This window comes from Uloborus diversus, chromosome 3 (assembly GCF_026930045.1).
Source record: "Uloborus diversus isolate 005 chromosome 3, Udiv.v.3.1, whole genome shotgun sequence".
NCBI lineage: Eukaryota > Metazoa > Arthropoda > Arachnida > Araneae > Uloboridae > Uloborus > Uloborus diversus.
In genome coordinates, this window is record NC_072733.1 from 2,876,391 (window position 1) to 2,997,674 (window position 121,284).

The 121,284-nt window shown below is 33.5% G+C and overlaps 1 protein-coding gene across 1 annotated transcript; it reads left to right on the plus strand.

The window, feature by feature from the left end:
• The first annotated feature begins 46,620 nt into the window (after positions 1-46,620).
• Positions 46,621-114,828, plus strand: LOC129218021 (chloride intracellular channel exc-4-like). The gene is made up of 5 exons (XM_054852199.1): positions 46,621-46,761; positions 91,280-91,381; positions 101,738-101,941; positions 106,336-106,510; positions 113,396-114,828. Exons 1-5 carry the CDS (start codon positions 46,693-46,695, stop codon positions 113,611-113,613), a joined length of 768 nt encoding a protein of 255 aa, XP_054708174.1. The 5' UTR covers positions 46,621-46,692; the 3' UTR covers positions 113,614-114,828.
• The last annotated feature ends 6,456 nt before the right edge of the window (positions 114,829-121,284 follow it).

Genomic DNA, 121,284 nt, shown 5'->3' on the forward strand with positions numbered 1-121,284 from the left:
CACACCTTGCTACGTATCTGATTTATACATGCTTAGGAGAGGGGGAGGCCACCACAGCCTTTTTATCTGAAGCAAAACAAAGTTAAAAAAAATAGTGTAGGGAGGCTCCTGATCATATTCCTTTCTTTTTCGTTTGAAAGAGGTATTCCAAAATTGCATTTTTGAAACTTCAATCTCGTATAATTTCGTTGGGATGTTTTGAAACCCTCTCCTCCTAGCATAAAATTAGTGTAAGAATACCTAGCATAAAATTGGTATTAGTATAAAAATAAAGGTAGTATAAAATTGAATTTTAGACTTCGGTTTCGAAAAATTACGAGAGGAAAGTCACCGAACCCATTCTTTCCCCTAGAACAACTTTAGCTGCCTACAATCGCGTTTTTAAGACTAAAATTTTGATACGTGGCCATGACAAGTCCCCCTCCCCTATTATCGCTAAAGATAGTCTAAAACTGCCTTTTTGAAACTTCAATGGCGAAAAGTTTCCGGGAGTTAAAAACAACTTACACTAGCGTTTCAGGACTTCAATTCGGAAAAATTGCCGGAGCAAGGTCTCTCTAGGAAGAGGCGATCCCCCCCCCCCCGCCCCTCCTTTGCAGGAAAACCATCTGACTTCCCATCATTTTTGTGGAAACTTATGCTGTCAAGGATAGCCTACAATTGCGTTTTTAAAAATTTGGCATCGGGAAAATTTCTCGAGAGCTCGCGTGTGTTCCCTATTCTCCTTAAACGTCATCACAGATAGATTAAATTTGGTTTCAAGTTTGAAAATGTTTCGGAAAGAAAATCCAGTCTTTGGTTTTAGTTAGAGGAGGCCCTTACACCACTATATACATTCTACATTTACGTACTTTTCAGTTTAGTTGAAAAGCTTTCCGGACAGCGCAGCTGAACCTCCCCCAATATCTTCACGTATCCAAAGATAGCGAAAAATTGCTTTTTTCAGACTTAAATTTCGGAAAATCCCCCAACGTCACCAAAGAAAACATAGAACTGATTTTAATTTTGAAAAGAAAAGAAAAAATCAGGAGGGAGCTCAAAGCTTCTTTTCTATAAACCATTACAAAAATTGCCTAAAATTCCGAATTTCGACTTAACTTTTGGAATTTTTCGGTGGAGCTCTGAATTCCTTTTTTCTTCTTCTGCAAGAAAAATAAGAATTTTTTTTTCTTTATTAAAATCTTATTAAAACACTTTTGACTCTTTAATGTATTAACTATTTCCCATCAAAAGGGCGGCAAGTTGAGGAACCGCATCGGGCGGCAGAAAGGTAGCTACGCCACTGGCTCTCGTCCGAAGAGCATCTGAGATGGAGCATATCCGGTAGTCTTGTGGACAGCACTGCGGTAGGCCAGCAGGAACAGAGGTAGCTTCTTGTCCCAATCCTGTTGATTTCTGGAGACCATAAGTGACAGATTATTCAGGATTGTGCGGTTAAATCTCTCCACCATGCCGTCCGATTGTGGGTGTAGTGGTGTTGTCCTAGTTTTCTCAATTCCGAAAATTTGACATAGGCCCTTAAACACAGCAGAAATGGATTTCCTCTTGATCGGAATGAATCTGCAGAGGTGTTCCATATCTCGAGATCCAATGCTAGACTAGAGTCTCTGTTACGGTGGTAGCTTCTTAATCTGGAATGGGATATGCTTCGAGCCATTTGGGGAAATAGTCGATGGAAACAAAGATGTATTTGTTCCCATCAGCAGTTCTTGGTAGAGGACCCAGGATGTCGATTCCGATTCGTTTGAAAGGAGCTCCAACGTTGTACAGATGCAGCTTCCCTCGGTTTCTTTTCTTCGGTCCTTTACGAGCAGCACAGGCGTCACAAGAATGGCACCACTTCTCCACGTCATCCTTCGCCTTGCTCCAGAAGAAGCGCTCTCGAACCTTATTGAGGGTTTTCAAAACACCAAAATGTCCTCCAGTTGCACTACTATGTAGTTCCTTCATCACATCTGAAATATCCTTGATCGAGGAAGTAGTAACTGCCACCTAGATGTTTTGCCATCGTCAGATTCCCATTTTCGGTACAGTACGCCGTTCCGTAAATGGAAAGAGTTCCATAAAGTCCAGTATCTTTTTGTTGCAGGACTGAAGATGGAAACGTCCTGTCAACTAGGTCGCCGACTGTCACTTTTCATAAACTCCGAAATTGGTTTTATGTCTGAGTCTTCAAGTTGATCTTTTCGAAATTAGTCGTCACTCCATGGATCAGGTTCTGATGATGTTGAAGTCACTGTCATCTGATAGGCAGTAGGGCTAGTCGTTCCATACTGTTTCTCGATTCAGGAACAATAGTGGCAGTTCTCAGAACAGGGTCTCCTTGATAAAGCGTCTGCATTACCGTGAGACAACCCTTTTCGGTGCTTGATCTCCATGTCATATTCCTGGAGCCGCTGTATCCATCTGGCTATCTGGCCTTCCGGATTTTTGAAATTCTAAAGTCAAGTTAACGAGGCATGATCTGTCCGAAGCAGAAATTTTTGACAGTAGAGGTAACGATGGAAGTGTTCTACAACTTTGACTATGGCCAGCAACTCCTTTCTGGTGACGCAGTAATTTCGCTCCGACTTTGATAAGCATTTGCTCCAGTAAGCGATGACATGTTCATTGCCGACAATTTCTTGGGATAAAACAGCTCCGATGCCCTCGTGGCTCGCATCAGTGTCGAGGATGAAGGATTTTCCAGGCTGAGGATATGAGAGAATAGGCGTTGATGTTAAAGCCTCCTTCAGTCGTAGAAATGCATCTTCGCATTCTTTGGACCATTCAAACTTTTGCTTGCTCTCCGTCAGCTTATGCAAAGGTCGTGCAATGTTGGAAAAACCCTTCACAAACTTCCTGTAGTACGTGCAGAGCCCCAGGAAACTTCGCAGCTGATGGACGTTTTCGGGACGACTCCAACTCTTGACCGCAGACACCTTTTCTGGATCGGATTGTACACCCTCAGAGGAGATGATGTGACCAAGGTAGTTCACTTCTCGGCGGAACAAATTACACTTGGACGGGCTTAACCTAAGATTGGCTTCTTTAAGCTTTTGCAGCACCTTCCTAAGATTAGACAGATGTTCTTGGAAACTGCGTCCCACGATGATGATATCGTCTAAGTAGACCAGACAGGATTCGTAGGAGAGTCCTCTTAACACTGTCTCCATAAGACGCTCGAACGTAGCTGGTGCATTGCAGAGGCCGAAGGGCATCACTTTAAACTGCCATAAGCCTTGTCCAGTTGTAAACGCCGTCTTCTCTCGGTCATCAGGGTGTATCTTTACATGCCAGTAGCCGCTCTTCAAGTCCAGAATCGAAAACCACTTGTGTCCGGAAAGAGTGTCCAAGGTGTTGTCTATCCGTGGAAGAGGGTAACTGTCTTTCTTGGTGATTTCATTCAGCCATCGGTAATCGACACAAAATCTGGTGGAGCCATCTTTTTTTCCGAACCAAGACGATGGGAGAGGCCCAAGGACTGGACGAGGGTTCGATGACGTCATTCTCCTGGATCTCTTTCACGAGGGTCTCAACCTCTTCCTTCTTGGCGAACGGTAGTCGTCTTGGATGCTGCTTAATAGGGGGATGTTCTCCAGTGTAGATCCTATGCTGCGTTAAATTCGTACGCCCAACATCCTCCGATGTAGATGAAAACAGATGCTTGAAGTCGTCCACCAATTGTTCCGCAGCAGTTCTTTGATCTTTTGATAATGGCGCACTCCCAATTAACTTCGAAATCAAGGACTCAGAAGACATAGTCTCAGGGGAATTGATTCTTCTAATAATGCAGTTTACTGGAGTACAAGTTGCCAACACTTCACCCTTCCGGATATTCCTTGGCCTTTCACTCACGTTGGCGACTCTCACAGGAATTATATTCCTTAATAGCGTGAATGCTACCCGCACTCCTTTTGGGTTATTGCTTAGGTTAGGGTATTCGATGAGGCCAAATCGAAAACTGTTGCTTTCCTCAATGGAGCCAGGTATTAGTGATTCTGATCATGAGGGAATTGATAAATCTGTTTGGGGTATTATTTGATGAGCGGATTTTACATCACTTTCTGCGGGGAAAACGGCTGCGTCTTCTCTTATCGAGTGCAGCTCATTAGTCTTGGAAGTCGAGGTTGAAGTCATATTTCTTTAAAAATCCAATCCGAGAATGAAGGGGTCCGTGATAGCAGCAACGAATGCCATATAATGGTAAGTGGCCTTTCAAAACCCAATTTCTAAATTCACTTTACCTTCAATCTCGATCTTGTCACCTGTCATAGTTTGGAGGGTAACGCAGGGCGGCGTCCATAGAATGTTGAGTCCAAATTGACGAGCCACATCTGTTCTAATGATTGTAACATTGGCACCAGTGTCAATAATCAGTTCGCAGGGAAACCCGTTTACATATGCGTAAACAAACAATCCATTACTGCCGCCACTCGTCGATGAAATCTGGAAAACTTTAAGATGGGGCTCATTCCAATTTGGCGACCTCCGCCCTGCGAGATTGCCATGGCTTAGTTTTCCTGAACCTGAGAGGGAGAGATGCTCTTCCCTCTGGTTTCTTGGCGAGCTTCACAGTTTCTTCGTAAGTGACCCTCGCCACCCACATTTCCAGCACTTAAGTGGGTGTCGATTTTGGTCCTTGGGCGCCGAAATCCTTTTAAGGGTTCCAGCAATTTCTTTGATTTGCTTTTCAAGTTCAGCAAACCTTGACGACACCGGATCAGGCTCATCAGTTTTCACGCCGCGGATTGAATGACGATCCTTGCGGATTGTTGAGTGCCAGGTTGTCTCGAACATCTGCAGGACAGTCGCAAAAAGCAAGATGAGACAATCTCTCGACATCCGCCACTAGCTCTTGCAGGGTTTCCCCAATTTTCTGGAAACGGGACTTCAACTGGAGTCGACTGAAATCTTTCTGGCTCTTCTCACCGAAGCGAAGCTCCAACGCAGATGTGAGGGCGGCGAAATTCAGGCGCAGGCTGTCCGGAAAGGTCTGAAGAATGTCCCCTGCGTCACCTCTCAGGGATGCTGCAAGATGACAGGCCTTGGTAACGAAGTCCCGTCCATTTGCTTCGGAAACTATCAGGAACTGGGTCTTATACACTTGCCATGAAGACTTTCCGTCAAATGTGGCGAGCTCTTAATTCAAGATCGTGTAGCTGAATGTACAAAGTCAACAGAACTGCTTTCAGACGTTGCAAATTCCTCTGTAGGTCTTTAATTTTCTCCTCTGCAAGATTTTCAATGGTGGCAATGTGGTTTCCTACGGAATACAATTTTTCGTCAAATTTTATTTTGATTTTGTTTTCCATTGCGATGAATCGGTATTCAACAACCTCAAATTTTCCTTCAATAGCATTAACTCGATGCTCTATATGTCATTAAATTTATTTCCCATCACAGTCTTTACCGAAATAAGGTCGCTTTTAATTTCTTCTTGGTTAGAAGCTAAGTCATTTTTCAGCACCGTTAAATCACTTTTCAACTGTTCTTGATTAGCCGTCAATTCAGTTTTCAATTGTTCTTAATTAGCCGCCAATTCATTTTTTAATTGTTCTTGATTTGCCGTAAAATTGCAGTCAAATCACTTTTTAATTGGTCTTGATTAGCCGCCATATCATTTTTTAATTGTTCTTGTTTAGTCGCCATATCACTCTTCACAGAGTTGATTGCGTCAAGACGTTGTTTTAATTGATTATCCATTGCGCGAGTGATCACCATAAAATATCCAAGTCCAGGTAGCCTTCAAGACGAAATGTCCAAGGTCACACACATTATTTCAAGAAAGTCCCGAAGAAGCCCCACGTTGGGCGCCAATTGTCAAGAGTTCGTGATACAACTTCAAACTTTCTTAAAATGACGACACAGTTATTGAGAAAAACACAGGAGATTGATTTTTAACTATGTACAAGAAACATCCTCAGCAACTGCTAAATTAACCATAGCAATTACGAAAATATCAATGAACACCGTTAACTCAACGGTCACACACGTGTTCACATCAAAATACGCAAAAACACAGCGCAAAGGCAAAACACACTTCCAGCGGAATGCTGAAAACGCGGCTACACAGTCAGAAAACAAATTAACTGACTCCGCTCTCATTCACAAGACGCCCGGCGTTTTATACCGAGCGAAAAAATATCTAGAAAAACGTACAAAGCTCTACAAATTTCTCATATTTTCTTTTTATTCCATTCACAAATCTTATCGTTCAGAAACGGGGGGGGGGGGGACCGTATACTTCAGTCGAATGTTATGGGGTTGTATGTACATTAAAAGAAATTATTTACAGGTTACGTTACTGAGATAATTTTAGATGAAAGATAATGAAATAAACGCCAAATTTAGCTAGATTACAACAAATTAATCATAAAAATAATTACGATTTACAGAATTTGTAACAGTATTCAATAGCATCACGCGTTTTCAGTGTAAAAGATTGCGCTTTTGAATAGCATATTTAAACACAACAAGGCATTGATTTTTCCTTTTACACTCCTGTTTGTGAAAATTGCAAAACCATGAAGGAAGCATCATAGTTGAATGAAATTTAATACACAGTTGAGTGGTAATGATACAAATAAATGATTACATTTTCAATTAGTATTTTGTGTGGCCACCACGCGCCGCAATAAGAGCTGCTACACGACTCGGCATGGAGTGAAACAAAGTTTGAATATCTGCCGGCGGAATAGTATTCCATATTGTTTGTATGCGCAAACAAAGTTCGTCTGTCGAAGCAACAGGACGAGGATTACGAGCGAGACGTCGCCCAACGAAATCCCACACATGTTCAATCGGTGACATATCCAGGGAATATGCAGGCTAAGGAAGAAGCTGTACCTGCTGCGAATCAAGGTAGGATTTGACAGTCCTGGCGACATGTGGACGGGCATTATCCTTCTGGAATACAGCCCCTGGCAATCCTTGTAGGAAAGGAATAGCTTGGGGTTGTAAAATTTCGTTTATGTATCGGGTACTGTTCAAATTGCCCACAATTCGTAGCAATTGTGATCGTCCATGATATGCTATGGCACCCCAGACCATAACTCCGGGTGTTCGTTGGACCGGGGGTTCACTGTGGCGTTCGATAATACACTCCGGAATGTGCCGTTCACCGGCATAGTGTCTGACGCGAATTCGGCCATCATGGTGCCACAAATTGCAGCGGGATTCGTCAGAAACGACGACCTGCTGCTAATCAGCACGCCAGCTCCTATGCACATTAGCCCATTGTAGCCGCAGGCGGCGATGGTTTTGCGTGAGAGGAATCCTTTATAAAGGAATCCTTGCGCACACCCCACGCTGCAGCAGACGTCTCCGAATTGATGAAGCACACAATGAAACACCTGTAGCTGTTGACCACTGTGCTGCCAATTGTCTAAAAGAAGCTGTGCGGTCCTTCAGCGCCATACGCACCAGAGGTGTCTGTCATCGCGAGCTGACGTCACATTTCGGGGTCCTCTCCCGGCAGGGTAGGCAAGGTTTTGGACACTACGGTAAAAACCCTGGTTTTTACCGTTCTGTCGAAAACTCCAGTGCCCGAAAGTGTCCAAAACTATTATTTTTAGAAAAATAGTATTGTGTGAGAAATCATTAAAAAAATAAATAAATAAATAAAAAAAAACAGAATAGTATTGTACGGACTGTTTGCTTCTATTATCAACCAAAAAAAAGCAAAATAACACTTAACTCCTTAATTAAATTTTATGATCGTATAGCTTTCGTGTTCTCCAGTCCGATAACCCAGTTCATAAGTATCTCCTTAATCATAAACAAGCCAATTTACCAGACAGAGCCAAATGGCGTCACGTGGTTGCGATCCGCAATCTAATTGCATCGTACAGTAAAAATCCAAATTGAGCTAAAATCCAAATTTATTCTTAATTATCGTAACACATGCTACTCAAATATATCACTATTTTTCCTAAAGAATAAAAACCACGTGGCATAGTGAAACATTACACTTTCGTAGATTACAAGGAAAAGTTTAATTAACATAAATCTATTGGAGTTACATGAAACCTTACACATTGACAAAATTCAATTATATCATAGCCCTAACATGATAGGAAAAAATTGGTCACCAAAATATATGACAAACACTTACTGTTCGTTCGCTGCATCCTTCGTAATGGCGGGGCCCCGTGGATCAACAAATCTCGTGAAAGTTTTGCCTAGTCAATAGGAGGAATATCGTGAATTCTCTCGAGGGCATAATTCCTTTCCACGTTGCATTATCAGGTAGAGGAGGGGAATCTATCGCAGGCTTTCAGGGGTTCCGAGAAACATGGCACTCAACGATCTCAGAAGGCTCATTTCTTCGCGTCGAAGCAACCTTTTCAGCTGTACCTTTTAGCCTCCTTTCGCTCGTCCTCTCCACTCTCACTCTCCAAGGAAGTTTTTTCGACTCTCCCCTTTTCATCTCGCCCCAACAGGGGTCCAGGGTTCCGTCATCCCTCCACTACTCAGCCAAGTCGATGGCGCCCTCTTGATTTCGTTACACGTATTAAAAGTCTTTTGGAAACCAAAGTTTATATTTTTCGTAAATCCACTATAGTAACGCATGTCATAAGGTGACCAACTTAAGTTGTACTTCTCTTTTCATTATTTGTTTGCAAAAAATCAACTGTCCAAATACCTACGTCTCCCCGCGAAAAAAAAAAAAATTTTTTTTTTTTGCTTGCACATGATACATGTTAATGAAACCGAAACTAGGGTATTGATCTAAGCCTATTCACAACAAAACGACAAAGCACCACAGCGGCTACAAGAACCAACCTTGCCCTTCAAAAGTGAACAAACCCCGAAATAGACTTTAAAGACAGTAGCGCGCATACAGTCCCCAAAATGCAAGATCACGTTAGATCAAAAAGTTTAAAAAATTCAGAAAACAAAAGGTACAGTTGATTTTGTGCTTACAAGAACAAAAATCCCTAAATAGCAATTAAACTGAAGTACAGTGTGGACCAGTAAAAATTAACCAGAAAAGTTTTACGCATGATACATTTATACGATAAAAGAAATAATGAAAAATATCCTTTAATACGGAATACAATACATACATGTAAAATATTACTTAAATAAAAAGAGATAAAGTGTAATGACATAGTAATGAAACGCAATACTAGGAAAACATACATCTATAATCATATACATACACAGAATTAATTTCCTTGCTGATAATTGTTTTATACAACTCTGCCATGGCGACGTGGTCGTAAATTATATGGTCTAGGTACAAATCGACCAATAACTCCAGGAAACACAACATTTGGGGCAACGTCATTCTGGTCAATAGCAGTATCATGGCTTTGACCTTTGTTTCCGTTTTCAGATTGAGCATCATCATCAGACTTCGAGCTCAAAATTTCATTCCTTTTTGTAGCAAGGGTTAAATTCTCAAAGTGAACCAAAAGCTTAACATCTGGTTTATTGACTTTTGAAATTTCTGCTACCACAGGCGATAAGACTTTTGTGATCTTAAATGGACCTTCGTTATGTTTATAAAAATTTTTACAATGTCCAGGCTTTATCGCTGGGTTATACCAATATACAATATCATCTACCTTAAAGTCCTTGTCCTTAGCTTTTGTCTTTCTGCGTTTTTCATTATTTTCAGCAGAAATTGTCAAGTTCTGTTTTACAGTGTTATATGTCTTATTTAAATTCACTAACATTTCATTTGCAAAATCAATGTTATCATTGTAAGAAAAGGTGGGAGGAGCATTTAAAAAACTATTAGGTAAATTAAATTCCCTCCCGAATACAAGAAACGCAGGCGAAAAGTTTGTTGCTTCATGAACCGATGTGCGGTATGCTAATAAAGCAAAATTAATTTTCTTATCCCAGTCGTTATGGTATTGATTTACTAGATGACTTAAAGAATTCCCTAAAGTCTTATGAACCCTTTCTATGCAGCCATTGGACTGAGGCCTCCATGCTATCACCTCCCTTTTGTTCACATTAAATGCCGAATACACTTTTTTCATACTGTCGCTAATTAAATTCAAACCTCTATCAGAAACTATTTTCTTAGGAGTACCATAGCGACAAATGTACTGTATCAAGACATCAGCAATAACCTCACTACCAATAGAAGGAACCGGAAAAGCCTCAGCCCAGCAAGTAAAATAGTCAATAAATGTGACAAGATACCTATTTCCCGATTCAGTAATGGGTAAAGCCCCAACAATATCGAACGATACTTTCTCAAACGGGCCGTTTGGCAAAGGCCTTTGTAGAGGCGCACTAACTTTTGGATTATGGGCTTTACGCTCCTTACAGCTTACGCAAGACTTAATCCAGTTAATTGTGTGCTGTCGTAGTTTTGGAAAATAGTACAAGTCCTTAAGTTTCTTCAAAGTTTTTCTTATCCCCGGGTGACAAGCAGAGGGCGAGTCGTGATGGAGTTGGAAAATATTCCTAATCAAAGACTGGGGAATGACATACTTTTCCTTTCTTTTTTCAATGCCCATGCTCGCGTCAGTACACATAAGAATGCCCTCGTTCTCAAAAAACTTTAAATTCGATGGCTTATTTTGGCATTTTATTTTTCATATTTTCCCGAATTTGCTTACATCTATCGTCCTCGAGTTGTTCCCCTTTTATGATTTCCATAGTTACTTTTGGGATAATTACGTCTAGCTCAGAAGTTTGCTCATTCATAAAAATGTGACCCTGAACAGTTCTACAAGAACTAACATGCCTACTGAGAAAATCGGCCACGCTATTCACTTTGCCAGGCACGAATTTTACTTCATACTCAAATTGGGATAGAGAAAGTGACCACCTTGCAATTCTGCAAAAAGAGTCTCTAATTTTTAAAGAGCCAGTCAGGGGAGCGTGGTCGGTGTAAATGTAAAATTTTCTACCCAGCAAATACTGTCGAAAATAGTTGGTAAAATATACAATTGAAAGAGCTTCGCTCTCAGTTACAGAGTATCTAGTTTCAGCCATATTTAATTTCCTACTAACAAAAGCTATGGGCTTATAGTAGCCTGAGCTGTCTAACTGACATAAAACACTACCTATTGCGGTATTACTTGCATCAGTATAAAGGTGGAAATCTTTTGTCATGTCCGGTAAAGAAAGGCAAGGCTCTTTAAAGCGCTTATCACACGATGCAACTTTTCACCCTATTCCATCCAATACCGGACTAGTCCAATATACCTCAGGTGCTTCGGCCAAGATCGACGTCATCATTTCTATTGTTCCCCCGTACGCGAGTTTCGTCCAAGATTATAGCTTCCGAGCAATAAAGTTGGGTAGAGTTGGTCTTTCGACCAATAGGAAAGCATCTGAGTGCACGGGCAAATCCAACATGGCTGACTGCTTGAATCCGAAGTAGAAGACTAAGAAATTTATTAAATAATGGACTTTATTAGCGAGAAAAAATGTCTATGAGATGTTAAAAGTCCCTTGTACTGCATGAAGATTTATAGGATATGGTTAATGAGGGAGTGTTTTCAAGGAATTGATTAATCAGCGATTGCCGAAAGCATGCATACTCCTTACATACGGTAAAGATATCCTTTTCGATGTTTATTTATTTGTTTGATATAGTGCGTGAAAGAAAAATCTTAAATGCTGTGATACCTTTATTTTATTGTTGTTCGTGCTGAAATTTCGCCTGTAAATTTGGCTAATTCTTATATTAATTCGTAGTTTTGGTTAAAGGTACATTGGCGACAGTACCGGTACATATCGACGCCAAATGATTGTTTACATTTTAAAGAATCCTTGTCAAATTACTGGAAAAAATAACAATCTTAATTTGATTATTTGCCGTATTATTTCTCATAGTGCGTATGTGCGAAATGTAAAACTGTTTACATAAAACAGTATCATATAAAAAGTAGGCTGATGCTTGATACATAATTTTTATATTAAATGTTTGTAAAATAGTTTTTGAGGTATTCTAAAATAGTGAGAAATTCTTAATTTCATAAGATTCAAAAACAACTTTTCATTTTGCAGTGCTAATAAATCAGTATTAATCCTGCTTGCAAATAATTATCATTTTGTCTTGCTTTTAGTGTTAAAAAAAAATAAAATTATTCTATGTTATTGCTTTATCATGATTTAAAAGTGAGTTTCTGAATCATTTTGTAAGAGAGCTGTACATAATTTTTCCTTCTCAGTTACAAGGATCCCTTTCAGCCATTCATCTGTGCAAATGAATGAAGAAGGATATGAGAAAGACCTTTTAGTGAAATCTTACCATTAAACGCTAGCTGGTTTGTCGATATTGACAGGTTAAATAAATTAAATTATCTGTCATATTGGTTAACTTGCTGGTTAATCTTTTCATCCTTTGAGTTCCGGTGCCAAAGTAATTGAAGAAAACCACAAGTCACTGAGGCATTTACAATTGTAATAGTTCAGTTGGTGATGGCTATGTTTTAATTCAAGAAAAAAAAAACCAAGTTTTTCCCATTTGAAGAGAATTCATTGCATTTAACCAAGAAGAAATGAAGATTTGAACTCAAGCATCATTACTTTGAAAAACCCTCTACCAATTTTTATTACCATTTCATGTTATTCTTTTATTCTGTTGTTTTATTATAGTTTATACTATTTTTTTAACGAATAGTTCTTTACCTGAGTAAAGCATGATTGGAAGATTTACTGTAGTTTTTATATTTAAAGTAAACTTTGTTATTCAATTTGGTGTACTTGCAGTTCATGTCATTACTTTGCGAATATGTTAACAATGTTGCACCAATTATTTGGGAACTATTTGGTTTCCGGCTATTTGTTTTGAACAATCTGGTATCTGATCCAGCCAGCCCACACCATATGGGATATCTGGCAGATTTTTGCAAGATATCCAGTAGTTAATCTGATATTGATATGGGGGTTATCCGGTATATATGTGGGGATTACCCGGTATGAAGTGGGGTTTGATAGAAAATTTTCAGTTAAATGGGATGATGTAGATAACTTTTCATGTTTCCTGCATCAATTTTTGCTTTTAGTAGTTAAGATAATAATTTGCATTTTTTAAGACTCTACCTGAATCTTATGAACACAGTAAGATTTCTTAAAGTTGATTTTTTAATTATGGGTTTATTAATTTCTTTTTAAAAAATAAACATCTTTAGCACAAATCTTAATAATGTATTTTAGATGTTAATTTGCACTTTTTATGACTATGTAGGGGAAAAGGGGGCACATTTGAACACGGGTCACATGTGTACATGGCATGTTTTACTAAGATAACCTCAAGCAAAAAATATTTAAAATTCTTAAAATATGACAATACCAGTCCTACCTCTTGGTGACATAATCTTTGTTTTAGCGGGTGTTGTATATAATTTTACCAATGTCCTTTCCTTGTAAAAACATATTTTAAACTAATTATGGAGCTCAACTTAGCTGTTGCAAATCATTATATGAACATGCAAGTGAATTTATGACATAACTTTTTAAATTGAATCAACTTCTTTTGAAAGTCAGCTGTAAGGTAGATAAGATGGGGTACTTGTGAATATAACATCTTCTGGTACATGTGAATACTTTCCATACCTCTTCCATAATACCTGTACCTCAGAGCCAGACTGATGTAAGTCCAAAAATTGTGATTTTCAATTTGTTCATTATTATATTGTACGTAGAATCCTATTCATTCCGCATCGAGCCATGTAAATGAAATTCTAAAAAAAAAAATATATTAATTTGAATTTTTGGCATGTTGAATTCAAATTATGTTTTTCGCAATCACGAGCGTGTGTGTGTATGAATGCGCGTGTGTGTTTGTGTAGGCACATTATGTGGGTGCGTGTATATGTGTGTATGTATGCATGTGTGAGCGTGTTGTGTATGCAGTGCTGTGTGTGTGGATTTTCGTGTGTGTGTATGTAGGCATATGTGTTTGTCTCTGTATTGAGCGCATGTTCAATCTTTTGTATGCGGCAGACAAAAGTTTTTCCTCTCACCTCTAAAGTTACAATTATATGACTTACGTTGTTCTGACCTGAGGTACAGATATTAATATTAGGGTTGAAAACACTACGTACTGGTGTCAGAGTACAATTAGTTTTAGGATACAGGAGTCAGAGGACCTAAAATGTTTTCAAAAAATTTTGTGTACAAGCATGGAGAAAGAAAATCATTGAATTAGTAATTTAAACTTTTTCATTTTGTAAAATATTTGACCTGAATAGGGAAAAAATAATCTTTTACTAATAATAAAGCTGAAAGTCTGTGTCTGTCTCTGGATCTCTGTACGTCTGTTACGCGCATAGCGCCTAGACCGCTCAGCTGATTTTTATGAAATTTGGCTCAGAATTAGTTTGTAGCATAGGGATGAGCACCTCGAAGCAATTTTTCGAAAATTCGATTTTGTTCTTTTACTATTCCAATGTTAAGAACATTTTACCAAGGAAATTATCATAACATGGAACCGTAACATTAGAGAGCAAATGAACATATAGCAAATTGGCGAGAAAGTCATCATACATTATTTGTAAATATACAGGCGAACCAAACCACCTTTTATTTTTCTACTACTGGCAAAGCCGTGCGGGTACCGGTAGTCAATAAAGTAAGACAAAAGGGATGAAAGTAAGGAATTTCTGCCGAAGCTGCAGAGTGGGAGTACGACTAATTTTGGGGGTACAAGAGTCGGAGTTGGAGGCCCTAAAATTTTCTCTAGCATTTCTTTGGACATGCATGGAGAAAGAAAATCATAGAACTAAATTATTCAAACAATTTTTCATAATGTACATTTTTAATCTGAATAGGGAAAAGTTAATAAATTAACTTATGAAGTAAAACAAAAAAAAAAAAAAAAGATGGAAGTAATGAATTTCTGCCACAGCTGCGGAGTCGGATTACAACTAATTGTATGGTACAGGAGTCAGAATTAGTAGCTAGTCATTTCCCTTCAATTCCGCAGCATTAGTAAAACCATTTGCATTTCAAATTCCTTTCATTTTTGTTCAGTCATGTTTATCTCTTGTGTCAATATTCAGGTCTACGAGATATGGCATTTAAATTTTAGTGATAGCTTTTTTATCTATTCCTTGATACCAGAAATTGAGAATTTATTCAAAATCTGCACAAATCCCTCCCCTCCCCCTTAATTTTTTTAGGTGATAAAAAATAATGTTTTCTGTCATTCTGAATGTTAAAAAATTTTCAATTGTTCAAAAAATACTTTTAAAGTAGTTAAATTGACAAATACCTTTTCTATATACATGTTCATCACCAAGAACTTTTTCCAACTAAGTTTGTTTGAAGCAAATTCACCTTTAAGTTAGGGATTTATCTTTGCCTTAAATTTTCCCTTAGAGGCTAATGTTACATTTCTTTGATGCGTAAAAAATGGATCAAAATATATTTCAAATCAAAAAGTAAAATCTGGAAATGAGGTGTGGTCGCTGAAATTTTTCGAACAGAAAGTTTGTTCAAATCTGACTATTCACTCAAAAGTTATTATGTGCGTGTGTGTGTGGGGGGGGGGGAGGGGCAGAAGATTTCTAAGTGTATTCTGTGGGAAAAAAAGCCTTTTTGTTATTATAAAATTGATATAAAATTAATTTACTTCAGCTGTTAGTCTTTAGTTAATTCCAGCTACATTAATAGCACTTTTTTAGGAACATTTTAAATTCAATAAATTTTTTCTGCAATTCTGCGCACAAGCGAGGTGAAAAAAAATCATGGAACTAAATTATAAAAGCCATTTTTCATAAGGTATTATTTTGAATCTGCATAGGGAAAAATTAATAACCAAACAAATGAAGACAAAAAGGACAATTTTTATGCAGTTAAAATTTAGCACCTTTTTTTTTCTTGAAAGTGAACAATGACAAGATTTTTATTGAAAAAAGGAAAGAAGTAAAAAAATAGCATACGGAACCAAAAAAAATGTATCAAAATAAAAGTCCTTTTTTTCAAACATTATTTACTAAAACTATCGGCGAGAAACAAGTAAAAAAAATCCCGCATGAAGAGATAAAAACTTATTTTAGCAAACCAAGTATTTGTTTTGAGAGCAGACGATCCGAACTGTACGGCAACCCACAATAGTAACGATGACGTCATGGTTTAGAAACAAGTCTGAGCTCTGCCGGTGTTGGCTGGTATAGAGGATAGCTCGAACTTCAGCGTTGCTTGGACTTGTCTCATGTTGGATCGTGTGATAAGCGCTTAATAAGAGCTGACTTCAAGTCCAAAAATTCCTGTTCAGCTTCTTTTGTCCATTTAAACCTTAATTTTTCTTTTGTTAAATTTGTCAAATTTATAGCCCTACGACTAATATCCGGAACAAATCTCCGATAGTAATTAACCGCTCCTAAAAATGATCGAACGTCCTTCCTACTTTTCGGGATATTAAAATTCTGAACAATTTCGAGATTACTTTTGTCAGGATAAACTTTTCCTTTTGTAATTACAAAACCGAGGTATTTTATTGTTTCAGTTAAGAACATACATTTACTTGGTTTTAGTTTCAACTTATGCTGACGCAGGCGATAAAAAACTACCTGTAATTTAGGAAAATGATCCTCAATCGACTTACTGCTGATAATTATGTCATCAATATAAATTCCAATATTTAGGGGCTCTAATCCCGATAAAACAATTGACATCAGACGCTGAAACGAATTTGCGGAAGTTCTAAGTCCGAAAGGAGAACGCGTAAATTGATATAGTCCTCTGTGTGAGGTAATAGCTAACTTATGCCTATCTTCAGGCGCCACAATTTGTTGAAAAAAACCGCTTGTTAAGTCCAGTGTCGAAAAAATAGTACCTGAGCTTAAATTATCAATAGCCTCATTAATAATCGGAATGGAAAGGAATCAGGGACGACCTTTGCATTTAACGCTCTAAAATCTGTTACAAGCCTGAAATCTCCTGAGCTTTTCTTAACCAGCAAAATAGGTGCAGAAAATGCCGAAGTGGAGGGTTCCAGAATTCCCGACTCGATCAAAATATCTAATTGATTGTTCATTTCCTTCCTTAAGTTATATGGCACTTTGTATGGGCGTTTTCTAACCGGTTCATCATCAGTCAAAGGGACTTTATGCAAAACAGTATCACAACCCGGTAATTGAAGTACAGACTTTACAAAAACATCTTTGTTTTTATCCAAAAATTCTAAAAGTTTAAATTTAGCTTCCGGACTTAAATGAGATAAATCAAAATCTTCATCCCAATGCAAATCAACCTCAGCGCATTCTCCCCACTGATTTTCATTTTCTACCGCGAAGATTTCATTTTTAACCTCATTTTCCGAAACTACTGGTGAACAATTTACAATTTTAGTTAATTTATTCAAGTGAATAACGTCATCAGTTGGATTTAAAACTAGAATAGGAAAAACCAAATTGTCATTAGACTTATGCACTGAACGGGCAACAAAATACTCTTTTTCAGACTTATTACACGACTCAACCATAAACAATTCCGAGTCAACTGGTCTTTCTAGTTTTACGTTAATTAAAGTCTGTGAAAAAGGTTGTAAAATATTTTTGCTCTGCACATAAGCATAATTATTTTCAAAATTAGCTTTTTCCTCAATTGTCTCAGTAGATAAAATTACATTTGCCTTCTCATTAACTGTGCTACAAGTTTTACCAACCGCATCATGTTGAATTGTCTCATTAGTCATAATTAGATTTGCTTTTTCATTTGACTGCTCATTACCCGTGAACCATGAACACGAAACTTTATCAAAAGAAATACAATTTTGCTCATAATTTAAAACACACTTGTTCTGTTTAAAAAACATTTTGCCCAGTATTATTTTAAAATTTTTAGACAGAGGAAAATCAGCAACATAAAACAAAACACTTCTAGTGATCCCAGCGATTTCTACTGGCAATGTAACCATCCTGTTTAGAGATACACATCTTTCTCCTACAGTTCTTACCACAATGTTACATTCCTCTAAAACAACATTCTCTGGAAGGCATTGTTTTTCAGTGATATTTAAGGATGCCCCGCTATCGCAAAGTGCTAAAAATTTTGCTTTACTAATTTTTACGTTAATAATGGGTAAACTACTTTTCGTTTCATGTTGAAAAAGAATCTCCTTACAGACTATGGGAATATTTACTTGTGAAGGAGTAGACATAGCTTCCCTTTCTAGTTTAAATTTTGATCATTTTGATACCCAATATCGACATTGCAGTCCTTTTTTAAGTGCCTCATCCGCTTACAGCGAAAGCATGGCCCAACCTTTCTATGACTTCTATGATTCGTATTCATATTTCTATTATTGGGAGTTGCCAATTGTTTTTCCAACCCATCTACTTTCTCTTGTAATAATGACATTTGTTTTGTTAAAGTTTCACAGATATTAGTTAACTTATTTTCTATACTATTTTGCTCTCGCGACAACGGAAAAACTTGTGGGTTTTCTGCATATTGTGTAAAAGGGTTAGAATTTAATCCAGCGCTTTTCCAAGCGAGTTCTTCGATACACACGGCACTTTTAACTTCTTCCAAAGTCTGAGGATTTTTGGAAATTACTCCTCTAAGAATTTCAGGGCATAAATTTGACAACAGCATACTTTTAAGAAAATGCTTTCTCTATCCGCCGATTCCCGTCGGTCCTCAACTGACGCCCCTGATGTAGCGAAATCTAACTTTCTACTTTTCTGCTCCGCCTGGGCGAGAAAACGCTCTACAGGCATATCTGGAGGTTGTCTAAAATTCAAAAATTCATGTAATGCTACACTAGGAGGTGTGGTTCTGCTAAAATTTCTTTTCAGCGCGCGAACTAGGCTATCGAAATCCTTCGCATCCTCCCCTAACTCTCGCATACACTCCCTAGCTTCCCCATATAGTCTATCTTTCAAAGCGAACAACTTTTCTTGATCTGTCCACTTCCACTCTATTGCGGCCTCTGACACCCGCTCTAAAAATTCCTCTAACCCTACAGTCGAATCTCTGCCTTAAAAAACAGGCAGGTTAGAAAGCTGGAAAAAATTTAGCCCTAAAGGCATAAAAGAACCAACAACCCAGGTAGCACAAACCATCGGATTTACGTTGGAGAAAGGTTGAAAATGCATCGCAATGGTTGGAAATATGTTTTGGTTAGATATTGGTTTTTTTCATACGCTCATCCGATCATTCGAAGCATCGGAGGATGGTTTAAAACCAACCTATATCCGACTAAACGCATTCCCAACTTATTTCTAACCTTCAAACCTGTTTCACATTTACGCCCATTTATTGCAAGCTCGTTGCTGATTTGCACGTTCAGTGAAGCGTGCGTAATGCGTTCCATAAGCCCTCCCCCCCCCCCTCTGCAGTTTTGTTAAGACCCCAGGACTTGAAAGGGGTGAGGGAGGGGTGCGCCGGAGCATAGCCATTTTCTTCTTCATTCCAGGGTCTCATACACATTCACACGTGTCGTACTTGCTAACGGCGAGTGTTGAATCCTCCCAAGTACTCAAGTCTTTCAAAGTAAATCAATTCATTTTTCCAACTATTTTTCTTTCTTTCAATAAATTTAAAACTAAGATAAAACATTTTTTTTTTTTGTGTGCGTGTGTGTGTGATTATTAAATGCATTCTACATTTATTTGTTTTCCAAGCACGACAAATCATTGTGGGTGTGCAGGCCCAGATTTTTTCGTTTTAAACTACTTGAATTTTTTCTACAAATTCGTTTTGGCAGGGGTTTTTAGAGGGAGGTTGTTTCTAGGGGTATTTTCTCTTTTTCGGGGGGGGGGGGAGTCTCCGATGGAATCAAAGTTCTTAAAATTTTTGTGCATATTTAAACTGTTTTTTTTTTTCTTTTCTTTTTTTGATAGATGCTGTAACTAGTTTTCTGGAGAATTTTGTGAATGCTTTGAATTCGTTTCAGAATTTCGTGTTGTTCTTTGTTTAGCTTCGGTAATTTTAAACGCATAATATTTAAAAATAGTTTCCTCATCATACAAATTACATGTGAAATTTACCATAGAAATAAAATTGTGTCTTTGAATGAGCTTTTCTCGTTGATGGATAAAATACATTAAAATTCCTTCCCTAATAATAAAAATAAAAATAAAAAGAAAATCAGTGAACATGAACTTTTGAATGAAATGGGAGAGTATAATAGTTCGGCAAAACAATAAAATAAGTACTTTTCATAATATTCAAGTTTCACCCACGTCATTTTAATTGCTATGAAGATTTACTAACTAAATGTTTACGCGTATGTTTTTTTTTTTTTTTATAATTTTTATTCTTATTTCAGGTCAAAGCAAAATTGAACCTTCAAACAAGCTAGGTTATTTTTCATGGCAGAATTTTAAAGTCAAAGATTTTATTCTGTCTTAAGAATAACCTTGCTGGTAATTAATATTTCCTGAAAAAGAAAAAAGAAACTAATGTATGCTTATGAAGATAATTTTCGAGTAAGTTTTCAGAAAAATAAAAGGTAAGAATTATAAATATCTTAATTTTTGTTCATATTTTATTGAAACGTTTGTAAATGATAGGAATTGCATTTTTTTTTTAGCATTTTTACTCTTTGAAACAATATATTGATGTAATGAGTGAAAATAGTAAAAACTTTAAATGAAACAGGTTTGAGAGCAATCAGAGGTAGCAATAAAGGTTATGATGTCACAAACAAAGGGCAAAAAGTCGCATAAATTATAGGTACTATACATGATGCAACTATTTCTCTACTATATTTTAATTTATTTTAGCATACAAGAATTTCCATGCTTCAGCATATTTTTTTAATTTTTAGTATTTCTATTTCTACGCTTGTAAAATAATAATGATTTGATATATATTTGGTAAAGTATATTGATTTGATGAGGGAAAACAATAAAAAATTCAAATGAAATAGGCTGGAAAGCAATCTGAGGTAGCACACTATTAAGGTTGCGCATATTAAATTTCAATAACATTGGGAAATAGTTACTTAAATGTTGATTTTTCATCAGAATAGCGTCGGAAAATAATCAGTCTAACGTTGCAGCTAACGTTGGAAAATTGTTGGATAAGCGTCGAAATTTATATTGGGATAATGTTAAGAAGTGTTGTTTAACTGTTGTAATTTACATTGGAATAACGTTTGGGATTGGTTGGTTCACCGTTGCATTTTACGTAGGAACAGCGCTGGAAAAATGTTGAGCTAACGTTGGAAACCAATCGTTGGATAACCGTTTTCCGACGGTGCACTTTAACGTATGTTCTAACGTAAGAGGCCGACATAAAGACATAAAGAGGCCGTCTAACGTAATAAGCTAACGTTGGCCGAATGTTCGTGTGCTAGCTGGGAATTTGCTCCGGTGCAGTCATTTTGTTTATAATCCCAGACAGCCACATATCTCCAAACTACTTCCAGTAGATATCTAAGAGATAACAAGCTGAACATTGACATTATCCAACAGATATCTATAGCATATCCGAATGTCCAAGAGAATATCCACCAGAGGTAAAAAGGTTGCAACGTCTGGAATCCAAGCGACGTCGAGATATCTCGATCTCCCTTGGATATGCTGGAGATATGGAAGGGAGGTTTTGGATAGCTCTTGGATATGCTATAGATATCTCTTTCATGTTCAAACGATATTATATCCAGATAGCTCTAGGATATCGTATAGTTATGAAATAGATATGCATTTTAAATCTCTTAGATGTATATGAGATATCAAAAACGATGTTCTCTGGATTTGATGTAGTTTTAAAGATACTTTAAAGCTGTAAGCAAATATACAGGTTTAAAAATCGCATATTTTTGTATTAAAAAATAAATTATTTATAAATATCTTCATTTTCAAGGCCCAATGCAGTTATAACAGCCCATTTACTAATATGAGTAAAAGTGTTGATATTTATAACTAACTCATAAGTTAATACAAAAAGTTATGATTTTTAAACGTGTAAATTTTCTTACAGCTTTAAAATATTAAACAAATTAGTACCATGTCTTTCACTGTATATTCTTACGAAAAGTTTTAATTTCCAAAATATTATAAACGATGACTTATTGTTCAAATAGTATGAAGTTGTAAAGATTTAGGGCTTTAGAAATCGAATTTTTTTTAAACTTATGAATAAGTTATTTATAAATATATACAATTTTACAGGCTCAATGCAGTATAACAGCCATGTCATTGATAGTTATTTATAAATACCTTATTTATGAATAAAAAAAAATTGAGTTTTTATATCTGTCTTACAAACTTTGTAGTAATTACTTACAGATTTCCTTTTTTCCTTTTTTCAATACAAAGGATGAGTTTTCCCTCATTTCTTCTCCAATAAAAAAAATAAAAAGTAATCATAACTGAAATAATAGCATTGTGACTGAATTCAGGTAATGTTTAATTTTTTTTTTTTAAAAAAAAGGTCTTTTAGCATAAAATTCAAGATTTATGTCAAACAAAGCAATAAACAATGTTTGCTTTTATGCTCGACAGTTAAAAACGTACTAAAGCAAAATTAAAAAAAAAAAAAAAAAAACTTCAAAGTAAAAATTACATCTCTTAATTTTATTGTTCTTGATCTCTCTTTTTTCAATTATTGTTTTCTTTTTTGGAAGTTCACGTATTTGGGCATTGGTTTTTGCAACTTCAATTTAATAAAAATTCCCTGCATTTTCCAGAGTTGTAAAAAAAATATCAAAATTTCCAGGACTTTTGAATTTCCTGTACTCTCCCTGCTTTTTCAGGTTTCCCTAACCCTGTATGATCAAATTATGTACATTGTGTTTGGAACTGTAATCTTGACTTCATTCCACTTTTTGAGAAGCTGAAAAATTATATCGTATAACAATTATAACATATAAAAATTATATCTTATGACAAATATTTTAGTGAAAAGAATCCTTTTATTAAAAATTTAGAGAAACCGACAGAAATAGCACAAAGATCTTTATTTACATACACACAAACAAGTACTGTACATAAAAAATTAAAGAATAGATTTTGAAGCATCTACAGCTGGGACTGTTGCCATGTTTGAATTATGCCTGGCATTCGCATGGCGCATGAAGTTAGCTAGTTATGCTACAAAAATAAGCGAGTTTATGCTTGAAAAAATTTTTCAACCGTTAAACCACTATGTTAGTTTCAAGGCCGTATCCAGAGGGGGGGCCTGAGGGGCCGGCCCCCCCCCCCCTGCCCAGCTAGCACACGAACATTCGGCCAACGTTAGCTTATTACGTTAGACTTATGTCGGCCTCTTACGTTAGAACATACGTTAAAGTGCACCGTCGGAAAACGGTTATCCAACGATTGGTTTCCAACGTTATCTCAACATTTTTCCAGCGCTGTTCCTACGTAAAATGCAACGGTGAACCAACCAATTCCAAACGTTATTCCAATGTAAATTACAACAGTTAAACAACACTTCTTAACATTATCCCAATATAAATTTCGACGCTTATCCAACAATTTTCCAACGTTAGCTGCAACGTTAGACTGATTATTTTCCGACGCTATTCTGATGAAAAATCAACATTTAAGTAACTATTTCCCAATGTTATTGAAATTTAATATGCGCAACCTTAATAGTGTGCTACCTCAGATTGCTTTCCAGCCTATTTCATTTGAATTTTTTATTATTTTCCCTCATCAAATCAATATACTTTACCAAATATATATCAAATCATTATTATTTTACAAGCGTAGAAATAGAAATACTAAAAATTAAAAAAATATGCTGAAGCATGGAAATTCTTATATGCTAAAATAAATTAAAATATAATAGAGAAATAGTTGCATCATGTATAGTACCTATAATTTATGTGACTTTTTGCCCTTTGTGACATCATAACCTTTATTGCTACCTCTGATTGCTCTCAAACCTGTTTCATTTAAAGTTTTTACTATTTTCACTCATTACATCAATATATTGTTTCAAAGGGTAAAAATGCTTTAAAAAAAAAAAAAAAAAAAAAAAAAAAAAAAAAAAAAAAAACGCAATTTATCATTTCCCTATCATTTACAAACGTTTCAATAAAATATGAACAAAAATTAAGATATTTATAATTCTTACCTTTTATTTTTCTGAATAATTACTCGAAAATTATCTTCATAAGCATACATTAGTTTCTTTTTTCTTTTTCAGGAAATATTAATTACCAGCAAGGTTATTCTTAAGACAGAATAAAATCTTTGACTTTAAAATTCTGCCATGAAAAATAACCTAGCTTGTTTGAAGGTTCAATTTTGCTTTGACCTGAAATAAGAATAAAAATTTAAAAAAAAATAAAAATCATACGCATACACATTCAGTTAGTAAATCTTCATAACAATTAAAATGACGTAGATTAAACTTGAATATCATGAATAGTACTTATTTTATTGTTTTGCCGAACTATATTATACTCTCCCATTTCATTCAAAAGTTCATGTTCATTGATTTTTTATTTTTTTTTTCATTTTATTATTATGGAAGGAATTTTAATGTATTTTATCCATCAACGAGAAAAGTTCATTCAAAGACACAATTTTATTTCTATGGTAAATTGCACGTGTAATTTGTATGACTAGCAAACTGTTTTAAAATATTGTGCGTTTAAAATTACCATCAAGGCTAAGCAAAGGAACAACACGAAATTCTGAAACAAATTCAAAGCATTCACAAAATGTTCCAGAAAACTAGTTAAAGCATCTATCAAAAAAAAAAAAAAAAAATCAGTTCGAATGCGCAAAAATTTTAGGAATTTCGATTCATCGGAGACCCCCCAAATCGGGAGTCCCCCCCCCCGTTAAAAAAAGAGAAAATTTATTGAAAGAAAGAAAAACAGTTGGAAAAATGAATTGATTTACTTTGGAAAACGTTCGAGACTTGCGAGGATTGAAATTCGCAGTGAGCAAGTACGACACGTGTGAATGTGTATGTGACCCTGGAATGAAAAGAAAATGGCTATGCGCACTACTCCCTCACCCCTTTCAAATCCTGGGTCTCAACAAAACTGCAGAGGCGGGGGGGGGGAGGACTTATGGGACGCATTTACGCACGCTTCGCAGAACGCGCAAATCAGCAACGAGCATGCAATGAATGGGCATAAATGTGAAACAGGTTTGAAGGTTAGAAATAAGTTGGGAATGCGTTTAGTCGGATATAGGTTGGTATTAAACCATCCTCCGATGCTTTGAATGATCGAATGAGCGTATGAAAAAAACCAATATCTAACCAAAACATATTTCCAACCATTGCGATGCATTTTCAACCTTTCTCCAACGTAAATCCGATGGTTTGTGCTACCTGGGTGAAACCCAAAATGTTTTGTACCGTAAAACAGAAGAAGGTTTTTTTTTTCTTTTTTTAAATTCCTATTGTCAGAAAAAGAAAATAACAATTTTTTTTCAACTCTTAATTTTGCTACTATTCAAAATTTATAATATTTTGAAGTAATACAGAAAAAGCAGTTCTAGTTCTCATTAGCTGCAAGACACACTTGAAATTTAGACCTTTAATTTGGACTTCCTGCTCCCTTTCCAATTCAATTCAGGGCAGTCCAGGGTCAAGGCAGGCCCTTTGTCAGTTCGGTAGACTTTTCAAGTCTACCAAACTGACTTCTGTGCACTTCCTCCTCCAGAGGCGTGCACAGAAATTTTGGTTCTGCCACAACTGCTTTTTTTTTGGGCCCCCTCCATAATGTTTACCCATATTTTCAACCCTAGGTTTAAAAATATTGGGCCCCATTTAAGCTCGGGCCCGGGTCAACAGGTGTCCTTCTTCCCTCTGTGCACGACCCTGCCCTCCTCCCCCTAAAACTCTTATAAAACACACAGTACTGATTTCGAGCCGGGGACTCCCCAAAGGCTGGGCCCCTAGTTTCCGATGAGGCGAGTATCTTGTTACCAAGATGTGCCAAATTCAGCTCCTTGATACATCCTGAGTAAAAAATGCAAAAATCACGATTCTCGCGTTTTTGTAGCATAATTTTCAAGATCATTTTTGTGACTGATATGTTTCTTGTCTTGCATTTATTTAATGCCGAATTCAGTATCATGGAAGTTCTTTTGTTATTACTTGTTTTTTTTTCTAACTTCTACTGCATACTGTTAATACCTTATGTATAAGAAAAAAATAACACTTACTCGACTCTCTTTCATTTTCTGCACTACTTGTGATTGAAAAAAAGTCGTTTCGAGAAACATTTCCTTGCATTTATTTTTAACTTAAAACGGGTGTGTCTTACAAAGTTATAATCATTTTGTAAGACTGTGCAATCAACTTCTGAAAATGAAAATAAAGAGCTTCAAATAATTTCAACTGTTAGAGAGTCTTTGAAAATTATTTAAGTTTTTGAAATTCCTTGAAAAGTTCTTCAATTTTGTATCTTATCAAGAAAATAAAGTATGAATTGTCCAAATGGCCAGAATATTACTCTTCCGTTCTTATTTTCTGAATGTCTACACCATTTCTTTTAAACTCTTTTGTACAAGTTTCATACTGTAGGGCATTTAATGAAAAAAAAATGGGGTAGGGGAAGTGATCAAAAACAAACTTCACTAAAAGCCGATATGAGCAGATGGGGCGGGGTGCTTAGCTTTTCTCCTCTCTCGTTTTTCCTCTCTGTCCATTAAGTTCCATGATTTGTCGAGCAAGCAATTTTTATTTTGTTTGATCTTGATTTGCAAAAGAATGTATAACTTTTAAAAGACTCTGTTTGCCTCTTTTTTTTTTCTTCATATTTTTGTAGTCTCAATTACCTAATATAAAGCCTCAAAATACAGATTTTTTTTTCAAAAATTTCTCGGGGGAAAAACCTTCGAACCCCCTGAAATTATGGATGTTCTACATCCGACTTAAAGAGACACTCTCCTGTTATCCTTACCACTACAAGGTGAACAAAAAATAATAAGAAATTAAAATAACAACAGTTCAAACAGTGGAATCATTAAAAATCGAGACAAAAAGTCTTCTATGCTAACATTTTTATGCGTTTGGTGTGTCTATATATACACTGAAGAGCCAAAAAAACTGGTACACCTGCTTAATATCGTGTAGGGCCTCCGCGAGCACGCAGAAGTGTCGCAACACGACGTGGCATGGACTCGATTAATGTCTGTAGTAGTGCTGGATCCAATTGACACCATGAATCCTGCAAGGCTGTCCATAATTCGCTAAGAGTGCGAGGAGGGGGAGATCTCTTCTGAACATCACGTTGCAAAGCATCCCAAATATGCTCAATAATGTTCATGTCTGGAGATTTTGGTGGCCAGCGGAGCTGTTTAAAGTCAGAAGAATGTTCCTGGAGCCACTCTGCAGCAATTTTGGACGTGTGGGCTGTCGCATTGTCCTGCTGGAATAGCTCAAGTCCGTCGGAATGCACAATGGTCATGAATGGGTGCAAATGATTAGACAGGATGCTTACGTACGTGGCACCTGTCACAGACACATCAAGACGTATCAGTGGTCCCATATCAGCCCCACTGCACACACCCCATACCATCACAGAGCCTTCACCAGCTTGAACTGTCCCCTGTTGACATGCAGGGTCCATGGATTCATGGGGTTTTCTCCAAACCCGTACGCGTCCATCCGCTCAATACAGTTGAAAACGAGACTCATCAGACCAGGCAACGTGTTTCCAGTCTTCAACAGTCCAGTGCTGGTGTTCACGGGCCCAGGCGAGGCGCAAAGCTTTGTGTCGAGCAGTCATCAAGGTGTCTGTCTTCGGCTCCGAAATCCCATGTTAATGATGTTTCGTTGAATTGTTCGCACGCTGACACTTGTTGATGGCCCAGCGTTGAAATCTGCAGCAATTTGCGGAAGGGTTGCTTTTCTGTCACGTTTAATGATGTTTCGCAATCTTCGTTGGTCCCGTTCATTCACGATCATTTTTCGGCCGCAGCGATGTCGAAGACTGGATGTTTTACCGGAATCTTTATATTCACGGTACACTCGTGAAATTGTCATACGGGAAAATCCAAATTTCTCCTCTACCTCGGAGATGCTATGTCCCATTTCTCGTGCGTCGACTATAACACCACGTTCAAACTCACTTAAATCGTGATAACCTGCCATTGTATCAGCAGTAACCGATCTAACAACTGTGTCAGACTCTTGTTGTCGTATATAGTCGTTGCCGACCGCAGCACCGTATTCTGATTGGTTCCATCCTTATATATTATTTCTGCAGCCTGGTTTTGGTTTCTACGCCAGATTTTCCTCAATTCTTGATCGATTTCTTTGATTTACGCCTTATTTTAAAGCTTATGGTGCTGGCTACTGACGAAAAATAGACCCACGGTCTAAAAATTGTTTTTTTCAGCCGAAAAACCTGTTTTAAAGAACCAGAATGAGGTTTTCGGTTAAACTTATAACTTTAATTTGCGCTACCCAGCTAGCACACGAACATTCGGCCAACGTTAGCTTATTACGTTAGACTTATGTCGGCCTCTTACGTTAGAACATACGTTAAAGTGCACCGTCGGAAAACGGTTATCCAACGATTGGTTTCCAACGTTATCTCAACATTTTTCCAGCGCTGTTCCTACGTAAAATGCAACGGTGAACCAACCAATTCCAAACGTTATTCCAATGTAAATTACAACAGTTAAACAACACTTCTTAACATTATCCCAATATAAATTTCGACGCTTATCCAACAATTTTCCAACGTTAGCTGCAACGTTAGACTGATTATTTTCCGACGCTATTCTGATGAAAAATCAACATTTAAGTAACTATTTCCCAATGTTATTGAAATTTAATATGCGCAACCTTAATAGTGTGCTACCTCAGATTGCTTTCCAGCCTATTTCATTTGAATTTTTTATTATTTTCCCTCATCAAATCAATATACTTTACCAAATATATATCAAATCATTATTATTTTACAAGCGTAGAAATAGAAATACTAAAAATTAAAAAAATATGCTGAAGCATGGAAAAATTCTTATATGCTAAAATAAATTAAAATATAGTAGAGAAATAGTTGCATCATGTATAGTACCTATAATTTATGTGACTTTTTGCCCTTTGTGACATCATAACCTTTATTGCTACCTCTGATTGCTCTCAAACCTGTTTCATTTAAAGTTTTTACTATTTTCACTCATTACATCAATATATTGTTTCAAAGAGTAAAAATGCTAAAAAAAAATGCAATTTATCATTTCCCTATCATTTACAAACCTTTCAATAAAATATGAACAAAAATTAAGATATTTATAATTCTTACCTTTTATTTTTCTGAATAATTACTCGAAAATTATCTTCATAAGCATACATTAGTTTCTTTTTTCTTTTTCAGGAAATATTAATTACTAGCAAGGTTATTCTTAAGACAGAATAAAATCTTTGACTTTAAAATTCTGCCATGAAAAATAACCTAGCTTGTTTGAAGGTTCAATTTTGCTTTGACCTGAAATAAGAATTAAAAAAAATAAATAAATAAAAATAAAAATGAAAAAAAACATACGCATACACATTCAGTTAGAATCTTCATAACAATTAAAATGACGTGGGTTAAACTTGAATATCATGAAAACTACTTATTTTATTGTTTTGTCGAAATATTATACTCTCCCATTTCATTAAAAAATTCATGTTCATTGACTCTTTTTTTTTTTGATTTTAGTAATAGGGAAGGAATTTTAATGTATTTTATCCATCAACGAGAAAAGTTCATGCAAAGACACAATTTTATTTCTATGGTAAATTGCACATGTATTGTGCGTTTAAAATTACCAAAGCTAAACAAAGGAACAACATGAAATTCTAAAACGAATTCAAAGCATTCACAAAATTCTCTAAAAAAAACTAGTTAAAGCATCTATCAAAAAAAAGAAAATCAGTTCGAGTGAGCAAAAATTTCAAGAATTTCGATTCGTCGGAGACCCCCCCCCCCCCCCCAAAAAAAAAAAAAAAGATAAAATTCCCCTAGAAACAACCTCTTCCTAAAACCTCCTGCCAAAATGAATTTGTAGGAAAAATTCTAGCAGTTTGAAACAAGAAAAATCTGGGCCTGCACAGCCACAATCATTTGTCGTGCTTGGAAAACAAATAAAAGTAGAATGCATTTAATAATCAAACACACACATACCAAAAAAAAAAAAAAAACAATGTTTTATCTTAGTTTTAAATTTATTGAAAGAAAGAAAAATAGTTGGAAAAATGAATTGAATTACTTTGGAAGACTTTAGTACTTGTGAGATTGAACGACACTCGCCGTGAGCAAGTACGACACGTGTGAATGTGTATGTGACCCTGGAATGAAAAAGAAAATGGCTATGCCCCTGGCGCACTCACTCCTCCCTCACCCCTTTTTCAAGTCATGGGTCTCAACAAGACTGCAGAGGCGGGGGGGGGAGGGCTAATGGGACGCATTACGCACGCTTCGCAGAACGCGCAAATCAGCAACCAGCTTACAATAAATGGGCGTAAATGTGAAACAGGTTTGAAGGTTAGAAATAAGTTGGGAATACGTTTAGTCGGATATAGGTTGGTTTTAAACCATCCTCCGATGCTTCAAATGATCGGATGAGCGTATGAAAAAACCAATATCTAACCAAAACATATTTCCAACCATTACGATGCATTTTCAACCTTTCTCCAACGTAAATCTGATGGTTTGTGCTACCTGGGTATGACCGACAGAGCTGAATAGCTTGATCGGCAGAGCGTTCTCTTCGTAACCAAGAGAATGCGTGTTCGGGCCCACGTCCGGACAATCTGCAACAAAAAAGTAGAGAAATATCGCGCATTACATGAACACTTAATTAACTGAATAACAACTATGAAGGAATAGAATAAATGAGAAGGAAACGATCCTTGCTGATAAGAAAACTTGTGCTAAATTACTTCTGAATTGTACGTCGTTTTTCTTTTCTTTTTAAGCTTTGGCACTGGTAAGAAAATTAAAGCATAATGTAAGCGAAAATATAAGTAACAGGTTTAAGATTTCAGACTACATTAGAATTGTTTTTTGTTCAGAAAGAAATAATAAATCGTATATTGAAATATATATTCTTCTAATGAGTGTTTGACGCTTTGTACAAATAAAAAAATTACTACCTCAATTTGAAGGGTAAAATATATATTTTTTCTTCTTTTTGCAAAAAAACAAATAGCTTATCACATTTTTACTACATTCAAAAAGCTACGCTTAAAAAAGAGCATAGTTCAATTTATTTTGTATTTTAACCGTGCTGTTAAATGATGAACACGTGCTGCCATCTAAGTCACAACTATTCAAGCAGCCTGCGGTAACAAATTGTAAAAATTTTCAAGAATAGAAAAATGTTTCTTCAATATCTTATCTTATATATTATTCCCTTCTCATTTTAAAACTTATCAGGCTGGCTAATGAAGAAAAATAGACTTGCGGTCGAAAAATCAAGTTTTCGAAAACGCCCCTTGCTGTTTCAAAACCTTGATGCTGCCTGTAGTTCTTATGCATTTTTTAAAAGCAAAGTTCTAATGCAGTTTTCCATTTTTTACGTCGCTTTCGGCAAAAAAAAAAGCCTGTGTGTGTGTTCATATTTTAATAAAGCTTAAAAGCACTGGCTTTAGTTGTTCGGCTAAATTGATAAGTTTTTTTCGGTAGAGGGTTCGGCTATAAACTATTTCAACTTCGGGCAAGTTTGGGCTGTCCGAAAGAATATCAAATTTATTTTAGTATTACGCATTACATGTACTCATAACATACAAACGTAATAAAATAAATGCAGTGGGAATGCTACTTGGTATTTCGACTCCTTTATGCAGGCTACAGTTATCATTCTGATAAGTTGGTTGTTAATCGAAGAGTGGTCTTCATTTTTTTTAAGCTTTGACTACATCCAGATCATTCAGCATAATGTAAGCATAAAAAAGTATTAGATTTACCTAAAGGAAATCCTTTTTGTGCAGAAAAACATTTTCATTGTATGCTGAAATGTAGATGTTTCTAATAGCAGTGTTCGACCTTTTGTACAAATGAAAAAATAGTACGCCAAATTAAAACTACATGTTTCACCCAGTAAACCTTTAATTTTTTTATTCGCGCGAATACGATATAAAGCATTAAAATTATTATCAACTTCATTAGCAAGAAATCATTTTCTACTCCTCTGCTTTCTGCTGAAAAAAAAACATTTTGTCTACGTTCGAAAAATTACACTTAAAAAACGGACTCAGTTCAGCTGGTTTTGGTTTTGAATTTTAAGTGTTCGATTAAAAGAGAAACATGTGCGGGCATTTAAGCCGTAACTCATAAAGCAACCTTCTATGTGAAATAGTTCAATATTCAAAGATAAAAACACTTATTTTCAATCTAATTTATTACTTCTTTAGAATGTTCGTTTAAATCGCTACGTGAGATCTTCGTCATTCTTTAATCAAATTCCATGCTTTTCGAATAATTTTAAATCGTATCATGCTGGTTAATGACAAAAAAAAAAGCATAATCTTATAATTATTATTTTTTTTTTGGCAAAAAGCTTTTTTGCTGTTTTTTACTACGCATTCCTTCAATGAATAGCTTTCGAAAAGGAAGGCGCAATTGCTAGGTTTGTTGGGGTGTCGGGCTGTTAATTAGAATGGCGCCAATTCGAATCCGTGCCAATAAATATCTCTTTAATATTTCTTTTTTTAACGTTAGATGCTCACATGGGCACGACTGTATTTGCCACAACCTGTTTTTTTTACATGCACAATTATTGCTTTTTCACGAATCACTACTCAGCCACACTTTTAATGATATTTATGTTTGAATTGAAAATATGTACGACCAAAAGATGAGCGATGATCAAATTATCACAACGTTGTATTTAACGAAGTTTTGGTACTGATGTCTTTAAATTACACGCCTTCTCTTCTGCGCTTACTTTTTTTTCGGTTCTTCTTCATAATGTTCTTCCTTTGAAATTCTTAAAGAGCGAAATACCTTATGAAACGATTCGAAGCACAGTGCGGAGTTCCGCACGGGTCGACTAGTATCAATTTATTTGCATACGCATGCCTATACCAGTTTTTTTGGCTCTTCAGTGTACTATATGTGTGTGTGTGTGTGTGTTAAGGCAATGTGCTAATCCGGGCCCCTCCCGAAAAAAATTTCTGGATACGGCCTTGGTTAGTTTTGCTAAAAAAGAACATAGTTATGTCAAAAACATACTATAACGATTGAAAAGAAATGATGCTAAATAATTGTTCACCTACAAATTTTATTAATACGAATTATTAAGCAAAGAAAAGCATAAAACCACAGCTAAAATTCAAAATAATTAGAATGCAAATTAAACCCACGTATATCAAAAATATATGCATAATAACATGAAGAAATAAACTAATACAAATTAATACAAACTCAAAGTATTGAGCAGAGCGATCGTTTGCGTTCAAAACAGAACACAAGAAGGCGGAGAAATGGCGTGGCTGCTCGACTCTAACTGATTAACCACGTTTTGTAAAATGTAGAGAGCACGAGGCCTCAAACGTTTAAGTTACAGTTAATTAACACTATGCCACCACATTTCAGTGCAATAAAAAATATTGTTTTTTAATAAAACATGAAAAATAAAACAATTTCACGCAGATGTCTGAATGTAAATAAACCCTACAATATCTATAAGTCAAATATCTAGGAGATATCTTGAAAAGATATGTCCTAGACATTTGCAATGTAACATGGAGGTTATCGAATAGTTATCTACAGGATATCCAAATATCTATATCTGAAACATGTAAAAGTCTGGATATCTCACAGATATGAAAAAAATCCAAATCCACGATTTGGATATACCCAGATGTCCAGTGGATATCCGAATATCCATATCTAAAACATGTAACAGTCTGGATATCTGGTAGATATTAGAAACTCCAAATCCATGACTTGGATATTCCTGGATGTCTGGCAGATAACTAAAATATCCATCAGATATCTCGATATGTGGTGGATCTTTTTGGATGTCTAACAGATATTTGTGGTTGTCTGGGATATAACGTGAAGTACACAAAATTAATTTTTTGACCAAATTAAAATTAATTATTAAAAATAAATGCACAACACTTCATATATCATACAATGAATTCATAAAAAGGTCCACAGTACTTCGAATCAGTGTGTAAGGTGACATGAAAAAAAAATGGCACGGCACCATTTGTACGGACTGTTTGCTTCTATTATCAACCAAAAAAAAGCAAAATAACACTTAACTCCTTAATTAAATTTTATGATCGTATAGCTTTCGTGTTCTCCAGTCCGATAACCCAGTTCATAAGTATCTCCTTAATCATAAACAAGCCAATTTACCAGACAGAGCCAAATGGCGTCACGTGGTTGCGATCCGCAATCTAATTGCATCGTACAGTAAAAATCCAAATTGAGCTAAAATCCAAATTTATTCTTAATTATCGTAACACATGCTACTCAAATATATCACTATTTTTCGTAAAGAATAAAAACCACGTGGCATAGTGAAACATTACACTTTCGTAGATTACAAGGAAAAGTTTAATTAACATAAATCTATTGGAGTTACATGAAACCTTACACATTGACAAAATTCAATTATATCATAGCCCTTAACATTATAGGAACAAATTGGTCACCAAAATATATGACAAACACTTACTGTTCGTTCGCTGCATCCTTCGTAATGGCGGGGCCCCGTGGATCAACAAATCTCGTGAAAGTTTTGCCTAGTCAATAGGAGGAATATCGTGAATTCTCTCGAGGGCATAATTCCTTTCCACGTTGCATTATCAGGTAGAGGAGGGGAATCTATCGCAGGCTTTCAGGGGTTCCGAGAAACATGGCACTCAACGATCTCAGAAGGCTCATTCCCAGTAAGCAAAATATCTTGCCTCAGTATTGCATAAAGGTTGACATGCAAGAAAAATCATCTTGCATTAATGCTGCCTCAATGTTGTTATGTTACTCCATTTATGCTGTCAGCAGGCTGCCACAATATTGACTGACAAGGTGTATGCAGCATAATATCAGGAAAATATCAAGGCAGGCTGCTTTTGTAATATTGCATACGTATTGATATGACAGGATAATATCAAGATGTTGTCATGACAGCATGAAATCAAGGTCTAGGCAAGATGATCTTGCTTTTGTAATCTTGCATACGTATGACAGGATAATATCAAGATGTTGTCATGACAGCATGAAATCAAGGTCTAGGCAAGATGATCTTGCTTTTGTAATATTGCATACGTATTGATATGTCAGGAAAATGTCAGGATACATTGACATGACAGTATGAAATCAGCACGTTTGCAAGGTGTTTTATCTATTTATTTATTTGTGTTATTTTCACTTTAAACTCGAGAATTAAATTTCATTCTTTAATTATTTCTGTTATTCTTCAAGATAGTTTTCTAGCCTAAGAATATTTTCTTAAAGCTGACATCTGATCGGAAATTCATATAAAGGTATTAATAGTACTCGCAATTCAATTTAAAAAATGAAAGTTTCTTCGTTTTGCATACTTGACTTATTTTTTAAATTCATGCTTCTAATTGTATTATGAAGACATAAAATGCCTAGTTAGGAATAATTGCGGAAGTTTTTATAACGCATTTAGGAGTAAAGAAAGCAAAATAATAAATAAGTAAATAAATACAATAAAGTACATTTCCAAATGGATGTCAGCATTGAAAATACCCCATTGCGACAAAACACATGAATTTATCTTAAAGAATAACATAAATAACCATTGAATAAAATTAATCTTACTCATGAGATTGAAGTGATAATACGAAATTCTGGGCTTCATGTCCTTTGTTTCAAAGTCTAGGGACGAAAAAAGTTATTTTCGGCCATTTTTATCATTGATCGCACATCGCTTGCGATATGACTTGTTTAGTACTATATTAATAAATCAGTCATTCATAAGTTATTCCTAAAACAATACGATTCCACACTAATAACTAAGCAACCAACTTAACGAAGCCTAAAGAAATGCAACGCCACGTGCAACTCCTAACCGACTGAATCGGAGGTCGAAGGAGAAAGATGTGCCAGCAAAGTGAGGGACGCTGGGTAGAAAGAACTGTGCGCATGCGCAAGTATCAACGAAGGTCCACCTGTTCTATTGTGTACTAATTACCTTGACGGCGACAGCATGAAATCAATATCATCTTGACAGCGTCAACATGTATGCAATGTTGTTATTGTAAGGTAATATCAATATTGATATTTTAAGATGAATGCAATGTTGCATACGTGTTGTTATTGTCATATTGCTTTTTAATCTTTATGCAAGCTTTATGCAGTATGAAACACGTCAATATTGACGCCGTCAGTATAATATCAAGATCTGTCAAGGTTGATGCAAGAAATTTTGCTAGTAGGGTTTCTTCGCGTCGAAGCAACCTTTTCAGCTGTACCTTTTAGCCTCCTTTCGCTCGTCCTCTCCACTCTCACTCTCCAAGGAAGTTTTTTCGACTCTCCCCTTTTCATCTCGCCCCAACAGGGGTCCAGGGTTCCATCATCCCTCCACTACTCAGCCAAGTCTATGGCGCCCTCTTGATTTCGTTACACGTATTAAAAGTCTTTTGGAAACCAAAGTTTATATTTTTCGTAAATCCACTATAGTAACGCATGTCATAAGGTGACCAACTTAAGTTGTACTTCTCTTTTCATTATTTGTTTGCAAAAAATCAACTGTACAGTATCAAAGTAATGTTTTATGTATTGAACATGTATTCAATGAGAACATTCAACTTACTTATGCAGCTGATTTTAATCTAGTTGCATAGAAGTTGAATTGTTGAAAAAAATTTAAATTTGCATGCATAAGTTTATTTATTTTGGATAATAGAAACAAAATTTCCGTATGTTTATCCATGGGTGCAAATGAAAGCACCCATGGATAAACATACGGCATGGATAAACATACGGCATATGATGGCAAGGTTTTTACCATCCTGTTCAAAACCCTTTTGTCCGAAAATGTCCAAAATAGTTTTTTGAGAAACTATATATTTTGTGAGAAAATATCAAAAACAGAACAAAAAGTGTCAAAATTATTTTGTTGACTATTTAATATATTTATTCAACGTGAACATTCAGGTATAAATATATATGTGACTTATTTAGGTCGCTGATTTTAATCTAGTTAAGTAGAAATTAAATTCCTCATTAAAAATTTCAATTTGTGTGCAGGAAGGTTTTTTTTTTTCTTTTTGCATAAACCAAGTTTTTCGACATTTATGCATGAGTGCAAAAGAGAGTTCAAAATATAGTGCAATAATTGACTTAAATGCAATAAATTACAATTTTTTGTAGTTACAGAATGTATTACATTAAAAATATGAACTAAAAAAAAAAGAATAGCACTAGTTTTATAATATAAGTGTTCAATCATCAATTTCTTGTTCTTTAATATAAGATTTAAACAATAATTTTTGTTGAAACATCATGTAAAACTTATTTGCAAAAACCATTTAAAATATTTAGCTTTTTTTTTTGCACCTAAATATCGTACATTTAATAACATTCCTTTGCGTTATGAATGGAACTGAAATTAGTTGTCTTGGTAGTGTTGTGAATTTCCTTTCATAACTCTATCAACTGAAAGAAGTTTTTATGTAATAGTTATTGGCAATTTTTTTTAAGTAAAATGTTTTTTAAATGAACATTTTGAAGAAAAATATTATCAAATACTCATTAATTAAACCTCATTAATATCTTTATTTATGCATCATGAATATTGCCGTGAATATGAATTGATTAGATTACACCCTTTAACTTTAACATAGTTTTGGACAGTTTAAGACAGTTTTGGACACTTTTGGACGGTAAAAACCACCTGTGCTGTCCTAAACCAGTTTTGGACAGTCCAAAACCCAACCCTCACTCCCGGATATCCGAGCTGTCCGACCCTCGTCCGTCCACTGCTTCCAAACACGCATGATTGTGCTGCTGTTACGCTGCACACGAGCGAATACTGCACGATAAGACATTCCAGCTTCACGAAGGCCGACGATTCTGCCCCGTTCAAACTCCGAAATTTGCTCAAATCTCGCTTTCTTTCGTCGAAGAGGCATAGTAAAGATTCAGTTAACGTTTACTCTAGAATATAAGCACCGATAATAATACACGCCTCGCTACAGCCGTCTAATTATATTCGGTTCGATCCGCCGTTCAGAGGGCTCTGCTCAGCATACGCATGCGCTATCGGTCTGCAATTCTAATCATTTGCATATCATGCCCTACTTTACATTTCCTGCAATTTTCAGCTCACTCGCGTAAGTCCTTCGTGGTGTTGCAATTTTCACAAACAGGAGTGTAGACAGGCAGCGAAAGGTTTGCTTGTTTCAATGAGCAGTGTAATTTCACCGCCACTATTGGATATAATCAGGGCCTGATGAACTCGCGGTTTGGCAGGTCCATGGATCTGGGCACCTCAATTTTAGGGATACCAAAATAGGGTAAATTTCTTTCCTTTTTTGGAAACTTCCACATGAAAAATGCGGAGAGTTTCTTGTGAGAGGGGCAGTGGCGTATCTAGGGAGGGGCAGTCCGCCCCGGGCGACACTTTTTAGGGGGCGGCGATTTCACACTTTTGATGCGAAAAAATTCAATGCATTTTATCAATAAGAAAATCATACTTTTGATGTATTACTGGAGGCAAAAAAAAAAAAAAAAGCCTTCGAATTGTAAGGTTATGGTACGACAATGATGATAAAATAACTCTAATACAAAACATATGTTTTTCTTGTGGACATCTCAGCGCTATTGTTTTTTTTTTTTTTTTCTCTTCCTTCGTCTGAAGCTACAGATTGAGAGAGATGTAGTGTAACGTCAAGGGAGCATGTTAATTAATTAATTTTTTTTTTTTTACTGTTAAGGTTATAACTATTGCGGAGGAAGCAACAAATTTTATTCCCTTTCCTTATATGATGAAGCTACCACTTAATTTTAAGAAAGTTCCCTGGAAACCACCTTATTAAAAAATAAATAAATAAATAAATAAATAAAAAACTTTTTTTTAAAGGAAAGTGACAACAAGAGAAAAGTTTCAAATGGTGGCCGATTTCTTACTCATTTTCAGGAGAACAATATCTATTTTCACAATTTCTTAGATTGGTCACTGATTACAAAATTTTCATCAAGACAGAATGAATTTCATGTTCATTTTATAAAAGGCACTTCACAACTCAAATAATAATTGCTTGTATTTACTGTTTTATATCATCAAATTCCTTGAAACAAGAGTTTCACATTTAGTCATTCATTTTAATGAAAGGTTAGTAAAATGATGTCTAGGCAAAGCCTTTCACATTTACATTCAAAGTAATGATTCTCTATGCACTACTTTTTCTTCTCATGAATCACAGTACGGTTAATCGAATGTATAGGCCCTCTTTTTTAGTCCTCTATCATTGAAAAAGAGAATCATCCTAATTTGGTAATATATCAGTACCGGATTTAGAGAGGGGGAGGAGGTAAGTCTTATTCGTACCCTGAGCGACAAAACTTCTGAGTTTGTCAACATTAAGTGATTCGCTGTTGCACGGATTCAAACTCCCTTTGAGAAACCAAAGAGGACCTAAATTTCGTTTCTAAAACTTTTAATTAGGAAATTTTCCCCGACCTTTACGCTCGTTCCTACTGTCACAAAGCTTAAAATGCATTTTCAGGACTTTAATTTAAAAAAAAATTCCGAAGGAGAACCGCTTACCATCTCTTTCTTTCTTAACTTGACCAGACATAGACTAAAACAGCGTTTTTAGGGGCTTCATTTCAACAACTCCCCCCCCCCCTTCTTCGCTGTCTAACGTTGCCAAAGATAGCTTCAAGATGTGTTTTGAGATCGGAGAATTCTGACCTCACCAAAGACAGCTTAAAATTACTTTGCTTAACCCTCAACAAATGTCACATTTTCGGGAAGAGCATCCGAACCTCCCTCTCCCTTAACGTCACCAAAAAGTCCAAAAGTGCTGTTTTAGGCCTTGAATCTAAAAAATACAAGGGATAACGCCCACTCTACCCTTCACATCTCATTTTTTAGCCTAATATTGAGTTTTATTGAGTATAGGGGGAGGGGATCTGGAGATCAAACTGACAAAGGGTCCACCTTGACCTTCGACAGCGTAGTTAATTTTCCCTTTTGCTATACTCAAAAATTAAATATTAAATAACTGTTTGAAGAATGCAGATAATTTTTTGACATTTCAAACACTTATCCATCACACCGAACTGTGAAAGATTATGTATTTTTAAGTCAGTATTTCAATTGCTCCGTAATTTATTCCCGTATTTCCTTTTCAAGCGATACATCAGACGAATAGAAATCTAAATATCGTTATCGTGGTAATAGATATATATATATATATCGATATGTGACGTTATATCGGTATATCGCCCAGCATTAATGACGAGCTTAAAATGAGCAACAGTTTCGAAAAAGATTTTGGGTGGGAACCCCCCCCCCCTCTCCGAACTCTGTCTCATAAATTTGTCCGTTAAACAACGGCTAAAATCGCGTTTTTAGGACGTCATTTTCAAAAAGTTTCAAGGGGAGACGGGAGAGTAATCTGACTTCCCATCATTTTTGGAAACATTTGGCCCCGCTTACGCCACCAAAGTCCTACAATTGCGTTTTTGAAACTTTGGCATCGAAAAATTTCCAGAGAGCTTCCGAAAGTTCTCAATTGTCTTTGACGTCATCAAAGATAGCCTAAATTTGATTTTTTAACTTGTCAATTTTGGAAAATTTCCTTGAGAAGTCCCGACCCCGTAACGAGACCAAAAAAAGCATAAAACTGATTTTAATTTTGAAAAAAAAAATAAATAAATAAAAAATCAGGAGGGAGCCCCAAGTTATACTGCGAAGAATGACTTTTGCCCTTTCTAGGCACTATACCTAAGTCTCTTTTCTATTAGCGTTACTAAAAAGTACCTAAAATTCCTAATTTTGACTTAACTTTTGAGTTTCTCGGTGGGGTTCTGAATTCCTTTTTTTTTCTTCTGCAAGAAAAATATGAAGCAAAAATGTTTCTTTTTTTCTTTATTAAATTTTAAAATTGTACTATTACTTCAAATACTGTTGACTCTTTAATGTATTAGCTATTTACCATTAATAGGTCCGCAAATTGAAGAACCGCCCCGGGCGGCAGAAAGTGTAGCTACGCCACTGGAGAGGGGCACCAAATTTTGCCAGGATCAGGCCCTGGATTTAACGAAAAATTCAGTTTGATTTTTTTTTTTTTTTTTTGGAAGAGAGATTCTCCCCATTTTTTGGAGCATTTTTGATTGGTAAAGCTCGGCGCCTTTTTGACTCTGGCGCCGTCGTGGCTGCACGACCTCGAACATAGGGACGGAGCGACCCTGATATAGTATTGGTGATTTCTACGATTTCCTCCTACGACATGTGCTACTAGGGTTTAAGCTATATTTGGTGTCTTAAGAAGGGTCATGACCCTCCACTCTCTGAATTCTCACCTGCTCAAAAGCAGAAGCATAAAAAGCAATATTGTTTAAAAAATATGAAATTTAGGAGCTTTAGATTACTTTAAAATGCGTATGAACGAAATAAATTAAATTAAATAACTTAATAATTATAACAGCTGTGTTGTGTGGACGAAACTAGATTTTCTTCTCTCCAAGACTGCTTTAGCTGTGGTTTCTTCCCCAGTTATGTCATGACTTACACTGCTCAGAGGCGTATCAAGTATATAAACGTAGGGGGAGCTGGGGCTGATGATAGGGATTCAAGGGACAGAAGCAGTAGCGCCACCAGATTTTTTTTTTTTTTTGGCGGGGAGGGGGGGGGAGCACTTGAAAAAATTTTCTTATTTGAAATGATTGTCTATCCTTTCGTCTTCCTTTCTCTTTCGCTCCCAGTAATGTTTTCAATCATATCTAATATATAAATTGAGGCAGTGAGAAACAAAGGGATGTAAGTAGACATCTTCAAGTTTTGAGTAAAACGCGTTTAAAGATGACGTCTCAGGTAAGCCTTCATTGATATTTTTTCTAAATCATGCTGTACAGCAGCACCAACCAGAGCTACTAGTATTAACTCTCACCCCAAGACAGAGGAAAGGTTCCTCTACTATTTGTACTGGTTCCAAATTTTTAATTTTGCTACTTACATCCTCTTGCTTCTCATCGCCTCAATAGTATATGGAAAGAATGAGGTGATAAAACTTCTGGTTTTTTTGGAAGGGGGTCGGTCACTTCTCGAAGATGAGCACATATCAATAGGGGGGTCCTGGGGCTTCAGCCCCGGATAATTTCCGAAATCTTAGTTCTAAAAACGTAGTTTAGACGGTCTTTGGTAATGTTAAGGAGAGAAAATGTTCGAATGCCCTCCGTGGAAATTTTTTGGAATTTATGTCTTTAAAGCGCAAATTCTGACCATATTTATGACGTTAGGGGAAATGATATGACTGAAGGATTGTCCTCGATCGATTTACATCTCTTTCCCAATATTTCAAAATTGAAGTTCCAAAAACGCAATTGAAGACAGTCTTCAATGATGTCAGGGAAAGGGATAGGTTCTAGAGCTCTCTGGAATTTTTTAGAAACTGAAGTCTTAGAGAGCGTTCCTCAATGAGGTTATTCGAAAAGATTCCTTCCCCTTAAAGTTTTAGAAATTGTAGTTTTAAAAACTGAATTTTCATCCTTCTTTTTTGATATCAGAGAGGAGTTTCGTGTGTCGCTCTCCGAAAATTATTCGAGATTGATCATATTTGTTAATGTTAGAGGCATAGCAATGTTTTGAAATTGAACGGAATATTATATAATCTATCATATTTTGGAGAGCAAGGTGTGTTCAGTCATGGGTTCTCTTCCGGGAATTTTCAGGAAATCGCTCTCTAAAAACGAACATTGCAACGCTTTTTAATAATTTAGGAGGTAGGGGAAGGCTTCTGCAGCGTAGCATTTAGAAGACTTTCTTTTATGAGAACTAGAAACAGAGGAGAAGAGAAACAGTGCGCCTGAAATATGTTTAAATAAAACGTTCGTTGTATAGTTCAGATAAATGTTAGTAAAAGTACTTCAGAGAAACTATGAAATATTGTTGGTGCTTTTTTTCTAACAATAATAAGTGAAAAGGAACATTTTTAATCGTGAAAATGGATATGAAAAAGTTCCCCAGAACCTCAAACATTTTGAGGGGTGCTCGAGTGCTCTCTTCCACATGCATTTTTTTAGCATAAAAACATATCTGTGACAAAAAAAAAAAAAAAAAAAAAAAAAAAAAACCCTTAATTTTGAGAAAACGAAAAAAAAAAAAAAAAAAGAATAAATGTAACTTCATAAAGTCTAAATGTTCAAAAAAAAATTTTTTTTCAATAAACTCGCAGTTTTTAACATCGTAACAGTGTTTACAATTATTAAAGTTTTTTTTTTATAAATATTCTAATGGAGATTTCGCCGATTTTGATTAGTGAGAATTTTTGTTTCTGTGTCGTAGTACCTTAGAATTCTTTAAATTATATTTATCTTTGAAAACTTTTAACTTCATGAAAAAATCAATCCCTCACAGTTTAAATATAACAAAATAATGGATAAAAAGTTTTTTAGTTTCTACCGTGGGATAGTTCTGGAAATTGTGTGTGTGTTTTTTTATCACAGCAATGATGTGTATCCGCAAAAGTAATTTCTGGGTATGTTACTGATTTAGGTTGTTTCTTCTAACAATATTTTCAATCAAAAATAATAAATAGAACTTTTATAGAATTTTAAAAATTTATTCGAAGAATATGTATATTAGGCTTTTAGTCTATGTCCCCTGACAGAAGATTGCTTTTGGTTTCGATAAACTATCGAATAATGATATTTTCGCAATCTGATCGTATCTTTTGATCGAAACGTGGAATTTAACACCCGAAACATACGATCATAATCCCTCGAAAATTAGTTTAGAACTATTTTTTGTTCTATAACTACATTGCTAAACTTTTGAGAACTCGCTAAAGAATTTTCTTTGGTCGGGGCTGAACTTTTTATGAAGAAATGAAAAAGATAAAAAAAAGAAAGAAACAATGGATAAAAATGCTAAATAAATTTGTTGGTAAATTTGGCTTTTTTCTTTCTTTCTTTTCTTTTTTTTTTTTTTTTTTTTGATAATTGCAATAAACTAAAATATTATATGACCACTCAGTATTTTAATTTAACTTTCGTTTCATATTTTGCAAGTGTGTTTTAATCAACGAATTTAAAAGGATTCGCCGGAGATTCTTTAGATAGTGTCCGGAAGGTCAGATGTTGTTTACCTTAGAAACCTTCTTTTTGATACGTGTTTGGAGCACCTTCATATTTAAATACAAAACTGGCTCACGATTATCTCTTTTTAGTGAAAGTGTGGTGAGATACAAATGGCATGCAAAACTAAGAACATTAAACTGAGCTAGTGTAATGTGTTATACTATTGCGAAAGACGAGCTCAAAGTGGAGAGGGCGGAAAACACCCCTATGTAGATAACTTGTCTTTAATACTTTTCTTTTTCTTCCGGGAATCGAGATGTTTGAAAAGAGGGAAACCCAAATGTACTGACCGTACTGAACATTCCATCTCTCCTCTTTCTTTGCTGGTTATTATGTGGAAATTCCGAAAAAAGGTAGATCTCATTTTTGAAATCAGGTTTGAGGTAGACAATGTACTGCAAAAAGCTATATGGTTAGAATTTTTCCGGGGGAGCTGAGCCGGTCTGAAACATTATAGAGGGAGCTCAAGCTCCCCCAGCTCCCCCGCTTCCGACGCCTATGACACTGCTCGACATTGAAAATGCAACACCAAGAAGGTGTGTTCAGAAAGTGATGAAATTTGGAAAAAAGACAGAGACAGCAAGGAATAATAAATGATCTTAATTTCAAAATGATAGGCAGAATACAGAGCGAGAACGGCGTCGGCTCAGTAGGATGTTGGACCACCGCGGACAGCGATACACGAAGAAACACGTCTAGGCATAGAGACAATAAGGGTGCGGATGGTGTCCAGAGGGATGGCTCTCCTTTCCCTTTCAACCATTTGCCACAGTTCGTCTTCTGAACGAGGCAGGGAGAGAGTCTGCAAACGGCGTCCAATCACATCCCACACATGTTCGATTGGTAACAAATCAGGAGAGTATGGTGGCCAGGGAAGCATCTGTGTGCTTCGGAGAGCATGTTGGCAGATACGAGCACTGTGTGGTCGTGCGTTATCCTGCTGAAAAATTGCATTAGGTAGCCCTTGAAGGTAAGATTGCCACTGGCCGCAGCACATTATCCAAGTATTGTTGAGCCGTCATAGTGCCTTGAATACGAACTAGAGGTGATATGGAATTGTACGCGATTGCGCCCCAAACCAGTATATGCCACGTTGTCGTGCGGTGGAACGTTCCACAGTTACTGCCGGATTAGATCTGTCTCCACGTCGACGCCACACACATATGCGGCGACTATCACTGGATAAACAGAAGCGGGATTCATTCGAGAACTCGAAATTTCGCCATTTTGTCATCCACGTCGTTCTAGTCCGGCACCATACTAAACGTTGCTGTCTATATGTTGTGAGGTCAATGGCAGTCTTCTTAGCGGGCGCCGTGATTGCAGACCACATACGACCAAACGACGGGAAATGGTTCTGGTTGACACGGGAACATTCAGGGTATCTTGCACCTGCTGCAGAATCGAGGAACAAGTGACTTGTGGGTCTGCTACAGCTTGTCGACGGATGCGTCGATCCACGCGTTCTGACGTCACTCTGGCTGCCCCGGCACCCCTCAATCTTGTCGTATTTCATTGTTCCAACCATCTTCGGCACAGCCGATGCACCATGCTCGCACCTACGTGGGTATCAGCTGCGATTTGACGTACGGACCAACCTCCCCTTCTCAGTCCGGTCACCATACCCCTCGTAAAATCGTCTATCTGCTGGAAGTGCCTTCATTGACGGCGGCCTGGCATTCTCTCGTGTTACACGTATCCTCCAAGACAAAAACAAAATTTCTTCGATAATTCTCCAGTCAGAAATAACGACACGAATATTGCCCATTCTGCAAGTTCCTTCCCTTATATCTTACTCCACGTGCGTCGGAGAGCTGCGCATTTCACATCATTTACATATAACTCAGTGATGTCCGTCTACTCTAAAATTTGCATAAATTTCTGAACACTCCTTCTTGGTGATGAATTTGCAATGTGGAGCAGTGTATTTCAATGGGGGACATATAATATAGACGTTTTGTCCCCATTTCTGTAGTTGGGGCTATATTCTGAAATAGGCACCGGTCGCACCGGTGCCACCTAGAGTCCCTATATGAAAACGTAGTTTTGTGCCATCGCAAGCGTTCGGAAACTATCGAATCCCAACACATTTTGGGAATCAACCGTTTCGACCCACTGCGGTGGCACCGATGCGACCGGTGCCTGTTTCCGAATGTAGCCTGAGAGTAAAGTCTTGTCACCATACCTCTTTGTTCTTTTTGTTTAAAACTCATCAAATACTTCAATAAATGAAACAATTTAATTAAACACTGAACAGTACTTCTTATATGAATATTTCTTCCAATCAACTCTTTTTATTTTCAGCACGTGCATGATCAAAAGTGTCCTTCTGTGGTGTAATCTGGGAAAACTTTTTGTTCTATGGAATTAAATTTTTTTGTGTGAAATCTGAATATTTAAGATAATTATCTATTTTAAAATCAATGGAAAAGGAAATAACGATTTACACAAATTTGTTAAATGACCTGTATTATGTTTGAAAATAAAAACAGGAAAAGTACTACAACAAACTTTTTGAGAAGTGCGCTGCGCATGCTCTGTTTCATGTACGCATGTCGGGAGGAGAATTCTGCCTTTAGTTCTGCTGTTTTTAGTCTGAAATTTTTGTAATTGTGAAAGTGATTCTGATGGCTGAAGATATTAACGATCAAAACAGTGATTGTCTGGAAGTTCCAGAGATAGAACTAATCATTAAGGTAAGTCTTTAACTTTGCTAGGAAAAAATGCTTTCAAAAGGAAGAGATAAGAAAAATGAGGTCATTATGACTGAGACTTGATTTCCTAACGAAAGTGAAATATGTACCAGCTTTGCGAAGCGGGAAAAATGACCCTTAGTGCAGGAAAGTATGACACTTTGCAGGGGCATGACACAAATATATTTTTTTCAAATTCATGCTACACGCTCATGATTCTGAGAATCGAAAGAATCTTTCATTGACCGTTGACTCCTTATGAATGCTTTCAATTATTTGACAGATACTGCATGATTTTTTTTATGTCAAAGTAAGCTTCAACTTATTTTAAGCGAAGTTGTGACACTAAATTAGACACAAATCGCATTTTAACATTAACACTTAAAAAAAGGGAGAAAGGGGGGAAAAAAAAACTATTATATGGGCAGGTCGTGCTTATAAAAAAAAAGTGACGTGTTTTGTGCCTGTTTTGAAGAGCATAGCAAAATCATATGGTGTGGTTTTACTAAGATACAAAAATTCAACGTTCGCCATTAAATAAGTTTTAGAATTGAAATCCAGATATACCTTGCGTATATTCAAACGTGGTTCCATTTAAATGTAATCATGATTATAACGTGGGGAGTAATGAAAAACCCACTTTTTTGTAATTAAAATCCACATGATAGATAAAAGTGCAAGTGTTGTATACTTCTTTGGGGAAAAAACTGTTTTGTTTTCTGATTATGTGACGTCATGTATATGAAACTATAACCCTGATTTTTCAATGCCTACCTCTTTGCCCTTGAAGTTTTGTTTGTGATGAGTGTTTTGATGGAAAAATATGTTAAATACAGTTTTATTTTTCTCACTTCTCGAGTATAGGTTCATTTCTTTCAATTAAATTCTCTCTTTACTTTGAACAATGGGTGGGGCATTTGTTATTGAAATGTTCAGTCTGTAGAAAACCGGTTAACGGTTAGTTAAAAATGTTTATATTGTTTAAATTTTCTGTTGATATGCAGAAAAAAAGTAATGTACAACTTTATTATTCAATTAGATATTGACTAGTAATGAAACCAATAGTGAGTGTTTTAATCCAAGCATTTTTTGCATTAACTGCATCAGAGATTTTGCGAGGAATATTTTCAAAGCGTGAAAATAAGCCTTGAAAAATTTTAGATGTGTGAAACACATTTTGTAGGAGGGAAGAAGAGAAACCTACTTTGCCTGTTCACTTATTTTTATGTAATGTGGTTTCAAATGTATCCATCATTTTTAAAATGGAAGGAACGAATTGAAGTTTAGAGAAATATTCCCGCTGTTTTTCAAAGTTTTAATGTAAAAAAATGTAATTTTAGATGTTCTTTGGTGTTTTTTTTCGGGGGGTGGGGGGGGGGGGGGGGTCAGGACTTTAGTTCATACAAATTTCGAAATGGTAGATCAACAAATGCTAATTTAGACAATCTTTGGTGATGGAAGAAAGGTTTGGTGGCCGTTTCTTGAAAAATTTCCGGAAATGAGGACTTAATCCAAATTTCAGGCGATATTTAGTGATATCACTTTTTATATTTTTTTATCAATAAATTAATAGCAAATGAATGTATTGGTCGTTTTGCCACCCCATAGCAGTATGGCACAGCATAGGGGGGCAATGCTTCTTCCAAGTTTTGGGAGAACTTTATATCAGGGTTGGCAAGGTTTTGGACACTACAGTAAAAACCCTGATTTTTACCATCCTGTCCAAAACTGTACAAAAGTGTCCGAAATTATAACTTTAGAAAAATTTTATTCTGTGAGAAAACATCAAAAACAGAATAAAATGTATCAAAGTAATGTTTTGTATTGAACATTCATTCAATGGAGAACATTCAATTTATGCAATGGAGAACATTCAATTTATGCAATGGAGAACATTCAATTTATGCAGCTGGTTTTAATCTAGTTACATAGAAGTAAAATTCTTGATTAAAATTTCAATTTGTATGTAGTGCCACATTAAGCCAGCAAGGGGGCCCATAGCAAATGTTTCCAAGGGCCCTCGCTTTTGTAAGATATAATAAACTTCTTCACGGAAGGTGCACTTATAATACATACAGGTATGAATACATTGTATATGGATATCATTTTAGAGCTTTACTAGATTTATATCCCTCTTATAATTCAGTCCCCAGTCACTACACGTTTTAGCCAAATCCAAAAATGCAATTTGTTGAGGATATAAAAAGAAGGGGTCCGGGGCTTATCCCTGTAAAATTTTCAATATTTCAAAACTAAAAACACAATTCTAGCGACCCCTGATGACATTGGGAACAGAGAAAGTTCGGGGAGGCCGAAACCGAAATCAAAAAACTCGATTGTACCCCATCTTTGTTCTTCTGCAAGATTACAGGAAGAAATTTTGATTCACAGCGACTTTTTCCAGGCAATTTTTTAAAATTGAAGTCTTAAATGAAATTGTAGATGACATTTAATGATGTTGTTGAGAGAAGGAAAAGGGGTGTTCAAGGAGGTCCATTTGGAAAAATTTCAAACTTATAATTCTAAAAACTCAATTTTAAGCAGAAAACTTTTGACATTATAGACTCTTAAAAGGTAATTTCATACGATCTTTGGAGAGTTTGGAACGGAGGGGGGAAGGTAGACCTCAAGATTCAGAAAATTTTCAAGTGGCCAATGGCCACTAGACTCAAAAAATTTGGTGGCCACCAGTTTTTCGGGTTTTGAAAACAGCGCTCTAGTACAAGAATGGGGGGGGGGGGGGGGGCGATTTCAATTTGTATTTCTTGAAACAAATATTATGAAAGTGATGCTAAAGGAATGCTAACAAGAAATATAAAAAATCATTAAACCAAAAATAAAGTAGTGTACACAGTGAAAAAAAAAAAGTATTTCCCATAAAAACAACAACAAATTCCTTTAAAATCTTTTTGTAAATCATTGCAAATGCCATGGTAGTAAAAATCAACATGCACTTTTCAGGTAACTAGTTTAATGAAAAGAATTAACTGTAAGAAAATTAGCACGAAGGAAATCGAAAAAATATTAGATAAACATATGATTTGATTTTTTTCAATAATTAAGATTTTTTTTTTTTTTGGCATAAAAATAATTAACTACAAACCTCCTCCAGTAAATATACAATTTGGCATTTACCAAGAATATATTTCCAAAAAAAAAAACATTCTTTTTGCATTATTTGAACTAAAGGTATGACCAAACATAGCGACTACGTTCCATACGCAGCATCTCCATGTTAGGATGACTATGAAGGGAATCTTCGTGAAACTACAATTCAGTTGAAAAGTTTCTAGCACATTTGCGTCCAAGGCAATGAGGATAAGATTAAGTTTTAAGAACAAAATTTTCATTTCTCAAGAAAATTACATATTTAAAATAAATTTTAAAGAAAAAAAAAAAAAACAAGTTGCAGCACATTTTGCGTTGTTTTTCATTAGTTTGCAGTTAAAGAAAACATCCAATTCTTGCTTTGTTTTTGGAAACTTAGACATTTAAGCATCGTGTCTACTTCCATCTTATAAATGACCAAAAATGGCGACTACGTTTCATTCGTAGCTGAAAAGACTTTTCGATTAAAAAAGATTTTAACAATTGACCCTACCATCCGCAGGCTTGTGCTTAGATGCAGGAAAATGTTTCTCTCCCGTTAAATTTGTGCATAATTCCTGTTCACCCTAGGAATTTTTTTCTTTGGAACTATTGAGGGGCAAAAATGGCGTCCGCGGTCCTTTTTTATTTTATTGCCAGCGTCATTTTGCCTCAAAACTTTTATATTTTTTTTTTCAGGAAACATCGATAAAAACGAAGATTAGAACTATAGGTACAAAATTCCCTGAGAAAAAAATTGCAAAAAAAAAAATGGGGGGGGGCAAAATTTGAAATTTCCCTGACATTTTTAACTATGTCGTTTTCCATGACGATTCCAGGTTCTCCGGAGCGTACGAACCCCGTTTAATAACCGTATTTTCCTGTGCATTATCCGCGGACGGCCTATAATCTGCAGGTTCTAAAATGGGCCTGAAGAAAAAAAAAAGTTTCGCATAATCGGAGGCGGTGTAAAAAAAAAATAATAAATTTAATATACCATTTGAGCAACTAAACGTGAAAAGGTTATTACTTTGAAGAAATAATCAAAATTAATCTGAAATATAATCTAAAATACAATGATTTCTTCTTGAAATCATGATTATAGTACGCTAATTACTTGAAAAACAAAGAGTCAAGACAAAGGAGCAAACGCTCTAATCTTGAGCAAATGGCTTCCTAATTCACTGTATTCTTGCTTTTTTTACATGGCTTAAATCGCGTAAGAGGAGCATTCAAGCATCGTAAAATAACCAACATACAGGCAGGCAGTGAGAAAGAACATGCAAGCTTTGTAAAATAAACAACATTTAGTCGGAGTACGATCTCTATCGGTGAATCCTTATAGTACTGATGCACTGAAATTCTTTTCTTGGGATCTAAATTAAAAATAACCCCCCAAAAAAGTTGGCGACTGTAGAAATTTTTTGGGGTCGCCAATTTTGAAAACTGAGTCGCCACGTGGCGAGTGGCGACCGTAAATCTTGACCTTTAGGGGAAGGTCATGAAAGTCATTCCCTGGAGATTTCTCGAAATTGAAGTGTTGAAAACGTGATTGTGGGCCATGGCTGGTAACGATTCGGTATGGGATGGGGTTCAGGGACTCTCCAAGGCAACCCGGAAAATTTTCGAAGTATAAATCTCAAAAATACATATTAGACCATCGTTAACAATGTTTGAGGGAGAGAGATACACTCTGTTGGAATTTTTTTTGAAATTGTAGTCTGAAATACGCAAGTGTAGGCAATGTGATGACGATCTAGAGTTGGGTCGGGCTCGGGATTTCACCCATTTAAATTCTTCGATAACGAAGTTCCAAAAGCAGTTTTAGCGGGTTTTCAATAAGGTTAGACTATTTTCTTCGTGAATGTCTCAAATTTCAATAAAAAAGTTTTAGACTACCTTTGATGATGCACAAGAAATGGAATTGATGCGCTTTTTGCCCCCTCCTCCTCAGAGAAAAAAAATGAAGTTTAAAGCCTTTCTTCTACACGTAATTATTTTTGTTCGTCAAGAAATAACTCTCCTAATTATTTATTTATTTTGCTCATCATAAGTGTAAACAATCTAAGAAGCTTTTTCTTCTCTTATGTCAAGTTCAGTTAATTTTGCTGGTTGCTGTTTACAGTGCCGGGTCTACGGGCTCGTGTTGCTGAATGCAGTTTTTGAGAGTGACAAATTGACATGAAGTTAAGAGACCAAATTGAGTCTAGGATGACTAATAATTAGCTTTTCAAGACTCTAATTTCGAAAGCTTTAAGAGGATCATTCCATATCAAATCAACCAATAAAAAATAAATTTTGAAGGTCAATGTTTTGGATTGTTATGATTTTTTGTCTGTTTATTATACTTACCTCCAGGATGAAAAAACTGAAGTTTCAAATTTTTTGAACAATTCTTTGCAAAGTTATGCATTTTTTAAATTTTGGAGGAATCCGAAATTTTGCATTGATTAAAATCTTAAGAGGATTATTATTAGAGTACTATTTGACTTAGAAGTCTACAATTGGTGCTGTTTTGTTCAGTCTTTTATAAGGTTTTCAAAAATGTATAGCAAAGCCCAGTTGCTAAAAAAATTTTTTTAAATTTTTTTAATAAAAAAGTTTTTTTTTAATTTGTAAAAATTCAAAATCGAAATTTTTAATTTTCTTGAAAAAAAATATATGTTACTTAGCTATTTGTTAGCAACATTTGTTCAAAATTTTAAGATGGCATTCTTTTGGTATCATGCAGAAAATTTTTTTTTCCTCTTTCAACAGTGCTTTAATGGGTCATTCCATGTCAAAACCACCAATAAAAAATAAATTTTTAAGGCCAATGTTTAGAATGTAATGATTTTTTATCTGTGTATGATACACATCTCCATGATGACAAATCTGAAGTTTCAAATTTTTTCAACAATTCTTTCCAAAGTTATAAATTTTTTTAACTCTGGAAGCATCATAAATTTTACATCATTTAGTAATCTTTAAAAGGCTATTATCAAAGAACTAATTGATTTAAAAGGTTAAAACTTGTGCTGTTTTGTTCAGTATTTTAGGAGGTTTTAAAAAATATATAACAAAACCTAGTTAAAAAAAAACATTTATTTGAAAAAATTTTTTTGTAAAAATTCAAAATTTTTTAATTTCCTTGAAAAAAAAAGAAGAAAAAAAAACAGGGTACTTAGTCTTCTTTAAGCAATATAAATTCAAAATTTCCTGATGGCATTTTTGTGGTATCATGGAGAAAAAATTTCTCTTTCAAACAGTTGCTTTAATTTTATTTGTAAAAAAAACATTTGCTCTAATGAAAAGTAGTTAAAGTTTAAACCGGTACTATTGCATAGAAAAACAAGTACTTGGCAGTATTGCAAGCACATTAACAGGTTCAAACAATTTTTTAGGTGAAAAAAATATTTATTATTGAATAAAAAATCTAAATTTTATTTAAATTTGAAAACTTCAATTTAAAAGTTATTGAAGCTTTTTCAGCCATATTTTAAAAGCAAATTTAAGTTTTATTTATATATAATTTAATTGCTACAGTATAAAATTTAATATTTTTTTAAGCCCATTAAGAAGCAGTTTGAGATGTGGCTAACTCACTTTGCTACACTATAGATTTCAATTTGTAAGTCCTAGTATAGATATACTTTCTTCTTATGTAAGATTTCAGTTGCTTTTGCCATCTCCTCTTTCGAGACTTGGTATGTTTTGCTTGTAGCAGTGACAGGATGTAATTTGCACAGAACAAAATTTTTAGGAATGGTCAAAATGTCTGCTTTTCTTGGATAAATGAATGATGATGGTTCTCTAGGATGAAGGAAAGAAACCTGGATTTCTTCTTCTACCTGATCTTTTGAACTAAATATCCTATTCACCATTTGCTGTCATAAGCACAAGCAATATAGCCCACAATTTCTTCAAACTGTACATCCCCATTATGAGGGCTCATGAACTCTGGATCCTGTGTACTAGAGCCTGGTTTCGGATCTTTGCTGAACTCACTCATAATATCATCAATTTCTGGAACTGAAGAATGTTTTTGCTTACTTAATTGTATGCGACAAGCAGTACAAATTTTCATTCCTTCTTCAATGCCATATGTTAGTGTTGTCACCCACAAGCTTGCAGTTCTTAGATCTTTTTTCCCCCAATGTCCTTCCTTTTTAAATGGATTGCAGCAAAATATGCTCCACTGTTTATCCATTTTCAACTGAACGTTGGCTCTTAACAACAAAAATATGCATAAATTTAACATTAAAATAACAATAAAAATTGGAAAAAAAATTCTCAAAGAAAGCAAGCAGTAAAATTTAGAATGTGCACTGCCCAAGAACATACAAAGTACTGAAGATTTCAATGCCTCTGTAGTGGGAGAAAGCAGACGGGTTTCATGTTACACCAGGAGAAAGCCTAAGGGCTCATTACAGCAGGCAGCTGATGAGTGAGAGTGGCTACTTACGGCATGAGTAGCATGGATGTAGGTGCTGAAGCATGACTCATGATGGTCAAGCCCTTCTACTCTATCAACCCATGAACATAGGATTGAAAAAATGTTGATTGGAGACCTTTGCTTTACTGAATTATTTCAACACTTTCGATTACGGACCATTTGCCATGACTAATATATTTTCAGTTAATAAATTTTAATTCTTGGCTATTTAAAAAAACCTGCATATATATATATATATATATATATATATATATTTCTGTATAAATAAACATCTGTACATATATATAGGAATCAAGCCAAGGGTGCCAATAAAACCTCCTCAAATACTGTACAGCCCCCCCCCCCCACAGGAATGAAACCTCTTTACAGAGAAAAATGCCCCTTAAACATCCCTTTAAAAATCTTAATTGCAGTCTTTGGCATCCCTCCATCCCCTTTGGATCATCCAGCTGATCAAGCAGCATGAATTGTTACATGAATAAAGATGTTGAAAGAGGAAATATTTTTTTTCTTATGATACCACAATAATGCCATCATGAAATTTTGCATAAATGTTGCTAAAGTAAGACTTAATAACATAAATTTTTTTCAAAAAAATTAAAATTTCGATTTCGAGTTTTTTTAAATTAAAAAAATTTTTTTTCAAAAAAATGTTAAAAAAAAGAAAAAGGTATAACTAGGTCATGTCATATATTTTATAAAACCTTATTAAATACAGAACAAAACACTACCAGTTTTAACTCTTTGAGTCAAATAGTTTTTTAATTACGGCTGTTAAAGAAAACGTGTCAGGAAAAATTTTTAACTTCGTCAAAACTTTAAAATATTATAACTCGAAAACAAATGAGTGAAAAAATCCAAAACTTGTATATTTTCTCTGTTGTGGTAATACTCCATTGGAACAAAAAATGAGCAAAATCTAAACACATGACGTTTTGACCATTGGTTGATTTGATATGGAATTACCCAAGAAGAAAGCCACTTTCTAGTCTCTCTTCTCCCCCGACTTAACAAACAAAACCTGAAATAGCGGTTAGTCACTTTCAAAAAATTTCTGGATCGTAACTCTCTCCCCCTATCTTGTCTAACATCGCCAAAGACAGCTTTAAAATGTATTTTTTGGATTTGTGCTTTTAGAGTTTCAGAATCCTCCTTCCCCTACTGTCCCCAAAAATTGCTTAGAATTGCATTTTTAGAATCTAAATTCTCTTGAACCCTCTTGCTTTCCCCATCGTCCCCAAAATTACCTTGAAAATGCATTTTTAAGCTTTCAATTTCAAAAAATTTCCAAGGGATTTTTTTGAACCAATCCTAAAGGTGGGTTCTAAAGTATCTACGCACTTCTATAGCTTCTCAACATTTGGGGGAAGGGTTCCAAATCAAGTCAGTACTAAAGATAGCCTGCATCTTAAAGATTTCAATTTCTGACAAGGTAAATACCCTCTTCCCCTCCCCCCATAATGTCTCCAGTGATAATCTAAAAAGATTTGAAACTTCAATTTAGAAGTTTTTCTGGGGGAATTTAGTCCCACGTCCCTCTCCAAATTTCCCACATAGCTTGAAATTTTGTTTTCAGCTATATCATGGGTCAATTCCTCAAACCCTTTCTTTCCAAAGATTGCCTGAAATTGACTTCAGTTTTGAACACGATTTCAGGAAAGAACCCCCCTTCCCTTTTCCTCTATCAGGGGTCTGTCCAGGATTTTTCACAGGGTCCGTTTTTTGTGAAAAATCAAATAATTTTGTGAAAAATCAAAAAATTTCGCAAAAAAAATTTTTTTTTTTTGTTAAAACGAAATTTAAGAATTTAGAGATGGCACAAACTGCATAAATTAAACTTAAAAATGAGTGTTTTCCTCTTCTACGTCGAGAAAATCATTCTGGATTTTTTTTTCTGATATTTGGCGGGGGGGGGGGGGGGAGGCATCGCTCTTTCAAGTATCAATATTTATCTAGCATTCTACATTATGTTAAATTATACTAGATATATTTCTGTACAGTACTTAAAATAATTGTAACAAATATATAAATAAATAAAATAAAATTCAGAATAGGGTTCAGCATTCAACTTTTTGACCCAAGACACTCTTAAAAAAGCACAGAATTTCGTTTAAAACTTAAAAATTCCGTTATTTTAACAAAAATAAAAAGATATTTCAATTGTTTACCTCTTAACAAAGCGTAATAATCATCAAAAATTCGAAAAATCGGATTCCCATAGCGGATGCAAAGAGATCGCAATTCTCAAAGTGAAGGCATCAAAAGTATAAAAACGGCTTGTAAAAGAAATATTTTTGATAAAATTATTTTAAAATTGCATTTTAGAGTCCTATGAAAAACATATCATTAATATCTGTGGACACAGCTGACCCAAAAAATAAAATAAAATAAACCATCTATTCAGCATTTTAATTTTTGACTCATAACAAAAAATGGAATTTTGCTTTAAAAACTTGAATTGAGAGTTCTAACAGAAATAAAGAGACTTTTCATTTATTTGAATCCTAATAAAGCGAAGTTAGCTTGAAAAAAGAACAAAATATGATTCTCATATCGGATGTTAAAAGATTGCATTTTTCAAAATGCAGCAGACATCTAAAGAAAAAAAAACGGTAATTAAAAGAGTTTATTTAAAGTTAATCATCTTTGTTAGCATCGAAAAATCAAAACCCATATAATTTTCTTCCAAAATAACAATTATACATCACACTGCACCGTAAAAACGCAAATATTGACAAGCTGGCAAAATGATGAGAATATTATCTAATCAAGTCATTATAAAGGTTCAACGCCAGACGCTAAGTGGTGATAATTTTGAAGTTAGTAACCCTATCTGAAGCGATCATATTTTTTCCTCACCCTTACTATCCCTTTGCAGTTCTAAGTTCATTTCGCTGATATATATTATTATTGTTTATTAAATCATGAGCAGAGAAAAGTGCTTACCAATGCCTTTTCAGAAAAGTTTACAACAACACCGCTGCTAATTAGCTGCGATAAAACAAACAACCATTATATTTATTTGGCAGTAGCAATTATTTATCGCTTGCAGGAGCATAAGTTGATCCCTCTAATTTGACTTAAAAAAAGGTTCCAAAAATCATCGTTTTATATACAGAAATATGCGTTATTTTGCTTTCAGATTTGCTCTTTCAATAAACAATTTGTGACAGATCCGATCTTGTTTATCAGAATTTTGGGGGGTCCGTTTTGTTTGATCGGGATTTTGTGAAAGGTCCGTTTTGTTTGATCGGGATTTTGTGAAAGGTCCGTTTTGGTTGATCGAATTTTTGTGAAGGGTCCGTTAACGGACCCAAATATCCTCTGGCCAGACCCTTGTCTATTGTTATCAAACTACCTCTTAAATTTCCTTTTTTATGACTTGAATAGCTGAAAGTTTTAGGAAGGATCCTTAACTATCTTAAATCTGCGAAGATACCTTAAAATTGACTTCAACTTTGAAACAAAAAAAAAGGCATGGAATCCTATCCTTCGTTCTCCTAACATTACCAAACATTGCTAAAACTGTAATTTTTAGGTCAGTTTTGAAAATTTTCTGACCTAACTGTGCTTTTTCTCCTAAAACCAAGAAATATCAACTAAAATTGTGTTTTTAAGACTTTAATTAAGATAAATTTCTGGAAAGCATCCATTGATTCCCCCTCATCACCTTCGTGTTTCCTCTGACGTGATTAAAGATATCGTTATTCTTCAAATTCTCTGATGCCAGTCGGTAGAGACGTACCGAGTAGTTGCAAAAAATTGAATATTATCCAAGACAGATATAAAAATTTATAAAAAAAAAAGCTCAAGCATTATTCTCCAATCATTAAAAATTGAAATTTACAAGTCAAATTTAAATTTTGAGAATAATGAAGTTTGTAATGCTTCAATGAAATAAATTCTTATTTTAATGTTCCCAAAGTCAATAAAACTTATTTATTGAAAATTGTGCATAAAAGGTAAGTGTAGAAAATATGGAATTTTTATATTAAAAATGGATTTCTGCTACAAACAAAAATTAGTTTAAAAAAAATATAAAAATACCTTTGTTATTTAAAAATAAAAGGAAATAAAACAATTTTAAAAGCACAGTGCAGGAACACTGCAGACACGTGTTTTGGCGTTACTAGGAATTCCTTTTTTAATGCACAAAATTTGAGCTCGTGGATTTAAAGGCATCGAACAAAAGTCGGATTTTTTTTCCGAATGTCTTTACATTCTTTAGCTCACATTTTATGCACAGAAAAAGACATTCCTTGTAACGCAAAAACACGGTCTGCAGTGTTCCTGCACATTTGTTTTATTTGCTTTTAAAAATTATTTATGTTTGGCGGACTAGAACTATAATATATTGAAATGTCAGTAATCCAACGTTATTAAGCACAAAACTTGCAAATGATTGCAGACACGTGTTTCGGTGTTACAAGGAACACCTTTTTCAATGCAAAGAAAGTGTGAGCTTTTGGATGAAAAGTCATCCGAGAAAAGCAACACGGTGGAACAGGAGGTAGTATAAATATCAAAAAAATAAAAATTAAACAAAACAAAAAGATAAAATGACACATGGAGACAAAATTTATTATATAATTCCATCAAGGAAAAAAAACCGTTAAGTAATAAATTTTAAAAGAAAACCCATAAACAATGCAAAAAGTCCAAAAATGAAACCACTCTGAATAAATTAGCAATAAATTTACCAGCGGGAAAAACTATGTATGGAAGCAATGTATCAAATGGAGAAATGCAGAAAAACAGAGTGAAGGATTGTTTATGGGTTTTCTTTTAAAATTTATTACTTAACGGTTTTTTCCTTGATGGAATTATATAATAAATTTTGTCTCCATGTGTCATTTTATCTTTTTTGTTTTGTTTAATTTCTATTTTTTTGATATTTATACTACCCTCCTGTTCCACCGTGTTGCTTTTCTCGGATGACTTTTCATCCAAAAGCTCACACTTCTTTGCATTGAAAAAGGTGTTCCTTGTAACACCGAAACACGTGTCTGCAATCATTTGCAAGTTTTGTGCTTAATAACGTTGGATTACTGACATTTTAATTTTTCAGCACAAAGGTATTTATTCTTTACTATAATATATTGGTATAATTTGTTTTAATTCCAACTTGATTAATCATACCTTTTATTTATTTTTAATTTTAAAAATAATTCTTTTGTAAAATTTTTGACATAAACTAAGTTTTTTAAATAATGCGTAATAAAATTTCAGCAGGAATTCAGTTTTAAAAACTGTTATATGGACAAGGAGGTCTATACTACTCTTCCAATAAGTTCAAAATTCATCACATGTGTGTCGGTGGTTCTTCTTAAAACATAATGGAACAGCTTACCTTACCCCCAGCAACCTTGGAACAGCTTACCTTACCCCCAGCAACCTTGGAACAGCTTACCGGAAGAGGTGGTAATGAGCACGGGAGTAGATAGTTTTAAGAGGGCGATTGATTTTCATTGGGGATTGTAAATTGACTAGGACCAGTCTAGCTGGGCCCAGAGCCTGTTGCTGGTCGTCACTTTTGTATTTGTGTAATTGGTATTCGATAACTCGGAAGAGTAGTGAAAGGCCGAGTACTCGGTATTTGGCCCGAGTATTCGGTATTTGGCCGAGTATTCGGTACTCGGCCAAAGTGCTACTTGGTACGTCTCTACCAATGGGTTAACGGACACATGTGGAGTTGTAAAGCAGTGAGTGTTCTCAATCTTTTGCCAGTTTGAAGGCTCTTACCGTCCTCAAACAGGACCCAATACAGGCTGATTTTGCTACCGTTTTTTGGTACCTTCACAAAAATCTTGTTTTGAAATAGGTACTTTCACAAAAAATCAAGAAATAAAATCAGTAGCTTCACAAAAACATCGAAAATTTCACAAAAATTTGCATTTTAAAATATAAAACTTGTTTCTCTGTTTAAAACAAAATTTACTCATAAAATAAAATTATAAGCTGGTTAATATGAACAATCGCTTGAATAGCAACCTTTTTGTGGTATTTTAACTCATTTTTAGCTGTTTCTCGCCAAAGTGTATTTATGCAATATCATCACAGTCTTTTAACATATTTTGGGGCACCGTTTTTTCTCATCATTTCCAATATTGTATACATTACACAGCCCATTAAGCTGAAATAACGATGGTATTTTTGGTACTTCTTAGGTTTTTAGCTCCCCCCTCCCCGTTAAAAAACGAAACCTGTTAAAAATAATACTAGATGATATTTACACTTTTCAAACTAAAATTTCACTTTTTTCTACTTCTCTTTTACAAAAATGAGGATGCCTCTAAAAGTTCACAAAAAACAATGCTGATAAAAAAGAACATTCACAAAAATAGAATGATGCAATACTTTCACAAAAATAGGTAGCAAGAAAAAATTCCTGGATTGGCCCCTGTCAAATGACGTAAGAAGCAATCTCCCAGATCACCAGCACCGATGGTAATGGTCAGAATGGTATTATCTCGTATACGTTATGAGTCTCCGCTTGAAGGAAAAAATAAGATTATTTATTTCCCTGAACATTTAGAAAAGTTAGATCTAAATAAAAAGAGAGAGAGAGAAGTTTTAAACGGGTTAGAGTATGGGAAAGTAGTTTTTTTTCTGGATTTTTTTCTCATAGCGCATATCCCCCCAGGAGCGCAGGGCCTGTTTTATTTGCTACTTCTGCTCTATGGCTTATCCGGCCCTGTTTGTATGCATTAGTTTATTATAATCAATATTTTTTTGATAATAGTAACCAAATTTCCCTATGTTTCTGCATATGGGTACGTCCACCGTTACTCTTGTGACCATCAGAGAAAATTTGTGTGGTTATTTCCAATTATTATGTCACATTATACATTTAGGTTAAAATTCAGGATTATTTCAGAAAGTCATGTGTGTTTTGCTTAAAAAAACATATTTGAATTATAATTTAAGAAATTTTGCTTCCCTTGGGAGAAGATTAAACATTTGTTACTCTTGTGACCAATGGAAAAGGCAAATTTCAAATTTTAAGTTTGAGCTACAAGTCCTGTGAATTGTACAGGAATAATAGATTGAAATTCAGAGATTTACCAAAGGTATTATTGCTCTTGAAAAGGATAGTAGCAAAAAAGTTATCTGATTACAAGTTAACATATTGCACTTGCTTTTGTAAAAAACAGAGTGTTACTCTTGTGACGTTACTCTTGTGACAATTTGTCCAAAATAGTATTTCTGGACAAATGTAACATTTGATACACTTTTAAGACACTAAATTGATACTTTGATACATTTATTTTCATATAATAGAACTTTTAAACATTTATTACATTTTAAGGCATGGAAAATTTAATAAATAATAAAACAATTATATTCTATAAAATCCTCGAGAGTTGATTAAGGTGGGAGCATCAGCGTTAGCTATAATTTGGTTTTTTTTGTACCAAATACTGTGCTCATCAGGCTCAAACTTGAAAACTCCTTTTATTTTTGTTGGGACCAAACACTTAACCTGGTATTCTTCATTCATAACAGCAGTTATCATGCCATAAAAACATGCACCATCATATGTTAAAGATACCCATTGACCACATTGCAGCTTCTCATTCTTTGCTTCTGAGCTAAGTAAAACCTCACTGTCATCATCAGTATTGTCACTTTTTTCATCAATGTTTTCGGTATTAAATCTATATTTTATGAATGAGTGATGTTGCGGATAGGGCTTGTAGTGGATTGCATCGCGCCTTGCTTCAACAAAATGTATTTTTTGCGTGCCTTTCACACTTTTTACTTTTTCCCATTGAGGTGACACACGTTCTTTGGCTGTTTCGATTTCTTCGTTTGAAATGTGGATAACATTGACTTTTGTTTTTCCATCAACGATTTTTGTGAAGTCTGCAGCATTTCTTACAATTCCTTTTTTAGCACGTACTTCACCCCAAACGTATCTTTTAACAACAGCACCAATTCCATCAACAGCTCCTTTTCCATGCGCTGTTGAAAAGAATGTCCAACTAAGTTTGTTCAAATTGTAATCTGATTTAATCAAAGACATGTTAGAAAAATTGTATTTTTGTTTGAATTGTGCTGCACAACCATCAGAAAAAATGCTTACATTTTTTACAGATGCGTTTCCTTTAAGGTGGTCTTCTAAAATTTTGCGAAGAAATGCATTTACAGAAAATCTATCATGTGTTATGTTATCAGAAACAATAGCATACAATTTCACTTGGCCACTTTCACACCATATGACTGCTGTAAAAACAGTAACTTGCGGATTTGACCAGTGTGCAGACTGGATCTCATCTTGATAAAGGCAGGTATAGTTTTCTGCAAAATCTACTTGCAACACAATACTTTCAGTATTTGTGTTGCTCTTTGCATACTGAAAATATGCCTGAGTTGAGGATTGAGTGAATAAATGAAGCAGAAAAGGGTACAATTGCTTTCTCAAATCATGTAAAGCATTAATGATGGTTTCAGTTACTTTTATCTTCTCAAAACGTCCAGCAATGCTTTTCCACTGAAAATAACTAATACGCTATTCTTCATTTTGGATATCTACTTCTTCAAAAAGTATTTTTATATTATCTTCGCAAATCACACATTCAGAGTTCATACACTCAAATGAAGATGTATCACAACAAATAAAATCTATTAAATCCTTAGGTGATCCTACATTAAAGGTGGGTAATGCCTCTGCTATTGCTTTGTAAATTTCTTCGAAATTTTCATGATATCGACAAATACAGATGTTCTGGGGAATGCCTCTATATGGTTTTACAAAACTAGGTCTCATTGCTGCAAATGATGATTTCCCAATCTTAATGTCAGGAAATGTGTCTTTAAATATTTGGAAAGCTTCCCTTATTGTGAATAATAAATACCGCCTAGGATTTATGGCATTGTTTTGATTCTTCTTACCCCGTACTAATGCAGCTTTAGCTGAAGGATCAACTCTACTTATATCATCTCGAAGATAAAAATCGGTTACTAATTTATGCGCTGTGCTAGTTAAACAAACATTAGCTTTAGGAACTGGGGTGGTTTTTAGAATTACACCAGATTTTTGAGCTAAATTTGTAATGACAGAAAGCTTCTTAGTAGGCGATCTTGGAAGTTTTCTTTCTATACGCTTCATCATTCTCCCTAAAGCTTGCGGAGTTAAATATTTCTTTGTTTCATTACCATGTCTGACTTTTGCTAATTCTCTACTTTTTCTTTTCCTAAGCTTCGCCTTTTCTCTTGCCAAAGCCTTTTCAGATTCTGATATCAATCCTTTCATTTTATCATAATATGTTTTGTTTTGCTTCTTTCTCATCTTCAAATATTCTTTTTCATTTTTGTGCCTTTGCCTCCATAATTTCTGACGCTCTGCAGCATTTTTTCTCTTATTTTGAGCTATTTCCTCCATTGCAAACAGACTTCTTGTAGAAACCAAAATGAAATTTTAAGTAATGGTAACACTAAGAAGAAAGCAAACACCATGTGCATATTAAACTAAAAATGAATAAGTTGAGCTGTTTCACTAAACCTGATATTTCATACATTCCAAATAAAACACAATTAGAAAGTATATGAAAATATATACTAATAGCATAATTAAAAGTATAATGTGTTTGAAGAATTGATCCACTGATGAAGTATAATTAAGAATTAATCACCTTGATTAAGTGTCTAATTAAATACTTCAGAATTATTCTGATCAGAAAGATAACTACTCAACTTGAAGGATCGTTGTTTATTTTTATTTTGATCTTATTTATTTGATTTCATTTTAGTATTACTTAGAAGTCAACCTACTGAGAACAAAATGTTACTCTTGTGACAGTAAAATGTTACTCTTGTGACATCAACCCAGAGAGCTTAATCTATGGATTAAAAAAATGAAATATTTAGTGTAAAATGTGTCTGATATTAACAAATCAGAAAATATGAAGTTTGAGGTGAAAATTTTAAAAAGTTTTTTTCAAAATTAAAGCTTTGATATGTTTTTGTTACTCTTGTGACATGCATGTATTGACCACTAATTAAGCACTTGAAATTAGCTATTAATTAATAATAAAAATGTTTTAACTACATACATATGATAAATAAGATTATACTCTATTAAATTAAATGCAAAGTATCTATTTTTTTTTTGAAAAAAGGGAGATCCTTAGTCAGTTTTACAAAATCAACATTTTAAGCCTTAGTGGAAATAAAATTGAGTGATCTTAATTCCCATTAAATTTTCATTGTATATTTATCTATGTGGAAATTTAAGTTACATTTTCAGTAACATCAATTTCTGAGGATTAAAATGGTGTATAACACTTGAGGTTTCATGAAAAAAAAAATTTGTGAAAAAAGGTTCAATTGCTGTGGACGTACCCATATGTGCAAAAGAAAGCAAGGTTTGCAAGGATTTTACCATCCTGTTCACAGCCCTTGTGTCCGAAAGTGTCTAAAACTATTTTTTGAGAAACTATATTATATGAGAAAATATCAAAAACAGAACAAAAATGCGTCAAAAATTTTTTTTTTGAATCTATTCTAATATTATAAAGAGAGGGCGGATTTTTGTGTGTTTGTATGTTCGAGGTAATCTCCGGAACCGCTGCACCTATTTGAAAAAATCTTTCACCCTATGAAAGGTGTTCAACATCTTATTTTACACTAAAAACGTACATAATAGAACCTTATCTTTAAGCAAAGAATAAAACAATCACATCTTATCTAAGCATTAAAACATATTTATAATTCTTAAAATATTATTGAATAGTTTGAAAACTTATCTTAATTTTAAAAGTAAGTTGAATGAATTCATCTTTTGTATGAAATATATTATGTTTATAAATGTAAAGTAATTAATATCTACAAGTTTTTGAACATTTTCAAAAAATCAAAAAAATCTGACTTAAATGAAAAAAATCAGACTATTTTTATTTTTAAAAAGAAAATATAAAAAGTTACGAACCCTGGTTCCGGTACCATGGTCGCTTGGCGCGTTAGGTGCTGAGCAGTTCAGTCTAGGATTGTTTTAAAGCAACCGTAAATGTAATTCATTGTTTTGGCAATTTGTTTTGAAAGAAAAGAAACTTTTGATTTGTTTTTATCAGAGTGAAATGTACGACATTTTCTTTTTTTCTGACCATGATTTTTGAATGTTCCACACGATGTTTTTTTTTTTCGTTAGACGGTTGGATCATGATAGCCTGGTTGCTGGGAAAGTTTGGCGATAAACAATAGAGTTGCGGAATTATTTTTACATTTGAAAGATATTATTTAATGTCTTTTTTTTATTTGGCGAAATATTTTAAATTGCAGTGAAAACGCTTCACTCGCCAAATAGAGTTTTAAAGCAACTGTGAATCCAATTTAATGATTTGACGAAAAGTTTTAAATTCCAAAGAAACTTGTAGTTTTTTTTTTTTTTTGAAAAGGTTTGCATGGGCAGTTCTCAAAAGGTGGGAGCAAACACAGACCTCAACTTTGAAGCTTCAACACCAAATAACTTTCATTTTAATTAACTCAAAAATTTTTGAGTAAAATTATAATACTGTATAGAGACAAGAATTGACATAAATTATGGAAAAAATGCTCTTTAAATGCCCTTAAAAAAATATTTTCTTTGCTAAAAGGCGCAATTTTGGACATACCAAAACGTTAACTGAGCGAATGTACCATTAGAGAAAAATTATTTTTAATTATTTCCATACGTTTCAAAAAAAATTTAAAGGTATGAATCTTACACTGAATAATTTTTTGTTAATATTTTACACAAATAACAAAAGTAAAGACAGATTATTCACTTGGTAAACAATTTAAGAAAATAGTAAGTTTGAAATTTAATGCATGTCCAAAATTTACGATCTTTACAATGCTATTTTTTGAGAACTAAGTATATGATGTTTTCATTTTAAAGGCGTTTATCGAGCCTCAGAATCAATTTTTAATTGTTTAAAAGTGTTTTCATAAGTATTTATGCAGTATCTTAGAAGAAAAATAATTTTTTTTAAACGTACATGTGAGATGTCCAAATGGCGTTACGATCTTGACGCCGATAATTCTGTCCATTTATTCATAATTTTTGATGATCTACTGTCTTCTAACCTCAATAAAAAACGTTATTATAATGTTATCTTCTTTAATCCATTGGTATTTTGCATAATTAATGTTACACATTGAACAATACATAAATTACAGTAGAAATTTTTGCTGGTTATGATCAAACCAAAAGCCATTTTGCACTAAAATCGCCAAGCAACCCCCTGTTGGCGGCAACACAGTATACGATAAGCTAAAGGTTACCAGAGGGGAATTCCAATTTGACAAATGTAGTTTATTGTCAGCTGTCCCAGCTTTGGCAACTTTATCACCTGCACTAGCAATTTTTTTTTCCCCGCTTTTATTATTTTAGAATTCTTTTTCTCTTCTTTCTTTTGGAAACATAATTATTTTAGAATTCTTTTTCTCTTCTTTCTTTTGGAAACATAATTTAACGATCTCCAAATAAAAATACGAATTTCTTTCTTCAATAATTTTTTTAGACATCATTTTAATTCTTATGACATTAGAAAAAATATTCATTATTAAAACTGATGTCACTTTTTACAATTGTATTATTTTTAATTTGAAGCTTTTTTTTAACCTTGCATCAATTTCTTCAAAATCATTCCAAAACTTTATTATATGTAAGGAGCAGCATGTATAGCCATTCAAGTATTTCATTAATATCCTCTTTATTATTAAATTGCAAAATTTAAAAAGTAGTAAATAAAATTTTCATTGGAAAAGTTAAAAATCAGATTAACAATTGTCAAAATGGTGAAACTTACGTTATGATGATGTCCAAAATCCGTTACCTACGGGACAACAATGTCCAAAATCTGTTACCTACAGACTGCTGATTTAATTTGCTAATTAACAATTTTTAAATACCTGCTGTCTTTTCATGTTCATATATTGTGTTCTAGGTATGCATACTAAAGAATAAAAGCAAAATTGATGTCGAATTCGAAAATTTTTGAAATTGCTCGAAGTTAACTTTTTTGTTCCCACCTTTTGAGAACTGCCCGCATGCATTTTATACAAAGAAAAATGATCATTTCACATCAGAAGGGCGTCAATTTTTTTTATTCAATCAGGGGCGATTGTGTTCCGGTATTTTCATCTTGAATTCCGGTATCTTCATCTTCGAAAATACCGGAACTTCTATATTTTCAGAAAAACCCACTTTAGTAAAATTTAGGGCAATGTTTAATGAAACGAAAAAATCCAGATTGACGACATTTGGTATAAATATAAAGCGTAATCTGGGGGAAGGTTAGGAAGAGAAAAATAAGAGCTTCGACTTCTGTCTTAGTTGTTTATGGCAGTTGGAGGAATAGGGAAGTTGCAACCTATTAAATGTTCATATTTTGGATATTGTTAATTGACCCTCAAAACTAAAAAATTCACCATCGCCGAATTTTAAAACACCATGGTTGATTTTTAATGAATTTTTAAAAATCCACGCGCAAAAGTGCTCTCTTCTGAAACGTCACGAGCCTACGTCACAGGGCGCGAATGGGCAGCCTTCCGCCGAAGATCCCTTTTTTTCGCTAGGAACATTTTGAGCGCACTGAAATTTTTATTTTTTAGAAATTCAATAATCCTTTTGAACACACTATGGAGGCCGGATTCGTTAAAGCACAATCTAAATAATCTTCCTCATGTAATATCAATGATGTTATTCGAATATTTTCGAGAGGATGAGAGGTTTAATGTTTCAGAAACGCGAGGAGATAAGCCTCGCATTTCTGGGGATAAATAGGTAAGTCTAAGATAAGGAAGACGTTTCGTCTTCGCAGTCGAATGCGTGACCTTCGGCTTCTCCCCTATCGGAAGAGGGGATGACGTCACTTCCTATGCCATTTGACGTCACAAGGGCTTGAACTTTAAAAATTAATTTAAAAAAAACTACTTATCATATCGCAAAAAATTTTTCACCTATGATGTTCATACATGTTGCTCTATCATATAAAAATAAAATTGAAAAATCGAAAACTTCCCTATTGATCGCATGCAAATATTTTCTTTATTTTATATTCTGGTTTATGATTTTTATCTGCGTGTGTTCTGTTGTAATTGAACTAATTCTAATTATACTTTATCGTTATTAATATGCTCCTCGTAAATATAAATTAGTTTGTTTAATTAAATTTTACTAGTTAACTCTTACTTTTCATTTCGCTACTTTTTTGTTTGATAAATTTATTCATTTGAACTTTGCATGTTCTCATTTAGAAAATGAGGTACATGGATAAATCTGAAGGTATTGGCTCCATCGATGTAGGAAGAACAAGTTTAATTGGGAATGGTTAAACAGAGTGGATTCCTACAATGAAAAGATGGAAATATAGTGTAAAAAAATTGATAGGGCTGGATTTTGGTTTTGTGTTTCTTGCAACAAGCCCTTTACATATGCTAATGATGGTGTGAAGGCATTGCAATGCAACGTTCTTCTACAAATACTCATAAAAAAAACCGGGAATCATTAAAAAATGCTGGTGTATTAGGCTTTAGAGTATTAGTAAATGAATGTAATTAATGGTTAAGGATTCAGATACAAAGGAGGAAAATAAAACATTCTTTGAAAATTTTTTAAGAAATGAGAAAAATTAAAAGAATTTAAGAGCCATTATTTTGAAATTCAGACAAAAAACGGAAATTTTGGCAGTGACCATTTTTGATTTTCCTAATTTTTTTATATCTCAAAGTAAGCCATAAGAAGTAAACATTCTGAAATTTTTAGCTTTCCAAAAATTTTTTTCGCTCGTTAAAAATTCCCAAAGTTTGACGTTTTGCAGCGCTTTTTAGAAAAATTCTAAAAGTCGCATTTCAGTGCGCTTTAGCTCTTTACAGAAACACCACCCCACGGTTATGTTTATATTTATTGGTTGTACTGTATCTAGTGATGACGACTTCATAGTTATTTTGGTTGGGAGTTGTTGCTTTCTTCAGATAAGGGGTCGCAAAGTATGGATTTTATCCGTTTTCGCGCAAGTTGAACCTGCGTTATTTCCCCCAAAAAGCCACCCCCAGAAAAAAATAACATATACTGAAAGTTTATACTATGAAGAGAGTAAATGACACAAAATTTGTTTGAGGTTTAATTTTTTTTAGGAGAAAAATGCCCTGATATTTTTCAAATTATCAAAAATTGTGCTTTTTTGATCACAATTAACTCAAAACAGCATCACTAGGGAAAAAAACCTTTTATATATTATGGTACCTGGCTATGTGTAAAACATCATGAAAAAGAAAGCAGCATGGGATCTCTTCTTGTTTTCCAGAAAATAATTTTTTTTGTAGCTCATTTTATGCGTTTTCTCGTACGTAAAACGTGTGTCCAGTATGCAGATTAGATCTTCTAAAACTTTAAGGATGTAGTAAGAATGTATATATGTGTGTATAGAGAAAGAAAAAGACTAGTAATACTTTATTTTTCTGATTTTTACAAATTGATGTTATTTTAATTGCAGGTAATTCAGAAAACGATAAATCGATATAATATATATATATATATATATATATATTTATATATATATTTATCGTATCAATCCCAAAATAATTCTTTCTTATTTATGTCCGTAGCAATGGAAGAAATATCATGAACAATATCTGTTTCACTTTCCTCTAAATGCCTTTTTTCTATGTCATCTTCAAATACCTCTAAAAGGCTGTCGGTTCTTGATAAATCAGTATTATCCGCTTTTTTTTTCCCTTTGTACATCAGTTAAAAGCAGCTTGAATTTGACTTTTTGTCAGATATTCGTTCGGTTGGAATATTTTTATGTCTTCAATCATCTCTATTCTCATTGCATGTTCTGCAACAAAAGAGAAAACAAAGAAGAAAACATTTTGGAAATCTCATGTGAGGGGTGGGCTCTCCCAACTCCTAAAAGTACACAATTTTCATTGAAACAAATAGAATTTCTTTATGAAAAGTTCCTTTATGGTAAAAAACCGGCAGAATACAGACGTCCGACCAAGTAGAACATGCAATGAGAACAGAGATGATTGAAGACATACAAATATCCCAACCGAACGAATATCTGACAAAAAGTCAAATTCAAACTGTTTTTAGCTGATATCCCAAGCAAGAAAAAGCGAATAATAGATTTATCAAGAACTGACAGCCTTTTAGAGGTATTTGAAGATGACATAGAAAATAGTCATTTAGAGAAAAGTGAAGCAGATATTGTTCATGATATATAGATATATATATATATATATATATATATATATATATATATATATATATATATATATCAGGGGTCTGGCCAGAGGATATTTGGGTCCGTTAACGGACCCTTCACAAAAATCCGATCAACCATAAAGGACCTTTCACAAAATCCCGATCAAACAAAACGGACCTTTCACAAAATCCTGATAAAACAAAACGGACCCTTCACAAAATTCTGATAAACAAGATCGGATGTGTCACAAATTGTTTATTGAAAGAGCAAATCTTAAAGCAAAATAACGCATATTTCTTATATTTCTGTGTATAAACCGATAATTTTTGGAACCTTTTTTTAAAGTCAAATTAGAGGGATCAGCTTATACAAAATCGGCTAATTTTGAAAAAAAAAAATATTCTCATCATTTTGCCAGCTTGTCAATATTTGCGTTTTTATGGTGAGGTGCAATGTTTAATTGTTATTTTGGAAGAAAATTATATGGGTTTTGATTTTTCGATGCTAATGAAGGATGATTAACTCTCTTTTAATTACAGTTTTTTTTTTTCTCTTTTTCTTTAGATGTCTACATTTTGAAAAATGCAATCTTTTAACATCCGATAAGAGAATAATATTTCGTTCTTTTTTCAAGCTAACTTCACTTTATTAGGATGCAAATAAATGAAAAGTCTCTTTATTTCTGTTAGAACTCTCATTTCAAGTTTTTAAAGCAAAATTCCATTTTCTGTTACGAGTCAAAAATTAAAATGCTGAATAGATGGTTTTTTTTTTTTTGCGTCAACTGTGTCCACAGATATTAATGAAATGTTTATATGTTTATCATAAGACTCTTAAATGCAGCTTTAAGATAATTTTATCAAAAATATTTCTTTTACAAGCTGTTTTCATACTTTTGATGCCTTCACTGAGAATTGCGATCTCTTTGAATCCGCTATGGGAATCCGATTTTCCAAATTTCTGATTATTACGCTTTGTTAAGAGGTAAACAATTAAAATATCTTTTTATTTTTGTTTAATTTTATTTATATTTTTGTTACAATTATTTTAAATACTGTACAGACATATTTCTAGTACAATTTAACATAATGTAGAATGGTAGATAAATATTGATACTTGAAAGAGCGATGCCCCCCCCCCCCAGCCAGATATCAGAAAAACACTCCAGAATGATTTTCTCGACATAGAAGAGGAAAACACTCAACTTTAAGTTTAATTGATGCAGTTTGTGCCATCTCTAAATTCTAAAATTTCGTTTTAACAAAATGTTTTTTTTTTTTTGCGAAATTTTTTTGATTTTTCATAAAATTAATTCATTTTTCATAAAATTAATTCATTTTTCATAAAATTAATTCATTTTTCACAAAATTAATTCATTTTTCACAAAATTAATTCATTTTTCACAAAATTATTTAATTTTTCAGAAAAAACGGACCCTGTGAAAAATCCTGGACAGACCCCTGTATATATATATATATATATATATATATATATATATATATATATATATATATATATATATATATATATAATGATATGGATTTATCGTTTTCTGAATTACCTGCAATTAAAATACCAGCAATTTGTAAAAATCAGAAAAATAAAGTATTACTAGTCTTTTTCTTTCTCTATACACACATATATACATTCTTACTACATCCTTAAAGTTTTAGAAGATCTAATCTGCATACTGGACACACGTTTTACGTACGAGAAAACGCATAAAATGAGCTACAAAAAAAATTATTTTCTGGAAATCAAGAAGAGATCCCATGCTGCTTTCTTTTTCATGATGTTTTACACATAGCCAGGTACCATAATATATAAAAGGTTTTTTTTCATAGTGATGCTGTTTTGAGTTAATTGCGATCAAAAAATCAATTTTTGATAATTTGAAAAATATCAGGGTATTTTTCTCCTAAAAAAATTAAACCTCAAATTTTGTGCCATTTACTCTCTTCATAGTATAAACTTTCAGTATATGTTACATTTTTTTCGGGGGGTGGCTTTTTGGGGGAAATAACGCAGGTTCAACTTGCGCGAAAATGGATAAAATCCATACTTTGCGACCCCTTATCTGAAGAAAGCAACAACCCCCAACCAAAATAACTATGAAGTCATCATCACTAGATACAGTACAACCAATAAATATAAACATAACCGTGGGGTGGTGTTTCTGTAAAGAGCTAAAGCGCACTGAAACGCGACTTTTAGAATTTTTCTAAAAAGCGCTGCAAAACGTCAAACTTTGTGAATTTTTAACGAGCGAAAAAATTTTTTTGGAAGGCTAAAAATTTCAGAATGTTCACTTCTCATGACCTACTTTGACATATAAAAAAATTATAAAAATCAAAAATGGTCACTGCCACACCTTGTCTGAACTTCAAAATAATGGCTCTTAATTCCCACCATGCACATAGACGTATGAAGTCCAATTAAAGCTTCGAGTTTTAGCCCCAACAAATAACTATGTAATTAAATTATTTATACACATAATATGTGTACATACACGTAATGTGTATATACATGCCCATCAAAACACTTTTTCTTCTTGGAAAAAAAAGTTCAGGTATTTTTTCATGGAGTTACAATCTCCCCTGTTCAATGGACTTCCATTAAATTTTTAGCTCTGGCATTGCTGTGCGGGTGCTGTTAGTTTTTTAATATATCTATTCAATATGAACATTCAAGTATAAATATATATGTAACTTATTTATGCAGCTGATTTTAATCTAGTTGTGTAGAAATTAAATTCTTCATTAAAAGTTTCAATTTGTATGCAGGAGTTTTTTTTCCATAAACTAAATTTTTTGACATTTATGCATTGGTGCAAAACACTAGTGCAGCCAGTAGATATTATCTCATCAAAAACAACCCTGTTGTAAAAATTTCCCCATCAAGAAAACCTTTAACTTTTCTGCACAAAAAAGAAAACCTGCATCCTAAACCCAAAAACCCTCAGCAATAAAAAGTTATATCTAGTTTGCCCGCCAAGTATCTGCCAAACTCTCATCCTCCCTCTTCTCCTTTTTCATCACAGTTAACTTCCATTAGAATCTCCTCCCGGGTCATTCCACGTCAAATCAACCACAAAAATGGGATTTTAACACCCACCGTCTCGGAATTTGATCAAACTTGGTATACTTCATCCCTTTATGCTTACAAGCAACTCCCTAATTTTTTTTCTTTCAGTATCAATGCGTTTTGATTTTATAGCCTTTTGAAATTTGGCGATTTTACATTTTATTTCATTTTCGAGACACTCAAACTGAGATGATGTTGTTTATGAAAAAAAATTATTTCTCGGTAACTAATGCTATAATCTTTCTGAAAATTTTTACAGAAAATAGAAAGACTTTGAACATGTTGATAAAAAATATCTTTAAAATCTTAGTTTGCGCAATTTTTTTTTTTTTAATTAGAAAATTGAAAATTTTTAATTTTTTTTTTCAAAAAAAGGTGTTGGCAAAAATCTGAATTTCAACAAGAGGGTCAGCTTTAAAAATCATGATTTTTTTAAAAAATGATCATGAATATGTACTCTAACTTATCCAATGAAAAACATTAGGGGACTTTTAGGGATTCTGCTCCCCCCTCCTCCCCACATTCGGGAAAAATAGCGTAAAACATCGTACAATCTCTTCCATATTCTTAAAACCAGAATTGTCAACAGTTATGATAAAAATTGAAAAATACAGTGTGTTGAATATGAAACTCAAATATAATAAAAAAATTCAATTTTTTATTTTATTTGAAATAGTTTAAAATATGTCAAATCAACCACAAAAATGGGTTTTTAACACCTACCATATCAGATTTTGATGAAACTTGGTATACGTCCTTATTTTGTGGTTAAAAGCAACCCCTTAGTCTCTTTTGTTTCAATCTCAATGTTTTTTAAATTTGTAGACTTCTGCAATTTTTCGATTTTGCATTTTTTTTGTCATTTTTAAAGACACTTAACTGAGCTGTTGTTAATGGGAAAAAATGTTTCTCAGCAACTAATGATATTACCTTTTTGAAAATATTCATTAACAATGTTAAGACTTTGAATATTTTTATAAAAAATATTATAATAATCTTAATTTATATTAAAATTTTTTAAAAAATCAGAAAGTTAAACATTTTGATTTTTTTTTTGGTCAAAAAACCATTATTAGAAATGTTAAATTTTTAACATCGGGGTCAGTTCTAAAAATCATGATTTAAAGAAAAAATGTTCATGAGTATGTGCCCCAACTTTTCCTATGAAAAAAGTTACGGGTCTTTTAGGGATTCTGTCCCCTCCCCCATAGAAACAACGAAAGCATCATAGAGAAAAGCTCTTCCATGTCTTTGAAACAAGAGTTCCCAGCAATTATTTAAAAAATTTAAATATAAAGTGTTAAATATTAAACTCAAACATATTAATTTAATATTCAAGTTTTTTTTTTATTTGAAATAGTTAAAAATTGTTTAACCTATAGACATTCTGATGAGATTCAAAAGTTGCAGACAAGTATATCTGCATACGGATTACTGCATTTTAGTCCAGACAACTTGAAACAAAAGTAGAGTCTTAACACCAATTCATAATCATGCAGTTTCTAGTACTTTCAGGATCTGCACCTCCCCCCCCCCCTTTTTACGTTTGAGAAAAATTGTTACGTGTAACTGTTTTCCATTATAGTTTTACTGCTACACAACAACAAATTCATCCTGTTAACTTCTTGAAATTACATTTAACACAACACCCATTAAAAATCAATGGCCTAATTGTTTAGTAATAATATGCTCTAAATAAAGTTAATTACCGTTCCTCCTCCCCTCATACCAAATGAAGAAATAAATTAGTATTTTTGCACCTCTCGTATTCAATGGATTTTGATATTTTTTTAATGACAATTGGAAAACATTATTATTTGCATGGAATTTTTTTTTGTCCGGATCCCCCCCCCCCCCCCCAGCTTAATGACATAACTCGCAACTTTTCCTCAACTTACTGGGGTTCTAATATTTTAATTCCTAAAAATTTTCGGTCTGTATCACTTATACTTATTAATGCTTAACATTCACATTATGAAAATTAATTCCAGTAAATGAATTTTTTATTTTGTTTTCTTTCTTTTTAAAAACAATAATAGATTTGAATATCTTGTGAGGAATAAATACATAATTGTTGAAAAGAGATAAAAGCTTCTTGTTAGTCAGGTCTGCTAAAAAAACAAGTCCTGCTCACACTTGTTTAGAAAACAAATAATGGTGCCTTCTTTCTCTACATGCCTCCCATGGTGTACATTTTATCCTACCCTATCAGAATTGCACTAACAGCACAGAGTGGTTGCTGACTCCCCAGGATAAAAGATAAATTCTCTAAAAGAGCTTTTCTAAAATTTTGAGAAAAGGTCAATATGAAAGAATGAATTGAACTAGAAAAGCAATTGGATGTTGACCTATAGGGGTTCTAGCAAAATGTGTGTCATGTTAGAAAGATTTTCGGCCATTGAAGTAGCATTAGGCCAACCCTAAGAAAAATAAATGTCGAGTTACCTGGATTATCAGTGTGTCCAATTACTGAAGTTTCACTGTATTTAAACTGGAATATATATATAAGGTTTATAATCATTTTTACAAAATAAAAAAATGGCTTAAAAGAACATACTGCCCTTGAAAAAACTAATGCAGCAGTTGAAAGAGGTATCAAGAAAAATAAAGGGTCTTTTAAATAAAAAGTAGTTAACAATCTTACAGTCATAATATAAGCAACTAACTATAAATGTAAACCATACAGCTTGCTGATCAGCTGTCATCTAATACCAGCTGTTCCTTTATGGGGGCTTAGGGAGGTGACATGCAAATATATTTAAAAAAAAAAAAAACATCTAAAAAAATTACTAGTGAAGTATAAAATAAAAATATCTGTCATTTGTACAAATGCCAGGTTTCTAGGATCCATTTATGATCATAGAAACACTCAAGATAACACTTTTAGAGTCAAATGAGATTGTTGCAAAGCCTTAATTGTAAACATTTTGGCCAATGCCCATTTTAAACTCATACCCAATAAATTGCTATGTTAAACCAAAACTTTTCTGGGTTATTCCATTGGATCAGAGATAAACATCAGTTTCAGTTTTATATTGCATTATATTAATGAAACAAGTTAAAAGCTCTGAGCTGGTATTTATAGGATTTTTAATAAATTGGATAAATTGCCTAATTATAAATCAGAATTAGATGAAAACTTTTAATTTCTATGTTGCCCTAAGTTAAACAATAATTTTTAATATGCACAAACTGTTGTAGGAAAATTTCGAATTTCGCGATATCTTATTTCTATTGTTTATTATTAATTTAATTAATTATTTTGAATTAAAAAAAACCTTGAGTATTTAAATGTTTACATTTAAGTTCAAACACCAATGTATATCAATATTTAAATTTTCTTTAATGCAATTATTAACTTAGTTTGTAATATTGCGATCAACTCTTTTTCATTTATCAAAATAGGGGGCAGGGGGGCAGAATCCCTCAAAGTCCCCTAAAGATTTTCATTTTATATGTTAGCACACATGTTAATGATCATTAAAAAATATATATAAATTATTTTAATTTAGACCCTCATGCCAAAATTTTAAAATTTTGAATATCGTTTTTTTGTTGGAAAAATTTTAAATTTTTCGGTTTGTTAATTTTTTTAAAATGCTGAACACAAATTTAGAATTTTGACATATTTTTTTCTGAAATACTTGAAATCTTAATACATAATATAAAAATTTTCAAATTTTTTTAATCTTTAGTTATTGAGAAATAATTTTTTTTGCAAACAGCTGCTGTTCATTCTCAGAGAACTGTAAATGATAACTAACACAAAATCGCAAAACTTTGAAGGGCCAAAAAATAAAAACTATTTTTAATAGAGAAGAAATACTTTAGAAGGTTACTTAGGACTATGAAAAGAAGAAGTATACAAAGTTTCATTGAAATCTGAGATGGTGGGTGTTGGGGTGTGGTTGAACTGACATGGAATGACCCTCCCACCTTCAACTCCTCAGAAATATGGATAGATCTTTTAAATTGTTTATCTTGTTTGGCGGGAAGATTTTTGCTCACCAAGCAACCACTTCATTTTGAAAAGCTTCCCGCCATATGGCTCCCTCCATTAGTATTCCTTCTCAGACTTAGATAAAATGAAAAGCTTTCTGCGAACACAAATCCTAACTGGAAAAATTTCTGCAAATAATTATTTTGCCTGACTCACCCTTAAATAAAAAATTAAATTTATATTCAGATATGAAAGAGACAAAAAAAAAAGTGGTTTAAATCATTTAATTTTTTTTTACAATAACATATAGCTTGCTTATTTTTCACCAACTGAAGAAAACTGCCAAAACCATTATTTTTTTTTTATACATGTGCTTTAAAAGCTTTTGGAGAAAGGCTTTAACATAAATAAACTGGGATTTTCTTAAAAATTCCCTTTAAAAAAAGAAAAATTTTTTAAATCAACGTTAGCAGTTTGAAAAAATAATTTCTGCAGAGACAAAAATTTTCTGCGAACGCCGTTCGCGCGTTCGTCTATATTATGCAAGACTGTTCCTTCTCAATGGTTATCGCCAAGCAAAAAAAAAAAAAAAACTAAGCCAATGAATATTTTAAATTTGAGTGTGTCAGAAGATCTATACAACTTTACTCAATGTCAAATCGTGAATATCCCAAATTTGCCATAGCGAATGCACATGTTGTGCGCGGACTAAGCTCATTAAAAGTCTTGTTTAAATTAATTGCAAAAAATTTTTCAGCTAACAAATTACTGCAAAGCACGGATATCCACACACGTATTTCATATATTTTCAATTCATTATGTGTTGTTTGTGAAAAATCCATTAATTTATAAAAATAAGCAAATCAATAAAAAAGTGCTATTTTTTCACTTTCAATTAAAAAGTTATGTGTGCCGTATTCATATGCGTACAGTTTCATATAATTTGTCACATAAAATATTGTAATGGTTTAACCCCAGTTTCGCACTGACATTTAAAATTTCTTCCCTCCATAAACATATCAAAACTGAAAAACAGGGGGAAGGAAATTTCGTATCGGCAAAACTTTGGGGGGGGGGGGGGGGCAGCATTCTAATCTTATTCATTAATTTGTTTCTCTGGTTAAGTATAAACAAACAACATAGAATCTGAAAACAGAAAGCCCAATGAGCTAAGTCTGCACCCAGTCGCTGTGGCAAATTTGTGATATCAACAATTTAAGGTCTGGTTGCAACTGTTGGATATGTTTTAGTCTTGATTGAATTTCATTTCCTAAGACAACTTTGGAATAACTGTTAGATCTGTTCTAACCTTGCAATTGCAGTTCGAGATAAACAAACCCTATAAGCTGAGAGTAAGTACATAAGAATTTAGGGAAAATTAGTGATTTTCAAACTTCAATTACTCTGCCCCATGATGTCCCTGGGGGTTGAATTTTTGTATATGTACTCAATGGCCCCCCAGGAATATGTATACAAAAAATCATTACCGTAGCCTCCCGGGGGGGGCTGTGACAGAACCCCGGGAAGGTACAATTTGGGGGGTAAAAATGAGGGGGAAGGGGAGGGGGGTCAAATGGCACCAAAGGCACATCAGTAGGGCACAAGGAATGTGTATTCAGTAAATTACTGCCCATTAGCCAGGGCTAAAGCAGAAGTACGTGAAATACACCACCAGCTCAGTCATTTCCAGCCGAGGACTGCAGTTTCGTGCTTATTAGCACTCATCAGCCCGGCATAGGAAAGTGACTGAGCTGGAGATGGAAAACCTCTTAAGGAAGCCAAGAGTGCGAAACAAACTGGTAGCTAATATAGAATTAGCAGACCAGGTGGAAATATAGAATTAGCAGACCAGGTAGAATTAGCAGACCAAAAGGAATGTGTGTGCGAAATTTCAGCTTGATTCCTTTTTTCGTCTGTGCTGTAGCCCTGTCAAAGAAAGCGAAAACTTTTTGGAACAGCGATTTTATAACTTAAATTCCTCCTCCCCCTGATGGTCCAGGGGATTGTGTTTTGGTTTACGGCGTCAGGGACCACTAGAGATTGAGTGTACCAAAAATCAACTGGGGGGGTCTTCATGGGGCTGAGATACAGAGGGGTGAAAACCCAAAAAACCCCAACTTGTTCTGTCGTGTAAACTTGTTCTTGGTCGCTTTTATTTTCTTTCGTCTTTGGCGGTGGATTTGCTTCTGTTGGCTGCTGACGTTTGGTTTCCTTGGCGGGGCGGGACGCTCCCGCGTCCTGTGACCTTCTGGAGGGGTTTTTTTTTGATTAAAAATACCTTCTAAAAGGGGAAATTCAGCTCATAGCTGCATTCTACATCAAAAAGGTAAAAATAATGGTTCTCACGTTTCTGTAACATATTACTTAAAAGAAAATTTTGTGGCTCACATGATTCATATGAATGTTGCTACTTGTTTAATCCCAAAATGCAGTACACCCCCTTCAGTCCTAAATCAGTGTATGCATAGCGGTGCTACCATCTGGAATAAATGACCCTTAGAACCCCCTCCACTCCCACCCAACCCAACCCTGTCAATGTTCTTTCATTTAATGCAATAGAATTTAAAAAAAATCTTTCAATTGATAATAAACTTTGGATAATATATTAATTTTTGAAATAAAGGGGGATAAATTTAAATTAAAATAAAATAGAAGTGCATTTTTGAAGCCAAAACCCCCCTTTGCGTATGCCACTGTTCTGTGGTTGATACAATAATTTGTGATGTATTTTCTGTCATTTTCCAACGCAATCTGCATCCAGGACTTGGATACAGATGTGATATCCCCCCCCCCCCCATTTGGCGACATCCGATTTTTTCACAAAATTGAAATATTTTTCTCGCCAATGAGGCGATAATATTTTAAGCATGGCATCCCTGGCGAAACTAACCTGTGTTTGGCAACGTGAAGGCAATCTTTGATCTGTTCAAACTTTTTTACTTGTTATTGGTTTCACGCAGAAGAAATTCTTGTTTTTTCGTGCAATATACCTTACAGGAAAGCTTATTTTGTGTTAGTTTAAATTCAGTAGTTTTGTTTAGATGATTAAATATTAAAAAATGCCAGTTTCTTCAAACTTGAACGTTAATTAAAAGTAAACTCCAACTTGGTGTGTATCTGTAAAGGTGCCATTGTCATATATTTTGTTTCAGACTGAGTGTGAGGATTTATACCGTGAAAAGGTAAGCTCTTCTTTTTAGCATATTCTTATAAACATGCCTCCTTTAGGTGCTGAATTTCTGAAAATAAGTTGACTCCAGCATTTTGTAAAAATATGAAAGTGTTATTTTATGTAAAATTTAATAGGTATTTTGAAAGCATGTCTGGATAGCAAATTAATATATGGTATTTTTGTATTGTTTATGTTTGGGATGTTCTGTTGAGACATTTCTACTTTTAATACATCGAAGTTTGAGTAACTAAGCGTTTTTTTTGGCTGTAATACTTATTGATTTTGAGGATGTTTTCCGCTTTAAAAATCTCAATTTGAATCACTTTGCTTTTTTTTTAGCAGAGTATGAGAAAAGTTTTTGTTCGTTGAAATGCCTGTTGGAAAATAGATTTTATTTTTATTGGTACATATTTCATTGGTGAGCTGTTATAGTAATTTGTTGATTTAAGCATTTTAAATACTTTCTAGTAATTGTTCTTTGTGTACAAAAACTTTCTAGTTTCTGGTATTTTTGAAGCGTATATTCGCGATGTTATTTTGTTGTGGCTTTATGTTGGTTTATATATATTGTGTTCTGAAGTGCTTTGATCATGTTCTGAACTTTTCCTGTTGGCACTAAGAAAGCATCGCTAAGAATGATGTATGATATATGTCATCATACATAGTTTTCTTAGCGACACTTTCTTGGCACCAACAGGAAAAAGTCGCCAAGGGTGGGGTATATGACATTAGTTCCAGGACTTGTTTTGGGCAATTTTAACATTTATACATATAACTACCTACTCAAAAATGCCTATTATACTTGCCATAACTCCCTGGGTATGTGTGTAGTAGCAATGCTTGATTATCCCTATACTTTTAAGGAGGAATGTTTAAAGCCTTTTCCATTTTAAAATATCTGCCTTGACTCTATAAAGTTAAAATTTAAGTCTAATATTAAACTTAAACCACAAACTGTAACAAAAATACTTTATTAATAAGTTTTATTTCTTCACTACAGCAGACACCAAAACTTGTACAGAAATATTTCTAAAATACTTAATATAACCTCACACTGAAACAACTGTTATAACTCAATAGCCCCGTTCACATGGACTTTTTTTATCCCAGAAAAAATTGCTTCAAACCGCATTCCGGTTATTTTCCGGGTAAATGTGGATATTTTTTCCTCTTGCTTTTGACTGCAGTAAATGAAGTGTTATCCCTTAGACTGCACTTTACAAAACGAGTCTGTTTGCTAGCCGGGTAAGCCACTAAGGATCTGAGGTAAAACCGCTTCTTCAGATACTAGATACAAGCTCTTTTTGCATGTGAATGGTGAATTTTCCAACCAGTTATTCTTGGAGTTGGAGCGGGGAAACGTGAGGTACAAAAGTTGAATGTGAATGAGACTAATGGCAACTAAATCTGGAACAACCTCACTTGTTTGCAAAATGAAGTAGGCTGATAGCAGGGTTGGCAAGGTTTTGGATACTATGGTAAAAAACACGGTGAAAACCCTGGTGTTTACCATCCTGTTCAAAACTGTCCGAAACTATTTTTAGAAAAATTGTATTCTGTGAGAAAACATCAAAAACAAAATAAAATGTATCAAAGTAATGTTTTATATTGAACATTTATTCAATGGAGAACATTCAACTTATTTATGCAGCTTATTTTATGCTAGTTACATAGAAGTTGAATTCTTGATTCAATTTTCAATTAGTATGCATTAGTTTATTATTATTATTTATTATTATTTGTTTTGATAATAGTCTTCCCTATGTTTATACATTTGTGCAAATGAAAGCAGGGTTGGAAAGGTTTTTACCATCTTGTTCATCAAAACCCTTGTGTCTGAAAGTTGTCTAAAACTATTTTTTTAGAAACTATTTTGTGAGAAAATATCAAAAACACAGGGTTGCCACACACCTGGAAAATATAGAAAACCAGGAATTGAGTCAGGGAAAATGAAAATCACCTATAATGGTCAGTGAATTGTCAGGGAAAGTCACAAATTATTCAAATTTCTGGAAATGTCAGGGAATTCCTTCTCAATTTTTGCATCTGATGGGTGAAACTGTTGCGTAAAAATGTCGAAGTGTGGTAAATGTCGCATTCCAGATAAGCAAATTTCCCTGATAGTTGAAAGGAAGAAAATTCAAGCTTGTGTTTTTACGTACTTAATGTAATAAAGCTGCAAAAAAAAAAAAATCCATGCGAAAATTATTAAGCTCTGATTTATATAATTACATTTTATTTTGCTTCTTTTGAAAAAAAAAACATTCAAGCCATGCTTAGCTGAAAATTACTAGTATTTTCCCTAAAGGTATGTGTGGTCTTACTAGTATTTTCCCTAAAGGTATGTGTGGTCTTACTAGTATTTTAATAACCTTCATTCTACTTTTTTTTCTTTCTTTTCCATGAAATGAATGATCATAAAAGTTTAAAATCTCAAAATTTTAGCTTTTATAGGTTAACACTTGTTCTTTTGGAAGCATGCCAACATTAAAAGTGACTTTGCCGAAAATTGCTTAGTATGTTTAAGATTTCAGTCCTTATGCATCTTTCAAACTTTTCCATTATTATAATAGTTGGAAAATATTTTAATTCTGGATTAGAATGACTTAGTTTTTTTATTTATTTTTGCAAACTTCAACTGTATTGAGTTAATTAGCAATTGTAAAGATACTAAATTGTAAAAAAATGAGCATTTAATTGTTTAGTTCTTCATTTGCTTTTAAAGCTAAGGATTTGTAAAAATTAAAAGCTCATTTTAGAAGAATAGTGTAATAATTTTCTGTATTCTTATGTATCAGGAATATAAATTTTAAATTGAATCATCATTGCAGAGAATATTTAGCATACATTTTTATTTTTGAAGCAGAATGAACTACAAAGAAGGATTTTATGATTTTATCCCTTTAATCACAATGCTGATAATTCTTTCACATGTTTATGTTGCAGTTGAGAATAGAAGCGATGTCTATGTTTTGGAAACATCGATAGTGGTTTTTGTTAAAACATTGGTGTTTTAAATTTGAATATCTTTTTTTTTAAACTTCAATAGTTTTTAAAAAGATATCACTCCACTTGTTGGTGTGTAGTATCAAAAAGGGCATGTTGGTCAAAAATTTGAAAGAGAAGTCTTATAGCATTATAGACTGACGGAATGCTGTTATTCATGGTGCAAGGAGGGAGGACTTAAATCAAATGAGATTTATTACAATATGCTCAGTTACACTAGAATGGTCCCTAGCACATATCTTGTAATAGGAAAAAGTTGCTTAGTAAGAAAAAGCGTAAAAAAAAGTGCTAACAAAAAGTTTTGAGAAAAATAAAATGTTTGCATTGAAAGGAAAACAAACTTTTGCCCACAATTGCAGAGATTTAAAAATAAAAATATTAATTGGAAATATGTGGTCTTTCAAAGCATTTGTAATTAAATTTTAAGTTTGTCTTAACTTAAACCAAATTTTGATAACAATTATTGATAATGTTTTAAAACATTATTTGGTTAATAAAGTAGGTTTATTTACGGTAAAAATTATATTGTATCGATATTAAACAACGTAAGTTGACATTCATTATCCTTTAATTTTTTCTAAAATTGACTGGAAAACCCAGAAATGTCAGGGAATTTCATTCTTGATTTTCTGTGGCAACCCTGGAAACAGAATAAATTGTGTCAAAATTATTTTTTTCACTATTCAATTTAATATATTTATTCAATGTAAACATTCAAGTATATATATATATATATATATATATATATATATATATATTAGGGTGGTCCTTATTTTTGAAGTTGTAGATATTTTACACGACGCCCCCTCAATTTGTTCCATTATACAAATAAATGATCCATGCAAAATTTTAAGTCAATCCATGAATATTAACACGTGCCCCTAGGGCCCCCTTTTTTGGGTTTTGAAGAAAAAATTGCAGATTTTCTCATTTTTATGTAAAAATATTCCTAGGTTTCATATTTAAAGTAATTTTGAACCTCAATAGATGTTGCTACTTCCAGAACAACCATTCTCTCACTTTCATTCTGTAAAATTTTAAATATTACATAGGGTACATGTACACCAATGGCCTTGGGACAGAATACCGCTATTCGCGCTCGTTTCATACCAAGCGGCAGGGGAACATTTCTTTCCACCAAGATGGACACAAGGGATTCTAAAGGCCATTAATGAATGGCCTAGGCCATTAATGAATGATTTTTGACCAAAACAAATTGCCTCCTCCAGACTTTGTGGGTGTTGATTTAGAAAAATTTCTGTGTATGTAATAGGTGTGGCAAATAGGGTCACTAGGTTTCCATGCTATAAATATAAGTAATGACAATTATATTTTAATTCGCTGTTAATTTGTTATACACTTAAATGTTTATGCATTCTTATAATTTAAATTTTGAAAAATCCTCGATTACCCTACCATAAAAATAAACTATTTTCCATATCTAAAATATAAATTTTAAAAAATTCCAGATCGGAAAAATGTAAAAATCTATACTTTTAACTGTTTTCTTTTCTATTTCAGTACATAGCCCTTTATTATCATCAAATTCTTCTTGTAATTCACAAGATTTAGAAACCGAAATGGGTATCTATCCTAACCTGTTGAACTTTTTTTCTATATCTGGTCTACCGCAACGCAAAAAAGCTTGACAACTATTGAGATCTGCTCGCATTTCATCAATGTTAGACAAATGCCATATTAGGAACAAAGATGCTTCTCATTTATTAACAGCTTATGTAGATGCAGTAAATTTAAATCCAAATAACCCTATGATCAATCGTACATACCTTAAGAAAGCAAGAGAAAATCTTCGAGAGGTAAAATCAGATTTCATGAATTTAAATTTAGCTTTTTTAGTTATTCCCTGGGATACAAAACTACATCCAGATGTAACTGGAAAAAAACGCCGATAGGCTTACCATGATAGCTTCAGGTTCCAATGTTGACAGCTACTCAGAAATTTCTGAGATATTTCTTCAGTTGTATATGATATCTTGCTTACAATACCGACCGTATAAATTGTGCATGTAATTTTTTAGGGCAAAAGCTGAACGGTGATATATTGCATTTGTATTGCTATCATCATGCACTTGAAATCGTACTGCTGAGTGTCTTTAAAGAAGTTCTTGCCTTTCTTAGTTCTAGACTGGTGGTTCCATTATTTAAGCGCTTCAAAATTCAAAAATTACACATACCACTTAAATTGTAAAAGAAGAATTTGATGACATATTATTGTTCATAGAAGGCGGAATAAAGAAATATTACAGAGAATTCTCATAACGTGTAATAATATTTCTTGGTGACGTCGTCCCTCCTACAGGGATATGTTTCGGCAACCTGGAGCTTCTCTGTGAGCCAGATGGGGGTCAAAAGGAATTTATTGTTTGAATATTTATATATTTAGGAAACAATTTAAATTGACCTTACAGGAAGAGATTGCTCGTAAATACTGTTTTACAGTTAAATGTTGTATGAAGATATAGCTTTTCGCAGCAACCCATTGTAGGCCTTTTAAATTAATATAAAGTCTAGTGTCTAAAAAACCTGCAGCGTACAAAATGATGACAAACATGCAGCAGAAGCAGTGATTGAAAAATTCATAAATCACTTATGGTACTTAGGGGATGAACTAGTAGCTTTGTCCGTATTGGATGAAGGAATTAACTTTGAAGATAAGAAAAGACTACTTCATAAAAATGCTCGCTGAATAAGAAGACGTGTCTGATTACTGTATAAAAAATTTCAAATAACAGTAGATGATTTGGAATACTTTCTTAGTAAAGATCTTCCTCTTTATAGAATCAATTACAAGTCAATAAAACTGTTTGATAAGTTATAAACACCAAAAGATGTTTTCCTATTTGATCCTGATTCATGGCAAGATAAAGGAAGCTATTTAAAGGGAAGAGATATCATTAAAATACTGAAAGTTGTCAATGATACAACTGAAAGAGGAGCACAATTAATCAAAGAATTTCACAATCAATTTACCAAATATGAGTCACAAAAGCAATTTAGTATTTTACAAACAATCCAAGACTATCGGGGGAAAAAAATGCACACGATTGAGATGCATTGAGAAAAGCGTACGATTAAGGCAAAGTTTCTAAAGCAATGTTTCATTCTTATTCAATGTAAAATCTTTAGACGATATGAAGTAATTAAAAAGATAAATTTTAGTGCTACCTCGCTGCAAAAATATTTTGCAAACATAGGTGAAACGATGTACGATGTCTGAAGTAAAAACTCGAAGATTTGTGGGAAAATTATCAAAAGTGTTAAAGTTCAACGTCCTAGGGGCACGTGTTATTATTGACCGATCGAGTTCAAATTTTGCACCGATTACTTTTTATTATAGTGTCACAAAACTAATGGGCGTCACTTGTTGAATTCCGAAAAAAAAAAAATTTCCCATATAAATAAGGACCACCCTTATATATATATATATATATAACTTATTTATGCAGTTGATTTTAGTCTAGAAACATAGAAATTAAATTCTTCATTTGTATGCAGGAGTGTATAATCATCAATTTATTGTTCTTAAGGGGAGTCAGTACCCTAAATACTTTCAAAAAAATTGATTTTTTGATTTTTATGTATTTTGAAACTCCATTTCAATACCTTTCTAATGATACAAATTTCTTGATCGTGCTCATATTAGAAGTAAGTTAAAAGTTGCTTCAAAAAAAGGTAAACATATGTTGATAAGGTATGATTTTCCCCTTTAAATTGCAATATCTCGAAATGGTATTTCTGAAACTAAATGTTCCTTTTTATCAGAAACTAAATTGTGTTAGGATTTGAAAATTTTATCACCTATTCCATATATCTAGTTGCATATACTAAAGTAAAATTTTTCTCATATTCCCAAAATATTTTTTTTATAGAGCTGATTTCGTGTTGCAAAAAGGCATTTGTGGAAAAAAAATACAGTGACTTATGCGTTAGAATTTTTTAAATAAAAACTAAGCTTCCTTTCTGTAAAATTTTCCACCACTTAATAGAGAAAAGAGTCTACTTAAGGTACAGAAAAAATTTCATTATTGTATCTTTAATAGATTTTCAGAAAAAGGTACATGAACCTTTGCAAATTAACATTGATGGTATAGGAGGTACTGACTATCCTTAAATCTATGATTTAAAAAGTAATTTTCGTCAAACCATCATGCAAAACTTAATTTTAAAAAACATTACAAATATCATGTTTTTTTTTTAACTACCTAAAAATTGCACATTTAATAATATTCCTTTGAGTTATAAATGGATTTGAATTTGTCTTGGTAGTGTTGTGAATTTCCTTTCATAACTCTACCAACTGTTACATAAAGAAGTTTTTATGTAATAGTTATTGGCAATTTTTTTAAGTGAAATATTTTTTAAATGAACATTTTGGAGAAAAATATTATCAAATGCTCATTAATTAAACCTCATTAATGAAAACATTTTTGCATCACAAATATCGCAGTAAATACTCATACTTGCCAACTCTACTGTTTTTAACGGGAGACTCCCGTTTTTACGATTTTTTCCCGTTTTTGCAGTTTTTTCAGTCAATCATCAAAAAGTTTCACTTTCCTCCCAATAGATGGCGCCCTTTTCTAGTCTACCAATATCAGGGAATAAGAATTTTTCCAATTAATAACTCATTTAGTAAAAATTAATTTTTTAGAAGCTTTCCACATTGCATATTCAACGAGGCACGTGCTTTGCCGAAAATTGCAGCAGATTTCAATCCTTTTGCATCTTGAAATTATTTCAATTATTTTTAATGTTTGAAGTTATTTTAACATGTGTGTGTGTGTGCTACCCTATATCTACTTATTTTATATTGTTTTTTCATTATCTATTGATTTCCTTTTTCTTTTTTTTTTCCGGATAATAGTAATTAAATTTTTGTAGCTACTTTTCTAGGTAGAGACTAGAGAATGTATGAAACTTTAAGCAAATTCACTCTTTATTATTTAGTTTTTCCTTTGCAGTATATTTTTATTGCTGCTACCAATTTGCTTACATCTACAAAAAATCCCCATTTCACTTTAAATTTAGTATTCATGTTATTTAAAAGCATAATTCTGTAGCGAGGATACGTCGATGGTGAATCACTTATATACCTCTAGTAAAATCTCCTGTTTTTTTTCCTTCGAAGGTTGGCAAGTATGAATACTAATTGATTAGATTATACCCCTTTAGCTTTAGCATAGTTTTGGACAGTTTCAGACACTATTGGACAGTTTTGGACGGTAAAAACCACCTGTCCTGTCCTAAACCAGTTTTGGACAATCCAAAACCCAACCCTGGCTGAAAGTGTTGCCACTTCTAAAAAACTATAACAATGATACCAGGAGTAAAACTGAATAAAAAAAAGCTTATGCTCGTTGGTTTATTTCTTCAAAAAGAGTCTAAACTGAGATTTTGAACAGTGCCCCTAATAATTGGGCCTTCTATTGTAGAAACAGAAATTAATGACAGAAACATGAAAAGTAATTACATCATCCAAAAGATTTATCAAAAATCGAAATTTTAATTAAATTTTCTATTAAACCTCAGTTTCATACTGGATAACCAGCCGGATATCCTGTTCGGAGTGGGCTGGCCAGTTGGTTGGTGGCTGAACAAGAAACATCTGCTTGTAGTTTCTTAATAAAGAACTGTAGATACTATATAAACATTTTGACATAAGTTTCAGAATTTCAAAATATATTAAGTAAAAATTAAAAATTTTTTTTAGCAAACTTGAAAGTAATAGGTAAAATTTTGAAAATTGGAGTTTCAATGCTCAAGGTTGCACAGTCTGGGAGAGGTTAAAAAAAGGTCAAGTTTAAAACCGTAACTTTTTGGGAAAATGCAGTTTCATACAAAATCCGTAAAAATGGTAGGACCACCCTAGCTAGGGCTATGGCCTCTTACTGGTGGGCAATTCCACCGTTACGGACGTAATAACCACAAACTTTAAATACACATCATTTCAATTTGGTTTCATAAAAAGCTGCAATTTTTTTCTATTGTAGTTTGGTGTTATTTATATATATATTTTACTCTTTAAATAAAGTGCATTGATGAAGCAAAGTTTGAAAAATTAAGGAACTTTCCCTCTAGAATATTTTTATTCAGGTTATTAGGCATTTAATTGCTATTGTAGAATTATTAACACCAATTAAATTTATTGCATGATTTGGAGGACAATAATCTTACCTTAAGAGGAACATATATGTGTATTTCAATAATTTAAAAAAATGAAATTCAATATCCACTAACATTTATAAAAAATTTGAAAACCAGAGTATCAGAAGTTTTTCTATATCATGTTACATTACACTATATTTTCATTTCCCATCTTGTACTTTTTTTCTATTTAACTAATAATATACATGTGTTACAGATGTAACATACTGCTTTTTGTTACTTCCGAAACAAAAACGTTGCATTTGTAGCGCCATTTTTTAAAAAACTAAAGAAATTGTAATGTTTTAAACTATGGTAAACAATTACTCGGATGAATTGCTGAAAGGACAATAGAGGATTTCTCTTAATTTTGATTTTTTAGGAAGTAATGACAACATTTGCTAAATTTTTGTTATGGATGTTATATTAAACTTCATTTTTTTAAATTTAAATTGCCTGATTTCATTTTGCAAAAAAATTCAAATAAATGCATGTTATTATAGTATGTTAATAGTTCAAACTGTATTGCAATTAATTTTCTTTATTTTCATTTTGCTATTAGAAATAAGCATCTGAAAATATGCTATTTTTTCTGATTGTTATGAAGACCCAAATATCATACTCCTAACTGGGGAAAAAATTTATTATTTACATTAAAAAGAAATAAAAAAAACAATGCAATATTCTGAAAACATACACTTAACAATGATATATAGCAACATAACTGCAATATGAAATTTTGACCTACTGGTTTCACTTTTCATGAATTGCCCTGGTCGTCACATTTGTATTTGTGGTTTCAATACATTATTTTAGGGCATAGTAAGAACATTAATATTTATATTATATGAAAAAGTACTTGAAACAGTTTTAGTAATGACTTTTGCTAAGCTATGTTTGTCAATCAAAATGTTAGAACTAGATAAAATAATTAAATTTATAAAAGCTACATTATGTGATTTCAATTGATCTACAAATGATTTCAGTCTGTTTTTACCTAATTTAGTTCAAGAAGTTTAAGACTCAACTTTTGTTGCTGCAAAATCTCCAGAAAATTCCAAATAGTCGGAAGAATCTCAGCAAGCTCATTTTTTTGCCAACCTTCTTTTTTTTTTTTTAAATATGTTGTTCTAGAAAGTTTTTAAAATATACCAATGCCATAACATGATAGCGAGACCTGCTACAAACTACCTTGTAATTTGAGAAATGTGCAAAGGAAGTAAAATTAGTGATCAAGCTGGAATTCAACATTAATCACTATAGAACTTGATAAAGCAAGAGTTAATAGCTGTGTAAAAATTTCAAGGTCAATTTTTAAAAAATATCTGATTAAAACAGAGCAGCAATGCATTGATTCCAATTGTGATATTTGTTTAATGGTTATGCAAAGTTTTCTGTGATACCATTCTGATGTTTTTTAAAAATATTTTAAACAGGCTTCTACCATAGATGGCCGACGTAAAGGAGCTTGCCTTTTCTGTCAAGAATATTTTATGGATTTATATCTTCTGGCAGAACTCAAAACGATATCTTTAAAGGTTTGAACTGTTTTATAACTTATGTTTTTAAATTTATTACAAGGCTTGTTAGAAAAATGTCCATTTTTTTTTTTTTTTTTGTTTATGGGATAAACCTATGTCTTGTAAATATTTCTTTCATATGTAAATGGCAGAGTTGCAAATTCTTACTTCAATCTTGTAAAAGAACAAAAAGCTTTCTTTAACTATAAAAACATAAACTAAAATCAACATAAGTTCAATACGAAGAACTTTTCAACAGATGGCCAATGCTCATACTTAAAAAATTAAGATCTAATTCCAGTGTAGTAAATTAATTCCGAGCATAATAGAAATTAAGATGAAAATTACCAGTAAACTTTACTTTAATCACGTAAGGTACTTGGGGTCCTCTTTCACCACAAAAAAAGTTGACGCAAATCTCCGACCCGACGATTGTACTGTCTTTGTTAGACTGGATTGGAAAAAATCAAAACTCAATAGCTTTCATTTTCAGACAGTCAAGTTACATTGTAAGGAAGGGAAATCATACTTATTTTTATTTCAAACAATATCAATCATGTTTGCAAGTCAAAAATTACAATTATTATTTAAAATTTCAAAGGCAATCTAAAATAGAAAATATAACTGTTATGATTAGACACATATTACTCAATATTAGGACTGAGCAATATCTGAATTTTAATGCTGCAATATATCGCTCTCCAAATATTGATATATCGATATATTCTTGGGGAGGGAGGGGGTGCAAAAGGATCAAGAAACAGCAAAAAATATTTCCAAATATTATAAATACAATTATTTCTCTAATTCAAAACTTTCCTGGAGGGGGGGGGGGCGTGCCAATGGTAGAGCTCAATGCCTGACAAAAGTGTTTCGCAACAAAAAAGTTTTACATTTTGAATTCAATATTTTGTTTAAATCTTTCAATTTGAGCATTCTCAATTTGAATGTACTTTGAACAATGTTTCATATTGACGTCTTGAACAGTTTATTTTTAGTCATTCAATAGCTTTTACTTTAAGACTTTTTACTTAGTTGAGTATCATTAAGTAAAATATTAATAATAAATCTTTAAAGAATGCTGCTATAAATTTTGGGAACTATCCCACCATATATCCATTAAGCCCACAGAACTACTTTTGATTTATATGTCACTAGCTGTATTACCTGACATTGCACAGTCTACCTCAAAAATAAAAGTTTTGAATAGTGACACATGTTTAACAACTTAGAAAGCACAATTTTATGACTCAATTTAAATTTAGCCATCATTGGATTTTTTTGTAATCATTCTGGATTTTCTGGCGAAACCCCCCAAAGTGGTCCCCATACACCCCATTTCTATGAGAAAAATCTGAGCATCAAAGGACCGCTGCGTCATGTTTGGAAAAAAATTCAAAAATTGGATTTGTAAAACGAAAACCCCTCGTGGGGTGCATTCGCACAGGGCCGAATTTAGAAGTGTGTAGGCCCTGGGGCAAACGAAGGAGTGGAGGCCCCTAATCAGGGTTAGAAAAGATCCTCATATTTTCGAAAATATCCGATACCTTGATATATATCCGAATATTTTGATATATATGTATATATCCGATATTTTCGACCTGTGAAAGTTAGGATAATTTGTAAAAATTTTATTTTGGAGGCCCCTTTGTTATGGAGGCCCCGGGGCAGTAGCTCCGCCTGCCCTCCCCTAAATCCAGCCCTGTATTCGCACCCTCCCCCCTTTTCTCATACCTAGGCGAAAACCCCTATGACAATCCCTGACCATCAAAGAACTTTATTTTTATACATAAAAAAATCGATTTTTTCCAATTTTTCCCGAAAAAAAAACTTTTTTTTTCCACCACTTAAAACAGTTTCCGGAAATTTTACATCTCTAATTATACCACAGAGCACATTTGGGATTTCATGGAAAGGGAGCTCAGAGCTGAAACACCACTATGTCAAGATCTCTCAACTTTGCTTGACCACTGCATTAAAGTAAGAGTGAAGGCTTTCACGGCCGGTGTCAATATTATGAAAGGATTCCGGGCTGTTGTGCCGTGGTCTGAGTGTATATTCTCCAAACGTTTCGGCTGCATCTGCGGCAGCCATCCTCAGTGGTTCCGAGTTCGTAACTTCCAGGGAAGAGACTTCTTGGCAACTGATGCAAGTGTCGAAGTGCTGTCAACATTTATAGGGCATGGGTCCTCTTGGTTCTGGACTGGGATTGGCTGGTGAACGTCTGTCTTCATCGCTTCCTGATTGGAGCTTAGGCTCTCCTTTTCCTGCTCGGGGATTGGCTGCCGAGGATTCAGCTGAAGGTCCGTCCTTGTTTCTGATTGGCTGGAGGTTCTTGTTGTTTTGATCCTTTTCAGTATGGGATGCCAGAGCTTGTTTATCTTTATTCCTTCTTCTTTTTTGTTGAAATTATTTGGATGTTTGAATATCTCGATGGCTTCTCTGTTCAATCTCGCATAATAATGGCAAGTCCTTGAAAGTATTTTTGTCTCTTTGAATTTGATGTTCTTTGATTCTAGTGTTGACGCTTCTCTTAGTAGTTCCAATATAGGTAGATCCGCAGGAACAGGGAATCTTGTAAACACCTGCGGCGGACAAGGGATCTCTTGCATCTTTCACAGATCGTAATAAGTCGCTGGTTCGGTGGGTGGGTTTGAAAACAGTCTTGATATTGTGGCGTCGCAGAAGCCTTTCAATTCTATCAGTGACGTCCTCAATAGGGTGGGCCGAAAAAACTTTTTTTGGAAATCTGGTTTTGGATAGTGCGGAAAAGTTGTTATATGGGCCCGTTATTACCCATAAAAAATTTCGCTAAATTTGTTTAATATTTAGCCGGCGCTATTTGACCTTGAAAAACTGAAAAAAAGGGCAAAAATGCACTTTTTTCAAAAAAAAAAAAGGGGGGGGGGGGAGGGGGGTTAAAAATAAAAACTTGAAGCTAGTTTCAGCAAACATTAGAAGTATCTGTCAGTGAATTAGTTGAAATCCTCAAAGACTTTTATACATTTCGTAGAATATTTAGCTACGCTCCTTTAAGACTGACACATGGGAAAAATGAAAAAAAAAAAAAAAAAAAAAAAAAAAATTTTTTTTAAAGTAGTTTCAAAATAAGTAAATGCTGAAATGTTACGCAATACGTCACTTAGAAAAAACAGTGAAAATTCAATCAATTTTATGCGACATTTGTTCGCCAATTTTAAAAAATGCATACACTTAAATAAAAAATAGTTACATAAGATGCTAATTTTTTAATCTTCGGTTCCAATTGTTTCTCCTGGATAATAAACGGCGCTCAACTGCTTCTATTATTGCTAAGATTATGTTATAACTATTTTATATATGTTTGACAAATAGAGCCCTTGAATATTAAAAAAATGTGAATCCTCGGAAGTCTTTTAAACGGGAGCCTGACATTTCAAATGTCATTGCATTATTATCTTTGTTTTGGTATACAACACGACTGTTATGTAGAAACGCGCGAAAAAGAAAGTATTGCGAGCAAGCACAAGTAGTCTTCTATTTGGACCTGGAAGAGATTTGTCTCCTCCCGATGCTTTATTTCTTCCAACATATGAGAACATTATCAGATGTTATCAAATCACTAAGATGCAAATAAAGGGAGAAGGAAGTAAGCAACCATCTCCAGCAAGTGTGGCCGCTGTAGTTGCAAAAAAAGTTATTGATATTTGGGGGCGTGCTTCCCTTCCCCTTGTTTCGATAAGAAAAGTGATTGCCATGATTTTATCTTATTATTCTAAATATAATAGCGCAACAAAAAATGCTAAAAATATAAAGACGCAACTTTTACAATCAAAGCTAGGCAAATTTAAAGCAGAGGAAACGACTTTGTTTGACATTTGTGCCTGCAAATGCGCAGATTTATATTCGTGTAATTGCAGAAAAAAAGCAAAAGTCCCTGATAGAGAAAAACAATTTCTAATTGATCAAAGGACAGTAAGAAAAATGGCTATTGGAAAAGTGGATAAGGTAACAAATAATGCATATTTCGCTCACCCTGAACAGCTACTGTTGACAATGTTGTTTGACTCAAGAAAATGCATTCGGGAATTAGCTGTTAGGTGCATTCTGAACTCTAGAAATAAGAAGACGAAGAGCTCGGATGGTTACGATTTTTTAAGCGTCCTAAACTCAATTTTGAAGTCATTGATTATGCTGATTTAGTCCATTGGGCAAACTGTGTTGCAGCAGAGCCACCTCTTACAATGCATCTAAAAGACCAACAATTGAAAGAAATGTACAAAGAACAGCCTACAGCTGTTTCGAGAAATTTCCCTGTCACACGGAAGCTGTGAAACGTTGTGTGAAACTAATAAACGAAGCTGCAATATAAGTTCGTGGTGAAACTGCACAAGATGGATACATTCCTGCCAAACTTCAAGCTAGGAAAGAGCTTCCATCATTTGATAACAAGAGACAATATTATTCCAAAAAATAATATTCATTATGCATGAGGTATTATAAATCAAATTTGGATATTTCTTTTTCAAAATTTTACTATCTTTATATGTAATTCTAGGAAATGTATGATATTATTGCGTGATAATAATTACTATGATTAATAGTGCTATTTAATTAATTAGTCTATGATTTAATTTTGAAAAATAATTTTCACAATGGTTTTTAAAAAAATTCAATATTTTTTCATTTTTCTCATATTTTTTGATGTCCGAAAGGAGCGGTTAAATGCTCATTAAAATTAATGAAACATTTTATGGGCTCGAACTGGCTCATTATATAACATTTTCGGCGCATTCCATCAAAATATTTGGAATTTAGTTTTTTTAAAAAAAATTCGACAATAATGCATTTTTCTCATTTTTTTCGGTTTTTTAGTGTCGAATAGCGCCGGCTAGATATTTTTTAATATCCAAGAAATTTTTTGTGAGTGCTAACTAGCTCATCACGCAACTTTTGCGCACTATCCAAAAATTGATTTCGAAAAAAAATTTTTTTCGGCTTATTTCGGCCCACCCTAGTCCTCAACGTAGGGGAGGTAGGCTGTGGACTTGATCGGATCTTCTTTAAGTGGCGGTTTTTTTATTTTGGGGTGGAAGGCTCTTTTGATCTCTTGCTTTGAAAAACCGTTGGCTTGGAAAACATTTGTGAGGTGGGAAATTTCATGCTCAATAGCACTCGGTTCGCAGATTCTGTTGGCTCTCACGAATAAAGTTTTCATTACACCTCTCTTCTGTCGAGGATGGTGATTAGAGTCCTTGTGTAGATAGCGATCAGTATGTGTAGGTTTGCGATAAACACGATGGCCTAGGGATCCGTCATCTCTGCGACTGACCAAGACATCCAGGAAAGGCAACTTCCCGTCGTTTTCGGTTTTCATCGTAAATTGGATATTCTCATGTTGGCTGTTTATGTGAGTCAAGAATCTGTGAAGTTCGTCTTTTCCATTCCTCCATATCATGAAAGTGTCGTCGACGTATCTGAGCCAGCAAGTCGGTTGTTTTTCTGCAGTGCTGAGAGCAACTTCTTCAAATTTCTCCATGTAGAAGTTGGCAATTACAGGGCTCAATGGACTCCCCATGGCTACACCGTCTATCTGCTCATAGATGTCATTGTTCCACTGGAAATACGTGGTCGTTAAGACATGCTGGAATAAATCAGCGATATCTGGTGAAAATATTTCCCGTACGTTCTCCATGGCACAGTCGTAGCGTTGACTTTGTCTGCCGGCAGACAAAGGCAACGCTACGACTGTTCTCAACACCGAAGACTACCGAAGAAAGATTAGGGATCTGTTGGACCCTACGATCTGCGTAAAACTCCGTCGTGACCCTACATCCAGGATCCTGAAGAACACCAACTCACTAATTATGAAATCAACACTACCTGAGAAAACAAAGGAGACAATTTCATCATCTGAAGCGCTCATCCCCAGATTATATGGATTGCCAAAAATCCACAAAGAAGAGTTGCCGTTGAGACCTATTGTCAGTGCCATAAACTCTCCTACTCACCTCCTCTCTAAACATCTTGCCAGTTTGCTGAAACCCCATGTCGGGGCAACGGAATCTTTTGTTAGAGATTCGTCCCACTTCATAGAGAAGCTCAAAACCTACAGTCTCCAGTCAACAGATATCTTGGTAAGCTTCGACGTCGTTTCTCTCTTTACGAGAGTTCCAATCAAGGAAGCCATGGAGAACGTACGGGAGATATTTTCACCAGATATTGCTGATTTATTCCAGCATGTCTTAACGACCACATATTTCCAGTGGAGCAATGACATCTATGAGCAGATAGACGGTGTAGCCATGTGGAGTCCATTGAGCCCTGTAATTGCCAACTTCTACATGGAGAAATTTGAAGAAGTTGCTCTCAGCACTGCGGAAAAACAACCGACTTGCTGGCTCAGATACGTCGACGACACTTTCGTGATATGGAGCCATGGAAAAGACGAACTTTACCGATTCTTGACTCACATAAACAGCCAACATGAGAATATCCAATTTACGATGGAAACCGAAAACGACGGGAAGTTGCCTTTCCTGGATGTCTTGGTCAGTCGCAGAGATGACGGATCCCTAGGCCATCGTGTTTATCGCAAACCTACACATACTGATCGCTATCTACACAAGGACTCTAATCACCATCCTCGACAGAAGAGAGGTGTAATGAAAACTTTATTCGCGAGAGCCAACAGAATCTGCGAACCGAGTGCTATCGAGCATGAAATTTCCCACGTCACAAATGTTTTCCAAGCCAACGGTTTTTCAAAGCAAGAGATCAAAAGAGCCTTCCACCCCAAAATAAAAAACAGCCACTTAAAGAAGATCCGATCAAGTCCACAGCCTACCTCCCCTACGTTGAGGACGTCACTGATAGAATCGAAAGACTTCTGCGACGCCACAATATCAAGACTGTTTTCAAACCCACCCACCGAACCAGCGACTTATTACGATCTGTGAAAGATGCAAGAGATCCCTTGTCCGCCGCAGGTGTTTACAAGATTCCCTGTTCCTGCGGATCTACCTATATTGGAACTACTAAGAGAAGCGTCAACACTAGAATCAAAGAACATCAAAGAAATTGCCGACTAGGCCACACTCAGAAGTCGGCAGTCGCAGAACACACTTTTAGTGAGGGGAACCATGACATCAAATTCAAAGAGACAAAAATACTTTCAAGGACTTGCCATTATTATGCGAGATTGAACAGAGAAGCCATCGAGATATTCAAACATCCAAATAATTTCAACAAAAAAGAAGAAGGAATAAAGATAAACAAGCTCTGGCATCCCATACTGAAAAGGATCAAAACAACAAGAACCTCCAACCAATCAGAAACAAGGACGGACCTTCAGCTGAATCCCCGGCAGCCAATCCCCGAGCAGGAAAAGGAGAGCCTAAGCTCCAATCAGGAAGCGATGAAGACAGACGTTCACCAGCCAATCCCAATCCAGAACCAAGAGGACCCATGCCCTATAAATGTTGACAGCACTTCGACACTTGCATCAGTTGCCAAGAAGTCTCTTCCCTGGAAGTTACGAACTCGGAACCACTGAGGATGGCTGCCGCAGATGCAGCCGAAACGCTTGGAGAATATACACTCAGACCACGGCACAACATCCCGGAATCCTTTCATAATATAATAACACTGCATTAAAATTTGGTACAATCCAGGGTTGGGTTTTTTGCCGGCAAAAAGGTATTTTTGCCGGGCCAGTGGAAAAAACCATGGAAAAAACGGCAAAAACCTAATTGCAAATCAAGTAGCATTATAGTGTTAATCAAGAAATAGTGACAATATAATATAAATAATGCACTTTAATATTTTAGTTATGTCTCTCCATGTTACTTCTAATTTATAAGGTGAAAAATAAATAAACAAATGTTGGGATTGTAAAACTTAAGATTTTAAATGTTTGTTAAAACAATTTTTTCAGAATGAGCCAATACCTTCAATGCTAAAACAAAGAATGTTTACTTAAGCTTAGTAAATTAATAAAAAAATTGAATTCTAATTATATATATATATATATATATATATACACATATATTTAATTAATCACTTTTTTTATCCCACTAAGATTTTTAAATTATTTAATTAATAACAGAATATTTACTTGAATATAGAAAAATATTAACTTTTCCTCACTAAAGAAATAATGCATTTTTTATCACTTACTGGGAAAATGGATAGCCAAGAGAAGAAATTAAAAAGAAGGAAAAAAAGCTGATCAATATGTGCATTCTATATTCACTCTACTTTTTAGTGATACTAGCTCACTCTACAGAAAATGGCAAAGCCTTTTATCAAAATCTTTTCATGCTTTTACTTTTATATAAAAGGAAAAAAAAACTGTCCGTAAGTTGTTAACACAAAATTTATTTTTGCCACTTTGGCAAAAACCTACTTTTGCCGGGCGGTAAAAACCATGGTTTTTTCCGCCTCCGGCAAAAACATGCCAACCCTGGTTACAATCGATCTCCAGATGTCTACCAACAGTTTGTGACATCCATGCCAACGCGAGTGACAGCTGTTTTGCAGGCCAAGATGGTAAAATACATTATTGACTGGGTGGTCATAATGTTTTGCTCATCAGTGTATAATGCTTAACTGATAACCTTCTCATTTCGCTAAATTTAGCCAAGGAGCCAGTTGCCACCTCTCCTAATGTTGGTGGCAGACTCTTCCTCTTTAGCTGAATTGCCCACTCTCTAGCTTCAGTTTATTTCGCCCAATTTGTTTACTATTCATAATAATTTCCCAATTTTTATTATCTTATAAATAAAATGTGAATTTTTTTTTATTATTTTTTTCAAGCTTAAGATTGACATTTGAGTCTTGCAACAAATTAGATCTCTAACTAATATTGTTTGATCTAAAATTATTTTGATCAATCTTAAAGATTAAAATAATTTGAACTTAATTTTAAATACTTTTTTTTCTTCTAAACTTGATGTAACATTTCTTTTTAGACTTTCCAGTATTAAAATAAATGTGGAAATGAACAACATGCGAATATACAATGGAAATAAGTTTATAATGAACTAAGGAAGTGTGTCATGAGAAATTATTTCTAAGTGTAATACGTTGAGTCTACAAAAAGTTTTTCTACTAAAATCTTTTTAATTATGAAATGAAAGATGTTAGGGAAAGAAGATATGTGTACAATTTGCTATTTAGCCTTTAGAATGTTTAAAATTTTGTGTTGAAAAAATATCAAAATATTCAACAGTAATATTTTTAATTGCAATTATTTTTTTCCTTTATGTTTTTGCCATGGGGAAATTTTTATTTAAAATATCATGTGTGCAAATATGCTCTCTCTCTTAAAGCTTTAATATTTCTGCATCAGTGCTTGAGGTTGCAATCTCATGCATCTTGCAAAAAAAATAGAGAGATTGTAATATTCTCTTTGTATCCATGATAGTCATACAATTTTCAGAAACTGCATTTGTGTAAATACGAAATTTTAAGTAGGACAATGCACAAAAGACAAAAACTTTTTTATAACTCGCTCTACACTCACATGTGCTTTAAGAGGTCCAAAAAGTAAGGGGGTGTATGAAATTGATGGCCCCTGAATTATTTCAAACGTATCTCAAACACTGAGAAAGTTAATGGGTTTTAGTTTTTGGTACAAGAGGAAGTGACTATTAGGTCTAAGTAGTCACAATATGAACGTAATCCTGAGTATAGAATTCACTCCATGATTTGGGGTGGAACAGAGAGGGGGTCCAGTCTTAAAAATGCATTTTAGCTTCATATTTTTAAAAAACTTGCAATTCCACTTTGTGTGTTACCCCCCCCCCCCCTAGTATTCTTATTTAAAAAAATTTTTTTATTTAAAATTATTCTGTTTCAATTTTAAAAATTCAATGGGTGGAGGTAAGATGTTTTTAATCTGTTTATTTTTTAATTCAAATAGTTTTCTTTTTAATAATCAAGTTAAATTAAAAATATTTAATAACTTGACTTTTTCATCAATTCAAGTTATTTAATGTTTTATTTGATTTATAGTACTTTTTACTCCATAGAGTGTGAACTAATTGTTGTGTTATTCTTTAGTGTAACTAGTGAAATTTAATTTTTTTAAAGAATTTGCTATGGTTGTCACGGCATTGCACTTTTTCTGTTACTGGACTGAATACTAGAGTGATCTGATATACATGCACTGCAGGAATTTTGCTCATAAATATTTTTTATTATAAACCGCGGGAATCTCACAATCCTGCATCCTAGCATGAGTTCTGTTGGTTATAAAACTGCTGTTTGTAATTCAATGGTTTTCTGTTTGTAAATATCCTATGATTTAAAATATGTTAAAAAAAAATATATATATATATATATTAACTACATCTGTGATTTTAAATATTCGATTTGATTTCAATATTGTAGGTCACAACAGTGGATATGTTGAAACCCCCTCCTGACTTTCGTTCAAATTTTGATTCAACTCCACCTCCAATTTTGATAGACAGAGGTCAGAATGTTTTAGAAAATGAAAAGATTGAGCGCTATATCATGAAAAATGTTCCTGGTGGGCATAATCTTTTTGTTCAAGACAAAGACACTGCAACAGTCATTGAAAATCTGTATAGTGTATGTATTGAAGTTATTTATTTAGTAAAAATGTGATAGTAGAAAAAATCCTTGTTTGAATTTGTAAGTTTATTTGTTTCAGGTGACAGAAAGACATTTAAATTTTAATAAGTTAAGCAAGGTGTATATAATTATATTTTGTATTTCAGGAACTGAAATTCAACATTTTCAATAGGGGGTCAGCTCTCTTCAAATCTTTATGTGTATTACCGTATTTTCCTGCGTATAATCCACAGATTATCTGTTAAAAAAGGCACTTTAGGAGGTGCAGATTATACGCTGCTACGGTTTATCTGTAGTTTTTTTTTTCTTAACAGCAACGCATTGAACCTCAATATTTAAAGTAAGATTCACTGACAGAGACCGCACGCCGATTGCATGTTGTTTATTTTACAAAGCTTGCATGTTCTTTCTTGCTGCCTGTATGTTGGTTATTTTACGTTGCTTGAATGTTCATATACCAAAAGTTATAAGTCTTTAAAAGTTTTAGGCTGTCTTTGAATCAGAAAAAGGACAGAGGTGAGGGGATTGAGTGATATCTCCCGGAACATTTTTCAAATTGAAGTCTTAAAAACAGTTTTAGTCTATCCTTGGTGGTGTTCAAAATGGTTCGGGGACAGGCTTGATAGGACTCCTTGCATTTTAGGCAATATGAAAAATGGTTTCGATTCTCTCCCCAAATTATTTTTCAAAATATGACAGCAATTCAGGCTATCTTTGGTGATTTTAAATGCCTTTACAAGTTAGTTTTGAAAATGTAATTTTAGGCTATCTTAGGTGATTTGTGATGTTTAGAAAATGAGGAAGGTTCAGGTGCTCTCTTGGAAAACTTTTTGAGAATGAAGTCCTAATAATACATTTCAGAACATCTTTGTTGCTATTAGAAGAATGGTCAGAATTCAGGTGCTGTTCCAGATTTTTTTTTTTTTTTTGGATTTGAAGTTTCAAAAATGCAAATTTAAGCTATGTATGATGAGTATTTTGGAAAAAGGATGGTGGATCACTCCAGAAATAGTTTGAAATTAAAATCACAAAAGCATAGCTGATGGCTTTTTGGTCAAATAAGGGGAAGGGCGGATAAGCGACTCTCCTTCAATTTTTTTTTTAAAAACTGAAGTCCCAAAAAAGCTACTTAAAGCTATCATTGGTGACTTTAGGGATGAAAGTGAAAGTTAGACTCCCCTCCGTTGGCCTCCTTAGGCTACCCCCAGGCTCAGGAATTGTTTTTGAGATTTTTTTAGCTTAGTTTTCTTTTAACCTTTAAGAACATGGACGGTTTAAAGTAACATATGAACGCGGGTGGCATACTCCGTACGCCAGCATTTTTTTTAAAGCTTAACTATAAATTTTTAAAGACTTTCGTATTTAATACAATGTTTAGTTATCTTATAGAAGGAGCGAAGATGTAATTGAATAAACAGACGAACACAATTAAAATGAATATGATCACAATATAGTAAAAAATGATAACGTTTAATTTACGAATTTTACAAACATAAAGTTTTAAAAAAATTTAAAATATATACATATAAATGATATTTTAGTCATGAGACAACTGGTTGGCATTTGTTGAACAATTATTGCAGCTCTTACAATTGTATTTTGTTATTACAGTAGAAGACCATTATAACGCACACCTTGGGACCAGAGCTTTTGCGTTGTACAGGTTTTGGCGTTATATAGGTCATTTCACAAATTTTGAAACTAATATTCAGAATATATGTATATTAGCACTTCAGAATTAGTTCTATCTGCAATGAGTATTAAAACACTAATTATACAACTAATCTTTCACAAATAAATATGCTTTACAATTAAAAGAAAGTAAATTATCCTGCACTTCTGCCAGCTTCATAGTTTGCATAACAGCTGCATTTTTAAGAGCCATCTCTTATTTTTTCTTTACTGTGAATATTAATTTTCATTTAAAAACTTTTGAACTAAGTTAGAAAGATGAAAAACTATTTCAAAATTTAATTTTCCTAACAATTTTTATGTTAGCAAGACAAAACAAAGGGATTTTTTTAACTTAAAACAGGGTTGATTGTGTTTTGGTATTTTATCAAATTTCCGGTATTTTCGGGCGTATTTCCGGTATTTTTATGTCCGAAAATACCGGAATTATGTTTTTTTTTTGGTTATGCTTTTATCTCCCTACCTCCGCAATTTTTTAAAATTATATAATACTCATCAAATATACCTGCAAGAGCCTTAAGATGGACACCTATCCCTTAAGATGGACAAATGTCATGATAATTTGTATAACACCACCCCAAAAGTAATTTTGTAACCCATTAAAAACTTAATCAAATTTACACACAATATTTTGACTCAGAACTATATAATACTTTGGCAAAGGTGCACTTAAGTAATAGGGGCCAAAGATTACCCCCCCCCCCCCATTCTCGCTTTGAAACTTTCAGGTATTTTTGTTGAACTCACAAACACCCCTGCTTAAAAACCTATTGTTTACTTCTGAAAAGTTGTGCAGTTTATAGATAATTGCGTTATATAGGTCGGCATTATAAAGGTATTCTACTGTATATACTTTTTGCATATAAGATTGGAACATTCATGTGTGATTTCTATGAAAAATGATCAAAAAGAACGATACAAAGGCAGCTTTCAACTTTAAGCACAAGTATCTCACTTAAAGGACCTTGGAAAAAGGGTAAATAATGGTCAGGTGCTTGTCAAATGATTTCTGAAATTCCTAGCTGCTTTCTCGCTGAGTGATGTACTTAGTACACCGTTTGTGTTCTTAAAGGTTAAAATGCCTAAAAAGGAACATTATCACATAAACTTTTTTGTCAGTTTGTAAGCTTTCTGTTGGCCATGAAAAATCTTCTCGCAGGCTGGATTTGGCCAGCAGGCAGTGGGTTGGAGACCCCTGATCTAGTGTGATCCTTGAAAATGCCCATAGATGCTTACAAGATAAGAGCTAAGCACATAGTTTTTTCATTCCAAAAATCCTATATGCTGTTCAAAAATATAAAGTTTTTTGAAATGTTTCAATGTAGATAAGGGAAAAAGAGAAGAATGAAATAGAAAGTAATAATTTTTTAACCATTTCTTTTTAAATGCATAATGTTGCTATTATTATAATTCACTAACTAAAACTTTAAAATGTACAAAGAGTTGATAAATACAGAAGAGGTAATTACTCACCAAATGCAATTGCATTTTTCGAGCCAACACATTATAATAAAAACAAATTATCTTCAACTCAAAGTATGCAATTCTTGAACATTTTCTTACTGCACAAACTTCACTAAACCATTTTATGTACTTCAGTTTTTGTATTTTTTTTTTCATCTTAATGAAAACTTTACATTTTATTTCTCTGACAAATGCTTGGGTTTAAGTCCTTACACCCTATTATTGCAATGCATAGTTTCATTTGACCTTTCATCATTATAATGGAAATCAAATACAACGTTCAAGCAGAGAAGGAGACAACCTATTTCCCAGCATACAATTCCAGGTTCCAATCATCATAAATTTTAGGGGTACTTATTTTGTCCAACAGCTTGAACGAAATCTGTTGTCTTTCAAAACTCCTATGTTGTCTCAGCAGCAATCTTTACAGGAATTATTCAGGCTCAAGGTGAAAATGAAGACTTAATTCTGAACTCTTAAGTGAATGTCCAAACATCTTTTGTCTTTCCTCTTCAATTTTGACTACATAAATATTTCTTTTTATTTGTAATTTTGGTTACAGGATGAAATTAAGATTATAAATTACACTTATGATTGCATGAAATTTTAACGATTTTGATTATGACTTCAATTATAGGTATTTTCAGTTTTTAGATTACGACCGTACAAAAATGTAATCTATATCGTCGATTACGATTACCTGATTGTCATTTACTCTGAGCCTTATGCATGCTTATGTTTGTAGAATTTGCATTATAGGTTTTTCACCTAAGTTTTTGATAGAATTAGTTTGAATTGAAGGCTTTTAACATTTGATTCTATGACCGCCAAAAAACGGAATATGGCCTCAAAAATCGGGGAAAAATGGCCATCCCAAACTTTTCCCTTCCAATTAAAAGTTCTATTTTTATGAAATAAGATGAGGGATGTTCACTCATTTAGAATTTTTAGTTGTTATTTTGGTGGAGAAAACCAATCCACCTTGTAAAAAATCATTTTTCAATCGATTATAAATTTTTAACTTTGAAAAGTGTGGGGGCAGCCCCCCTCCCTCCGTACGAGCCTTCTTTGCATTGAATGATTGAAATATATTTTCTAGAATAATTTTTTTCTTTTATTCCCTTTCCCTTGTATATCTTATATTGATATTAAGCTCGTAAGGTTTTCCTCTGTAATATTATGTATTTTTTCAAATTGCACATAATCAAAGTAATTAAAGGCTTTTTTTTTTTCAGAAATTTAAACTAATGCTTACCAGAAGAGATGAACAATCAAAACGAGCATTATTAAATCAATTGAAAAATATCGATGCTCATTTAGAAAAAAAAGAAGGAAGATTTTTGACGGGAGATACAATGTGTTGTTTTGACTGTGAATTAATGCCTCGTTTGCAACACATCAGAATTGCAGGTAATGTAATCTTTGCAAAAAATATTGTTGAAACATGAATGGTTATGGAACTCCAAAAAAAATGCATTTTGTTTAATGCTTTTTAATATAATCATTGCTTTAATGTCATAATGAAATCTACTAATATCAAATTGATGAGTTTAGCTTATGACAAATTTTACTGTTTGCAGTTCTAAATGTTTTCTTGTATGACCTACATCGAAGTTTGTTTGCTGTTTCATTATTTAGTATTGTGACAGAATTTGAGAAAGATCTAGAATGTTTAGGGATTTTTTGAAACTTCTTTATTTTTATGGGCTGGTTCCAGTCAATTGAAAATCTCCTTACTAGTCTAGTAGCCCTTTTTTGAAGCATTTCCAGCTTACAAATATCTTTCCTGAGATAAGGAGACCAAAATTGAACAGCATACTCCAAATGAAATCTTATCAAATTTTAATATAAAAGTAGAAAAAACTTCTAATTTGTTTGAAATAGATCTATTGATAAATCCAAGCTTTTTGTAACTTGCAATTTGAAATCCTGATTTATTAAGACACCTAAATCAAGAAAATTTTCTACCTGACTACTGACTGACCAGAAAAATAACTTGTATGCTTATTTTCATGACCTAAGTATAGCACTTGACAATTTCGACATTAACTACCATTGGTAGTTATCTGCTCTCTTAGTAATATAATCAAATTTCTCTTGCAGCTGTTTTACTTGTTTTTCATTTTTTCCCTTCCCCTTAACTTTGATGTCATCTGCAAACAATTCGTATTTCCAGAGATATTTTCATGAATATCATTCATAAAATAATAAACAAAAAAAGCCCTAAATCTGATCCCTGTGAAACTCCACTTAAAACATCGCTCTATTTAGAAGGACTTCCTCTCACAACCACTCTTTCTTTCCTTCCAGTTAGCCAATTCATAACACATAAAATTGAAGGGTTTGCAACAGCAATGAGTTGACTCCATGTTGCCTCAAACGAATGAAGCAGCTAACTCATTCTAGCAAATAACTTGAGAACTATCAACTGGAAATAACTCTTGTTGCACCAAACAACCAAAAAAAAATGGAGTTTTAATTCTTTGTTGCTGAAAACCCTTCCATTTTTTTCACCTTTTCCTACATCAGCTAGTTTGCTGAGAAGAGCAATGTGCAGTACCTTATCAAAAGCTTTTTAACAATCTATAACTATCATATGCATACTTTTTATTATCTAAAGCCAAGGTTTCCTTGTCATAGAATTGCAATAAATTAGTTGCAAACGATTTACCTTTCCTGAAACCATACTGCAAACTATTCAACAGACTATTAATCTCAAAGACATTCATCTTGATTTTGATCAAACCACTAAAGTCAGACCTACAGATCTATAATTACCTGCGTTACCTTTAGACCCTTTCTTGACGTGAGCAGCATTATATTAGCCAGCTTCCAGTCTTCTGCCATTGTCCCTGAGTTATAAGAAGCATTAAAAATATTTAAAATAACATCCACTAACAATGCACATTCAACTAGAATTATTTTTGAATTTATATTATCAGGTTTTGAACCTTTAGTTGCTTCAGTTTTTTGTTTTAAATGAAATAAAGAGTCATCCCTGAAAAATACAAAATCCTCAAGCTGTATAAGATTGTCAACTGTTAAGACATAGTTATCATTAAACACACTAAAGTTATTGTGAATATTTGCAACATCCCTATCATTTTGAATTAAATTTCCATGCTCTTCAATCAGTGGCCCAATTTCAAACTTTCCCAGAACTAGTGTGCCTTCATAACTTTCCACTACTGCCTTGTAAATACCAACTGGCTCATAAAATTCTCTGATAACACTAGATGGTTACACCTTATTCATGGGCCAGAGCAACATCAGTTTAACATGCCTAAAGTTCTTATTTTTTAAATCCAAACTTTTGTCTCTTACTAGTAACAATTACCCTAAATAATAACAATAATACAAATACAAATACAAATGTGACGACCAGCAACAGGCTCTGGGCCCAGCTAGGCTGGTCCTAGTCAATTAATTAGACCCCAATGAAGATCAATGGCCCTCTTAAAGCTATCCACCACCTTGCTCATTACCGTCTCTTCCGGTAAGCTATTCCAAGTGCCCACGACCCTGCTAAAGTAGTAGTTTTTCCTGATTTCCAAGTTAGCCTGAGATTTAAATAGCTTAAAACAATGACCCCTTGTCCTGCTTTCCCCACAAAAATTTAATCCATTAACATCTTTCATTTTTATAAATTTAAATAACTGAATCATGTCCCCTCTGACTCTCCTTTGCTCCAGGCTATACATGTTAAGCCTATTAAGTCTGGTATCATAATCTGAATCTAAGAGTCCCCTTACTAATTTAGTTACCCTTCTTTGAACCCTTTCCAATACAAAAATATCTTTCTTCAGATAAGGCGACCAAAACTGAACAGCGTACTCCAGATGAGGTCTTACTAAACTCCTATATAAAGGCAGAAGAACTTTCTTAGATTTGTTTGAAATAGATCTATTGATAAACCCAAGCATTCTGTTGGCTTTGTTACTAGCAATACTGCACTGTTGACTAAACTTGAAGTCCTGATTTATAAAGACACCCAGATCCATAACATTTTCTGCCTGATTTATGACTGAACCCTGTAAATGATATCTCATACACTTATTTCCATGACCTAAGTGTAGCACTTGACGTTTCCCTACATTAACTGCCATACCCCATTTATCTGCCCACTTCGTAATATGATTTAAATCCTCTTGAAGCTGATTTACTTGTTCTTCATTTTCGACAATCCCCATAACTTTTACATCATCAGCAAAACAATTCATGCTTCCAGAAATATTTTCATTGATGTCATTCATAAATATAATAAACAAAAGAGGCCCTAAAACTGATCCCTGAGGAACCCCACTTAAAACATCACTCCAATTAGAATGATTTCCTCTCACAACTACTCTTTGCTTCCTACCAGTGAGCCAATTTCTAACCCAAAGTAAAGTTTTTCCTCCTATTCCTATGTCAGCTAACTTGCTGAGAAGAGCAACATGCGGTACCTTGTCAAAAGCTTTTTGAAAATCAATATAAACAACATCCACACATTTTTTGTTATCTAAAGCTGAGGTAACCTTGTCGTAGAAATGCAATAATTTAGTAGTACAGGATTTACCTTTCCTGAAACCATACTGCAAACTAGTCAACAGACTATTAGTCTCTAAGAACTTCATGATCTTAATTTTGATCAAAGTTTCGAAAATCTTACAAATCACCGAAGTCAAACTTACAGGTCTATAATTCCCAGCAATACCTTTAGACCCCTTCTTGAAGAGTGCCGTTATGTTAGCCAGCTTCCAGTCCTCTGGCACCGTCCCTGAGTTATAAGAAGCATTGAAAATAATCAAAATAACATCCACTAATTCATCTGCACATTCAACTAAAATTTTTGGATAAATATTATCTGGTCCCGGAGCTTTAGTTGCTTTAATCTTTTTCAAATGAAATAAGACCTCCTCCCTGGAAAATACAAAATCCTCAAGCTGTATAATAGCTTGTGTCTTGTTAGTGTCAACTGTTGAGATACAGTTATCGTTAAACACACTGGAAAAAAAGTTATTTAGAACATTTGCAATATCCCTATCGTTTTGGATTAAATTTCCATACTCATCAACCAAAGGCCCAATTTGACTGTTTCGAGCTTTCCCAGAATTAGCTTAAGCAAAAAACCTCTTAGGGTTCCCATCAATGTCATCTGCCAGCCTTTGCTCCGATTCCCTTTTCTTAATCCGAACCGAATGCTTCAAATTTCGTCTTGCCTTACAATACTGGAGCCTCTCCGCACTCTGGCCAGTTTCCTTAAACTGACGAAAAGCCGCTTGCTTATAATTAATATCTTCTTTAGTCTCCCTGGAGAACCACATGGGCCAAATTTTGGTACTAACACCTTTTCTCCTAAATGGAACATAGTCCCCAACGGTTTTAGCAAGTTTATCCTTAAATTCCGTCCACTGCTGATCTACGTCGTTTTTTTCCAACCCGGACGAAAAAACCTCTTTCAAGCTCTGCCTAAGTGCAACAAAATCGGTGTTTCTGAAATTGGGCACAAACCTAAAATTATCATCTTTGCATACTTCAAATTTAACCCGGAACCTAATGCTGTTATGATCACTATCTCCAATATGCTCCCCTACACTCAACCCTTGAACAAAACTACCTATGTCACAAAAAACTAGATCCAAAATGGCCTCCTCTCGAGTTCCCTGAGTTACAACTTGATCTAAGAAACAGTCACCAATTACTTTTAAAAATTCCTCTTTGCCATTACCAGGATAAAAATTATTCCAATCAATACCCGGAAAATTGAAATCCCCCCATTATGATAACGGATCCTTTACTGGACATGTCACTTATAATACGGTACATCTGTTCATCTTGTCCCTGGTTTGAATTAGGTGGCCTATAAATGTTTCCAAAGCGTAGCTTTTTGCCCTTACTGCTCATCAACTCCAGCCAAACCATATCAATATCAGTAGGCTTATCATTTATGACCAATTCATTGCAGATAAAATTGTCTCTAACATAAAATAAAACCCCACCACCTCTTTTACCTACTCTATCCTGTCTGAACAAATTATACCCAGCAATATGTAATAACTCTGCGTCAGATTCGGTAGCCCATGTCTCGGTAATTCCTATAACATCCAACTTCTCATCCATAACTATGCTTTTCAATTCATCCATCTTGTTCCTAATACTGCGAGCATTGGTATAGAAAACTTTAAGCATGCCTAAGTTGCTTTTATTTAACACCCTGAAATTTCCTAAATTACAATTGTTAACATTACTACTCTTGTTCGTCACTTTATTTCCATTCCTAGCAATACCTAAAAAAATTCATTCTCTCGATACCTGATGCTTGAACCATGCCCCCCATTCCAACTTAGTTTTTTGACTCCGAAGCCCTTAAAATTAATCCACTAACCATTTTGACCCCTGTAGAGCTCAGATGCAGGCCATCCCTAGCAATCCAATCCCGTTTACAATGACTCCATACATCAATGAACCTGATACTGCGCTTTTCACAAATTGACTTCAGTAGCAAGTTCATACACCTCGCACGTTGATTTAGCCAGCTCCTATGCACTCCATACCTGGGAAGCAAACCAACCACTTGGACATTCGTCGAAAAGCTGGTTGCTTTATCCAACAGGGATTCCCATTCCCTAGAAAACTCCTCATTTTTACTGTGGCCTACATCATTTGTTCCCACCCACAAAGTAACCATATCCTCCTTATTCAATACTCCCTTCTTTTCAGCAACCATATTAACGTCTTTTACCCGAGCCCCTGGTAAACAACACCTAGCCACCTTACGCTTTACTCTCCCAACTGTGTTACCCACCTCCCTTACCATAGAGTCCCCCAAAATTACACCCTTAGTTTCCCAATCTAACTCCTCATTTGAAACTTCCCCCTGAATCTCTGGAACATTTATACCCTCTACAACTGGCTTACACCCTAATGCTAACTGGGCTTCCAAAACTAGCATCTTAAGTCTTAAGTCTGAGAGTTCAGCACATTTAGTGCAAATATAATCCTCCTCAAAAACAGACTCATTTTCCCCCTTATACAGGCAGAACATATGACATAAATCACAAGAGATCCACCTGTCCCCCTTCCCACTCTTTACCTCTTTCATAATGCATATAACACCCATTTCTACTCAGTGAATATGTTCCAAAAGGCAAAACAGAAAGATAAAAATGCAAAAAAACACAGAATAAATACTAAAAACAGCAGTAAATAAAGAGTTGCTACACCCAATAAAGCACACAAGATCAATAAATGAATGTGAATTTATGATAACAGGAGCTGAAAGTGATAGTATTTTTAAATGATAAATGGATGCTCTCGAAGGAATGTTTGCGTTTTTGACAAAACAAATCTTTAACAAAAATGGTTTTATTGAACCAAAATAGGAGTTTTATTATTATTATTATTATTATTTTTTTTTTTTTTTTTGCGATTGCTATATTGCATTTTATTCTTTCACACTTAAAAATTTTATTACTGTATTGGTGAAAGGTGTTTCTTTGTTTAGATTTTATTTTCATGTTTTTGTAATTAATATCTTTGTTTCCACCAGTTTATTTTTCATCCTAATGATTGTCAGTCATCTTAACGTGTGTGTAGTCCTATCTCTTCCTATTTTTTCCTACTTTTTAAAGTGATTTTTTTCCTACTTTTCCTACTTCTTTAATTTTTGATTCCTTATTTCCTACTTTTTCCCCTCAAAAAACCACTTCGGGGTATGTAACAAAATGTATTGTAGTCCCAATTCTAAGATTTTAAAGCTGAGTAAATAATTTTCTTATGCTCATTTTATAATTTCAATTTCTTTTAGAGGTGTTATTTTTCTTGCTAAAAGTACTAAAATCTGAATGTGCACCCAAACCTGTTTTTGTGTGGTCTTTTTTTTTGTGCAGTATATGAAAATTTAAAACAGATTGGGACTTGATTGACAAAATTATTTATAAAATGTACAAAGCTATCTTTAAAATGGATGAAGTTATCTTTGAAGCGAAACTTTTTTTTAATGTGGTCCCTATCCACCACAAAAAAAAAACAGGTTTGGGTGTATTTTTAATTTTTCCCTATAATATTTTAAAACTGAAAATGAAGTTGTCAAAAATGGCAAAAATGAAGAAGTACTGCCATTACCAACTAATGTCTGTGGCTTTTTCCAAGAAAAATTTTGTAAAAATGCATACAAGAGCAAATATATTGTTTTACTAAATTATCTCCTGTAAGTATTCATATTTGAATTTTTGTGAAAAAAGACCATAAGCATCATAATTATCTCAACACCAAATGAGTTATGCTAATTCAGAAACGAATCTTTTTGAATAGGCAAATATTTTGCTGATTTTGAAATACCTGAGGATTTGAGGAATCTGTGGTATTACATGGCTCGCATGTACCAACTTGATGCTTTTACCCAATCTTGTCCTGCTGATCAAGACATAATCAATCATTACAAACTACAGCAAGGTACAAAAATGAAGAAACATGAAGAGCTTGAGACACCAACCTATACTACTGCAATTCCAGAAGGCATCCTTGAATAAGTTAATGTGCACTACATTTTTTTAAAGAATGGAAGTAGTTTGCACACTAAATTTGTGATTTCCAACTCAAAATATTTGTACTTCCATTTTTTTTTTACTTAGAAAATGTGTAACTGTCTTTTGTATCTAAAACTTTGTAAACTTGATTTTTCAGAATCATCCCATATATTGGTTCCTCTGATATTTTTTGTAACACAGTTGCCTTAGTATTGAATGATATTTGTGTTTTGAGAAGTATATATCGAAAATATTGATTGAAATTTGTATAACAGTTAAAGAACTGTTTGATATATTTGAAATATATAATTTTTGCAAAGTTTTAGACTGGTCTTTTGATTAAAAATCATGTGATATTTTAATGCATGTACATATGATTAATTTCATATTTGCAGTTACCCTTTGAACATATTTTATAATTAGATTCTTTAAGTTATAAAGCTGTATTTAGTAGGACATTTCATTTCGAAATGAAAAGAAGCTACTGTAGTAAGTGAAGGATGTTTGTAAAAAGACAATTTTATACTAAATATATCTCTAGAGTATTTTTCGTGAATAGTTTTTATGCTTAAATGTGGATTTCATATCATGTGATAGTGTAAACAGAAACTTTTGCAGAGCTATTTATCTGTTTTAAGACACTCTGTGTTAAAATACTTTGAACCTTTTTTCTATTTACTCTTGATAACCTTACTGTAGAAACTTTTATACACTTAAATATTCATTTTATTTTTCTTTAGTTTCATTCTTAAACAAAGTAAAACTTGCAGGGAGTAAAAAGCTTCAAAATATTGCAAATAGGGAGGATTGCCAAGATTTGCTTTAGGAAAAAAGATATATTGAAATGTTAAAAGTAGTATAAAAAATAAAAATATTTCTTGATCTTGTCTGAATTGATTTTACTAAAGATGATATATGTAGTAGAAATAAAGCACTAGCAATCTGTTGGTTTGCTTTTCTCCATCATATAGTGACTTAATTAAGTTAAATTAGTAGTAATTCATTTATTTACTTTATTTATTTTTTTCTGCTAATGCTTGCAATTTTATGTTATAAATCATGGCATGTAACAATGTCAAAATGGGACTATTCGGCGCGAAGATTATCCATATTATATATTGCTTTTAAATTTTATAATGAGTAAGACAATGTATTGAAAAATTATTTTATCCTTAAATTTTAAAATATTTTGTCTCAATATATTAAAATATTAAAATATTTTAATATATTTTGTCCCTTTTTATTTCCTGTAACTGTTCTCTAACACTAAATTGTTGACAAATTATTTTTAAAATAATAATTATTATTTTAAGAAATAAATAACAAAAATAAATGAACAAATTAAAAAAGTATTGAACAATAAATTTATAAATTGAATGTTTAGAACATACTTCCAAATGTCACTGCATTACTTAATAGATAAAGTTTCAACATTCTAACTGTCCAGAATTTGCCTGGTTGTTCATAGAATGGTATGCAATAATTAAGTTTAGCTTTTTAGTTAGTTTAAAAAGTGTTTCATGTGCAGAAGATTGATGAAATTATATGCAACAACTATTAGAGCAAAGAAGTTATCGCCAAAAAAAAAAAAAAAACACAAAATGCATCGGCACTGCTTGAAAAGTTTGACAAGTGACAAATAGGTAGGACTGGTACTGCCATTGCTTCAGATTTTTTTCTTTTTAAGTTATTACTTAAAAGCATACCATGTTCACATGTGCCTCCCCCCTTTCTCTGCAGTGTAAATTTTTACGCAATTATTTACAACTTCTAGAGCACCAAATCCTCATAATTCTTCCTTAACTTGTTTCTTTTAAAAATTGATATATCTTAAGACGCAAAAACCTGAAGCTAAAACATCTGTGCCAAATCATACCATACCCACATAATGTCAATATGATTTGGAAACATGCATCGATAAACTGGGTCTCAATTTCATTTGTTTTAGAACTGAACAGTTCATTCAGGGATTTGGGCACCAAATTGTACATATTTGATTCTTTTTTTTTTTTTTTTAACTTTACTGGTGAACATTAACCAATGAAAAATTTATTGAACTTTAGGAGAGTCATACTTGAATTTGTGAATTGAAAATTTTAAGTCCAAAGTTCTCTTTTATTTGACCCACATTTGAGAGTCTGCTATTAAACTTTTAAGCGTAATTGAAATAAAAACACACACACTTAGTAACAACTTGCTTAATATTTTTATTTTCCTGATTTGTATTAAAAAGCAGTAACATATTATAAGCTAAAATTGTTCTGGTTTAATAAAAATTTTATTTCTCTCCGTACCCATGCTAGTATATGCAATAATCATTAAACTTTCACAATAATTGTACTGTGAGAATGCATGTACTTGTGTCCATAAATAAATAATAAAGTTGAAACATTACTATGCATAAGTACTCATACATGTAGTAGAACAACATAATGATCATAACAGTTGCATTATTTTCTAATGATAGGGAATTAGTAGAAACTTTTGAAGGTTTTCTTACAGCATTATTTTAAAGATAGAGTTTGCATCAATCATATGTCCATAAGGCATATATATATATATAATATATATATATATATACATATATATATATATATATATATATATATATATATATATATATATATATATATATATGACCATTTGTGTGTGTTATACTATATTCATGAAACATTAAAGTGAATTATTAAATTGCATAAGGGCACCAAGGGGCAAAAAGAGAAATAGAAATGTACTTATTGTAAAGCATTTAAATTTTCATGCAAGCATTTTAAATCTGTTAATTGATTTATTTTTGTACCAGTAGATGCATATTTTTGATACCTGTATTCAGTTGATTTTTATTTTTTACATTATTATTGTTTTTGGTTGATGAAGGGTGAAATGGGGTGATGATAATTATGTTTCTGCATAGCGTCACAAAACTGGTTGTGGTATTAATGAGGCCCAGTTATTTCAAGATTGTTTTTAACTATTTTTGATCCATTGTTATAAATTTAATATTTCAACAAAATGTGCATTTAAGCCTTTTTTTTTTCTTGAGGTTCCTCAGGCTGCTCTTTAAACAATAACTCTTTGTATTTCTGTGTGTCAGAAAAGTTTGTATTAAAGACTGAAAGATGTGAAGCTCTCAAGTGAGGATAAAAAAAAGACACCCTTTCTTTCTGCTTTGTTATTTATAATAATAGTCAGTTTCATTTGACTACAATGCTTTAAAGTGTTTAACCACTAAATAAGACTTAAGTGCAATAATTTTTGTTTGATCAGTGTACACTATTCCAAAATAGTTATTTTTGCAATTATTTAAAACAAAAGATCTTTGTTCTTAAGTGGGTTGAATTAATGATCTGAGGCTGAGATTTTACCTATTTCGGTTTAGTATTTATTCTGCTATGAGTATAGCAACTTCCTATTTTGAATAATAAATTCAAGTGATTCAATATATTGCAAATTTATAAGATTATATTGTATTATATTGAAGCTAATTGTTTCATGCATCTTCTTTCCTAAGTGAATGAATGCATAAATTAGGCATAATATGAATTTTTAAAGATTTCCCAAAAGCTTACAACAGGGTTCATACACTTGTGGCTAAAAAAATTCCCTGACTTTTCCAGGTTTTTTTAAATTTTTATTTTGTTAAATTGTTTACTAGTTGTTGAAAACAAAGTACATTCAGCTTATTTTAGTGTTTCTTCAGTACAACCTGTCATCCGTAATTTTAAGAGTTATGTTCTAATCCTTGGTTCACAATACTTATTTTTATTTTCTTATTAGCATATAACACAAAACATATTGAGCAAAATACAAAGCTATTTTTCAATTCTTCATGGCATATAATGCATGACAACCAAAAATCAACATCCACCGATCATAGGCAAATGTCAATAATCAGATTTTTTTTTCTTTTGCACGCTTATACATTAAAATTTTTCTTTTCTAAAAAATATTTTTTAAAAATTCATAATTCATTGCACATATTATGTTACATTCAATAACTTACATTGAGATAAACATCCAATTCTGTTTTTGGAAATTTACATCCATCTCCATCTAGCAAATGACCAAATATGGCAACTAAGTGAAAAATTTAAGATAATAAGTAGATTTTTGAATTTGTAGCGTAAAAGTAGTCCTAAATAATTAACAATCCTGAGACAAAACAGTCAGTTTTTAGCATATAAGTGCCTAAATTAATTACAATAAAAAAATGTTCTAAAGAAAATTTTGCATTTTATCGGAAAATAATTATGAATTATCCACCCTCCAAAAAGGCACATTATGTGTTGTTTTCAATAGTTGCATTGCAATAAATTTCCACTGCAGTTTTCAGAAACCTAGGCACTTAAAAAGTCTTGTGTAATTCCATCTTGGGAATGACCAAATATGGCAGCTATGCCAAAAATTAAGAAATAATTTTTTGAATTTGTAGCATGAAAACAATTTTAAAATAATAAATCTTAATGAAACTACAATTCATTTGAAAAGTTATTTAGCACATTTGCGTCCAAGGCGATGTTAAGCTTAAGTTTTAAGAATAAATTTTTCATTCTCTCATTTTTACATGCTCAAAAATTGGGGAAAAAAAACTGCAGCACATTTTGCGTTACTTTTATTAGTTAGCAGTTCAAGAAAACATCCGATTCTGCTTTGTTTTTGGAAACTTAGGCATTGTGTTTACTTCCATCTTATGGAATGACCAAAAATGGAGACTACGTTTCACACGTTGCTGAAAAGATATTTCAATCAAAAAAATAGTTTCCCTGATCGACCCTCTCATCCTCAGGCTTGTTCTTCAGCAGTAAATTTTTTTCTCTCCTGATGAGTTAGTGCATAATTCCTGTTCAACTGAGGAATTTTTTCTCGAACTATTGAGGACCAAAAATGATGACTGTGGAATTTTTTTTTTGGGGGGGGGGGGCGCCATTTTATTGCTAGCCTCATTTTGCCTCAAAATTTTAAAATTTTTTCAGGAAACGTCGATAAACCATCTCATTTTCCCTGACAATTCCAGGATTTCCTGGAGCATATGAACTCTGTTACAATGATCAGAAAATTACTATGGTTCAAAATGTTTGAGTTGTAAAATTCGAATTTGTTGAAAATGTTACATATTCATATTAATATTTCACTTTTAACACTTTTTGCTGTGGTATTACTGTTTACATTCTCAACTATTACTTAGTTCTGATAAGTACTGTGTAATTTACTTTTACATAAACTTTTTTTTAATTCAGCATTCCAACTATGCATAGCATATTGATGTAAATGTATTTTTAATCCTGGGTTTTGCAACCGTCTTAACATTTGAATTATTTTTATACAAGTGATAAGAAATATAAAATATGGAATACACCAGGGGCTGTCTGATATATTGCATGTAGTTCTGTCTTAGCCCTGGCTTTTGCATGGTAACTTACTGCTAAATACAATACAGGTTATATTATGGTTTTTTTTTTTTTTTTTTTGTTTTTAGCGTTTTTATAGATGTATCACCATGTTTCACCTAGTGTATAGTACATTATATGCTATGTGTTAGGCATTATAACTACATAAAAATGTTTGCATTTTTTTTTCATGAAAAGACCTTTTTTTTTAATATTTCTTTGTTAATTGCTAATGTTAATGCATGATTTAAGCTTTATTTGATTTTTATGCTTACATTTATGTCAAATGACATAATGAGAATTTTTTGGTACATACAATGAAATGTGCATTAGAAAACTATCTCAATGTACCACCTCACTGGACAGCCCAATTTGCATAAGCATGTTGCTTAGAGAATTAAGCTGTGATGATTTTGAAAAAGAAAAAAACCTGCAATGTGTATTACTTGTTGCTACTAATATAAAATTTGAACAATCAAATCAAGCTTCCTTAAAATTATAATGTATTATCAATCTTGTGCTTGATGGCAATTGCTTTTGTACTTTAATTCTTAGCCATAACAGGAGATAGTGATCAGTCTTAGAAAAATAAATGTGGAAAGAGGAACACATAATGCACATAACCAAGTTTAACATTTTTTGTTTCATTCGCTGTTAGCACTCCTGTGCACACTAAGTGCTCAAATTTTAGTAACATAAAATACTTCTGTGAAAAGTGCTAAGCAGTGTTAGTCATTTGAAGTAAAGGGAGAACATATGTTTAATAAGTAAAAAGTTTAATGTGTTTTATTTGAATTTGATTGTTTTCAGTGATCCGAAGTCAATTGATTCTCTGAAATTTAGAATTTCAATTTCTCTAAGTAAATCCTTTGAGAAATTTTGTTGTTCAATATGTTTTATAGTTTGAAAATTTCAGAAAAAGAGTTTTGGCCAACATTTTCTGTAAAATAGTGTGTTGATATGTGTTCTGAAATAGAAATTTTGTAATTTATAGATCTGAAAACAAGTTTTTTTCTTTTAGGAATTGTAAGTTATTTTCTATATATTTTTTAAAAATATCTCCTCACAAGCTACATGGAAGGGTTAAATTAAATTGAAACTTGATGCATACTATGAAAATATTTTAGTCAATCTTTTTCATTAAACTGTATTAACAATATTCATTTGAAATTCTATTGATTGATTCAGACTTTAGATGCTGAAAATAAAGATTTCAGTTTTATAGTTCTTGATTCATAATTTGAATCTTCCTTGGTACATTAATTTATTGCTGTTAAGCAGTCTTAACTGAGGTAAACAGAAAATGCTTTATTTTCTTCATTACAAGGAGTTGGTGAAATTTACACATAGCTGGGGGGGGGGGGGTGCTCCCTTCATCTATGTAAAAGTTTTGAAAGGAAAATTTGGCAAACTATTAAATCTTGTTTGAAAAATAATTTTTTAATTAGTTGTGTTTGATTGAAAATTGTCTACAGTAATTTGCATTCACAAAAAAAAAAAGTTTGTCTATTAGAAGATTAAATATTTCAAATGTTTTATTTAAACCAATCTATTATGGAACATAAACAAAAAATATCTTGTACATATTACTAATATAGGGATTAGTGTTCAAGAAATGTTTTGAGTTGAATTTAGTAGAATGCACTTCCTCCAACATTTCTCTGCAGACACATAAATATTCATTAATGTATTTTCTTTTTCATTTTAGTGCTTTTTAAACAATAGTATTATTATTAAAGCATTTTTCAGTAATATTAATGTTATCTGAAAAATGTTCGTAATTTTTGCTTCAATAATTTGTTGTGATGTAGATTTCCATTTTCATGTGAAAATTACATACTACTTATTAAAAATATCAATTGGCTAATACAGTAAAACCTGTGAAGTTGACCACCCTTGTAAGTTGACCACCTGTCTAAGTTGACCGCTTTTTTCAGGCACGGAATCAGCAATTCTCATTTAATTAACCTCTGTGAGCTGTCCACCTGTTTAAGTTGACTACTAAAGTACTGCACCGCAAGTGGTCAACTTACACAGGTTTCACTGTACTTGGAATCATTCTTAGCTTTAAAGTGTTTTAAGTTCAGTTGATTTTTACTTTTTCCTGTGACATGTAGGGGAAGCTGCTGTACCCATGAATAAAATTTACTTTTCAATTTTTGCTGGTCTCTGGGAATGGATAATCGATCAAAAAAAATTTTTGGCAGAATCTACAGCTTATCTAATTTGGCAATTTTTGTCAGGTGAAAATCTCAAAGCTTTCAACCTCAAAAAATTGTTCTTAAAC

Bases quoted from the DNA above. Each gene is read 5' to 3' on its own strand.
- LOC129218021 (XM_054852199.1), top strand. From the start codon at position 46,693: ATGGCTGAAGATATTAACGATCAAAACAGTGATTGTCTGGAAGTTCCA. The intron at 91,382-101,737 runs GTTTGAACTGTT...TCAATATTGTAG, and splicing joins TCAAAACGATATCTTTAAAG to GTCACAACAGTGGATATGTT. The intron at 101,942-106,335 runs GTATGTATTGAA...TTTTTTTTTCAG, and splicing joins TCATTGAAAATCTGTATAGT to AAATTTAAACTAATGCTTAC.